Here is a 104,965-nt window from a genome sequence, read left to right as displayed (position 1 = left end):
AGTGCAATGACTGACAGAAGGGTAGAAGATGTGTGTCAGCCTACAGCCACACCAGAGCAACAGCAGACTCACATCAAGCTGACACTTTTCTTCAAGGCAGCTTACAATGATTTTCCCATCTGTACACCCGGGTAATTCTACTGGAGCAATTTAGGGTAAGTACCTTGCTCGAGGGTGCTACAGCCAGAGATGAGGGTCGAACCTGCGACCTCTGGATCCAAAGGCAGCAATTGCAACCGCTACCATAGCAGCTGTCGCTGATATCTCACGTTACCCTGCTGTCCAGCAGTGAGAACGGGGCGTCCGTACCGGAACTTTCACCTCGCACCCGAGGAACCCAGGTTTAAATGCTCCTGCTGTTGTACCCTGGATAAAGACACCCACCCTGAATCGTTTCGGTAAAACTACCCATCTCTAAAAATGACCGAATCATTGTGGATAGCTCGGCGTTGCACGTCGTGCGGGAGAAATGCATCCGCTAAATAAATAAATGTGAATGTAACCCGAAGCGGGCGACAAAGCTTTAACCACCGACAGGACTGTGCGCCCTCTGAGGTCGGGGCAATTAGGACCCTCAGCGGAGATTGGGTTTAAACCAAAGTCAAGAGTTGCATCAGCTGACCTATCCGGCAAGACGTGGATTGCTGCTGGTTTCAACACACCCCTAAAAATCACTTTTCCCGCCTGACAATGTTCCTGAAGGCCCCCTCCTCCCCCCGAGGGGCAGCTGGGGAGGCAATCCCCCCCACCCCACCCCACCCCACCCCCGGGCTCCTCCACTTGAAGGTCCCTTCTTTCCTTCCTCATCTCTTCGCTAATAGCCCCCTTGTTCCTGCTGGACAAAACTGGCCCTTTGTGACTTCCCTGCGAGCAGCATTAAAAACAGGAATAGGGAAATTGTAAACAGGAGGCTTCTGGCCTGCAGGCCAAGGCACACACCAGGCCTCAGAGGCCTACTTCATGCAAAGCAAAGAAACAGACCTTTGTTGCTCGGGGGATTAAGGGTTGAAGGATTTCTGAGGCAGGGCAAAGGCAGCGAGCCAGGCCGAAATGGAAGCTTTGTAAAGAGATACCTGCATTATGTATCTGCAAGAGGAAATCGGTCATACTATTTATACAATCACGGTAATTCGATCCGGTTTGACCGGAGGGGGGGGAAAAAGCCTAGTGACCCCGGGAGGGTGTTTTCTTCTGCATGCTAATGGACCGGACCCTTCCTGTCCGCTAAATAAATTCAAACCTTGGAAGTTTTTCCTGTTACAAACATCATGGGCTGCTCTGTATTTGGGCTCAGATCTCGCAGATACCCTGTGCAGGATGAGTTCTGCGAGGCGATGTCGAGCAACGGTGCGCTGAGCAGAAAGTCTACACGCCCTGTGAGATCCTGAAGAGATGAAGCACCTTAACTGGTTTTGCTACCCGATGCCTAAAATGCAGCGCTAAAAAGGAAGATGTCCTTCGCTCGCGCGAACGCCGAGCCTCCGTTCATAAATCTTACGGCCCGTCTGGTTCGAAGACGTAATAGGCGCAGGGCGTCGTGGCGGCTTTCCCGCAATTTCCAGAAGAAAAACGAAAAGCTCCCGCCGCTGCGCTCGGCACAGGAAAGCCGCCATCTGGCAACGCGAAGGAAGTGACACCATCTAGCTGTGTCAATGCATCACTTTGCACCATCATGCTGTGTCCACCTGGTGCCGGGCTAAAGAAAACATTACACGGTCTCACCGGCGCTGCGCGCAGCGGGAGCGCGCGTCGGCCGACGCTTATCCGCGTTCGAACATTAACTGCTTTGGAGGAACGCAAGAAAATTTTTTTTTAAAAAAATGTCTTTTTTTTTGGCTCGGCTGCTGTTCGTTTGGAAAGAGGCGCGCAGATACAGTCAACGGTCAACTCGTGGCGCTTGAATAAAAAGCTCCCAGTCTGAGAAAGAGAAAGGAAGACAGCGACTGAGTGGAGAGTGCAGTGAAAATACATGATGTATTGGAAATTTTAGGCCGAGGTGTAAGATTTCTCCTCGAGCTGTAAAAATGCTCTGGCGCATTGCCGCGAATGCCGAGTGCCGCTTCCTGGCTCCCTGTGCACTACGAAGCCTCCGAAATATAAAAATTGTGAGCGCCACCGGGGAGTGCCTTTCTGTCTCAGATTATCTAGTGAGCTGAACTCAGAGTTAAACCTAATGCACGTGAGACAATGGGTTTCATCGTTTTCTCTTATTATTATTTAGCTTATTGCGTTTCGCTGTTGCCGATTCTGAACTTTCCCTCCTCTTTCTGCGTTGGAGGACCTTCCGCGCACAAAGTCCTTCCATGCTCTCTTTACGCTTTGAACCCTCCGGTTTTCTTTGAAGGAAAGTCGTAAAAAAAAAAAAAGGCCATTATTTGGCCTCTTGTCTTTGATGAGTTTTTTTTTTGCGCGGAAGTACGAATTCCAGCTATGGACTGTTTATGCATTTGACAGGTGGGTCAGCCTGTGCTCTTGCCACAGTAGACCCAAGCCAAGCCCGCTGACCCCACGGCATTGTGGGAGGGCCTGAGCAGCCCCTCCCGCTTTCAGATCCCCCCGGACCCTTTCTCGTGGGGTCAAGGGAGGCCTCGCAGCGCTGGAACTTGCAGCTCCGTGTGATTAATTTATCTAGGGCTGAGCATTTTGTTTCCTGTCTTCCTGCTAAATGCTGCTCATTCTCCGTATGATAAGTGGGAAGTTCGGTGCGTGTTGAGAACGCGCGAGCGGAACATCCTCCGACATTCCTGGAACGACTCCTGGCTCGTTGCATTACGTTCCGCTGGCCGGTCGGAGCGGTGCGGCCTTGACAGAGAGAAACCCCAGGCATTCCTGATCGCTCCACTACGTACAGCACTTCCTGTAAGGCTCAGCGTGACCCTTAAATAACAGCTTCGGGAGGCTCTGGGAAAGAAAGATACACATAACTCTATGAGTCATACAACTCATGTACACCAAAGCTGAAGGTATCAGCATCAGGCTGCATACAGTGTAAAAAATCAGACGAATTTATAAGAGGGATCATAAGCGTGCCTTCGATAGCTCGGTTGATAGAGCGGCGGACTCTAGAGGAACCACACTGCTGATATCCTTAGGTTGCCGGCTTGAAGGACGGCCCCCTTTTGGGACAGCTGGTAGTGTAGCGGTTAGAGCTGCAAGTACCTTTGGACCCAAAGGTCGCAGGTTCGAGCCTCACCTCCGCTTGTAGTAAGGTACTTACCCTAAATTGCTCCAGTAAAAGTTACCCAGCTGTATAAATGGGTAAATAATTGCAACCTTAACATTGTAAGTCGCTTTGGAGAAAAGCGTCAGCTAAATGAATTAATGTAAATAAGTTTCGGTCTGTCAGGACTTATCCGGGCCGTCTTGTCCCCAAGGCCCATGCCGAATGTGTCCCCCTTCTCAGAAAGCGTAAGCTCAGTCTGACGCCACAAGAAGTCACCTGATTATTTGCATCAATATTTGCGGCATAACACAACTCGCTTCAAGAAACCGTTACGTGTTTCAGAGCTCTGCGAGTTATGATAGGATCATGCAGCTGCGGTTTGTGTAGATGAGAGCAGATCTTGGGAATTTTCAACAACAGGTTGTCCACAATGAAGCCGGGGGGGAGAATGAAAGAAGCGGATATGGGAGCCACAGCTGAAAGCTCTCTTGCCCTGATGGCTTTCCCTCTCTTTTCTCTCCCAGTCCATACGGCAACACAAAGGTACCTCTATGGGCTGCCGCGGAGCGGCCCCGGAACTCGCCGTCCCAGGTGTTGTGTGTCAGGGTTCCATTCAGCCCAGGAAGTGTCCCATGTCACTCAGCTCCGGTGCTATCAAAGAGGCTGTTGTGGGCTAGCCACCTTCCCTTCCTCTTCGGTCAGTAATTTGGGGGACAAAATCAGCCCTCTGCCCCCATTTTCCCAGGATCTGCCATCAGCTCCCCAGCAGAGGCGAACGAACAATAAACTGCAACTCTCGCATAAACGCAGAGCGGCTGAGTGAGCCTCTAAATCCAGCTCCGACCGAAAGAGGCATTTTCGTGCTCATCGTTGAAACGGTAATTGCACTGGATCATATTTTATTTAAAATGTTTTATCCGATGTTCTTTATACGTACAGGGCTGACACGTCTCATCTTTGTTCGTCCCTCTTTTACTCCTGTCACCGATGACCACGGACCTTTCCTTCGCCGCCACCTGACAGGACACCAGATACCTGTACCGGAAGCATGCTGAGATAGCTATCTGATTCTGATTAGGACAGACAATTTGATCTGAATAATAAGTAAGCAGAATGAAACTGTCAGATGTGACTCGGCGAAGAACACTGAGTCAGACAAGCGTGTGGTGAGACCGAGCAACCGAGGAGAGCGCTGCTTCGTTGAGTCGCACGGATGTATAACTCTGATTATACGCTTCGTGCCCGAGGTGGACGAACAGGTAACCCAAAATTGCCGCACAACCTGTTTGGCGATGGAAAGGAATCAAGTCCAGGAGGACGCTGCTGAATCACCCCACCTCGGGAGACGAACGACGCGGTCCCTTGTGTCTATATTGTCAAAACAAACACGGACAAATGGCTGAGTTCCACTCCGCAGGCCACCCCACGTGCTGCTGTCCCTCAGCCTCCCCCCCCCCACCCTCAGGGGGGCAAGGTGCAAAGCTCAAAAGGGTGGTGGCAGGGGGGTGGGTACGGTGCTGTCCTGCTGTGTTTTTTCAGGTGGCCAAACTGCTGGACCTCCAGTTGACCACAGGAAGGGAGGCACAAGCCATAAGTGGCACCTCATTAACTGCCATGAGCACGGCCGCTTCCTCTAGAGCCTAGGTGAGACCCAAGACATCAGCCGTTCACACTCCTCATTGTCTTCTGCCTGCCTGCAGTCGTAACTGGACTGCAGAATAAACATTCATCCCAAAACATAAAAAAGGAAAAGTTTCAAACGGGTCACACCTCTCCCCTCCAGCACAGCAGCCGACGCGGCCCCCGCCGCCGGCTGTCCATTTGGTTAACAAACCGAGCTCGAGCAACAGCGAGAAGAGCCTCTGTAATTATGGATCGGCGATCGCTGTGAGACGAGACCAACATCTGTTTTCACCCCATATCAAAGGACACAAATTCCGAGCGGACGAGGCAAAACAGTGTGGAAAAACACCACGAAGACCCACGCCGTGCACTGAACAAGGCTGCGCTGTCCAGCCGGAGCCTATTCTGGTGGGTGTCATCAGCGACCGCGCTCTCGGGGCAGAGGGGTGGCCTGTCTTTTCTGCTTAGTCGGAGCGCATGCTGCTGAATCAGACCTTAAATATAGCCTCGGCGGGCAGCTCAATGATGTTCCACTGATAGGGTCAGTCACTCTCCCATCCTTCCTCCTGCTGACACAGGTGGAGGCCGGTCAGCACTCGCCTCTTTCCGCCGACGACGGCTCTGTTCCGAGAACAGACCGCGCCAGGAGCCGCGATGCCTCCGCCGTCTGGCCGAGGGTTTTATCCAAAGTAGCTTACGATTTCGCTCCTGACTACAGCTGTGTGGTTTACTGGAGCGGCTGAGGTTAAGCACCTTGCTCAGGGCTACTAGAGCAGGGACTCCGTCGTAGGAGACGAGCCAGCAACCTTCAGCTTACAAGGCCGCGTCTTAAATCACTGCGCTTCCTACCGCCTGGATCGAACCGAAGAGACGAGAGGGGCGGAAAGATGAGCGGCAGCCCGAGCCTGGGAGCAGCGAGCAGCTGCATCATTCTGCGGCCGTCATGGTTCCCCTGTCAGGCTGCTGCGATTATTAACTCAGCTGTTGCTTCGGTGCCAAAAAGCTTTTTAGGAAGCGATTTTAGGTGAAAGAGTGAAAAATGCTGCAGCGTAAACAAATCGCTCGCTCACGCTCACGCACACAAGAGAGAAATATCTGTCATCTTCAGACAGTTTGAAACCATGAAGCTGCTTCGTGCCTCAAATACCATCCAGCGGCCCTGGAGCGCAAAGCCGGCGTTTCAGTGTCGAGTGTGAGTCGCGTTAACGGCACCCCGGCGGTCCTGTGAATTTTCCATGGGCTGCTTGACACTGCACAATATCACTGCTTTCCAGTCAGTGCAATTACAGCTTTGGCTGCACCGGCTTTGCCGCGGCGCGGCAGCTCATCCTCCTTCGCCGGACGGGACGTTCTGTAGAGACGTAGCATCTGTCCTGGGGAGGACAAACACCGACCAGACCATCACCGGGTAGGGAGAAGATGTACGCGGCTCTGGAGAGCTTGGAAAGAAAAGTCCCTCTTTGGCCACACCAATAACTGTGCTCCATTCCTCTCCTGCCGTTTCCAAGCCGTCCCGTGAGGATGTTGACACGGGCCGGGAGCACGAGGAATGGACAAAATGCGCGCGGAGCGCAGAGCGGAATGCGCGGAATGTGCGTGACGTGAATGGAACTCCAGCCGTGGGACGTGTTTCATTTCCTCCAGTGGGGGAAGAGTTCGGCCGCAGTCTCAAGACAGGTCGGAGGTCATTCTCTCTTTTAAATCTGGAATACCCCGCCCCCGGTGCCACAGGAAGAGAGCAGGGCCCTCCGCCGTGAAGACCACCATTCTCAGCCCTTCCGTGAGGCCCCACATCTGAAAGGACCCCACCTCCGACCTCCAAAAACAGACACGTGTGCCCGCGCTAGGAACCCACTGTGAATACTTTCTGTATATTTAATCCTTTATTTCATTCTATTATGACTCTACCTTCAGCCGCATCTGATTTTTTTTTTGTATTGTTATCGCAAAACCTAATAATGTGCTAGAAATGTGAAGGCCCCCCACAGGGAACAAAGCATTCAAGGTCTATCGCAACTATTGTTTGCGGTCAAAGCATAGAATGTAATCTCATTTCGAACAGGGGCTCAACGAACAGCACACTGTAAGGAGAAAGTATGTTGTGCAAGGATACGTGATGTTTGGGAAGCAAATGGATTAGGCATCAATCCGCGATTGTGCCGGCACTCCAGGAAGAGCCAATCAGAGCCCGCGTTTACTCTGGGTAATGATTTGCATACAGCGAAGTCTTCGCAGAGTGGCGCATACCTGTTGACAAAGCGGAATGGAGTTTGAAAAAGGGTAATTGTGAAAAGTAGGAAGAGAGCAATCAGGAAGCCAAGAGAGCCTTTTGATCTTATCCGGCGTGCTTCCTGAAATCATTATCAGCAAGGGGTCAAGACTTGATGGTTTGAGTTGCATTGAAAACAATCTATTATGGGATATCCGCTGATCTCAGCGCCCCGATGCGGGATAAGATCCGCTTCAAAATGTCCCTTCCGTTAATGTAAAGACAACATTCTAAAATAATTTCACGCGCGTGTGACGATGTAGGCACCGCCTGCCGCCGGTTTATTGGGAAGGTGTCAAATTCGGAGGAGACCCGAGGAGAATTACATGCGTGTGCAAATGGAGGCCGCGCACCAAATAATAAATGTTAAGTGTCTTCCTCACGCGAATGCAAACACACACATACGCACAGCAACACACACCCATCCTGTCTGTGAGTCTGGAACGGCGTTTTGCCCCCAAAGACACACACACACACACCTCTTCCTCTCCCCCCACAACTCTCTGTCTGGTACATGACAAAAATTCCCTTTGACAGCATTGCGTTTTCTCGGCAGAGATGAGCGCGGTGAGCGGTACAGTTATTCCCAAACTTTCTGATCAACGCTGTGTCAGAAACATACCGCTCAGTCCCACATCAGACTCATTACTGCAGTCATAGTTGCCTTTTCTCCTTATTCACATCACTTATTCAACATATTCATTGCAGTTCTGAGGATCTGTCACTGACAGAATGACGAAAGTGTTCATTTCAAGGGCACGAAAGTAAAACTAATTTTATACGTAATTTTGGAAAATGAATAAAAAGACACCGCGGGGGCTTTGTTTTGCTCTTACGCAAAAGTCATTTTTGGAAATGATTCCATTTCATATCGGCATTTCCTGCTGATACAGGATCCAGTACTCTTAGGCATCTTTTACTCGGCCGTGGCCAATACCCCTCCTTTTACCGTTTGGACCTGCTATCCACTCCTTCCTGAAGTGTGTCAAACCTGGGTGTGTCTTCGAGATACAAGCGAGGGGCCCAAGCTCTTTCACACCCTCACTTCCTTTCCTTAATTATAGGACGGCAGTGGTATCGTTCAGCAAAAGACGGGTGTGTGCGTGGGGCCCAAACATTGAATCGCGTCCATTGCTTTGCAGAGGCACGCTGGCGCAATGGGGTAGTACTGGTGTGTGGGTTAAGATGTGGATTCAAATCCAGCTCGAGGTGTGCGGAGTGAATGTTCTCCCTGCATTTGCGGTTGAAAGATATGTGTGGAAGAAGGCAATGCTGAACCATTTTTGTACCCTCCCTTACCACGAAAACCAGGCGAGTGGTCACCATAGGGTGAATTCAACTCGACATCACTTACCCACCCCCTCCAAACCTAACAATGCTTTGCAGTATGGCCTCCAGCAGCCACCCTGAGCCAAGGACAGTGCCGCCATGCTGGCCCGTGGGTGAGGATATTCTTCCAGTGTCCTCCATAAAACCGGGACTGTGGAGACTGCTATTGTCCAACAGGAGTGACTTTCTGAAGGGTGACAGATTGCAATCCATCAGGCAGCGTGTCAGACCTCAGAGGGCACGGGGATGTTTCAGCAGGATCTCTCACCTCAGACAACCTCTCTGCAGAGAAAAAGCTCCCTTCCTTCCCCGTCAAGTGGAAATTTGCATCAGCCAAATCATGAAAAAAGCAGCAGTGCTATTTGTTGGTCACACAGCAGTCCAGCAAGGGGCATAATAGAGACTAGCACTGGATGTGTGTGTGTGTGTGTGTGTGTGTGTGTGTGTGTGTGTGTGTGTGTGTGTGTGTGTGGGTGAGAGACAGAGAGACACAGAGACAGACACTGGTTGGATGCACTAAATGGTTAAAAAATACAGATTCAATGTATGTTTCTGTCTCACCCACATCCCTGTATTTACACAAAAAGTGCATTAATTTCCCCCTAATGTTTGCTTTGTGTTCCTTCTTCTTTGCTCTTGAATAATTTTTACTTGTTCCTATAATTGCTGTATTTCCTGTAGACGTCAGCGTATCCTGCAGTTAACCTTTGGCTGCAGGGACGTGACCCGCAGTACTGGTCCGAGGGAGATGGAAAAACAGTGGGATGAAGGCGATTTAAAGTAACTCCCTCGGCAGGGTTTCTGTACAGATCAACAACATCCTGTTCTTCTGTTAAGCCCCCCGGTGTCTGCCCTTGCCCACTCAACTGCTTACGCGGATCAAACAGACGTTTCTAACAAAATCCACCTAGAGAATAAAACGGAAACGCAGCAGGTTTGAAAACGATGCCCAAGGCCTGCGTTCATACATGTATAAACAACTAAAGTACGTTAAAGATTAAACGTATCCGACTAACCTCTCCAACGGACCGCTCGGAATACATCTGTATGTAAGAGACACGAATGAAACAGACACAACCTACAGATGTTTACAATGTGCAGCGCATGCAGCCTGTTTCAAGCGAACAGAACATGTGTGAATTGAAAACTGTACCCCTGAAACCTACAGAGCTCACCATCTGTTGAGCATTTGTTACTGGATCTCCTCTGGCGGAGGAGAGCATGTCCTCAGAAAGTATAAAGTACACTTCATGCGAGCTAAAATTTAATCCATGGTGGAGCCGATGCTGCTGATGATGGTTTTGCGGATCTGTTGGAGTGAGAGCTTTCTGTCTGTACTGTACACATACTGTGTGTGTGATGGAGACCTGGACTGGGATTTCAGGTTGTTATTCTGCGTCCTCTTCAGGGATTCATTCCCCAGGTCTTCCACGGATAAACGTTCCTGTGGAGGACAGAAAAAAATGAGCATGATTGGTTTTTTATAATGCCGACGTTGCTCCAATCATCAGACTGACTACGTTTCACCCTCATTTGAATGGTATTAAAAACTGCTGACTGCTGTGGCGGGATGAGTAAAAAAAAAAAAAAAAATCCGCAGTCTGCGCGAAATGTTTTTTTTTTTTCCTCCCAGATTCCATTTAAGATACTCTAAGCATTTATACCTTCCGTCTTTATTGTGTTATAAATACATCGGAGAGTTCTTTAGACCACAGTGGAAGATACAGTCAGAAGGAAATTTGCATACTTTCAGAGGAGAAAACAAGGGTGTGAATGCTTGAATAAGAAAGGACGGCGGGGCGACGCGCTTCCTTGTCCATTCATGCGCTCCGCTTCGCTCCGCTCCTCTCTAGATCGTCCTTCAGCAGGAGCGCAGCTCTCCGTCGATCCCTCCATTCATGAAAAGCGGGGGCTGCGCATGCGCGCTGACGCTCCGCGTCCTCCCATTCATAAAACTGTAATATCGCACTTGCGCGCTGGAAGGCCACGCCCTCCCCATTCACAAAAAAAGGCTCTCCGCGCATCTGCGCAGTGCGACTATCGCCCTCCCATTCATAAAAAGCCCTCTCCACCCCCAAGTAGTTGCAACATCGCAGCGAAAAGCCAGTGTCTCCACTGCAGTGGCTTCGGAGTGTTTCGGACTGGAGGCGCGCGCGCGCGCACACACACACTGTCACACTCGCTGAGAGACACACACATCTGGAATACACTCATGCGTCGGTGAAAGTCAGACAAAGAAATGCGTGATTTCTCTCATCAAGTAAGTCCTCTCCCATTGTCTTATTTATTACCGTTTGAAAATTTGCAGCGATGTACGACGATCGGATCGGACGTTTGTCGCGGTGGGAAGCAGCCGGGCTTCGCTTGCTTGCTGCGTGCAGATGCTGCTGCTGCTGCTGCTGCTGGCGCTGTAGGAGAGAGCAAAAAACGGCCATGGTTTCTCTCGTCTCGGTGTTGCCGCTGTGTGTTTTTCGGATTCGTCCGTGGATCTTTCCCCACAGGTTTATTTGAGCGAAGAAGACAAAAACGTGCGTTAAGACTTAGGCGCGCGTGACGTAAAAACAATGAAGACACGGACTCGAGCTGGCAGCAGGACGTCGAAATCGGAAATGCGAAACGCTCGTGCTGCTGGTGGTGCCTAATAATGCGGACAACCGACCGTCCGGAGTTCACCCGGCCGTGTGCTTATATATATATATATATATATCGTGGTTATTTATACCTTGCTTTATTACGCATGGGTTTCCGCTGCGTTTGTACGAGTTGCTTCAGCACATTCATCTCCGCTCAGATGACACATGACTTTGTGCCCGATCATCTGTCAAGCAGATGTGCTTCTCTAGGGCTTTTATTTATTGCCTGTACCACCATGGCTCTTTCTTTCGCGTGCTCTTATACTTATACTGCTGGAGAGGCACGGAGAAGCGTTGCCTTCAAATTTGCCATGAAAGCTGCAGGCAGAGTAACGCGCACGACGACGACGACAAGTGCTGCTGCTGCTGGCTGCGCTTTATGGCGAGAACTTATTGCAGAACAATTAATTTAATGCGTGTTGGTTGATCGCGATTTAAAACACAAAGGAAAGGCAAGATCGATGATCATGTCAGATGCGAAAATGCATAAAAGTAAACTTTTAAGCAGCCGCTGCTGCGTAATATATGTATGTATGTCGTTTTCTTTCTTTTTTTTTTTTACCTTCAACGTTTCTCCACTTGTCTTTTTTTTTTTTAATTATCCGTTCTGTTATATATAACCATGAGTGGAAATCTGACTCTCGACGTTTTAAATAGTTATTGACGTAATTAAAACGGGGAATATTTTTCACAGACACTGCGGGTTTCCGCGCTGTTAACAAACCCTTTATTTCCCCTCCCGAGTGGAATGTAGAGATTTAGGCCCCGTTTCGCGAGTTTCCCCGGTCTCGATCTGAGACGAAGGACACGGCGACACGCGAGCGAGGTGACTGACAGTGTTGGATAAACGGGTTTTTAATTCATTAACATTTAATTTAGCTGATACTTTTCTGCAAAGCGATGTACATCGCATAGAACATACAATTTTGTATATTACATTAGGACAAAGAGAGACATTATTAGTTGCAGACGTATTATATGATTCTTAGTACAGTTAGTTTGTTTCTTTCCACTTTTATGCACCGACGGATCATGTTCATCGCACAACAAGTAGCCGCACAAAACTTTATTCTGATCCCAAAAGATTCCAAATCACCTTCCTAGTAATATTTTTATTCAAAATAAAGAAAAGAAAAGAAAAAAAAACTAAGGCGGATCTCCAGTTTGAACTTGAGCACTTGTCATTTTATGAAAATAGGAATGAATAATTTATAATTAGTTCAAAGTGAAATTGTATCTCTGTGTGTCTCTGTGTGTCTGTGTGTGTGTGTGTGTGTGTGTGTGTGTGTGTGTGTGTGCGCGCGCTGGTGAACAATGGAGATGTACCACGAGAAGGGATCACACGCGGGGGAATCTCTCTCTCATTTCCTTTTTAGTTGTTGAGAAAATCACTTTACCTCTCAATGGGTTAGAAGTGGCTACTGTTCCGGTTATGCTGCCTTTTGGGTTTATCCCACCTCTGCTGTAGGGCTCTTGATTAAGGTACTTACCCTGAATACCCCAAAGGCTGTATCAGTGGGTACATCACAGTAAATCACAGCTGATTATGTAACATAGCAAGATAATCCACGCATCGGACAAAGGAGTCTTCTGAGTAACCGCTATGATAATGGACATGCCAGTCCTATGAGCTTTACATCCTTTATTCTTTAAAACAATGTGTCATCTTGTGCTTGGATAAACCTTTGGTTTATCGCATCTTTGTTCGAGAAAAGTTCATGAACATTATGAGGGATGCAGAATCATGAATTTCCTCTCAAAACTAGGAATTCATAAGCTAAATTCCCTACGTTTGCCTAATGTATCAGTTACTAAATTTATCTTATGAGGAAAAATTAACAAACTAAATAAGAATAAATCAATAATAATAATAATAATAATAAATTGATTTTTAAATATCTTTTTTGGAAGAATTAATCTAGATTATTATTGTTATTAAACTTTTATGCTTGTGGTGCTCTTGTCCAAGGTTACATACATTGAGTAACCAGTTTATACAGATGGTTTTTATTTTTACTGTATGAGTTCAGGGTAAGTACCTTGCTCAAGGCTACTACAAAAGTAGCGGGGCTCAGACTGCATTAACCACTAAACTATTTGCTGTAGTGAGATTTGGGAACCCTGGGTTCAACTCTGACATTGCTTCTCTGCCTGTGCAGGGCTAATAGACCCCGAGCTCTCCCTGTGATATATGAAGGGCACAGACATACAGATGGAATCGAGGGTCCCACACCACATCCCTGGAATCTCCTCCTCCATCATGGTGCAGCCTTTGTTGGACAGTCGAGTGCCCTATGGGAGGTTTCAGCAACCGCTGACCATCTACCCCATTGACCAGATGAAGTCCTCTCACATTGAGAACGACTACATCGACTGCCCCGCAGTGGTGTCGACTCAGCCATCCAGCCAGAAGGCTGCGAGGGGGCCGCAGGACTCCCTATTGGTCAGCAGCTCCCATCCCCACCTGCTGCGGTGTGAACCGCATGACGTCACACACCCCTGGATCTACTGCGGCGGTCGGCCCAGCTCCATGAGCAGCTGCAGCAGCGGCAGCACTTCCTCCGACCAGAGGCTGCTGGATCACGTGGCCCCTCCCTCCACAGCGGATCCTGCCCGGGCCGCCAGCTTCCAAGTCAAGTCACCTCCGGGTCCTGTGCCCCAGGTCCCAAAGCCCCTGGTGGTCCCAGAGACCACAGGCAAGCACACGCTGCTGTGCCAACGCTGCGGGAGGTGTCGGTGCACAGAGTGCACTCTTCCCCGGACGCTGCCCTCCTGCTGGGTGTGCAACCAGGAGTGCCTGTGCTCGGCCCGGAGTCTCGTGGACGCGGCTACTTGCATGTGCCTCGTCAAGGGTGTGTTCTACCACTGCACCGATGACGAGGACGAAGAGGGATCCTGTGCCGACCGGCCCTGCTCCTGCGGGCCCTCCAACCGCTGTGCCCGCTGGGCCTTCATGGGCACCCTCTCGCTGGTGCTGCCTTGCCTGCTGTGCTACTTGCCAGCTACCGGCTGCGTCAAACTGTCCCAGAAGTGTTACGACCACATCAGCCGGCCAGGTTGTCGCTGCAAACACTCCTCTGCGTGTAAGGCAGCTGAGTGGGAGCAGAAGAGCGCCACCAAGGAGACACAGCCCTCCTGATGAGGTCGTGAGCAGTGGCTTGAGGATCAACTCTTGGACAAGTTGGCTACGAGAGGACTTGGCCCCAAGTTTAGTGAACACCAGAAACAATGGTACTTAACAGAGGGTTTTGTTTGACTGTGCCCAATGACGATGTTGTCTAATTTGACATCAAACGTTCTCTAGCAGTGTATGTCAAATGTCAATCAATATCCAACATGTGACCAAGACTAGTGGTAACCTACAAACGATGGCTAAAGGAATCAGTCCTGGTTCCTGTCACCTCCAGCTGTTTTAATATTCAACACCACAATACTCCTGTGACCCCCACCCCCCCACCTCAGTCATGTGATTTATTCAAAGTGTGTAAAACAGCAGTACGCTGAACAACCATGTTGATTCTATGGAAGGTGCATTTTCCATTGAGCAGATTAGAAATAATTTTTGCTCACTGGATTATCAATACTGCTCGGCGTTTACGACCGTATATTTGTCAGGGTACACTCCAGACAAAAATGGTTTTGATAACTCGGCTTCATTTTGCAAAGATACATTAAGTCTTGCAGGAACATTTCAGGAGATGGCAATATTTTTATCTGACTTTTCCAATGATCACAAAGCAGTGGAAAGTTCTGTGTACTGTTGAGACAATCATCAGTATCTAAATGACATTACAATGGATTTAGACTTGAGGAAATGCTTGGTCTGTCTGTATTATGGCAGGTTGGCTTTTTAAAAAGTCAACAGTTCACCGTCAGTTAAAAATAAGTCTGAAATACATGTTGTCGAAGTCCCAAATGAATTTTAAACGAGAAGGTGGGGGTCCTGTACTAGGCATGGGTTTTTTGTACACAAGCCGCCTCAGGGAACATTTAATTTCCATTGCATTTTTACGTTAACGTGCAAGGTGTCCCGTGCAAACAGAAAAGGGAACGACGACAAAAAATATTCTCCAAGGTCCTGGAATCTGCTGAGGTTTTGAACGCCAGCTGTCTGAAAAGCAGGGTTAGGAAGCTTCTTTTTAGATAATAGTTCATACCCCCATAACTGCATTAAAATCATCCAAATGGCAAAGTGAAAAAAAAAAAAATGGACGGGGTGTTGAACAAATCACACGTGAATAAAGTATGCAAACGTTCAAATTCTGTCGGTTCGCTCCCGGTGTTCCCAATTCCCCCATTTGCATTGGACGCCTTGCAGAGAACCAGGAAACGAGCCAACGGCCAAGTTCACTACGCTTTGCATGAGGAAAGGCCGCTGTTGGTCTGCTCCTCACGTCGGCCGCCATTTGAAAAGAGGGAAATCGGAGCGACGGCACCAAAGTGTGGCGGCTCCGAGCGGCTTTCGGAAATATCGACGCCTCGCACAACTCGCGTTGACCAAGCAAACCCTAAATGTACACAAAGGCACAGTATTATGTACAACTGCAGGATGTGGTTCTGATTAGCTGCTGATCACGTCCATCACATGCTCCTCCTCCTCCGAACATCACCCGACTGCTGCAGAGCCCTATTGTACATAACATCTAAAGATTTCCCAGAAAGTCTATTTTAATGATACGATTTGAAGCCAGGGCTTTGGCCAAAGGAGAGCAGTGCAGTCTTGTGCTTTTACGTTCTTGTCGTTAGACTTGATTTTGTTCTCTAAGGACTTTTTTTATGCACTCAACTCATCAGACGGTAGTCTAAAGGTACGGTATCCTTCTCTCGGCAACGTCACGCGAAAGGGATACTGTCAGCAGGCGTTACCCCGCATTCCCAAAGACCCCTGCGCTTCGTCTTCGATGGCCGCCGACGTTGGTTACGCAATGCGGCACGGGCGTAGGGGACAAACGGTAGCCAGGGCGGGTGTCGGAAGGGCCGCGCAGCGAGGAGCTGCTACCTGTCGGCGTCATTCTAAGGGAAGAGACGCATGCGCGTGAGCAGTTGTACATAGTTTTGAGCACCTTCTTCCTCGTGTGTTCCTAAAGCCACTGTATAAAAAAAAAAAAAAAAAAACATGCATGGTACAATATAGTATATTTCTGGTGAGGGCTGTAGGCTTGAAGGGCAGTAGTGCAGGTCTTTCCATCTTACAAACAGTACTTGCTTTAAAGAAGTGCTTAGTAATAAAAATACCTCTTTTGTTTCTGCTATTCACGCCTAGAGAGAGGCTTTGCTGGGCTCCCCCCGCCAGCGCAGAGGCGCAGAAATGGCTGAGTAAATCCGTGGCCCGGACAGCGCGACCGAGCTGCGATCCGGAACTGTTCTCGGCCCTTTCCCGAGACCGTTCGGCAGCTGCTTTGTAAATGACGGACACGGCAGGCCCAGCGATCGCTAGCGGAGGAGGAGGCCTCTCTCGTGCTTCAACAACACGGGCTCGAAGAACATATTTTGTAGCTTCAAACTCCACGGTAGCTACGGCCCAAACCTTGTAACTTACATATGAAAGACATTTTATTTTTTACCAAATGTCACAGTAACACAACTCACCCAGGAACAATCCATTCCCAAGGACGCTCTTTCCGAGACGCATTTGAGGTCACGACCGTTCTGTGGGTATGATCTAAACACATTCAGAGCATCCCCTTTCAATCAAACTGCTGGCTTAATATATTCTCTTGTCTGTGCCATTTAAATGTTGAGAGAATAATCTATACTAGTTTCTGTCTTGTATAAAAACTCACGATTTTCCCTTTATAGAAATATTTATTTTGAAGTTCTATTTTATATAGTATTTATTTTAATTGCCTTTTTTGTTTGTGATGAAGAGTTTTAAAAAGCTTGTCGAAACAGAATGTACATTGAATTTAGAAATATATATATCTATATTGTTAAACATTACCTGGTGTTGTGTCTTTCTTCATCGGACGAAGTGTAAAACTCTCTTTTTACGTACGGTGTGTCTGATGAAAGACAAATTTTTGCTCTTCTGCTTTCAAAGAAGTGTTTTAAAACATGTTTTCTACATAAAAATTAAACACAAATTACAAAAACATACAAGAGTTCTTGGCAGAAAATCCAGGCTCTGGTCGGTCATGCGGGAGACATTCCACATGCGAAAACGCTTCTACCAGAGAATTTAATTACTAAGCTATAAAATGCCAAAAATTAGATCACAATTTCAAGAATAAATAGGATTATGACAACCAATGCAGTCATACGCGAGCGAGTCGGAACACATCGACCACACGTTCTGTCCACGTGTACAGTACGTATATGTGCATCAAGTGCCGCCCCATGGGTTCTTCTGTAAGAGGTTCGAACGCTAGGTAATTGACGGTCGAGGACACTGACCGAGACTGGAACACCTTTAGTTACTATATGAACTACTTAAACCTCCTCTTTTGTCGTCCTTGCCGTACGCTTAAAGAATGGGCAGCAAAAACCACGACTCATTTCTTCCCCGACTGTCATTGGCGCTCTCCGGGGCCTCCAGCTGCGAGCTTTAGCGAGTCCCGCGTCTGCGTTTTGAGTTTGCTCTCCCGCAGCGCCGTCAGCGGAGCTGGAAGAGCGTGGAGCGTTGATTCCACGGGAGAAGCCGTGATCTTACCCTCGCGGATGTTCTCGTAGCCTCAGAAACTCCGGGTCTGTTCTACCGCGCAGCGAGACAACAGCTGCGCTCCACCGCTCATCACGTTCGCACAATTTAAAACGCAAAGAAGTGTTTGCGTCTCGGGGACAACTGGTAGCGTAGTGGTTAGAGCTGCTGCTTTTAGACCCAAACATCGCAGGTTTGTTTGAATCCCACCTCCAGCCGTAGTGCTCTTGAGCAAGGTACTTACCCTAAATCGCTCCAGTAAAAATTTCTGGGTGGCGTGAGAGGATGTGGGTTACAAATTACCCTATAAATGGGTAAATAACTGTATGTAGCTGAACGCTGTAAGTCGCTTTGGAAAAAAGCATCAGCTAAATGAGTAAATGCAAGTAGTGCAGGCGCTCACAGTGTCAAAGTGCGTGGTGAGACAGCTGGTGGTATTTCCAGAGGTAGGTTTCAAGAACCAGTTTCTGTGTCTGTTTGAAGGAAAAGGGCGTGGTTGGGGGGGTTTGTTTTATGTCTTTCCTAGGAACATTCCACTGATCTTCAACGGCTCCCCCTCCCCCTTCCCAGCACCACCTGGTCCGACCTGCGCTAGTCACGCAGGGGCAAGCTGGAGGCGAGATCCCATCCGTACCTGTTGAAGAGTGAGATGCTGGCTGTGCTTCCTCTGTGGCCTGTGGCGATGGAGGTGCGCGCTCCTGTGGGGTCAAACCTGCTTTGCTATCACCTCCCCCTGCCTCACACACACAGACAGAGAGCTCCCAACACAGCAGCGTCACACTGGCCTCCTGCCAGTCCAGGGTCGAGACACGCAACACCGCTTCGGGAGAAGGACACACGAAAACAGCTTGTGATCTGCACTGTTTGTTTTGGCTTTCAGAGCTCCGCAACACTAGACACCTTAGCCATGATATGTAATCCTCCCTTTTCAAGACATAAAACCCTAACAAGATATCGAGACATGAAAGTGCTGCAAATTCCTTTCATCTGGTGAATGCTTAAATCCCAGTCAGCACAAAATAAGAGGACAGAGGGGAGCATCAAGAGGACCTTGGCTTATGAATCATTTCATGGAATCGGTTCTATGGTCAATTATTTTACCATTTTCAAAACCGGAAAGCAAACTGTGGCTGGATTTCCAGAAAAGTAAAATATTACCCTATCCAACAGGTTGTGAGTTCACCATTAGTTAAGATTTTTAAAAAAAAAAAAATCACAGCCTCACACACCACATGTATCTCTGGTGATCCTGTCAACTATAAGAGTGTTGAATCTCAAACCATCTGCTCCTTAATCACTCGTGGCCTCCAGTAATAACGAATATTGTGAAAGTGCAGGAGAGATAAGCTGCCGGTCTATGGTAATGGGTTTGGGCCCCCCAAGCGCAACCGTCCCCACCAGAAGCGCTCATTCTCCACGCTCGGAGGCACCTGACCAAGCACCAGGCTGAAACAAAGCCCCTCTGTCTTGCCCCATCACTGCCCCACTAAGCTATTCCAACACGCCTTATCTCCCTTTGTTTCTCTCTAGCAGCTTTCACTACACAAAATATTTCTGTAATTGTCTTTCACTAAATGTCTGCTGGGTAGGCAGGAATGATGAAGGGTGAGTCTAAAAGGCGCCACACACGGGGGGAACCTTGCTACCTATCCCGTAGCTTTATTTATTTGGATATTTTCTTCCACCCTCCAAAAAAATTGGGTGAATTCATTCATTTTGGGGGGGGGTGCGGTGGCGCAGTGGGTTGGACCGGGTCCTGCTCTCCAATGGGTCTGGGGTTCGAAACCTGCTTGGGGTGCCTTGTGATGGACTGGCGTCCTGTCCTGGGTGTGTCCCCTCCTCCAGCCCTACGCCCTGTGTTGCCGTATTAGGCTCCGGTTCCCCGCGACCCCGAATGGGACAAGCGGTTCAGACATTCATTTCAGGTGATGCTTTTCTCCAAAGCAACTTTTTGAACTTCTACGTTCATACAGTCACTGTCAATGGCTCATCCTTTTATACAGCTGGGTAATTTTTACTGGGGCAATTCGTGGTAAGTAATGCTGCTTAATCAACGGTACTAGAGGAAGAAGTGAGGTTGAAACCTGAATCTTTTGAGTGGAGGGCAACTGTGTGAACCACTGCGCCACCTGCTGCTGATTTGGAGATGAGACTTGACAATTGCCGTCTCGAAGGCATTTCTGTAGGTGCAAGTCGAGGGGAGCGCTGCTCTGTGCGCTTTGCCCCCGCGGGTCCGACACACAAACACGCACAAATGTACGTTTCTCCGCTGCACGTCAAAAGTCCCTCGACCTGGAAGCCCCCGGCCCTTCCCTCCACCCTCAGAGTATCAGAAGGCTGGAACTGACCCAACTTGGCTTCCAAAAACGCAGCAAGGATAAAGCCCCTGGGACGAGCTGCTCTGCTCGCTCAACCTCAGAGCGCGTTCCTCATAAGTACACGGTCGAAGCCGACGCTTCCTCTTCCGCAGGCGAGGAGAAGCCACGGTAGCTGTTGCCGGGCCTGTGGCTCTTCACGGGGAGAAAAAAAAAAAAAAAAAAAAAAAAAAAAAAAAAAACCACCCCACACTTTCTATTCCATCCCCAGCCCAAAGCTTTTCCATCTCCACTGGACAGTTCAACTTTTAAAAGAGCGGAGATGAACAAATTCAGCTTTTTTTTTTGTCCTCAGACCTTGTTCAGATTTTCATAACTGTACATAACGTCCCCACCAGCCATCTCTTGTTCAGATATATATATATATATATATATATATATATATATATATATATATATAGCAGAGTTAATGTCTCTCTCAAGCAGACTCATATTGTGCATCCGATCATCCTTTTTATTCCGATAATTTGCTTCCCTCATAATTGGCTCGTTCTTTAGAAATAAATACGAGAGATGATCGCGATTTTGGCTTACCCTAACCTTAACCCCAACCCTAAGCTGAAGAGTAATTTTAAAGAGATATGATCAGGGTTTTGACCTCCCTTATTTTTACCGGTTTCTTCGTGCCATTTCTGTCGACTTTCAGAAGCGATGGTTTTCTCGGTAACCTGACGCATTTAAAACCATTTTAGCAGAGGATGGGTGTTCCCGAACGTATCCGAACAGAAAAGGAAAAGCCAGCCTGCTTCGTGGCGTCCGCTCTGTGTCGAAGGGTAGGAGGGACGTGAAGGTTAGAGGAACTCCTGGGGACAAAGATGCGGTGCGATAACCGTGTCAGACACCGCGGTACGACCGCTGTCACCAACCAGGGGAGCTCAGCATGTCCCTCAAGGGACCCTTTCAAAGTGTTGCTCCGAAGCACACCGCAGCCTTAGTCAACAAGGGATGCTGGGTAGTAAACAGCAGCGCCACTGTTGTCCAGAAGGGTAGCCTATTAAGAGAAAACGCTCTTGCATTTTTTACAGGCTGACAGTGCTGCTATTGTGCAATTCTACTAGACTGGCTCCACTGTCCATTTTTCTTTTTTCCCTTCTTTCTTCAGAACGCACTGGCGCTGCGTTGCCTGGAAACAGGGGCTGTTTGTCAGGGTACAAAGGTGATGATTCTGGAGGTGAATGGGTCGTATTGTTGCCGCTGTTTTCCTCGTCTAGGGCATGGATTTGAATTGATTAAACGGCAGTGCAGGGAGCCGGTTAAGGTTGGATAAACGCTGCCGCTGGCGAATGTGCTGCGTCACCCGCGCTCTCTGACTTAAGCAGTCTACACCCCCCCTCCCCACCCCGAACCGATTCATTCTACCAGCACCGTCTCCATTCTTTCACAGAGCATTTCACATGAACGTCTGCATAAGTGCCGTTCCGGCTTTGCGCGGCGCGTCAGTGAAACAGGACGCAGCCGTTATGTAAGATGTGCAGACTCACAGGAAGCCGGTCACATAAAGACCTTGGATGTCCAGGAATCGCAGATGAAGGGACTGTGTGTTTGGCCTCCTAGTTACAGATGATGCTTTGTAGCCATAATCAGGAAAAATGATTGTACACACGCCATATCTTTTGACTCTGATTTTCCAGTGTGGGCGACTGGCAGGCAAACAGCCTATCTGATTCATCCATTATACTGCGGGTGGGGGGGGTGTATATTATCCACGTTCATGAGTTTCATTCATGATGGTGTACGCTGTCAACTGAGCCAGAGCGTTGCCTAGCTGCCTTTGCTGTCTGGAAGAGGATAACTTCAGGCGAAGAGAAAACGCTGCAAACCTGTTGCTATGGATACCTTTGGTTTAGCCCAGTTTTGGCTGCTGGGATCCAAAGTCTCTCAAACAGTTTAGCAACACACACACTCGCAAATTGCTTGGTACCAGTGTGAGGGAATTTCACGAAATCAGATTTCTCCCGGGTGGACCTTTAACGTGGTGTTTTGTCCGCGGGGATCGCATCCTATTTGATGGGTGCTGCTCTAATGCAAAAGCGTTGCCTGTCTCCACCTCTTGCTATTCATGGGGTGGGTGAAGCCGCACGGCTGGGGCAGAGGTCCTAGGACAAGCACAGCTCCAAAATAAACAAGTTTACTAAGAGAGAAACCAAAAAGGATGTTTCCAGCCATTTAACAGAGATTGCCGCAAAAAAATTAACTTTCTCTTCGTCAGCCTCCAAGATCCCGCTTTTCTTCTCACCAGCTGCACTTTATACAGTTCCTGATCCCCTGTGCAGAGGGAACTGGTCAGTCAAGAGCGACTGGCACAGCGCTGCTGCCATGCAACACTTGAGAATGCAGAAGGTTCCGGAAGACAGGTCTTATGGAATGTTGATATGTGACATTTGTGAAATTCAGTGTTGTTCTGGCACAAACAATCTGGTCACGTTGTTCTGCAGATGGCAACACCCTTTTATGTGACACACGGTCTGTCCCTGGAAGAGCGCAACAACCTCTTTCTAACATTTCCGTACGATGGATCTGAATCCTAAATACAGCACGTGGTGGGATTTCTTTGCCTCAGGGCTGGCCCTTCAGCAATGTTGCATCCTTGCTCGAGAAGTTTTGAACGTTAGACTTCCATTCTCGTACTGATGTGGGAACAGAGGGGCGCTTTGTTTGGTCACTTAGAATGACGGTGATATTTGTTCTCACATAATTACTTGGGATGGATTCTTGTGTGCACAACAGTCTTGTGCACTCCATACCTATCCCATACCCTTGAGATGTTTCTTCAAAGGAATGATGTTGAACTGTGGGCCTTAGCTTTGAGGTGCAGAATGAAGTGTGCTGGCAGGAAAATGCACACGGGTTTTCTGGGGCCCACATGATGGAGAAACTCTAGTCAGAACCAGAGACTTCACCTTTCCTAGCTCCCCTCCTCTGTTTAGTGTCCTCTCGTCACTGTGGGCTTTTGGGTCTATTAAGTCTGTTCATGGTCAAATATGATCACGGTTATTGTGAAAAAGGGGAAGAGTCTCCTTTCTACTCTGGGAAAGGAGTCAGGTAGGAGGGGAAGTGGAAGGAGGTGGTTTAATAAAGTCCAGGTCATTTGTGGAGGATTTCCTCTCCCTCTGAAAGCCTGATCAATAACGTCCTTCCTGTCTCCTGATTAGATTGGGCCTCCCATGGGAGCCGGGGAATCGTTTGGAAAGGACCCGCATCTTCCTTCCTGCCCAGGCAGTCAAAGAGGAGCACCCCAGGAGTCCAGGGCAGGGCAGGGCAGGATGGCACCTGCCAGACATGGTCACCCCAGACAAAGACCCCTCTGTCCTGCCGCACAGCACTACCATGTGCCTCTTGCAGCGGTCCGTCCACAGCCAGAGGCAGCGTGTATTCCTCCAGCATCACACACACATTGGTAAATGTCATTCCTTTGCTCTAGCTCAAGAAACCAAGAACAGCAGCAATAAAAAAGCCATTTGACCTTCTGAGTATTAATGACTATGAAACAGTCTTCCGTTTAGGCCTTGTCACGGGGTCTGTCACCATAATCTTGAGTAGGTTGATTTATGAGCGTGCATGGAAACACTGGACGTTCCTGCGCTACTGGGACCATGTACTCATGTACCACTTGTGCACGCAAGTACCATTATTTGGCAATCAAAACTGGTATCCAGAACTAAAGTGTGTGCTTTGACTCTCATTCCTGCGCTCCAAACCAAGCCGAATGGCTTTGCTGGAGCACGGCTCATAGTGGAAAGTCTTGTGGCTCGGCCCTGGCGAAGGTAGAGGTTTTCCCCCCAAGAAGCACCAAAATAGCTCCTTCCGTCGCTGTTTGGAATCAATTAATTCACTTAGTGGAAGCAACATGAGGAACTGATTTCCAGCCCACGAGTTATGCTGATTGGCGGGTTGTAGCCAGCCATGAGGTTATGTTGATTTCCAGCACTACGCTCATGTAGATTTATGGGTTATTCCGATTTTCTGACCTTGGGATATGCTGGTTTATGAGTTATACTGATTTCCATCCCTAGGGTAATACTGGCTTGAAGGATATTGTGATTTCAAGCCCTGCACTTATACTTGGTGGTAGGTGATGATGATTTCCAGCCCTGAGGTTATGCTGTCTGCTCATGGTGCTGTGTTTCTACTAGGATGAGGCCCACCTGTCTTTCCAAAGCTCTTGGTGTAGATTTGAGGGACATTTCTCCCTCACACCAGCTCCCTATGACAATCTGTCATCCCTACTGTGCGCCCTTCCCACCGCTCTCCACCCATCCCCCCACCAGCACACACAGCGCATGAGTAAAAATTCAATAAGGATGCTTTTTGACTAAAGAAAATCACAGCTGAACAAAATTAAGATGAAAAATATTTAGAAAAAAAATGCAGACATGCATCAACCCATGTGCTAAAATTGTGAATTTCCTAAATGCTTCTGTCGACAGGTACGACACTGGATGCGACACATATTAAAAGTTGGTATATTTCCGATCCATGTTGAAAGTTGGTTGGGTTTACGCCCACACCTAATGTTAGGCAGAGAAAGAGAAAATGAATATTTTTCCTAGGGATTTTAGAGAGCATAAAGTGACCTGTACAAAGAGATGTAAACGAGAAACCCTTTGACGTCCTCAGCAGCGCACAGCCTCGTTCAAACTCCGATGACACGTTAAAGATGCAAAATACACAGAGAAATCATGGCATGCGTACGCCTTGCCATTACTGCCAAAGACCTGTTGGAGAGGTCTTGCACCTTCGGCACTTCAGACATGACTTTGAACGCCGGTAGGGTCTAACTGGCCATATGTCTGTCCCCCACTGACTCGCAGTGACGCGCATCATTCTCCTCCATTAGGGCAAGTTAAGGCGGTGTTATGTAAAGCAATTAAATATTGAAGGAAATACCATCCTCTGATGCAAGATCCGCAGCCGTAGACTGACAGCGTACATTACTTCATTTAAGGTGAAATCAAAGCCGGATGAAGAACTGGGAACGAGAAGCAGCGCAAGAGGAAGACGTCCCAGTGCCGAAACGCCCGGCGATTGGACCAATTTAGCAGCGGCATAAAGAGCGCGATTGCTAAGAAAGGCAGCTCTTATCGAAATGCCGTCCGACGCCGCCGACTGCCTCTCACATCGGAGCCCTTTCCGCACAGGCTCGGCCACGCGGTTCACCAGACAGGTGGGCCGCGACCTGCCGCGAAAACAAGGGGCGTTGCGCTTCACAAGATGAGGCACGAACAAGGACGTCTGCGTCCCTTCCCGCTTCTTGATCCACGCACTTCTACACATGCAGCCGGTAATCGCGCGTACGCGGCGTGGACTCGGATTTACGCGCCAAAGAAACGCATCTTGACGTACACGGGCGCGTCCTCCCGGTGCCCCCGCACCCTCTCCACGGGCTGCACGCGCGAGCTGGTCGTTGCGGATGTCTGCAGACCTGCTCCAGGAATGCCGGATCCAGGGGAAGCGACGGCGGGCCAAGATGTATCTGGACCTCTCCTCGCTCATTTGTCAATGACAGTCTCCCCCCTGAAGCCAGCTCCTCGCAGGAACACACACACGCTCACGGTACCTGGAGGCAGCCACGTCTGCTCGATGGGCCGTGCGTGCGGCTCAGACAGGGTGGGGAGGGGTGGGTGCTGAAAGCGGATGCTGGCAACGTTCCGGCGAGCCGCAGGCTGTGGGCCGACCGTGAGGGAATCGGGGAGGAAGTCCTCGCTGTGGGACGTCGGGTTCTGTGGAGGTGGGTGGTATGTGCGTGTGCGGATACTCGGTGTACTCGGCGCCGACGTGACAGAGCTGCAGAACACGTCGGACAAGCTGCGGCTGCGGAATCGGACGCGGTCGGTGCGGGTGCGCAGAGCAACGCCAGAGCGAAGAGGTTTCCTGCTGGGATGAACCGCCTCTAAGCTGCGTGCACCGCGGCACGGCCGTAGAGCCGCGCGACGGTCGCCGTGAGCTCCGTGCCCCAGCCTTGCCGGCCCCGGCACTCTATCAAAATGCGGCATCCGAGGGTGACGGCACCTTGGGTCAATCCTACCGTCTCTCCCCCTACCTTGTCACTTGCACCCGGGGCCATTTTCACACTGGTCTATCTGAAGCACCGGTGTCCTTTTTAGCAAGAGAAAAGGCACACGATTATCATTCCTTATTAGAGCAACAGCACCTTCCTCCTGCCTTCGTTAGTAGTCTGACGAATCACGCGTTTCAGATGAAGTCTCGAAAGCCCTTTCCCTTCAAGCTCACGTCGGACACTTGGACTAGAGATCCAGTGCAGCGCAAACACATCTCCAGCTGAGGATGGAGGAAGAGCTTCCCGAAGAAGACCTATCCGGAGCACCGAGGGCAGGAGAGAAGTAAGGAGAAGGAGTGGGAAGAGAGCGCCAGACGTAACTGGCAATGTGCTGGCGAAAGGGAATGCGGCAGCATGCAGCGTGTCCTGGAGGAGAAGAAAGGGGGAGAAACAAGAAAGAGGGCGGTGGAGGAGCAGAAGAGCCGAGCCACTGTTTACCAACTCTAAATTGTACTCTTTTCATTTAGGGCCGGGACGTTTTTCTCCTCCGTCCAGCTCGAGTCGAGAGAGAGAGAGAGAGAGAGAGCAGGCGAGCATGATTGTGTTTATTTGTGGGCTGTGTGTGGGACACAGGAAGCCCCGGGGGCCTGGCCTCTCGCTGTTTGTTATGGAGTGGAGAGGAAGCTGTTAGTGCTCTCTGTCCCCTGTTAGCAGCAGGATGGAGCCTGCGTGGAGCCAGCTCTCTGCAGCGGCAGCCGTGTTTGCGAAACACCCTCCTCCTGGCCCACGGGCCCTTTAACCCTTCGCCTTCAGCCCTCGGTGACGCGGTCCTTCGGGTGCCCCCGGGCCCCGTGACCCAAACGAGTGCTCCCCGAAGCCGACGAAACCCGCACGCTTCCCCTGAAGTGCTCCTGTAAATTTCCAGAGGTGCGCAAGGGTGTAAAGTGCAAAACCAGCAAAGTCCCTTCTGGATGCGAGAGTCAGCAAAGCAAATAAACAAATGTAAATGTTTTGCTTCCACATTTCAGAGGTGCTGTTGACTTATGTAATGGCACCGCTTCCCCAGGCCTTCTCGCGCAAATTACTCGCCCGGCCTTGCGGCCTTCAATACGTCCTGGAATGCACATCTATACTTTTCGCTGACCGGGCATCGCTGCGGACATTAATAATGAACGAACGAATAAATAAATAAATATTAAAATCGTGCTTTAAATTTGCAGGAGACTGAAAATGCATTTCTTAAAACACTGCCCGCTTTTTCCGCGTCTCTCTTTCTCCCCCCCCCCCCTTCAACTCGCTCTCGATTATCTGTGCGAATCGCTCCGTTTTCCCCTCTTCTCGCTAAATTAGTTGTGAAACATTTCAGTGTTGTAGAACACAAAGGCATCCTTCTTTTTTCCACTTGCCTGAGGTTTTCCCCTCGCTTCCTCTAGTAATTTGTCATCCCACCACATCCAGTTTGGTTTGTGCCGGTGCCTTGGCTCTGCACAGCTGGCCCGTTCCGAAACATCTACCCCCTGCCAGGGCTCTCTCGTGTGGTTTCTGCTGAGAGCTTCCCAAACATATCAGTGTCGTCTTGGGTGGGGGGTACGAGGGGTGGCTAGGTGACGGAGGAGTTTCGGCATAAGGAAAACATGACAGATTGGTAAAAGCATTAGAAGATCACAAAATTACACCCTTTAAGAGATGCTTCGTTCAGGCCTCCGCAGCGTTTCCAGCCCGTTCGGGGCAGATCCTTCTGCTGCTGCGGGACACGGCGAAGAAAAACACAGACCGACGCGGAAAGAAAACGAGGCGGACGTCCGCTTCTTCAGATGCTGGCGACGGACACCAGCGCGGCTCGCGGAAATTCGGGACTCGGCAGAACATCCTCCGGAAATTAACGTACGGAGAAGAAACCGTCTTTCCGCAGCCGTCGAGGCCGAACTTCCGGTAAAACGGCGTTTTAAGAGGGCGGCACGTGTTGCGCTGCGAGGCCGAGCCAGCGACCGTCCGCGCCGCTGAATCAGTTGGCGAGAAACCACGGCCGCCCGAAAAAGTGCGACGCCAGGGAGCTTCTAAGCCACTCCAAAGACTAAGGCCTCTTCTAAAGCAGTTTGTCTTACATGTAAACAGAGCAAAGGGCACCTTATTTAGGTGCCCAATTAGCATTCCTCTCCATTCAGGTTCGACACAATAAACCTTGAGACGAGACGATAGGAGCGAAAAGTTAATCATCCGGTGATGGGAGGGGGACGGTGACTCAGGGGAAGGACTCGACGGCATCATTTGCACTTTATGGATCATACTTCCTCCGCACTAATTCCGTTATTTACTGCCTCCTGGAACGGCGAGGGAGTCCGGTCACCGCCGCAGAGCCCGTCCTCCAAGTCACGCTGCTCTGTTTGCAAGAGTTCAGCACAGTGAGGCATTGTACAAGAAACGTGACCCCTGCTCCTTTTAAAAACCCAACACGGGGAAATGATTAACCTAAATCCAGGACCAGCTTGTCTACTTTATGGTCACCTAATAAAGTCAGCAGGACGTCTGGCTCCGGGGCTAATCTGTACAACGCCCCGTTTATTTATTTATTTATTGCCGCTGACCATCCCGCCATTGGGGTCCTTAGGGCGGATGGATCGTTTGACCCAAAAACGACGCGTGGAAAGACACGAGGTCCGCGGGACGCGACACCTCAACGGCGTTTACGAAGAGGCCGAGAGCATTTCGCCGGACCGCTCAAACAGACGCCGTCGGAAGGATTTCTGGAAATGAGAGCAAACGGAGTATCGGTTAGCAATGCTCGTTCGAAAGTGCCAGCGGTGGTGCATGTTGAAAATTCATACTCGATGTCTCTAATGTGTCATGAAATATTATTTGGAAAACAGCCCATCACCACTCACAGCAACTGGGTCAAGTGGTTCGGTGTTCGCACTCGATTCACGCGGTTCACCGGTTAAAAACTGCATCGGGTGTCCGGGAGGCCGGTCAGCTCTAATCTCAGCACCTTCCTTAGACTCTAATATTGTTCTTATTTTTTGATCATCAGACTTTTCTCCCAAGCGGCCCACAGGTTTTTACCCATTTATACGACTGCATATTTCTAACAGAGCATTTCGGGTGAAGAACCTAGCTCAAGGGTACTACAGCGGAGTGCTTCCTGGGACGTGAACTGGCAATCTTGAGATGACAAGAGTGTCTTTATACTACCTGCCGCTCTGGTTTTGGACAGGATGGCCTTGGGAATTCGCAAACCTCACTGACCGTGGCTCGCTAAGATTTTCGGTCTCCCCACCAAACCTCCTTCGGCTTCCACTGCAAGGAGGCTCTGTATCTGAAGAGGAGTTCTTCCGCACGGCGGGAGTTAGATGACGTTCAGCTCGTTTTTAATCTTCGGGTCGAATTCCTTACTGACATGTTTTATCATATCCTTGCCGTTACATCCTCTCTCCAGGATAAATAAAGGGAACAGATACATTGGCCAGAAAATAAACGGTTCTCCCTTTCCTGGCGAGGGTGAGCAACCTGAAGATGCCCGAAACTTCACTCGCCGTTCGGAACGGGTCGGATTAAGCGCTTCCAGAAATTGCGCTGGATAGACCAAATTTTTTGTTTTGGTTAAAGTGACAGCAAGGAGGAGAGGAAATAAACTGGCAGAGGACCCAGCCGGACATTCTGCAACACAATAGTCACACCAGAAAAACTCGCTTTGTACAAGCACTCGCCAGGGGAATTGCACAAGGTGAAAAATGACCCGTTTCATTCATATTAGTCAACAGAAAAACACAGATATTTACCTCCGGCAGGTAGATGTGCACAGCTGACATATAAAACACGGTGAGGCAGTCATCGATGGGAAATCAACTCTTCCTGGAATACGCTGCTTCAATATGACAGGTCACATATAGCCCACACACCGCACACATGTAGCCAGCACGTACGCTCTCATACAAACCAATCAGGAGCTCACATGGGCAGCCTGGGCAATACTTGTATGTGCTGAACCGGAGAGGAGAGGGAAAGCAAAGCAGCCCACAAGTGTCGCAAGTGTCTCCGGGGACTGCTGCAGAAGAGCTGGCAGCTCATTTCGAACTTGTTAACCGAACGCCTTATGAAAACTGGCTTCCGAGCGTGTTCAAATTGGTGTTGTACATTTCCATTAACTGTATATACTGTGGCACGCAGTGCCGTGGGTTTGGATGGGGCGAAGGAGGATGCACAGGCAGCGTTCGTCACGAACGATTTATTTGAACACCTGCAGCAGGGAAATAACGCTCTTGGTCCGAGAAGCCCGATTCCTTCAGGACCTGCTCCTACAGCCAGCCTTCCCAGCTTGCTTAGCACCCCCAAGCTCTCCCCCAAAACAGTGGTAGACACAGTCACCCCATCATTTTCCCCCCTAAGTGCCCCAAGTGGTTGCATACCCACATTTCACACTATTTCCCAGAATGCAACTATTTATATTTAGGAGTTTCCCTCCTAAAACAGTAACGCAGGGTCGTTACAATACATTTATTCAGCAGACACTTTTCACCAAAACGACTTCCAGTGAACACTACATACTAGTATCAACTGACACCTTATTCAACCAAGGTGACTTACAATGAGTCACTCATCGATGCAGCAGGGAAACACTTTCTCCCTGTCACTCACACAAACACACACCGCGGGTGAATTTAGAGTGACCGATCCACCTGAACAGCACGTCTTTGGACTGTGGGAGGAAACCCACGCAGGCATGGGGAGGACATGCAAATGCCAAACAGACCGAGCGGGGATGGAACCCGCATCCTCTCGCGCCACCCAGGCGCTGTGCCACCGGGTATATTGGTTCCTAGCCTCCACGTTGCTCAGCGCAGCCCCCAGGCGCCAACGTTGGAATGCCCCCAGCGAGACCCGCTGAGCTTTGGCCCGGCCCACCAGAGCGATCAGTAAGGTTAACTTAAGGGAGGAAGGGCTCGCGAGAGATAAATGGAAGCGATAGAGCCCTGGTTCACTCAGCAATAACTTGTTTTGAAGTGTCTAGACTGCTATGCAGGCCTGCTCTTAAAATAGAATACAAATGTGTCCTGGACTCACATATCTGATGGCACCGATCAGGTCAGGGTATGAAGTTTTTATACGCAGGAGCCAACTGCACACTCTATTTTGAATATGCTAACATTCAGGTGAACCGAGCAAAATAACAGATCTCGGCAGCGATGCGTTAGCATGCAATTTGTAGCCTGTGAAGATGACAATTTGACTTCTGCAGGACTTGAGAGGTTAACTATAAAATTATAGCGAAGATCAAGAGCAAGTTGTTCAGAGCTGGAACGAAGCCAGCGGAAACCGGGGCCCTCGCTAACTAGGGGTGGGCGGACTGTCGCGGACGTCCCAAAGGGACCTGCGGGGAGGGGACAGAGTTACGAGTCGTCAGCCCAAGAGAAGAGACGAGGTCAACGGCTGCTCGCGATCAGCCCACCGCTGGAACCACGGCTAAACGGGGGGGGGAAACGACCACGAGGGCGACGGCGTCCCGCCACGCAGGGAGGACCCCACACTTCAGCCATTAACGTGCTCTGACCTCTGACCCCTGACCAGGCAGAATGGAGCGTTAATGGAGCTCAGACTTTCTCCATCCCTGCTGTTCTGGGACTCCCTGCTCCTGCGGACATTCCTGCACGACGTTCTTAAGTGAGCAGGGGAACGGGGGGCGGGGAAGGGAAAAACTTAAAGGAAGTTTCCAAAGCCCACTTAGAGCACTGCAGGAGTACTGCTATTTATAAAAGCACAAATCCTCCGCTAAAATTAATAAATGCACACAATTGAAGGCATCCTGTTATTTTGTGGCTAGGACTGAGGAAGTTATTTTGTGGTACACTGATAATTTTGGTTAGAACACCAGGCTATAAATACTGCCAGCTCCGGTCCCTCGCTCGCCTGCCAAATGAAAAACTTGTTTAGGAATCAACATGTAAAAAAAAAAAAAAGGAAGGGGGGAAGAAAAAAAAAAAAAAAAAAGAGCTTAGGTGAAGCAAACGGCGTTTAAGCTTTTTGTTAACCGTGCCACTCGCCTCAATCACACATTCCATTCTGACAACAGCACGGTGACGGAGAAAGACGTATGGCCGTTGCGCGAAACCCGCCAAAAGGCCAGTGAAAGGAACGTTTGTGCTCTGTGCGCTTCTTGGGGGAAAATAAAAAAAAAAAAAAAAAACTAAACAACTGAGTGGATGCTCACTTTGCAGAGCATGATTAATGCGCTTGCTCGAAAATGCCCAGAGCAGAAATCGGAACAGGAGCCCGGAACCGGAGACGCGGCGATGGCCGCACGACTGCGGCAAAACCGCTCTAACCGAAGGCGGAGAAGATGCTGCTGCGGCGGCGCACCTGCGCAGCCGCCGACTCGTCTCATGCGCGATCCCGTCTTCATTTGCATGATGGGTACCTGTGCGCTTTCCGACGGGGTGCTGTTGACGCAGAAGGAAGAGCTTTGAGAACCTTCCTTTTATACCATGCCCTATACGCACCCTTCTATTCTTTGCACCCACGGTATGTGACGCCGTGACTAGGAGCCACCGGGCCCCGCGGTGCGAGTCCCGGTGCTGACCGGTTCTGACATGTCAAGATCCCAAGGCTTCCTGAGGACTCCGGGGGTCCGGTGGAAAATCCCAGCACGGTATCGCTCGTCCGGCGCGAGATTTTTTCCATCGGACCCCTGGCAGAGGCCCTCCGCAGTGAACGCCGCCTTAGGCGAGAGAGACGGAGGACGGCGGCAGAGCGGCGATTTGGGTTTTGTTCAATAATGTTTGCAGTCGTTGGAGCAGAAAGAAAAGCAAGCAAAGGATGACGCGGGCCCGTCGGAAAGAGTCCGGCGAGGTCACTCCCGTCCACGGGGCTGAGCTTCGTGAGCCAAAGAGCTGCCAGCCTCCCTGACCCAAGCAGGTCGCCGTGGGATACCAGCTGCAGCCAGTCAAGCTTCTTTAACCTTTGTTTATGGTTGTTAAGGAGGAGGAGGAAGTGCCGGAAGGCATTCCTGTTGGATCTGTCTTGTAGTTAACTTTACAACCGCCCTTTATTTACTGATAGTGGTGCGGAAGCCTGTCAGTCAGGGGGAACGCTGGGAGGCCCCCGGCTCGTTAAAGGGCCCCGGCCAGACAAGGACGACGGCAGGCGGCGCGGCTCGGAGCTGGCAATCAATCGGAGCCGTTCCGCCAAACCTCTCATATCCTGCGGGCAATCAGCCGCCATCAGGAATGCGCGTTTCATTCTTTCGCGAATGCTTTAATTCGAGGGGGAGGGGGCACGGCTGTGTTTTTTTTTTGTTTCGTAAACGAGCGAGGCTCACGTCGGGAAGCGGTGAGCAGCGAAGAGACACGTCAGCCGCTCGCGCGCCGCTGCCGACGCTTCTGCGGATGCGTTAAATCGATGAGCCCCGGAAGCACGCGAAGCGCACGTTGGCCTTAGGCACATCGGCGAGTTCGAGGCGAAAAGGGAGAAGTAAACATATTCACGCCAAAAGCATATTTAATCTCGTTAACGTTCGTGCGCCATTATGAAAGCTTTTTATTATTCTGCCGCTTAAACAATGCTTTCACCCAAAGCAGCTACAGTTTCATTTATTTATACAGCTAGATGAGTGAACGAACCTGTTTGTGTTTTCTGCATTTCTTCCTGCATTCTGACCCAAACGGCCACCGCCAGCCTGGCGCAGGGGGGGGTAATGTTTGCAAAAGCGCTCAGGATCACGTGGCCGGCGGAAATCTCCCGGAGCGAATGCAGCATCCTTGCGTTTCCCGTGCCTCCCTTCACCCTCGGATGAAACCAGTTAGAGGCTCGGCCCGGAAGGCAACCCCCCGCCCCTTCGACGCCAACGGCGAATTGACTGACGGCGTAGCGATTCGCAAGCGCCAGCGTACCTGACCAAGAAGGCTCCGGCTGGCCCCCGTTCCACCCGAACTGCAAGCGTTACGCGACGGACGTCGGATTACGAACGGCGTTCAAATCGGAACGTTCATCTTCATTTCAGGCCTCAAACGTGCGGCCGGCGGGGCCCTTGTTCTGGCAGCGATCGCTCTCAATGAAGGAGCGGGCCCGGCCGAGCAGCGCCCCTGAAGCTCGCACGCAAAGAAAAAGTGACGGGGGAAGTGAGGTGGACCGAGGGTACGTTCCCTGCCCCTCCTGGAGGATTAATAACCCTTCGGTGAGAGGCAGTGTGGCCCTGGGGCCAAGGGCAGGGAGGGAAGCAGACAGACAGCGTCGAACACAAGCGCTATTCAGGGTTTGGGTTTCCCCGCGGAGGGCCGGCAGCCGCGGGCCATGCTCCGCTCGCGCTCTGCTCCAGGACGCTCCCTCCGCGGTTCCCTCCGGCTTCCTTTCCTATCTTCAGGTGGCAGCGGGGGCCAAGGGTGCCGTCGCAGACCGTGACTAACCGACACGTCCCCCCACCCCCTGTCGGCTGGTTAATGCCCCCTGCGCCCTGCACCAGATTGCAGCCTTGAAATAAGGGCACAACCCCTCGCCAATACTCTCACACCTTACCACCCCCACAGAACCATCCTGGCTGCTCAGCAGGACAGGAGAAAAGGTGGCGACCACCAGCAGGCGACGCTGCCCACAACGTCGTGTCGCCTCCATCCCAACAACCCCACAACTGACCACCTCCCAGCCTCGCAGTGTCATTCAGCGACGCTCAGCAGGACCATCTGCATCACATTCCAGTCGCACACGGTGGTTACCGCATCCCATGTCGCACACACCCACACACGTTTTCCCCTGATCCTTCCGTCTTTGTCGAGAAGGAGGGCCTGGTTAGGTACCCCCCTCGACACATTTACCCGAAGATCTACGCTCTCGCTTTAGCGCTGTGTACAAATAGAGCCCCGTTGTTATCTCGACAATTGGATTACTGCTCATCTAGCTTTTCCTTATCAGCATTTGGGGGGGGGGGGGGGGTCGTGCCCAGGGGAAGTACGCTAACTGGAAGCGCACGATGGACGAACACCCCCCAATCCCGAACATGACGCTATTCAAACGCCGCCGTCCACGCTCTTGACCGAGGAGTGAGTCACGCTGCGTCCTCCACTCGGCGACAGCTTTGGAAGCGCAATGACTGGACACGGTGGGCGTCTGCCTCATTAAGGGTATCGGACTATTGCCGGGCGGCGACGCAAAGCCTTCGTTTCTGGGGAAAACAGAGAATGGCAGCGCGAACAGCGTGCTGGAGGGAGCGGCGCCACGGGGAGGAGTGCGCTCAAGTGTCGGTCACTTGGATTCGGATGATCCAGCAGCCGAGCAACACGGTATCCTGTTTCTTGGTCATGTGGGACAATCACTGGCGCACAGCTCCAGGCACCTGCCTCCCCTTCAGCAGCACTTCCAAAGGCCTTATATATACAGTCAAATCCAAATCATTACATTTACAGTCATTAATTTGTGTGGCACTTTTCTCCAAGGTGACCGACAGCGTTAGGTGTGTCTATAGGGGACAGCTGGTACAGTAGTGAATCGAGGTACTGCCTCAAGACCTAAATGTGGTCGGTTCCAATCCCGTTTAGTATTTTGGCACCCTTGAGTGAGGTACTTCCATAAAACAATTCTACCAGTAAAACTACCCAGCTGTATAAATGGGGAAATAATTGCATTTATCTAATGCTTCTCAAGTGACTTACAATGTTAAGGTACCTACAATTATTTACCCAGCTGGGTAACTTTACCAGAGCAATTTAGGGTCAGTACCTTGCACAACTGTGCAACAACCGGGATTTGAAATAATGACCTCCGCGTTTAAAGGCAGCAGCTCTAACCAGTGCACTACCAGCTGTCCGACATTGTAAATAGTTTTGGAGGAAAGAATCAGAGGAAGAAACGAGTAAATGTATACTGAGCTACTTACAATGATTTACCCAGTTATACTGGAGCAATTGAGGGCAAGTGAGGGTAGGGACTCAAACCCAACTTCAGACACAGAAAGCGAATTAACAGAATTTATGCATATGATATGTAATAAGAAACATAACTCGCGGTGGAACTTTTGTCACAATACTTAGTCGTACTAAGTCCGATTTGCGGAAACGTCGCCGTGAGCTCATTTTGTTTGCTGGCGCTCGTGAGAAGACTGGCTACAGCGGGGCCAAGCAGGAGGTCCAGGATTGGTCGTCTTATCGCTTATTTACTCGGTCAACACCTAGAGCCAAACCAGCAGATTCCCCATTTACTCGGTCTGATGTTTTTACTGCACACGTTTGGTTCAGGAACCATGCGCAAGGGTAGTTGCAGCAGGTTGAGTTCCGTATCACTTACTGTCCAAGAAATCAGTGCGTTTGGGCTCTGAAGGAAGAACTTTTGTTCAAGTGCTGCCTTTGCAAATTTGGCCAAGCGGAGCAGATGAACCGTCGCCAGAGCAGAAGATTCAGTAAACAAGAACATTTCTTTACTTGCTCACTCTTTTCTTTGTATGTTTCCTTTCTCGCTATCCTACGTAAAGGCAGGGCAGCAGGGGGCGTAGTGGTTTGAGCTGCTGCCTTTGGACTCGGAGGGCGCAGGTCTGAATCCCACCTCCTGCTGTGGAGCCCTTGAGCCAGGTACTTACCCTGAAGAGCTCCAGTAAAAATGACCCAGCTGTTTAAATGGGAAACTAACTGCAAGTACCTTTGGAGCAATGCGGCATCCAGGAGAACTGATGTAAAGGAAAGGCGAAACAAGGTGAACGCGTCAAGCGTGGTAATCCCCGAGACGGACCCCAAAGCTCACCGTGCAGCACCGTTCTTGCCGGCCGTCCGCACACCTTGCTCGCCCTCTCCTGTGGGACTGAGCACATGAAGGCCTGGGAAGAACGAGAACCCCCCCTCCCCCCCGCCAAAGTGGTGTAAAAGGGGTTAAAGACCCACTCAGTGCGAATAAAGCGGCGCAGCCAGGCCACCTGCCACCGCACCAGGAAGGACTGTTCCAACGGAAGAAGGCATTGTTCAGGAAACCGCGGCGGATCGAGAGTTCCTCTTAAACCCATTAGCACCCGAGCCAGCACGCTTGACTTGACTGTTTCAAAGCAGGAAGCGGACGCTGCTGGAACCCTTGGGGGGGGGGGGCGGAAGCGGATTAAAAGTCTTAACCTTCCCAGTGCAGCTTTCACACCTGCCTCGCCCGTCTGCACTGGGGCTTTTTCCACAGACCGCAGACAGCGTGTGCGTACTTCGGGCTGCAGCGCCCCGGGGTCCTGCACACTGCTGGGCCGCCTTCCTAGTACGCAGGTGACACCTTTATCCAAGGTGCGAGATACACGGCACTGAACTCCCTACAGTTACTCACCCATTCGCACAGCGCAGCAGTGTAAAACACGCTCACTCACGGAGTCACAAATTCGTCTGAAGTGCTCCTCCTTCAAACGGAAGAGGAGGAAACCCACGCAAACACGAGGAGAACAGGCAAGAACATTGCATTCAAACCCACAGCTCAGGTGCTGTGTGGCACAAGCGCTACGCGCTGTGCCACCAAGCCAAGCGTGTGCCAAATACATTCATCTCGGGAGTAAACGCTGCTTGGATCACAAATCACCGCTTCCCTCTTCATGCTGCGAGTGCTGAAATTGTTAATACATTTTAATAAGATGAAACATCAGATTTAAAATACTTTCATTCTAAATGACATGTGCAAAGCTGGGCTTTTGGTTGCAACGTGCTTTCTCTCTCTTTCTCTCTCTCTCTCTCACCACTTGTCCTAGTCAGTGGCACGGCAGTCCAGAGTCTATTCCGGAATCACTGGGCACAGGGAATCCAGGATGGGATACCAGTCCATCACGTAAGTAACGCACTCCCACGCAGCGTTCCTAACACCGGACCTGCAAACCCACTACTTCTGTAGTGTAACAAGGTCCACTCAGAACCGTAGGTGCTGCAACTCCGCCAAATGACACTTTCCGCACGGCAGCTGACAACGTGCGATTTGTTCAAGACACCTGTGTTTGGGAGCGTCTGCAGGGCTCAGACTGAAAACTCCCACAAGTTGAATGAACTGGACTCTGGATTCTGGGCAGTGATCCAGCCAGTGACTGTCACTCACACTTAGACCTGGTGCCCAGTGACTTGGACTCAAACACAAGTGATTTAAATCAAACTCGGAGAGGTGACAACTCGACTATAACTCTGGTGGCTGCGTATTGGCCACAGCGCTGTTTAGACATTCACATTCATTCATCTAACTGATGCTTTTGTTCAAGGAGACTTAATATGATTAACCCTCAACTACGAGGTAATTTTTACTGGAGCAATTGAGGGCAAGTACCTCGGCTCCAGGGCACAACAGGGGTAGGTGGGATTCAAACGCGCAACTTCTGGATCCACAGGCAGCGGCTGTAACCGCTCTGCTACCTGCTTCCACAGGTGAGGCGCGGACCTCCCCCACGTCCCACTCGCGCCGCGCTCGAATCCGAAAGCACGGGTACCGAGACCGACGAGGTGCCGACACTCTCGACGGAGGTGGGAATGTCACCCTCTGCAATTCAGCTGTCCTCCATCCCAAAGGTGCCGAGCTCAAAACCATGAAAAATCAACACGGACAGCCTGGTAGGAAGATCGCACGTGGGGAGGGGGTTGGCCGACTGAATCTCGAGGGCCCGGTGACTGAAAGCACCTTCTTCCACGGGGGCTAATTTAAGTCATTAAAATCCACTCCGATTTTCAGCACAAACACTTAAGATTAAGATGCTCCTAGCCGAAGCCTTGCTCTTGCACGTCGAGGGTCCTAGTGCCCACCCGCCAACTCTCGCACCCCTCCTCCGTGTGAGAGGGGCCTGCAGAGCCACGTTCCATTCAGGAAGGGTCAGGCTCCAATTAGGGGATGTCGCCGGAGCTGAATGGACACCCTCCTGCAGGAGGGGCAGCGGAACAAAAAGGTCGGACCCCGCTGTAGCCGCACAACAAGACCCCACTGTTCCTTTTCAATGGCCTGCAAGACTTCCCGCCCCTCGGAGTCCTCGTGCACCTTTGCTTCCTGTCGCCCCTCCTGCGCTACCCTCACACCTGTGCCACACCGGAGGGGGCGGCCCACAGAGGAAGCTCTCTAGGCACCTCACAGATGGTTCTGCGTCGGCAAAATTGCACTTTCGTCACGCCTCCCGCTCCCTCGTCCTACCGCCCCACCGCACCCTGGAACGGCCGCGCCATCGCTCCGAATACACACCCAGCAAGAGCCCACGTCCCTCAGCCAGCGTGAAGGTACCACAGGGCAGGTGTGCAGGTAAATCAATGACCCTCTCTCATGTAACGGACCTGTACGTTCCCTTAAACACGCCCTCAGAACCTCGGGCACAAAGGGTGAGCAAAGCCTGTTGAGCACCTTGTCATCACACACTGCTATGGTTAAGAAGGTAAACATTACTATATCCTTTGGCCTCTTCTCCCCGGCTTCCTGGAAATCAGTAAGCGGCATTACGGCTCAACAGATCGCCTTACACGTGGCTCGTCCGTCCACTCTCGCCGATGACATTTTGCTTTTGGATTTTTTTATTTATTTATTTATTTTTTTTTTTAGAACTTTGACCTCTTTATTACACTGTCATCCCAGCATTTGGACAAGGGATCGAGAAGTTGAGAGCACGTCGTATGTGAGCAGCGCAGCTATTTGAGTAGAAAATGACACGTTGCAGATGACATTCGTATGCCTCTGGTTAGCAAGCCATGCGTGACATACCGCACTCAGGGATGTTTTGAATTAACTCCTGGTCAGCGGAAGCAACGGCGGCGGAAGACAAAGTCCTTGTAATGTCACACCACCCGGTCATGCAAATTTTGGGCTACAATCCGAAAGGACATCGTCAGCGTCTGAATGTCACCTTTGGCTGTAGAACACGCTCCGTCCCTCCCTCCCTGTCCTTAACCACTTGTCCTTTCCTGTGCTACGGCAATCCAGAGCCTATCCTGGAATCGCTTGGCACTAGGCCAGCAGGGGTACGCCCTGGTGGTAATGCCAGTCCCCTGCAGGACTAGATAGAATAAAAAAAACAAAATAATATATCCAAAAGCTTACTCTAGTACATTTTCAGAAGTCTTTTTCTTGCACATATTGATTTCTGCAGGCTTTGCTAACATCCACTACACAGTTTGGCGAATATGAATCATACTTCACACACTCGCACCTCCTCTGCACAAGGACACAAGTCTCCACGGTCAGGAGCCGAGAGCACCCAGAAGCACGAGTCATATTCAGGGTACAAATTATTTTTTGCTGGTCTCCGAGGGGTAAAAGAGAAGTCACACCGGAGTCTCATTTCTGGCAGATGAATGAGACATTTGCAGTGAAATATTTGCTGAATCAACACATGCTTGTTCAGGCACATGAATGGAAACAGGAAAACACACACGCACACACACACACACACACGTACATGCACAATCGGAACGTTTTCAGCAGAAATGCAACACCTTTCAGTTTCCGTCTGCGTTTTTATCCGGGACATGCCCAGAGTGCCAGCGCACATCACCATGATGCACCTGCAGAGGACACACCACCGACACCTCCATCGCACCTTCTCCCATCATCAATTTGCAGGGTCTTCTGCCCCCAAAGCAGACAATACAGTGAACACGCGATACATACAACAATGCACACCGTTTGTCTCTCAGCCAGTCAGGAGCCACTTAGCTTTTATGCAGCAACCAATGAGCTTGAAAGCTGCCCATCCATCCCATAGTATAATGTGCAATTTCTTTTGAGTCTCCATGTAAGGTTACCAAAGCATTCTGTATTGATCAATAGCATGGGGGAGGGGGGGAAAAAAAAAAAAAAAAAAATGCTACATCTAATTATAGCCTGAGCTGAGAGGGGAGGGGGAAGCGGATGTGTCAGACGGCGTGTTCGCCTTCGACTCAACCCGTAATGAGTGATGGGATCGGGCCGCTGACCCCTCCCCTCAAACATAGGAGCACTGACTCAGAGCGGAGTCCAGCAGAATGGAGCCCCCCCGTAGATTTGACACACCTCATGACCACTGCTAAATATCGGTACGCTGTCACAGCGCAAGGAAATATAAGACACCAAAGCATAGACAATATGTTTCAAAAAGAAGGAAAACATTTTTCAAGCACTTATGTTACTGAAGGCAGTCATTATAACCTTCCAAGGCTCTGTTGGCAAATTCCCCCCCCTCCCGGATCGTCTCCCACACACAGAGGAAGCATGTGGCTCCTCCTCCTCTCACAGAAGAGACACTCTGCAGCCCCTCCTGCTGTCTTAGCGCGCGCGCGCACACGCACACACACACACACACACACACACACACACACACACACACACACACAGCTCCCCCGCAGTGGCTGTTCACGTGTGGCGCAGTGAATGAGATCAGCGTTCGGCTCACTACTCAGACCATGTGGCCCTCGGGCTCTTCCCACCCCCCTCTGCCCCAGTGGTGGCGCTGTCACCCCTCGCTCCACACATCCATTCATTCATGCAGCCGGTCAATGAGCCAACGGAGCGGAGTGAGTGGGGGCGGGGGCTGCTGAGGAGATGCCGGGGGGGGTCACCTGCATGACAGCGCTGCCTCGGCCACTTAGCCAGGGAGATCAACTGACACGGAGAGGAAGTGACCCCTCCCCCATCGCCCGCCTCTTCCCTCCGCGGCATGAGTCAGCCGCGCAAGAGAACAGAAATAGGCCGCTCATCTGAGCGCAGTGCGGGGTGACGTCAGCCTGCCTCGGCACCGGAGCCCTCCGAGAAGCGGGGGGTCACCCCACCTGGCGACACCTGGGGCCACGGAGACCCGGAGAATCACGGCGGGCCTCGATGCACCGCTCTCTGTACCAGCCCCTATTAATGGATTTTTTCTGGGCATGAGTAATGTGTCATTGGGGGGTGCAAGGGGAGAGGTTCTGCTGACCTTTGTGAAGAAGCTCGTGCAGAACACCAGAGCAGGCTCCCCGCGGTATGCTAAAAACAGCTTGCGGATGACTCACCGCTGCTCATCCGTCACTCACCCCCCCACCCCCCAACCCACGTGGCCATCGCAGGTACCCACCGCCACTGTGACAGCGAGCAGCAGGCGTTTCCCCTTCGCCCTCCCTTCCGCAGCACCAACGGACTCTACAGACAGCACCAGGTGAATCGGTGAGCAGGAAACCATGGCAGCGTTTACTGGGGAAACCCCCCCCCCCCCGAGATATGTCTTGACCCCACGACCCCCCAACCCCCGCAGACTCCCTTCCAAACCTTTCATACTCCAGTGTGAACAGAGTGCCTAGTTGTGAGCGAGGGGATACCGAGGCCCATGCCGGCTGGAGGAGAGGGCTCGGGGGTGGGGTAACCAACACCCAACAGGGTAAAAGACACGCAGGTGCGAAGAGCCCACCCCAGCGAGTTACCTGGCTGCAGTAAAAATAACAAACGTGCACAATACACATAGAAGAGGAGCAACCAAGCCGGTGCGTTACACAACGAGGGAGCGACGCGCGCATTCGAACCGCCGCCAACCAGTTCCGCTGACGCCTGCTGGGATCCTCGGCGCGCTTGCTTCACATCAGCTCCCCGGTTGACAACGCTGCGTTTTCAATTAGTCATCTCGGCCAGGCATCACCATGCTCCTATTTTGAACAAACTGCATTAACTATTGATAAATACTTCAGCCCGGTGAGTAATGCTACGAGGCCACAACTGCCTGCTGCTGCTGCTGCCGCCGCCACTGTACTTGTCATTAATATACCATTATTACAGATTCATTTCTATTATTCTGTTCAGTTTTCTTCCTCTAAAACACTAGATACTAGAACTTGTCTCCAATAAGATTTACACTGGTAGGTTTGAACAGTAATTTGCGTAGCGATTTACTCATTCGTACAACAGGGTAAATTTTACTGCATGGGTTCAAGGCAAGTACCTTGACCAAGGGTGCTCCAGCGGAAGGTGGGATTCAAACCTGTGCCTTTCGCTCGCAAGGTGAGAGTTATAACCAGCGTGTCGCCGGTTGCCACTTCTGCGAGGTTATTGCACAACATTCCCTTCTCCCTTCACGAGCTGAACGTACAGATGTTATTCCTGTGACCAATCACCCCGTTCTTATTGTAGAGAACATTCTGTATACAGTAAGTGCAAAACTCTTAGATGTTTCACAAAAATGTTTGAGACGGTTATTTAACATCTTCTGCATTAGTGTCAATGGGAAAGATCATATTTTAGATTTCCAAGCATTCCTTTTGCAAAAATCTTACAGTATTACAGTAAGGGGTTTGTATGTTAAAAGAAAGAAAGCGCGCGCGCACACACACACACACACACACACACACACACACACACACACGAGACCACTTGTCCCATGCAGGGTCACGGTGAACCAGAGCCTAACTCGACAACATAGGGCGCAAGGCTGGAGGGGGAGTGGACACACCCAGGATGAGACGCCAGTCCATTGCAAGGCACCCCAAGCAGGACTCGACCCCAGACCCACCACAGAGTAGGCCCTGGCCAAACCCACCGTGCCCCTGCCCCCCCTAACCCCCCAGTGTTTGATCGAAGTGTTGGAAAGCTGGAGATGTACCATACAGTCTGATCCCAGGGGGGCAGTGCAGAACCACACTTCCACACAGGAGCACAAGAGTGGTCAAGGCCCCACGCTCGCACTGTTACCAAGCTGTGCCGCCAAGCAGATCTTCGGTTTCACTGATATGTGAACCATCCCGGGCAACCGAAGGGTCGTCCTGCTGGCCCACGGGTGTGCAGAAGTGCAGCGGCGGTGAGCGGAGTGCCTGACGACACGTCCAACACAAACACGATTCATAACATTGCCTCGTTTGTCAAACCGAACTCTTTCTGTTCTTATTTATTCATTCACTCACTCACTCACTCAGGCATTTAGCCTTCAGGCAGGCTAGGCGAGGAAGTGTTACGCAACGCTTGCGCCACTCCGGTCCTTCACTGACATTAAGGTGAAACATTTTCAAGCTTCAGGCACGGAAACGGGCTTTGAGAGGCCGGCCGAGCGGACATGCACATCCTCCTCCCACGCGGACAAACCCACGTGCCCTCATGAACACAGCAGCGGTGTATGCATTACACATGGTTTTCCTTTAAAAAATTAATGAACAATCTATGTGTGGATTCAGTCAAGCGGGGGGACGATATCTTGTCGACCCCCAGTGGGACTTATCCTTCCGCACAGTTTATTTCATGCAAGGTCTGTCCTGTAGGCCAAGGACACTGGGAGACATCTGAAACGGTCACCAGGTCATCGCCCATCCCCCTCCTCGTATCTACAGTCCCTTGTCAGCTCTTAAATGCACCAAGGGGGTGATAATCCACACTAATCCAGTCCAGCATTTCCAGGGGTTATCAACCTTCCACTGGACATCGCCCCATAACTGGAGTATCCCAGCATGCAGCTCCCTCGCAAAGTACTGGCAAAAACAAAGATGTGGGTTTTGGGCGCTGAAAATGTCCAAGGAATGATGGGCGTCTGGATAAAAATTTACCACCACTTGCAGCTCGGGCTCAGCAGTGCTGTGGTTCTGTGTCCGAGAAGCCGTGAAGGCCTTCCTTTCGCTGGCAGGCCCCCTTTGGCGGCGGAAACGGAAGGTCTGCGCAGTGTCTACAGCTGCACTCTCCTTAGAACGAGCATCTGCACGTTTCACGTTGAACAGAAACACAGCAGAGGCGGGTTATGACATCGAAGCCCTGCAGCCATCCAAGGTGCAGAGTCCACTTTCTAAACCACCAACATAATGTCCCATATAGGTGCAAAAGTAGGTAAAGTGCTCCCCCGACAGGCACCAAAGAGGTATCGCTCATCTGGTACGATGAGTGATGTGCAATATTTACATTTACATTTATTCATGTAGTATGTGCTTTAAATCCCAAAAAACTGCTTCATAAAGTTTTGCTACCATAATGTAACAAGTCATATCTGCACTTTGAAATATTCTACAGAAATATAAGCTATTCTAGATATTTCATAATTAAAATTAACCATTGCTGGACAGCATTATTTTGTTAAAAATGCCCTTTTGGAAGAAAAAAATGACATGGCACTTAAATATATCCAGCAGAACCGGTTTAGGAGGAGAGCCTCCTGCCTTCAGTTTAACTATAAAATGTTCTTTTTACAGGATGATACTTGCATCAGCCAATAAAGGACATAAAATCACAGCAGAACATGTATAATCCCCTGAATAAAGTCACATATAAATGAAACAGATTAAAAAAAGTAAGAAACCATGTGTCAGCTAAGTTACTCACTTATGTTTAAGCATTGCATTTACTGACAACACTATAAAGTGTTATGAACGGTAAAGCGCAGGAAGAGCTCGGCTTCCTTTTATTCATCTGGGAGGTACAAAGAAGACAAGTTTGTAGTCGAGAACCATTTCTTGCAGACAGACCAACAAAAGAATACTACGTGTATCATGGAACGGGAGAGAAGGCAGCGCAAACGAGGCAACATGATGTGGAAACTATCTTCATACAGGTAAGTGGCTGTGGGTTCAGCGCCCACGCTGGGATTACCCCTGGTGGAGCTGAACATCACCGCTGACGCGCTTCACCTATTGCCGGAGGGACTTGAGCCCATTGCCATTACACTACACCTCACTCACTGAGTAATATGGAGCAACATCGAGAGCATAAAAAACAGGAATCGGTGTCACCCCCCCCCCCCCCCCCCATCTACGAGTGAGGACCTGTCAACTCACACCAGCTTGCCTTTAATAACATTTCAACAACCGACCAATGTCAGCACTGTTTGTGAAAAAGATGTGGGTTTTGGGTGACACTGCAAATGCAGAACCCAGTTTTTTTTTTCCTCTCTCCATGTTTTGTGACTCTCCGCCTCTGGACGGACCCTTCGGCTACGTACAGCATGGTGTTCACTGGAAGTGACTTTGCAGAAAAGCGTCTGCTAAAAGAATGAAGGTAAATGTAGGTAACAAAACCCCATCTCCATGGTAACACTTGTTGAACCCACCCCGCCAAAAAAAAAAAAAAAAAAAAAAAAAAAAAAAAAAAAATTCTTTCATTTTGCTTTTTGGATCACATTGCAGGTCAAAGAATTTTTAAAAAAATTAATGAAAAAGCTGTGGAAAAGCTTGAAAATAAGTCAAACAGATGAAGGAAGAAGCTTTGGGGGAGGGAGTCACAGTTTGCATTTGGTACAGAGCTGGAAGTGTTCGATCACACTGAGAAGGTGAAAGACACAAAAAAAAAAAAAGTTACTATTGTGCGTTTATCAAGGTCAACACACAATGAAAGAGGGTCTGTAAATGTAAGTGGGGGCTTTAAGCTAATTGAAGGTGGGCATCCACTTCCTGAAAACAGATAAATTGATATGCATAAAAACATAGCTTGTTTGATAAAAATATTTCACTATGTGACTTTGTTTCCTTATGTATTTTTGACTGAACTTGAGTCAGTCCAGGAACACGTAGTTGTTTTCTCCATAAGAAATATTGGCAATATTGTTATATGGATTTTGCGGAATGAATCACGTCCAAATACCGGGCACAGCTGGTTGCACAGCGGTCAGAGCCGCTGTGTTTGGACCAAGGCAGGTAAGATACTTACCCTAAATTGCTTCAGTAATGTTACCCAGCTGCGTAAATAACTAAGTAGCTTAACACTGCAAGCTGCTTTGGAGAAAAGCATCAGCTGAATGAAATGTATGCAAATGTATTGTAAGTCCAGGAGCAGAAGACAGACCCTTGGATGCAGTGTACCTGATCACCTGTGCAAAGCCAGCACATAACTACTGAGGTACATGTGAATAAGCAGCTCCACACTGGGACATGTGACAAAGTGATACCCAATGGCTTATGTGACACAAAGCAACAAAGACAGGAGTCCTCACGAGCAGCAGTTAGTAGAGGAAGAGCAAAGAGTGAACACAAAGCATAACGTGCACCATTAATCATACAATTACCACCTGTCACACGTAACATACCCCTCACTGCTGTAGGGGGGAGCATTTTGCAACAGCATGTCGAACATGGTAATTCGAGCAGGAAACGGGACTAAACCAAAGATGGTAGCAATCAGGGTGTTGAGTAAATCAGCCATATAAAGAAACGCGGCTATGAGAAAGCCCGAATACAAACAAGATGAGGGATTCTGACTGGCACAGAAATAACGCTTGGCTGATTTTTGTGATGAGAGCTGTAGCGGTTTTAACAACCAGCGTCACAGTCCTAATTTAACAGCTCATCTCATACAGCCGTTTCCTGAATACTGCAGAGCTTTTAACTGTTTACATTCTCTGGGAGCAAGAGCGAGCCCTAGCGGCACAAACTTCAACTTTTCATTGGAGCACCAAGGTTGTATAGTTCTGGGTATCTGTTGGTCGGACTGGGGAGGGAAAAAAAAATTTAAAATAAGTAAATAAATCCAGCATTGAGGAGGAAAAATGAAAAACACTGGGAACTGTCACTATGGAAGGAATATTTATTAGATTTTTTTATATTTACATATTTATGTAATGATAAAATACAGTGTAATACTCATCAGAAAGCTGAATCCAGATCTTTCTCATAAAACAAGTTCTGACAAAGCAATTTAAATATCCTGTGTCTGAAAAATTAACAGTTCAGGTGTTCCTTTCTGAAAAAAATAAATGTGAAACAGCCTTGAGACTAGTTTTACACTGCAGTCAGATTTACAGTTAATTAAAGTGCCTCATTGCTTAACTCATTATGTGAAAAGTAATTTTGCGTTTCCCTCTGCTCTGATCACACACTGGTTATTACAACTAGACACCACATACTATTTAAGTTCTTTGGAAAGCAGCAACAGCAATACGCTCAGCAGTATTTACCGATCCTCCACTTCACAGATTTATTCATAAAGCCATCACTAAAACTGATATGTTCCTCATTCTCACAACTCTTATGTACTATATTCCAACTGGATTTAAATTGTGATCGAGTGTCCAAAGGCATGCGCCAGGGACTGCTGCTCTGGGTTTCATTCGTTCAAGCTTTTGTATGAAAAAGCTTGAACGCTTCACAATGTATAATTAATTTTATAGAGGTTTCAGAAAATTATTATTTCACAGTGTTCTTTCAAAGCGTAGCCATTTCCATAACACAAAACAAAACGCTGCTTTAAGGTAATAGTTGCGGTGGGAACTATGGAAATCACTGTCCCCAGGATATCCAATAAAAGGGGGACTTCTTTATTAATCAGCTGACCAATGCTGTCTTCAAATGAAACGCATGTTCTGAGAGAGGAAATGCTAAGACTGTCCCCCAGTGGCTGCCCAAGGCATGATGCATGCTAACTTTAACCACAAATAGAAATAAATCATATAAGGCATTATTTGTACACCACAGATTTGTTAGCAACAAGCACTTAACATTAATCACTAATGATCCCATGTTTACAGAAGTCTCAGCATGTCCTAGTAAAATGTTACATCTACAAACACAGTATTTTGTTATTGATGAAAAGAATTATGTCAAACAGTGATTCCACCCCAACCAACTGGTCTTCAGTGGTTTCGCTTTAACTTCCTCTAGTTCCCTGCACATTTTTTGATGGTAGTTTGTGGCTGTTGTTTCTGCCTTCTTCCATGATTCCAAATGCAGTGAGATTCACTGATTGCAAATATCTGTTGTGAAAAATTTGACAAAGACTAAAAAACTTCTCATTTCTGCTATTGAAAAAGCAAACCTTAAGCGTACTGACTTTAACTGGGTAGTTATGGGGTATGTTTACAGATAACCAGTGAGAGAACATGAGGAATAGAGGACTAAACCTTAAGACCTTGACAGATCTCGTGCCTTCAGAAAGAGGCACATGCCTGTAGGACCACTTCCTCTTTGTGTGTAACCGTTTCTTTATAGCACATGTGCTGCAATATACAACAACTGACATTAAACTAATCTTTTAATTCAAGATTTGTATTATTATTTCTACCCTTAACATAGTTTACTGCACAAACATGGCAATACTAACTGGACTAGCATAGCAGCTGGTACTGTTCTTGAATTTCTCTCATCCATGCTTTTTTCACACATACCTTCAGTAGATAAAGAGGACTCTGGTTCGTGGAAAGGGTGAAATGGAATCAGCCATTTTTCGCACCTTGGCATAATTAATGAAGCCCCTGAGGAACAGCAGGATCCCTGGAGAAACAGCAAAAAACCCTGTTGCTCTTACTAGTTTCACAGCCACTCAAACACACTTAATTACAACAGGCCACATTGTGACTACAGAATTTCATTAATAGAAAAGATACATTATCTGAAGAATTAGTTCTCTCTTTTACCATTAGTGAATAATTCACATGACCAAAAAAAAGGGCAGAAAACTTTGTTAAAAGATCGAACAGCAAGGCCTATGTTCAGTTGTGACAATCTTACAAAATGATGCAGGAATATTATACAAGTCTTTACAAAACAAAGACATATCTATTTATCAAGATGCCAGAATGGCATCTGAAGTATCATTTTACTGAACAGCTCTACAGGTTATCATGTGCTTCAGTTCAACATCAGAAATTCATTTAGTCCTAGAAGCTTTCAAATGATTGATTATTGAAAATTCCTCAACTCACCCAGAACCAAGAAGACCCACCACAGCCAGTACTGGCCATCAAAGTATCCAGGAAAGTAGGTGGAAAACTAGAAAAATTACAATAGACAATAAGCGGCATTTGAACAATCTTGCTAGCACCATACCATAATATGTGGAAAACACGCCAAGGGGGTTCTGCTGCTTTCTCCATGTTTGTTTTGCCCTAGAATTTAGGAAGCAGGCCTTACTCGCACAATCAGGATCCACTTGATGAGTGACAGGCCAAATCCAGATATGGCACCATAGCGCCCAGCTGCTGATGTGGTGAGGCAGAAGGACAGGAAGAATCCAATCCAGTTGAAGAGGAATGCCACTGGAGGGTCAAGAACACATCTTGATGACAGCAAGACCATTCTACACACTCAAACTAGAGATATGGGCAAGAGCTGCACTAATCCTCATCTCCAGTCATGTAGCATCTCACATTTACTCATTTAGCAGATCCTTATCTCCAAAGCAATGCACAACTCAAGGTAAAGAGAGTGCACTTCACAGGGAAAGAGCTTTATGTGCACAAATGTGATTTTTAAACTGCAGGTTATGGGATACCACAGTTTTATGCCAGTGAACATTACATGAGTAGCTGTTTACAGAACTGAGTCTAATAGCAAACAGGTGACTCTGACAGATGGCATGATGCAAATTTATGGAGCTGTTAAGAGATCAGGAGAGATGTAGGCAAGAAAGAGCCACATTTTGAGATACTTCATGATTGTTGTAAGGGATTCAGGAGTTCTGATGAAGAGAGGGAGCTCATTCCAAAACAATGGAAGCAAAAACTGAGAACCTATGGACTGTTGATTTTGGCCCTCTCACAAGAGGGACATCAAGCATCAAGAGTGAAAAGGACGACTACTACTACAAAAAAAAAAAAAAAAAAAAAAAAAAAAAAAAAAAAAGGGGGGGGGGGGGGGGGGGGGCAGAATGAGGGATGTACAAGAATAAAATGTCAATTTGGAAGAGAGAATCAAAGTAAAGGTCATATTTTTAGTTGTGTGCAGATAGATTTCTTCACTAGTACTGTGGCTTTGAAACTAGTATTCTGCAGAATTATCCATCACAACAAAACCATAGAACACATTGTTAAAGGACAGCCAACGTTTTTCTGTCCAGCGGTCTGCATCTCATACTGGTGCAAGTACCACAACCACCACACCAGAGCAAGAACAGACCTCAGTGCCCAGCCAGGCCAAAATCGACAAAAATCATTCCTGGAATTGTTATTTTGCTGCAATTCCATGCTGCTGGACAGCAGGCTGCTTTCAAGGTCACCATAGTTGGCATGCTACTATACACACACACACACACACACACACACACTTTAATTTAGACTTACTGAAGAAAGTCAACATGAATATTCCATCATTTCCTATTCTCAGATGGTCAGCATCATCAAAGTCATCCCTGGCCACAAAATCTTCATCCTGTGAAAAAAGAGACATTGATAACTTGTCATTCATATGACTTATGTCCTTCACAAGAACTACAGGGTCTGGTACACTAAGAATAACAGCTATTACAAGGTCCACCCAGAAAGGAAGGCAAAATATAAGCAGGAGGAGATATTTACCAGTGTTACTTAGAAACTGCTATGAGAAATTACCAAACTTGGGGCATGATGGGGAGGTTACTTTCAAGGAGGAGTTGCGTAATAAGACACAAAATTAACATTACTAAAATTAACACATTGCCAATGAACACTGGAAACTGAATGACTACCATTTTGCACAATTTTTCTGCCCCATCGTATCAATGAGCTAGTCCTGTAAGTAAACCACAGGAAAGGCACTTTTTGACTGGATAAGCAGCGAGTGTCTCTCAGAACAAGCAGCAAGCCACCTGTAAGCACAAAGTAGGTCACTAGGAGGTACCGAGCTTGAAGCCGAGATTTTGGCAAGTGACATACCCCTATGAATCCAATATTCTGACAACAATGAGATAGCCAGAGTACTTGATCTTTCAGGCCAGGATAATTAACTACCATGGAAACTATTTTCATTACAGAATTACATAGCTCAGAAGTGAATGCCAATGCTCAGGATAAAAAACAACTGCAACATAAGCCACTTGGAAGGGCACATTTCTTAAAAAGTGGCATTCCGATGATTGGAAGAGCAACTAAAATGGGATGAGTCTTAGCAATCAAAGGGTCAGATGTTTCTGAGGGGTCTCACAACACTTCCACTCATTTACCATACCTCTAAAGAATTCAGTGCCACATCATCAAAAGTGTCCAGTGGTTCCCTGGGCTGTACATACGCAGCAATAAAATGAAAAAAAGCAAAGCAAATTCTACTCTTTTTACAAGTCAACGATATGATATGGGTGATAAGTAACAGATTTTTAATGTTTAACAGTTCGCAGAAAAGGGCACTGCTCAAGCACACAGCGACACACTACTACTGTTCACCTAAAAACAAGCCACTACTTTATTAAAGCTGGATTAAAACATTCATAATTAGTTTAGGAGAGTGTTGATAGTAAATAAAGGAGCACCAGATGGAATCAATAAAAGCTAAACTCACTCTGGCAGCAACAAGAGGAACTGTTGCCCCAACCTTGCTCCTCTCAGCTTCATCGTAGGACGGAAGTGACGTAGCAACGTTGTAGGAGGGTGGTTTGGGGAACACTCCGTCTTCTTTATATTCAAAATAAGCTGAAAAAGTCAGAACAAGACACTTTTTCATTATGCAAAGTATTGCAGAGTGCATTAAAACTATAAAGCTACAGTCTTGATGACAAAGTGATTATTAAATCCCAAAAGCACTTCATGCTTGCAAAGCAACACCTACTGAATATGTGAAAAGAAAAGCATAACTACTCCTTGCAATCTGAAGATCGCATGTTCAAGCTCTCATTTCAGTAGCTCTTAACAACATACTTACTGTCAATTATTACAGTAAAAATTACACAATAGTATAAATGGGCAAATAATTTTTAGCATCTTAGTATAAACACCCAACACTGCAAGGCACAGAGAAAAGCACAGTAATCTTAAAAAGAAATAATTATAGTATATTACTATTATTTCCAAGCCACTGAACACTGAAGATTAAAAAACATTCCCAGCATAATCATTCAAATGATATAAAATCTTATAACCCGAATGGAAAGTATTGCCCTGGTCAGTAACCTAATGTGAGATGTGCGTGTGATACAGCGGCGCCTCACCTGCATTTTCAGCTGCGACGCTGCTGTACGGAGGGGGTGCATCGGTCACCTGGGAGCCTTCTCCTGCCTCCTCTTCATTGGTCAACTGAACAGAAATATTATATATATACACACCGATATATTGTCTTTTTACCTTGTCACCACCGCTCAGAGGACACACAGCATTGCATTAGCTATTCCAGAACTTCCACACAACAGCCCAGTTAATTTTAACAGGCATTCTCTTGGTTGGTCTAACCATTCTGTCACAGTACAGGACAGTAAAATTCAAACAGGCAGCTGTGTTTTTCCTCTCAGTTTATGACACTGGCGTGTTTTTCTAACTAACATCCTGGCAGCGGTGTACGCAGGCTGAGTCACACGACTCCTTTTGTCTCCGATAATACTGCACGGCACGCCCTGAGCACTCTACCAAGAATCTGCCCTTACTAATTTAGCAGTACAGTATATCCAGCCTAACACAAAACGCATCGGACTGCTCAAATGGTGAAACATCATTACTTTTTAATGCCCTTGATTAGCAACGGATTATCCTGACCGGAGATAAACTCTGAAGAGCTTTAGGCGCGCCCGGTAATTCTTAAGCGGAAGCAGCCTGATTAGGAGACAAAAACAGTCAAAGATCAGATGAAGTCATATTTAAAGCGAACACAATTTGAGCTCCTGTGATAAAGACAATTGCATAGATTTGGAGATTTTTGCTTTTCTACTCCTGAAAAACTGCAGCGCCTGCAGCTTTTTGTTGTTCCCGAGCACTAGTTTATTTCATTTGCTGGAATGCGTTTAGATTTTTTGACACCGACATCTGAAAAACCTGCTAACGCAGCCTGTAGTGTAGTGGTTACAGCTGCTGCCATTGAACCCAAAGGTTGCAGGTTCAAATCCCACCTCCGGCTATAGTACCCTTGAGCAATAAATGGTCCGATGACGGGGCGGCACGGTGGAATAGCGAGTAGCGCTGCTGTCTCATAGCACCTGGGTGATGCAAGAGGACATGGGTTCGATCCCCGCTCAGTGTGTGTGGAGGCTGCATGTTCTCCCTGTGTCTGGGTGGGTTTCCTCCCAAAGACATATTGTTCAGGTTCCTCCATAGTGTGAGACAGTGAGAGTGTGTTCCACTGATGTATGGATGAGTGATGCAGTGCAAGTCTCTGTGGTGAATAAGGTGTGTGGGTTGATAATGCTAGAGTCCATTGGAAGTTACTTGAGGGGGGGGGGAGGAAAAAAAAAAAAAAAAAAAAAGTGTCTGCCAAATAAATGTAAATGGGTAAATAATTGTGAAGTAGCTTAACATTGTAAATCACTTTGGAGAGAAGTACCAGCTAAAATGAATGTAAAGTACAGAGCTCCAGTCCTCTCAGTCACCTTCACAACCATGTTTAAAACTCAATACCTCAGGCCTTGCCATTCCTTCACAGTCAATGACTGTGACTGACTGAGTCACGTTAAAGCATGATTATTATTATTATATAGCTGCTAAAGTATTTAATTTTCCAGTTTGTAAAGTTAAAAAAAAAGAATTTAAACTTACTGGTTCATTCGTGCGGGTAAATTTTGCCCGCACGGAATCTACCAGTAACTTAAGTCTTAAGTTTCGCCATGTTCTTAGGTTTAATTAGACAAATCGACTTCTCCCCCCACCAACTTTCAGAAGTAAATCAGCGAAAACGTTTACGGAGTGTGTGGAGAAATGAAATGAAATTAAATAAAATAAAATAAAATAAAAAATAAATCAAACTAAAGGAAACGACAGGAAAGAAAGCGAGGGGAGAACAAAGGGAGCGTGTATGTCCTCGCGCAGAACGAGCAGGAGGGCGGGAAAGACGGAGCTGAACCCGGACACGAACACTCCTCGTCACTCCTCCAGTCCATGTAGCTATAATAATAACCGTTTTTTTCCGCCTATATTGATACACACAAGCGAGAAAGAGCGCACAGCTAACCCACATTCGCACTCTTATATAATGGTCTGCGAGGCGCATTTATTATTTAGCTAGTTGCCCATATCTCTTTTTCTAAGTCTGCTAGTCAGGATAACTTAGCAAAGCATAAAATATCGACTGAGATTCACTAGTCTTTCAAACATCGACATTGATTTCGGTCGTTTTAACTTCCAGTGAGGCTGCCAAGAATGAAAGTAAAGTAACAAACTAGGTCAACGTGTTACTCCAAATAAAAGCAAATACAGTGGTTATTCCGCCAGTCTTTCTGAAAATATTTCACATTAGCTCCACAGGAGAGCACCGAGCTCCCTTCACGGGTTGAACGGGGGGGGGGGAAACGATGAGGCCTAACACAAGCTGTTCGGCACCGCCCTTTCCTGTGCGCTTTGCCCCGGTTAGGGCCACAGGACTGGAGGCGCTCACACGAGACTCACCTGCTGGTACCTTGGGCTCTGCTCGGCCATCCTGCAGCGGGCGGAGAGCTCGTCCACAGGACGCTCTCTTTAATCTCAGGCGAGGGTGAAGCGCGGAGAAGCTGCTGTGCTGGACGCCGCCCGTGCGCGCTCCCTTCCGGCCAGCCGCGCTGTCACAGTCCCGCCGAACTATGAACCGAGAGGCGAACGCGAGTAAAAGGCGTGGAGCGTCCGCCGCCCCGCAGCGAGGTGACGCGCGTCAAGACGCTGATCTTTATGTTGGAAACATGACTAGTTGCTACAAAAAAAAGAAAATCCCTGCTCAGCTGCTGTGCGTTCTGTTGTTACTATTCATTTTCCATTCATTCTTCCCTTGTTGTTGGTTTATTTACATGATCTATTCGTGTTATGTTGGGTACGCACTCAATTCAAGGTAATCCGATGCAACACTATGGGGACATTTACATTATTATTGCATTACTATAAATAAGGAAGAAAAACAACTGGATAAGAACAGAACACGAATAGATTTAAATAAACGAATATATAGATTTTAATATGTTGAGTGTTGTAGTTGAATGACATACCGTTGGCGTTTAACAAGTGTAGGACAAACCCCGGGGGACACAAATAATTAACGAAATTTTTATTCCTTGATTATTTGTAGTTTATGGTCACTAATCTAAATTTACATTTATCAGACGCTTTTCTCCAAAACGACTTATGTTAATTTACGCATTTATACAGCTGTTATGTTTTACTGGAGCTATTTAGGGTAATTTGCTCAAGGGGTAAATGTAGCCCGAGGTGAGAGTCGAACCTGCGACCGTTGGATCCAAAAGCAGTAGCTCTATTCCAGCCATAACTCTTCTCAACATGAAACCCAGTGAAATTCAAACACGAACCCATTGTCGGGAACCCAAGGAAAGAAATTTCTAAATATTCACACACAGGGAGTTTTTAAATGCAAATAATAGCACTGACACAAGATAGTAGTGAATAGAAGTTTTGCTTTATTAGCTGGATCGATATTTTATGAGGACAGGATATGTAGTTCCTATATGTTTTTGGTTGTAATGATGACAGACAATCTCCACTTCATAGAGGCTGAAGGATACCTTGACCCGCTCATTGGGCGATGTCAGAAAACACAGGGTGTAGAGGGCAAACTCAAATTCAGGACTGACTCCAATGAAGATACTGCCTTTGGGTTTGATCCCATTCTTCCAGCTAAACTGTAGGGCCAAGATATGTTTGTTCTCATCTGGCTGTTTTTAACGGAAAAGAGAAAATTATTAATTTCAGACAGTTCCCATAGGAAATTACAAATTATAAAAATTACAGTTCTTATAAAAAAATGCCCTAAAAAGTACTCTCTGGCTTGGCCTAGTATGTGCATGGTAAAATAATTGTATAGAAATACATAAACTAGATCATTTCTACCATCAGACATAAGGTGAAGGTTTTATTTCATTTTACTGGACTAATGATCATTCAGAATGTTATCACAATATGGTATTGTGCTTTTTTTGCACAGTGATTAAATATCTATGAGAACATTTTGTCAAACTTGTTCCTTTTATTGTCAACATCACTAATATAATGGATATACTTTAATTTTCATTGGATTTAGTTACTGACACAGTCAAACTTAGAGAAGGAGCAGATAAAAGATACAAATAGTCTGATATCCAATCTGTCTGTTCTAGTATCATGGCTATGAGAAATTAGATAACATCTTGCATTTATGCCAGGTGACTTTTTACCTGGGGTGAATTTGAATCTGAGCTGTATCCCTTGTAGTCAATATGTCCCAACTTCTCTTGTAAATACAGCTGGATCCAGTTGTGAAACCCAATTACTGTGCGGCCTCCTCGCGTCTCCCCGACAAACACATGCTCAAATCCCGAGGAGTCTGGTCTTAGAAACACAGGACTGTGGTTGGGGCTAGTTCGTAAAATCACACAATAAATGTGATCTGAACAGTTTTTTAATTTTGGGAGAACAGTCATTGCGTTATGTTTACAAAATTATCTCAACTTTTAAATGGCATCCTCCTTCATGATATTGTAAAATGAGTCAGGCACATTTAAAAATGTATCATTTTCTTCAGAAATTGAATGTTCGACTGATGGTTTGCAAGGCTAAGAATAGTTTTTGCTGCCAGTTAATTTAGGATAAAAAGAGCATGAGCTTGTCGATTACATAACTATTCAGATGTCTGAACTCAAAAATTGGTGGAACAACATTTTGCTTGAATTACAGCCACTGGTTCTTTGAGTTATTTTGCCAGCTTTGCGTAGAAGCTTTGATCCACTTTTCCATATATTCCTGACAGATTTGTTGAAGCTCTCTGATGTTGAATGGTCTCTTATGGATAGTAGCATTCAAGTACTTCAGCAGATTCTCCAATAGATTGTGTGGGTACTAATTTATTTTCTGAGAATAAGGCCAAGGATACGCTGGCCAAAAGGCTTGCAAAGAATATAAAATACATCCATCAGTTCTCCAAAACCACTTGTCCATTGCAGGGCTGTGGTGTTCCAGAACCTATCCTGGAATCACAGGACTTGTGACAGGGTACACCCTGAACAAGGCATCGATCCATTGCAGGAGAATATAAAATACCATACTAATACATTGGTTAAGGCAAGTATTAGTACCAAGGAGGAACTTCCCTATATAAAAACAACCATACATGCTGGGTTATCAGAAACTGTTCCTTTTCTACAGACGAGTGTTTCAAAATAAATCCAGCTGACTTTTATTGAGTTTAAAAGCTGACACTGTCTAAAAAGAAGTATGCAGTGTGTTCTGTTTTTGTGGTATCATTTTATGTGGGTGTCAGCAGCATAATGTGATGCTGAGTAAGAAAATGTAGAATATGTGGCATTGTAAAGAGATTTTGGCATACCTGCTTGACCCCCTTCGGGCATACAGCTCAAACCAGATACCATAAAGCTGTTGCTTAAATTCCTCAGTGTCCTTAGGAGAGAGCTGTTTCTCTACAAGGTACTTGTGAGTTATCTGGGACAAAAATGTGACAGATCACTTAAGATGGGTTTATGACATGAAAGAAAGCAAACCAGAGCTGGTACTGGAACCAGTCACATTTTGTGAAATTTTGCATTATTGTACCTTCATGGGTGCCGTCTCCATAACAGAATCCAGGAACTTGTGATTTTCGACTATCTCCTCTGGGGTCACGACCTCAGGCTCTCCAGCATCACTCTCATAATTATCTAGAAGGGATATAAAGGCTGGAAAGGGAAATAACATTGTGAAAAGGAAGTCCAGATTACTTACAAAATTTCAAATTACAATGCCCCACTTCCATATCTTACCCAAAAATGTTTCTTTTTTGAAAATGTCTTCATCCACATATGTGAATAATGGTAAACCAGCTGTATCGTTGTCATCATTGGTGGTCATCACACCCCTGGCTTTTCCCTCGCAGGGACATAAGAAGAGGTATGAAGTGTAATTGGAAATAAACATATAAGATAATTTGCACCAAATATTTCCCTTTCCCCTTTTCTACCATTGTAAGGCATAATATTTTGAAACTTTCTTGTATTTGGCAGTGGAATATGTTAATATGGTCTAATGAGAGCTGATATCAATAATATTAATTGTGAGAAAATAATTTATGGCTACCTATCTACGTTATGCAGAAGGAGCCATTGGAATAGTTAAAGTCAATTATCCCAAGTCCCACCTCATTTTGTACACCAATCAGCTTGTGTATAAGAACATGGTAAACAAAGTTTGTTTCATTTCACTGAGTCTGATTGATTCTCCGTACTTCTGTTTTCCATTTACCTGCAGAGAAATCCGGTAATCTTTCCCAGGCTGCAGTCGATTAACATCACTGTCCCACAATTCCTGCACCACCACAAATAATTCACGTTCACTTTCATCCATGATGTGTCCACGTTTGTGTGAGCCAGGATAGTTATTGCAATTCTGACCAAGGAAACAAGAAGACCTACAGTTTTACCACCCCAAAACCACACAAATCAAATCCCAAAACATGCTTATAGACAGTGGGTAGACAAAAAATGTCAACAAAAAACAGTTGTCAAGAGATATTTGAATAGTTTTGAAAGAAAGCCTTGAAGAATGAAGGAGATTGATATCTACTCCACATCACATCCTAAAGAACTTTGGCCTTTCAGGTACAATGATGTTCAGATCTTGTGGATGGGATGTGCCTTGAAAGATGCCTGACTTCATGATGTTCATGAAACTACTCTTGTATCTCTTGTCTTGACTCTTGTCATGAAGCCAGTTTAATGTCATGTATTTCTCAGCAGTTCATAAGGTACACTTTTGTTAAGACTGGGTCGCTGAGCCGCTAATTCAGTTCTGTGATCATTTTCAAGGCTGTTTTATATTTTTGGCACATATCCTCCTAAATGTTCACATACTTTCCCTATTGGTGAACTTCAGCCTGCAACTGCTGATATGCCTATTTTTAGCACCCCCTGGCCCAATTAATAATTTTGCAGTGTTTTATGGATACACTTGCAATCCAAGGTGCCAGCCGTATCCCTTTCAATCTGTGTCAGCTGTCTGATGGTGCGTTAGAGTCGAACATAGTAAAGTTCTGATTTATTAAAGTGCCACTTCTACAGCTGGCACATAATGACTTGTATTCATCTTAGTATAATTTTCTTGTGTAACTGTGTTTGTTCATGGCTTTTTTTATATGTCCCATATGTGCTGAATGAACACAATTTCAAATATTGCTGAACAAAGGGCTGATAAAATGAATACCTACTCTAAACAACAGGCAAATAAAAACTCCTTTGCGACATGAAAATTAAAATTGCATGACACAGAATATCTGAAGAATTACGTGCATAGTAGAATAAATGTAGGGCATAACTGTTGATTAATGACATCAAAGGTCATTTCTGCAACGACACGCTCAAGACCATGGTAAAATGTGGTTTTAAGTCAGCTGTTACTATCTTTGACCTCTCATATGTAACAAAAATATACACACAGACGCACTGACAAACATACAAACATTTACTTCTCGTCCCCGTCTTTAATGTTCCTTCTCAGTCCATTTGAAACCTTTGGTTGTAGTCCCACAGCAGCGTCAGGGTAAAACTGCAGCTATAAATCCTGTACCGTGTCCCACACAGTAGGTCCCGGGGTCAGATAAAGAAGCCGTGGCACTCCTAGGCCACACAGACAAGCAGAGAGCTTTTTAAAAGGTTATCCCGTGTCAGCAACTCTAGCCAAAGGGATTAAATTGCGTGTAGTGCTTTTTAAAACCTCTGGCTACAACATGGACGCTCTCTTTGTTTTCCTTAGTTCTGCCATTGTCGCTTTCTGCCCCTGTGTTCCCCCTTGCATCCCTGCATCGTGCCCCAGCCTGTCCACTCCTGCTGTGGACCAGTCATTGCAGCCTTTTTTTTCCAAATATGCAGGAAGGCAACAATAACCTGGGGTTTTGACATTATTCAGGTCTGGTTTCATTCTCGACTGTACTGCTTTCAGGCCAACTTGCTATGATTGCTCCTGTTTTTCTGCTGAACTGAGAATTAAAGTTATATATTGGCTGTGTAATAAATGCATGAAAAGAAATTAATGAAAAGCACTTGTATGACACTGTATTTCTGATGATTACAAAGGGAGCTATTAAATTCTCAAGAGCAGTCTACCAAAGAACTGTTGAATGAACAAATTAATCTTTTAATTTTATAAAGTATATTACAACACTAATGAACAAATTTGTATTTTTCTTACTGAGCTTGGTTAGATCAACTGCAAATTGATTAACAGAAATGCTAATTTTACTAGTGAGAAATATTATTACTCTCTTCACAGACACAAATGGCTTCAAAGTGAATTGTAACGAATTCAAGATTATCAAAAACCAGAAAGAAGCACAAAGCTTTAGAATAAGGGTTTTGGTCAGTATAACAGGATGTCTGGAATGCCATGTCATTTCTTAATCTTATTCTTTGAAGCTTTACCGAAGTTTACATTAACATTTGAAGGATAATATCCGTAAGAATAACAATACATGGCAGACAACAAATTATGAATCTGAAATGAGACTTTATACCAAATGGCATTAAATTTTGAAGTGATGTCAATTGAAAAGAGACCTTAGATTGATTTTTTTGTGAAGATTAGGGGCTGACTGATGTATTTCTCAATCACTGTATGGCTTCTCAGACATCTCCACTGTAATGCGTTGCTTCTCTTGCATTGGAGACAATGGCTCCACCAACTTGTTGTGCACCTGCATCATGCCTGCAAACAGGGGAGAGAATTAACTTTTAAAAATACTGTTAAGATGTTCTCAGACCTGCATACTCTTCAACAGTAACCTCAGTTTCAAAGAGGACATAGAAATAGTACAAGTAAGTTATGACTATACCTCAATGGGCCACGATTTTAAACTGACTGCAAAATGTTCAAAGATGAGAACCCGGGCAACCAACTCCGTAGACACATTGTGCAAACGAAATTCACCTTTAAAATACTTCACTGTTTTGACACGCAGCTCCAGGGTGGCATCCTCATCACACACAAAGAGTGTCTGGGGGTGCTGCTGGAAGGCTGACACAGTCCACATGTGATTCACACCCTCCTCAATGGCCTTGTAAAGGGCAAATGCTTTGTGGGCTCCTGTGATCAGGATCATTACCTAAGGAAATTAGTCATCATTCATCACCATTCACAAATCCAACCTGTGTTTAACAGTGGATTTTATTCTAAACATTTGCCTGAGCATGAAGAATGAGGATCTGGATTTCTACTCAAAGTGTGCACTCGATCCAGCACTGCAGTCATATTAGATGCTACAGAAAGGTATTTCCTCATACCTCTTTGGCATCCATGACAGTGGCCACCCCCACTGTGAGGGCCATCGTTGGCACCTTGGACAGGTCACCATCAAAGAAACGAGCATTGGCCAGTATGGTATCAAGAGCTAAAGTCTTCACTCGGGTCCGAGAAGCAAGACTTGAGCCTGGCTCATTGAAGGCTATGTGTCCATCAGGTCCAATTCCTAACACAAGAAGATCGCAGTTTCTATGATCACTTGGATATAATACTGAGAAATCACAAGACTCTTGGATTTTAGGCTGCACTGATATTTCAAACTGATCAGCTGCCCTGTTGTGTGCTCTGAGAGTTTACCTCCAACAAAGAGCTCGATTCCTCCCACAGCTTTGATTTTCTCCTCGAAGGCATCACACTCAGCTTGCAGATCGACAGCATTGCCGTCCAGAATGTGGGCATTCTCAGCCCGGATGTCAATGTGTTTGAAGAAGTTATTCCACATGAAGGAATGGTAACTTTCAGGATGATCTCTTGGAATTCCTTATAAACATTGTTAGCAAGTTAGGCAGTTGTGCCAGCATGGATTCCACAATTTATGTTCTTAATATTACAACTCTTTTGTGTTCATATCCAAATGTGAGATTTCAGCTTTCACTAATTCATGAAACACACACTCATGTTCACTTCATAACAAAAAAAAGGACATACCCACATACTCATCCATGTTGAAAGTTTTAACATATTTAAAGGAGAGCTCTCCTTTCTTGAAGTATTCTATTAATTTTTTGTAACATCCAAGGGGGGTTCCTCCTAATAAATCATAAAAATGAAAGCAATATAAGATTATGTAAAGAAACACTCTGTAGGAATCTGCATATCCGATTTAAATGCACTTCACTACAAAAGCTGCATTGTTGTGAGATAAGCAGCCTGTGCCTGGCGTGTCTCAGTGGTTCCTGGGCACTAGTTAAAAAAAAAAAGCTGGTAAAGCTGGTAAACTGGTAAAGTTTACTCACCTGTGGGCAGTCCCAGGGTGAAGAACCTGCCCGGGCCCGGATTAAAGTGCAGGATTCGGTTCCTGATATACTTGGCAGCCCATTCGCTCGCTTTGTCATAATCGTCAAGAATAATCAGTTTCATTTTCAACAAAGTAACGTTTAAACCACTGCCGGAGGTAAAGGAAAATATTAGCAGGACTCCTTTAAAGCGTAGGAATTGAGCAGCGTTCGTGTGGTTGGGCGCTTTGCCACACCTCGTCCAGACTTTGGCACCATAAAAGACGTCAACCGTGCCGTTGAGGCGCGAGACTCTACCGAGTCTGGAGCCTAGTATTGGAACATTAAAGAAGCGGTATTAAACACCTGTTGGTTGTAGTCCAAGAAAGTGTGGACCTTTTGCTGTCCTGCTACAAACTAACAGTTCGTGACGAGTTTATTTTAGATTCAACACACTTTTGTGAACAGCTCACGAGCAGACGAGGCTTTCTTCGTTACCTCATGTCGCATTTTCGTTCGTATTTAGCGGAAACGAAAGAAAGAAAATTCCTAAGACCGTTACTGCCGGATAGCATAGTACACGTTAGCATAGCTTCATCCTAGCGTAGCAAACTGTTCTTGTCTGTATTTCATGAGGAAAAGCTACTGTGGTGTTTTTGTGTGCAATATATATCTTTCACAATGCCCACAATAGTAAGTTAAAGGTAATGTAAATGATGTAATAAAATGCATTTCCATACTCACGGTTCAAACCATTTCCTTTCACGCAGGCTTTTTCTACGCCGGGAAGTACCTTTTTACTTTTTTTTTTCTTTTACAGTTCCTGGCGTATCTCATACATTGACCTGTGGCTGTGCTGTGTTATACTTCAAAATTCGTCGAAATAAGCTTTAAGTTAATTTATAACTAACAGTTAATAAAACATTAATTTATGAATTATTCAGCGGTAGATCCAGCATCAGACGCGTGACAAGTGATTTCCTCAGAAATCCCTCGACATTTATCTTAGCACGTTACAAGAAGAAAATACACATCAGGGCTTTCACTTCCATTTCCTCATGGGATTACAGTTACACGAGGCATCTTGTGTATTTTACCACATCACACGCTCCTGACGGGGATAATGGCGGTAACTGGAAACTGGGGAGAGAACCTGGTCAAACGCGTATGGACCTGCTACTTGTGACCAACAGGTACTACGTGTCACCTGGATATGTCGTCTCAGTACACAATGAATGAATAAATGAAATGAAAATACAAGTTTTGTTTCCAGCTCAAAATCAGATGAGTTTATGTGGGTAAACATGTTCACAGAAAATAATTCTGTCACCACAGAATGAGTGAAACATCAGGCTTTGATTCTCCTAGGAACAGTTCCTGTAAATACTGAAGTTAACATATCAAATGAATTGTTTACAACTCTACACAAATTCTCCAGCACATTTTCTTACAGACAAATAGGGACAAGTAAATATTGTTGGATGCTACTTTGACAAAAAATACCAGTGCGCTATTATTTTAATCATTTGCAGGTTATGCCTTTAAACCCAATACAGTAGCCAACTATACTTTCTTACAAGACAATTAAACTGAAATCCCTTCAGTTTTAGGGTAGTGGTCCAGAACTTTGGGGGGGGGGGGGGGGGGGGGATCTTGAGGAATAACCCAGAACTATACTTGTAAACTCAAAAGAACAATGAAAAAAACACAAAATGCAGTTTTGTCTAGTTTGACACATAACCCTAGAACACAAAGAGGGATATAATACAAACCTTAAAGCTTACAAACTGAAGCAAAACATTCAGTCAATATTTAGTCAAACATTACCAAACCTCACAGATTTACAAAAGAAAACTTTTAATATTACAGTGCATTTTGCTGTGACATGGCCAAACAGTGGAAAAAAGGAAAGCCAAATAAAGGAGATGTTGAGATTACTACATAAGACCAAATGATGCTATCACCTCAAAAGCTGCAACACCATTCTGGCACTGTTTCATGGGATGGTTCCAACCGCCTACATGACATCCTGGGTGATGGTGGTGGCTATATATTTAACATCTGAGGAACAGAGTTGAAGAGGAACAGCAGAAGTTAGTCAATGTCCATCTCAGGCAGCTTGCTCTCCGCAGATTCAGGTGCAGGCTGGCTAGTGCCCTCTGCTGACCCTTTCTCAGCATTTGTAGGTTGGGCCTCTGTGCCTTCCTGTCCATTTACTGGTCCGTTCTGTTCCACCTTGTCATCCTTGGGCAGCTCAACCTTTGGCTTGGGCTTGGTGATGATGGGGTTGCAAGCAGAGAATAATTCCTGTGGCACAGCAAAGAAAAATGTTTTCATGAATGGACATCAGGACCTTTTAAGAGTATTACTTCCACATTCCATATATAATCAGACTTCCCCATTTTAGGCATTACGTATCCAACATATCTTTCAAGTATAACTTCTTAACTTTTTCAAGTCCTCATAACTCCGAGTCCCACCTTTATTTTTGACTGAATCTCTTGAACTTTTACTACTGGCTCCAAAGTGAGATCTTGTTTGCTTTGCTGGTTCATTTTGCTGTTCATCCATATCATGGCTTCACTGACCAACTTATCCACTTTCTGTATCTCAGCATCATCTAAATGCTCATACTGTTCCTCCTAAAATTAGAAGGAAACAGTGAGTTATACATGATACAACATAACTTTTCAAAGAAGTCATCAGCTGTCTCGATTTCTGAGACTACTTATGAGATATTGGCTACCTTGGTCTTGTAGGATTCCACAATCTTCATGTATTGCTGGATTTGTTTCCCTAGTGCCTCAAATGCTTTTGGCCTCTCTTGAAATTCTGCACACCTGTCTTGTATGGGCTGGCCTATTTTCTAAAGACATTTTATTGAGATTTTAAAAAAAAGAAACTAATGTTTTAAACAAACAAAAAACAAACATTACATCTTCCTTACCTTCAGTTCAGCCAGTTTATCAATGTAGACTTGTTTTGGTTGGTCTTCTCCATCTTCATATAACCAGTTCTCTGTGTCTTCAAGTTTCAGTGAAAAAGTGTCTCGGTCCTACACGTGATAGGAATTAAAGCATTTTACACTGCTACAAAAACATCTTCCATTAGACATTAATTAATTTTGTGTTGCATAATTTGAAATTTCTCCTGCATGAAAAAAATCAAGTTTAAGTAACAGACTTGAAAGGTATAGATAGAATGTAGGAAATTACTCACTGCTTCAGCAACAAACTTTTCCAGCACACCATGTAGTTTGTCTCTCATTTCATACACATACTCCTCCACACAGTTCTTTGCATCATTCCTCTCTTTCTCTAGTTTGTCCTGCATAATCATTTTACCCTAAAGGAAATAGAACTTAAATTAGAAATGGCCTACTGTTCAAATATGACAAGACTTTTTGAAAAAAGTCTCCTTGTAATGGAAAAATTGAACAGATAGCATGGTATACACACCTTTCTTAAAACCTTACCTCATTCTCAACATATAGATTAACCATGTCATTGGGCAGCTGCCAATGAAGATTGTTTTCAATGAGAAGGTCCACTGTCTTTGTTTTCACTTTAGGTTTCTTTGCCTGGGGTGGCTGATCAGTCTTTTTCTCCTGTTTATTTTCATCCGCTGAAGTCTGAGAAAAATATAAATTATGTCAAAAGGCAAAATGGCAATTTAATATAAAAAGATAAACCCAAATTATGAATATTAACTTAAGTTGATACACCACCACCATTGGTAATTTTACAGAAAATAGCTATTAGCAATAGTGCCATTTACTAGAATGAATTTCTTGTACATATTGCAGTATGAATTCACAGTAATGACTGGTAGACTAACATTATCCACGTACGCTGAACGGCACTATATGTAAACGTCAAGTCACTTCACCAAAATAGTTTCAGTAAATTTCATGCCATGCAAAACAAACATATTGCAAATGTATGTGGCCCTAGGGAAACTAGAACAGGTTGCCATTTTAATGTGATTGATTTAGAGTCAAAAGTACTCTAAAATCTCAAACATATTTAATGCACAAAATAAAGCATTTCTCAATCTTCAATTTAGTCTTTGTGTAGCATATCAGAGCAATGATATCCAATGATTCAAAAAGTTTGAACAGCAATTCATAAACCAATACACATTTCAGACAGGTATCAATGATGCTCAATATCCCTGTACTTCAGGTACATCTGTACAGTCTGAGCACTCATCTACAAGCAACACACTAGTCAGTATGTGAATAAGCTGAGAAGGTTATTTCAGCAGGGTTTATCATTAGTAGCATTAAAGACTGCTATTACATTCTTAAATAATGTCCCTTTCTGGAACATTTTGACTGGGCAATGCATTTTTATTGTGTTTATGTTGGTAAACTGACGTGTTATAGCATATCCAGGTACAGCAATGAGCAGGGTCACTATGACAAAACTCGGTGCACTGCTGTGCAAATTTCAACATTTCATATAAATTGAGACCAAAAGGAACATACATAGGAAAAACTTACTGTACAAGTCAATGTCTGCTAGAAAAGGATGAACTAGAGTAATTTTAGACTTTATATTTCTGTGTAGCAAAGTAAAACATTGAGTTTTAAAAAAAAAAAAGGCAGTGAAATATGGTGTTATATGAACATCAATCAGTTTGTCACTGGCTTCATGCCGCACATAAATTGCTGGTACATTACACTATCAACATTCAGTTCATGGCTTTTTTTAAAATGACAACTTTTGATGAAATTTTAGCTACACTGACAGCCGTAGTAGTGTTGAATGGATCTGATGTCTCAACTGTTAACATGTGTCAAAAGGATATTCAGTCACCTCCATTTCTTCCATCTCAGACTTCTTATCAGAGTTTTCTTTCTGTACATCACCTTGGGTTTTCTGTTCATCTTGGTCAACCTGCATTTTGTTCTAAAAGGAAGCACGGTCTAAGTAGTAATTGAACCATTAAAACCTTTATTGCCATATTAATTTTTCAGTACTTTGCTACACCTTAAAGGTACAGAAGGGCACGGAAGCTCAGCAATATTCATATGAAAAACTTTCTGCTAACTTACTCCAGTAGCAAGTATATTTACTTACTTACTACTGGAGCTGGACGCATCCCTATGAGAATTTTAGCTTTCATATTCAAATAATTTAAATTAACAGCGCAGATGACAAAAAGCCTGCTAATTGGCTTTAATTTTGAAATCCCATTTCACTGCGACTACTTCCCTCAATCACAGTACATCAAGCACTGGTCCTTTTCATTTTTCACAGTTCTAACTAAATTGGTTACCTCATTTTAAATAAATTATAAACTTTAAAATTTACATAATTTCCTTCTTTTCACCTTTGGTCAAACATGAACCAGCTAATTTAGGACTGATGCAGCAGATAAGTTCTTTAACATAAAAGTTAAATTTATCAAAACTGAATGCTATTAACCAAAAGGCAAACACTTTACCTACATTTCATTTGTGTTTTGAGTGCAATCGATTTAATACTAAACACTTACCTCATCATCCTTCACAGCTGATTCAGTTTCCATTGGCTCCTCGTCTTCCTCAGACTTGTGGACCTCCACAAGCGAAGCACTGGACACACTGAAGATCCCATGAATATTGACACGCACCTTCACTTTTACCTTGGAACTCTCCCCAGAGGCCTGGGGCACAACCTTCTGGATCAAAAACTGACCTGGGGGTATTTGAAAAAACAAAAAACTCAAATCCCTTATATAACTTCAGTATACGTTCTAATCAGGTGACTGTTCAGAAGAATAAATTGCATCTTTTCCACTCTTCTGGCCTGATTATTGAATTTAACTTTCAAATTCTGTGTACTATATTGCTTCACAAAACACTATTGCAGCAATACCTACTTTTTGGACATTAATAAGACTCCTTATAAGCTCCTTCAAAAACATATACATTATTTTACAAAAGCAACACAAAACCGAATATTATACAGAATTCCATACCTATTGCTGGATCTGGATAAGGTAGCTCTTTAGGACAGCTGAAGTAGGCCTCCAATGCAAAGGGCTCCTTGCGATAGAAAGTCAGAACTTTGGAAAAAGGAGCTGCATGGTTCTTTGGAAACACCTCACAATCACTGAAATCAAAAACCACACCTGTTACTTTTCACCACAGATTACAGTCAGCAGTTCACAGTATATTGTGTTGAATGGTCACAAAAATGATAGCACTGGTTGACACTGCAGGTTTACCTTAAACCTTCCTCTGCAGCAGAATTCCATTTCAAAGAGATGGGATAAGGAACCACGTCAGAGATGGAGAACTCCCGCACTTTGAAAGCAGGAGACAGGATGGCACACTGAGGAAGAAATAAAAAAATATTTTAAGACTACTCCTGGACAACCATTTATTGTGTATGAGCACAAGTTTGCTGCTTCCACTGACATTGGTGAAACTGGTTTAAAGAACTAATTCAGGTGATTTTAAAAAGAAAAAGGAGGAAGCTATGCATAAACCATGACTGCAGTAAATGTAAATAAAGGAATGCCAAAATACCGCCTGCCTAAAAAAAATCATTTTAGTTCACATCTGAAACAGTACACATACATAACACATTCTGTACAAAAAAGTACCTTAAAGTAGAACATGTTCTCTGATTTGTAAAATGATGTGTCTGTGATCCCTGAACTGGAAATCGCATACATTCTTGCCCTGAAGGCACTTTTTGGAACGGAAACAAACCTGCAAGGCACATCCTCGTGCGACGGCCTCATCTGCATTCAATGTAGTGCTCAGCTCTTTCCCAAAAAATTTGCTGATTCTTTCCTTCACAGCTGGAATTCTGGAAGCGCCACCGACAATTTCAACAGCATAAATATCCTCCTTCTTCAGCTCTGACAAGAGTAAAACACAGTCAATAATATTAAGTGTCCAGAAGTTCCCCCTCTTCAACCTCCTTCTCCACATACCCATCAGATGGAAATTTGTTTGAACACATTTCTAAATACAGCACTAACATCACTTCTCTACTTACTAGTTTGTTCCATAAGACTGTGGAGTGGAGCCTCCACTCTGGCAAGAATACTTGCACACATATCCTCAAACTCCCCTCTAGAAGAAATTGGTAAACAGATTATTTAAAAAAATAACAAAGCAATAAAAAAAAAATGTACAAAGTATAAATACCTTTTGCATCCACATGCTATACTCAAACACAGAACACTCATCACGCATTTATCTACTGACCTGTTGAGCTTTCCAGTCACATCTAATTCATTCATAAAGCACTCAATGTTCAGAGGTATGTCAGAAGAATTGGCGCTCATTAGTTTCTTGAGTTTCTCACACTCCTGGTAGAGCCGAACCAATGCTCTTGGCTTGGACTTAACATCTAGTTTGTACTTCTTACTGAACTCTTCACAAAAGTGATTTACAAGCACCTCATCAAAGTCTTTTCCACCCAGCTCTAGGTCAAATGCTGTAGCAAGAACCTTTAAAAAAAAAAAAACATGGTATGAGAAAATGCAATTTCCCCAATGTCTTTTAATGATCAGTTAAATCAGAGGCTGCTGTCTACTACATACCTTAAGTTTCCCCTTATTGAAGGCGCAAGCTGAGACCTGGTATGCAGAGTGACCAAGATCCACAAATACCACTGTCCGTGGCTTTTCCTCAGGGGCAGGAAGGTCCTGCTTATAAATCCCATATGCCAGTGCCACTGCAACACCACATGTAAATATTGAAAACAAACATGAATATTGCTATCGGTGAGCAATCAGTTATTTAAACAAACCTGTTAAATGTCCAGGTGACTTGCAATTCATACATGTATTGAAAAAAAACCCATAAATTCAGTGAAACTATATTATTTATTGTGTCAGAGGTTGACATCCAGCTTTCAGAAAACTGTACCTGCAGTCGTTTCATTCATCAGCCGTAGGCAGTTAAGGCCAGTAATTTGTGCAGCATCCACAACTGACCTTCTCTCCGCATCAGTATAGAAGCAAGGGACCTAAAAATGACAGTCATCAAGACCCCTACAGACACTTCCTGTGAAACTTGGCTTAAAAACACTTACACTGACAACACTACTAAACCATAGCTCATAGGGCTTATTTTCAAGTTGCCTTGGACAAAGGCTTAATGAGATAAATAATAATCCATATTTATTCTTCAATAGTCCAATAAAGTACACTGAAATGCTGTATTGTATTGACAAACCTCTCAGAACAGCAATACCTAGAAGGGTAACACCAAGTCGCACTCACAGAAATGACGCAGTCAACCACATTTTTCTTCAGTGCACTTTCAGCTGTTTCCTTCAGTTTGGTCAGCAGCATTGCAGTAATCTGCTCAATACTGAAAACCCTCTCCTCTTCCATGTACATCACCTTTCAACACAATTATTAAAAACATTTGTCTATAATTTTTGTACATGAAACAGGCTAACCATTTTCATTTTGCAGGAAAACAAGTTAATTATAAACAGCTTAAAAAGGGAGCCTTTAAGACAAAGAGTACACAGGCTGTACAACTTCAAAGTCACCTTGAGAATACTAGAGGTTAACAGCCCTGCAGACACTTCTCCACTCCAAAGCACAGTTGTATTTACGAAACAGCACTCAAGACTTGTTCATTTCCTCTTACCTTAATGCCAGTTGCCCCTGTGGGCATCTGGACAAGATCATACACAAGGCTGGATTTCAGGGACTGGACAAAGGGATCAGAATATGCCCGGCCATGGAATCGCTTAAACCCTTGGACTGTGTTCTTGTAGTTTGTGACAACCTAATTGGAGTTTATCACAAAACACCAGAAATGCTTTTAGTATCTTGCCTAAAAAAAAAAAAATAGGACCACATGGAAAACAAGATCTTCTGAAAGTTGGTAGAAGTGGTAAAGTGGAAAAGCAGAGCAAATGCAATGTAAATTCATATCACCTAGAATTATACTATCAAAGAAAATAGCCACATGGTGACCAGTGCGTGTACCTGACTTTTTGCAGCTGCACCAAAAGAACGATTCCGGGGACCGAAAGAGATACATGCCCTAAAATGAAACGTCAAAAGATGTTAGATGTTACATCACACCAACTGCACACAGTGAGTAACCCAAATAAAGTTTAATAAGACAGTTTTGTACAAAGACTCCACTGACATTTTACACTGGTTTTTACTGGGACCAAGGCCACTTATATGCAGGGACCTTAACGACTTCACCCATAATTTCCTCTATTATCAAACTACACAATGTATTTTTAACTGCACACAGGGGAAAACCAAAATAAAAAATGGGGGGCTCTATTAAATGACAGTGTGATAATAATCAGGTCATGTGTTGAAATTCTGCCCCAGCTCAGTCTGCATGGTGTCTTCACACGTCCCCTGCGTACACGCAGATTTTCCCCCCGAGAACTCCGGTTTCTTGCCAGGTTCCAAGGACAATAATGCTGAGGTGAATAACACGGTGCTGTCAGTGTGCGACTATGACATAGGTAACCATGTATGTCATGGTGTGTCCTGCCCCGTCCTCTGGATCAACACGGCCCTAAGGGATAAGCCGTTACTGTAAACGGATGGCCATGAAAGGTTACAGCCCAAGCTAGGCACGTGTGGTATTCATAATAAACACACTCTGCATACATTCTATTTTAATACGGTGATGTAGACAACCTTTAGTCAGTCTGTTATATTTGACTTGGGGGGAAAAAAGGAAAAAAGCAATACTTAAAGATGGTGTTTAACACAATGAATTTAACAAATTTGCCTTTTTTCCTTAAATCTTTCCAAGTGAACTTAGGCATTGATCAATTAGATGTTTTCATAAGGCTACGCGCTACAATTATTCTGTTATGAGCATATAAACATCTCACAAAGGATCACTGGAAATAAGAGGACGATGTTCCAGTAATTCTCAACCTTTAGTTTAAGAATTTAATTACTTGCACAAACAGAGCAACGCGTTTTGCTGACAGGTTCCGAATACGAATGTCAGCTCAACACCGAGGAGTCAATCGATTCAATATAGGCCAACATCCAGCATTACAACAGTCACTGTAGTGACGCTGCATTCCAGCTGACTGCATAAGTAATAACTGGATATTCGGACGCACTGATTGTTCAAAATTGGCTAAAAAAAATTAATAACGTTACACCGTGACGTCAGCGATCGCCGTAACCTTCAGTTCAACGCTATATAATGTAGGCAAAATTCTTGACAAACTAAGAAAGTGAGCGCATCTTTATATATTTGCGGCGTCCCGTCTAAGAGTGGCTGCGTTGATCAATCAATGTATGTCTCTGCCGTTTAATTTAACAGCGCGACTGACGCGAAACCATGAGGAGAGCCTCGCTCTGCCGAGCATTGCTAGAATGTTCCTGGCGCGCGTGCGGGCTGCTCCTCCGTCCGGGCTGCCGCGAGCGGCCGGCTAGCCGACACACACGACACGGAGGGCGGCGCACTGCAGCGGCACAGCGCTCCCACGGATTTTAAAAAAAAAAAAAAAAAAAGATGACACCTAATAAATTGGGACGCGACGGCTTTCCCTCAAAAAGCGTAGTATAAAACAGTGCCTGGTGGTGGTGCGCCTCAAAATTCACGCGTGAACGAAGCTCCTCTGACGGTTTACCGGAGTGTTCGGTCTCCACACAAAATAATAAATAAATCAATGAACAAGGCCTCAGAAACGAACAGCTTGTTGTTTTGTGCCATCGCCCCCGGCCCGTGCCGTGCACGTTTCTGTGTATAATTTGAGCAAATCGCTGCAAGGAAGGCGAATGGAATGGATTTTTCTTGTGGTACTTACGGGGTACACCGGTCGCTGTACTCGTTCGCTATCGTCTCTATCCCTCCGGCTCGCGCTACGGCCACATAGCAGCTCTGAAAGCCGACATCGAATCCTACCACTGACATTTTGCTGCTATAAAGACAGCTACTGTATCATAAGACCACTACACGGAGCAAAGAGTCCACGCGCTCAACGGTGATGTGATGAGTGAAGAATAAGTGTAAGCTGAGAAGCGTACGAGAGTTGCGCTGTTTAATTCATTATCGACGCCACAAGTCAATAGGACACCGAACTACACTGCCTCTCTGCGAAGTACAAGCCGGTTATTTCACTGAAACCCGTAGCCCAGCTCTGGCCAGCATATGTAAAATCCCGTCTCATGTACTCTCGCGATATTTTCGTAATTCTGGCGAATCCGCGACTCTTCTGGTAAACTTGAGAAGACTCGACTTTTTTTTTTTTTTCACGGAAACAGCTCCGAAACCGTAGTTAGGTGATCCGCCATTGAGTGACTAAACACAAGTTGCATTAAGGTTATAAAGAGGTAACACTAGTAGACTGCACTGAATAGACTGCATTCCTTACAAATTACTAAATACCTCACAGAACGGATGTACTGAAAATGCAAAGAAAGCAATTACTTATTAAATTATTTGAAATAAATTGGTTACTGCAGTGCGACACTAGTATATAATCTAGTGACTATGCAGAGTGAACGAAGACAAGTTGCAATCAAAAATAATGTTTTCATATAGCGTATTATTATATCTGCAGCTATTTGCATGGTCGGTATTAGAATAGTCATGATCATGATGTTATTATAGTTTAATCTTTTTTCCTTTTCCGTGGGTGATTATTCAGTTTCTTTTTTCCTGGCATCAAACACAGGCATGGAATACCGACTTATGGTTGCAGCTTTGTGATCTCGTCGAATAATAAGGGGTAAATACGAATCTAGTCATCATTCGTGCATTCATCATATTTCAATGAATTACCGCTTCAAACGGAGCTACAATCTGTCGGCGCATCAGACGTCACTGCGCCTTTCTGCGCTTCGCGATCTGCGTGTCGTCACTGGGTCACCTCATTAGCATATCTTCGCCCTGGTGTATTTCGGACGACTGCTTCTGCAACCCCTCATAAAAACTCCCCTGTATTTATGTATTTATTTATGTATTTATAGAAACGAAAGAGTTCTTCGTGTCAGGCTTTGCAGACTGGAAACTGTCCTGCACTTGTCTTCCATCATGGATTGACTATACTAAGTCTTAAATACTGTAAGGGTTTCACAGCCTGCTTTTAAAATCCACAGTGGTAATATTGTAAAAGAAATGTCACCAAAGTCATAGTATTAAGTGTGCATTTAATAATTGTTACCTATAAGGATACATGTTATTGCTGAACGTGGGTCGTGCACATGTAATGATTGGTCTGCGATGGCTTGGTGTCCTGGGTGTCTAGGATTTACCCTCCTCAGCCTTGCGCCCTACATTTTCCAGGATTGACTCTGGGCTGCTGTGACCCTGAATTGCACACATGCTCACTGATAGTGAGACAGTAACTCAGTGAATGAGTGTTAGTGAGTCAGTAATCATTGGTAACAAATGGAAGTGCAGGAATAATACAAGAAATGATACAAGAATTTGAAACTGATTAAAAATATTTCACTGTAATACCTAGACCAACCAACTCAACCATCTCAGATTGCAAGAGCAGCAGATTTTCTTATGTCTGTCGTTAACTGAACTCCCCCAAAGCACTGCAAGGAAAAAAACTGTGTGCATTTTAACCTTTAAGGATCTTTACTTGCTGGATTTCACAGATTGTACTTTGTAACCTAATATGGTATACTGAAAAAGTGCAGTAAAACTAATGTTCCAGCTCAAGTTGGCAAAATTTCATATTAACCCTATTAGTCAACTCTTTGCACCGTGAAATACATATAATGTTGCAGTTAAAGTTGCATGTTTAGAATGTATTCTGACAAACAATAATATGGAACAATGCCCAATTACATTTAATATATACAGTACTGTAAAATTGCATGTTCACATTAGCCCCAGCACTGCGTATGCAGGGCTTGTCCCCTGTGTTTACCTGGATTTCTTTTCACGACACTGATATACTGTCTATTTTGGTAATTCCAAAACAACCTTGAATTCTAATATATGATGTGTATCTGGCCTGCCCTTTATTTGCAAAGGTTAACTTGACATAATCCTTCGATCATCATTTTTTTTAAAAATGAATGTTCAGCTTTAGTTTAACCCTTTGAGATACTGGTATCCTGTACAGGATGTGCTCTTCTAGGCTCTGAACCACTGAGACTCTGACTTGGAGAAGCAGTTAAGGAGTGTGAAAGAGTGAGTTTTACGTTAGGTGTGAGATGTGTGCCAAGCACCTCTCACATTTTAATGAGATTTGCATTGCAAAAAGGCTGCATGTATCTATATTTATATATAGACATTGTAGCATCCCCCCACAGAAGTACTGGAGACAGATTCAGAAGACATTGTTCTGGTAAAGTACTCTTTATTGAATGTGTACATGTCTTATTAATAGCAGCGTTGACTAAGAAGCCACAGACAGTATGAGACAGTCTGCTACATACTTGAGAGTTCCTCCAGGTCGTTCTGAGGTCCCTGCTCCATGCAATGGTTAGGGGGTCACCCCTTGAAGCCTCCCAAATTCCCCAGTGGCACGCAGAACTATGTACAGGAATAGATAATAATACCAACTATTTACATTAATCCACACCAGCCCCCCTCAGCATCTTTACTATATATACATAGTAAAGGTGCTAATATATATATGTATAAGGAAATGGGACAAAAATGGAGCTATGATTAGATGGGAAGGGTTAGATCTTAAGGGCTGCATAGCGCTATCCTTTGTAAAACACACACACACATAGACACACAAAGATCTGTTTTTTAGAAATATGCCCAAAGTGGACAGATTCGATTCCTCGTTGGCTTCACTGAAGGCGCGATCGCTGAAGCCACCCATCCCTCGGCTCTCTTCTCGGAGTGGGAAAGTGGGTGGGCTGAGCGTGGCGGTCACGTGACGGGGTTCAGGAGCGGCGCCGAGTGTAGCAGCTCGCGCCGTCGTCAGCGCGCGGGGACCGCGGTCGGTCGCCGAGCTGCAGCCATCAGCGTTAGCCCCTCACAGTGCTGTAAAATGGAGTAAAAAAGCCGGGCATTTTTTTTTTTTTATTTTAAAAATTAAAAAACGCATCCAGCGGCAGCGTGAAAGCAGCGATAACTCGGAGAACAAAGACGTTGTTGTGAATACTCGCACCTTTCTCTCGCTTGCAACGTAATTTTCTGTCACTTGGGGGCACAAAGCTGGAAAGAAGTGGAAAAGACAAAAGGCTTCCATAGCGATGGTCTGGGCCTAAATACTGGACGGAAGAGGTAAGGCGACGGGTGCATTTAAACGTTAAATGCCCGTGAAGCGAACGTAGCTCACAGCTGATCTTGCAAGATGTCGGTTGCTTCGAAAGGAGGAGTGCGTGTAACCCTCCTAGCTTCCTATCTTGTAACACGGATACTACTCCATACAGGCACGGATGTGCTTGCTCTTAGATGAGGCAAAGTATCATGATCGGAAAGAAATGTTCAGAACAGGGGATGCGCTCACTTCGCAGTCCGAAGCACTGGGGAGGTAAGCAGAGTAATCGTACTTTGCTGGGAGTGCTAGTAGTGGGACAAATTTGAAATTTGCAGCATATTGCACATTTTCGAACAAACAAAGTAAGAACAGTCAGTGAAGTAAGTCTCGTGTTTTGTAAACAAGTGGTAAACACAGCCGTTTCTGTGTCGTATTGTGGAACTTGAAAGCTTAAAACGCATTTTATTTGCGAAAAGAGGACGAAATTCCCGAGGTGTTCGAATGTCCTCTTGGCTGCGATTAAACGTCAGAACGATGAGCGCGAGCGATTATTCAGCACCGACACGGTAACAGGAATGATGAATGACGTCAGGAGTGATGTCACTGCTTTGTTCCCGTCATGGGATCAGAGTCAATTACATATCGAGTCAGGACAGGCCTTTGAAATACTCTGTTGTATTCCTTTCCATTGTCCTTTTTAATATTACACACACCGTGAAGTCATACTGTTTGCACCCATCCATGGGCAGCAGTTTGCCCAGGACAGGCCAGGGTAATGAAATTTGGAATGGAATTCTGCTTGGGGACAGATCATGTTGTTGCCTGTGTTCTGTGTACTGTACATTGTCAAATGTGAGTGGGGAAAAATAATTAAAAGCAGGGTTTTTTTTTTTTCTTGGTTGTGTTAACCACTTTGCATGATTCTGTAGGTGTTTTATTATTTATTTTGTTTATTTCTGTAGTAACATTTTGTGCTGTTTTGACAAGGATTATTTCTCTTTGGAGGAGCTTTTCTGGGAAGGAAATCCAATGTTACTTGCAAAGTTGGAAGTCTGATTTCTATGGACACATGATAAAGGCCTATTCTGTTCCGGAATGAAGAGCAGAGGGTAATATCATAGGTGAATGTTTTTCTTTGGATGTGCTGAAATTGCTTGCTTGTTCTGCTTGCTTCTACTTCTACTTATTTTGACACATTATAAGATTCATTGGCTATAATCCAATAAACTTTGTGTGATTATTGGTAGTACTACAGTACCATGCTTTGTACCACATAAAAATTTGGCACATGTCATGTTCCAAAAAATGCCCTTGCATGAATTCTGAATTTCCTGCATGGATTGTCTTTGGTTAGTATCTACAATACTTGCTGTGCTGGAATGTGAGATGTTCAATGGTGCCACATGTCAAGGAATGGATGCTGAATCATTTACATAAGGCTGGGGGGGCCTTGAAAGCTGCAAAGAGCACAAGCACATGATAGCTTATGAGCATGGTTGCTACCAAGGACAACAAAGTTAGTTTTTACTGAATGAGTATATGACATCTTAAATGAATCAACCTAGAACTGAAGACTTGCCATAGGCAAGCATTTCATATAAAGTATGCCTGTGTTGGTTGCTGGGTTTAACTCTGGTACTTTTTCTTTTTTTTTTGTCTACAGTAAGTATTCTAATGTTTAGCCAGTTTTCCCCTAAGTCTGTAATGCTGTTGTGTCACAGTTCTTCCTGAGCTATGCATTGGAGCATATAGTATACAACACCCCTGTGCAATATCGCTTAAATGTCAACTGCGTCAGTTGCATCACCTTACAGTAATTGCATTACTTCTAACTTGAACAGTAGGGTGTTTGCGCTTCCGTAAAATGAAAAGCTACATTTAGATTTAGTGTATTGAAAAATATAGGCCCCACGGTAGGAACTTAATGCAACAAAAGTCAGTACGCCTTTCATTACTGAGATTCAAATCTTTTTTCCAATACTTCGTATGTACACCTTTATTTTTGATGACAGACTCAATCCTCCTCGGCATGGAGGATACCAGTGTTGCACAAATTTCTGGAGAGATGTTCTGCCATTCTTCAGAGAATTTTTTTCAGCTGCTCTTTGCTGGAGGGTTGTGCTGCTCTACCTTTCTCTTTAAAATACCACAGAGGTATTGTATTGTATTCAAGTCAGGCAACATAGTTGGCCAGGTCATAGTTTTCACTTTTTTCTTCTTTTAAAAATGTCTTGCGTGCGTTTGGCAGTGTGCTATGAATCGTTATGCTGGAATATTCCTCTTCTGCTAAGCTTCTGAAGACTGGGAGTCATTTTGTCAGCCAATATTTTGGTCACTCCACAGGCATTCATATTGCCATCTATAAATGTCATCTCCCCAACACCTTTTGCACTCATACAGCCCCATATCATCACATCCCCACCTCCGTGCTTCACTGTCAGGACTAAGCATTCACTGTGATAGTTCTGGCAGGGTTCATGCCAAGCATGCTGGATCCTATCTGAGCCAAACAAATTTATCTTGTTCTCCTTTGACCAAAGAATGTGCTCCCACTATTCAGGATTCTCATGTTTATTAGAAAAATTTAATCTTGTAGTTTTGCACCACAGAGTAAGTAATTTTTTTTTTTTGGACACCATCCATAGAGATTGAAGGCATGCAATGTCCTTTGTGCTGTCTGAGCTGTCGCAGAAACTCCGATTTCCATTGATAACCCTTGTGCCAAGTCTGAAGCACTTGACCATCTGTTTTTCAGAGCTACATTGTGCAAGTAGCATATTGTCCATAGTGTCATTTTAGGAGGATGGCCACTGTAGCTCTGATTAGTGATAGTATGGCTCATTCTACACCTCCTGATTACTGTGTTCAAACTGATTTTTAGGTGGTCACCAATCTTCCTGTATCTTTGTGAAGTCTCACAATCAGATCTTTCAAGTCCTCTAGCAGTTCTTTTCCGTATGGAGCCATGATGCAGATAGACAAAGCCCACAGGTCCAAAATTAAGAAAGGTCTGCTGTTCACAGGTCATTTTATAACCATGTTATGCAATTAGGCTAACTGGAAATCACAGGTGTACTCAGTGTTGTTTCAGTGATCACAGGTTTTCTAACTTGTGTGTCAGTGATCACAGGTGTATTCACTTTTATTGCATTGAGCCTCTTCTTTGGGGCCTGTTTTTTCAATATAGTCTTTCCAAAGTATTTGTTTGTGATTGTTCATAAGAGAAAGTACTCTGCTTGTCAACTTAGAAATAATGCATTTGTTGAGAGGTGATACAATTTTGAATCATTTGACATTTAAATGATATTGCATAGGGGTGTTCTCACTTCTGTTGTACACTGTAGGTTTGAATCTGGCTTAGTGTGCATGATGTTTGAATGTTCCTGCTTCTTTTGGTAGTGTAGTAGTTAGAACTGTTGCCTTTGGCTCTGAATGTTACTGGTTCAAATCTCATCCACTGCTGTAGTCCGCTTGAGCAAGGTACTTACCCTGAATTGCACCAGTAAAAATTACTCAGCTGTATAAATGGACGGCACAGTGAGCAGTGCTGCTTTCTCACAGCACCTGGGTGGTGCAAGAGGACATGGGTTTGATCCCCACTCAGTGTGTGGGGAGTTTGCATGTTCTCCTTGTGTCTGCGTGGGTTTCCTCCCACAGTCCGAAGACATGTTGTTCAGATTCCTCCATAGTGTGTGATAGAGAGAGTGTGTTCCACTGATGTATGGATGAGTGACCCAGTGTGTATCTAGCAGTGTAAGTCTCCTTGGTGAATAAGGTGTGTGGGCTGATAACACTACATAGGGCTCATTGGAAGTCGCTCTGGAGAAAAATGTCTGCTGAATAAATAAATGTAAATGTGTTAGCAGTCCAAAGAGATGTGTGAAAGAAGGCAATGGTAAACCATTTCTGTGTCCTCCATTACCATAAATGACAAGTCAAAATTGACTTGACAGCTCTTACTCTACCTTTCCTAAAGGTCTTTTTGTAGCATGATGGCACAGCCTGCAATGCTGCAGCTCCAGCGCTGTGAGTTTGAATCTCTCTCTTTGTCTGTCTGTTTAAAGTTTGCATGTTTTCCCTGTGTTTGCATGGAAGAAGACAATGGTGTATAATTTCTATGCTCAATCCTACCGTGAAACCCTCACAATTATCACCATGACTGAAATTGTACTCGACAGCACTTACCCTACCTCATGAGCTTTTTCTGCACTAGTAATTACCAGTAAGTTAAAGTCATCTCATGAATGGTATTTTGGAAATATTAAAAGCACAATGACGGAAACCGCTTGTCCCGGGCGGGGTTGCGGCAAACGAGAGCCTAACCCGGCAGCATGGGGCGTAAGGCCGGAGGGGGGGAGGGGACACACCCAGGACGGGATGCCAGTCTGTCGCAAGGCACCCCACACGAGACTCAAACCCCAGACCCGCCAGAGAGCAGGACCTGGTCCAACCCACTGTGCCACCGCACCCCCCCTCCCCTAAATATTAAAAAAAATAAATAAATTATTAAAAAAAACAATGCCAGTCCTTCTTGGAATGTCATTATAGAAGTCCTGAACTGTGTGAATTAGGAAGCACTTCATAGAATTGTAGGAAATTTGTGGATACACCCGATTCACTTTATAGCATATGGTCAATATTCCTTTGTTATTATGCAACCATGCAATGTAAATGTTGGGTCCAGGGACTACCATGAGTTGGTTGTCCATTCCATTACAGAACAACCACTGTGTTTACAAATTGGTGGTAGAGACTCGGAATTCAGTGCATTCTTTGGCTTTCTCAAAAATAAGCAATTGCAGATGGAAGAAAGGGTTGACAGTCACTCATCAGACTGTTAATTTTTCCAGTGTTCAGGAGTCCACATTTTATACTTTGGTAAATGCTGTTTTGCACTTTGGCCTTAGATTCAAGTGGTTTCCAGACAAGCTGTACTGCATATTTCTTACTTTGCAAAACTCGCAACATGGAGTTTTTGTGACAGAGGTGTTCAGTTCAATCCTTGGTAATTTCTGAATCTCCTATTTTGGGGCTTTTACGGATTTCCCATTTAAATGTCCCTTTATCCTAGTCGGCTGGCATCTTCTTCCCAGCATTTGCATTTTTCCTTGTTTTACATATGTTGTGATTAAATATATTCAAATTTTTATATATTTATATATATAAATCTTTATATTTAAGTGTTTTGGTTTAGGGGGTGCGGTGGCGCAGTGGGTTGGACCGCAGTCCTGCTCTCCGGTGGGTCTGGGGTTCAAGTCCCGCTTGGGGTGCCTTGCGGCGGACTGGCGTCCCGTCCTGGGTGTGTTCCCTTCCCCCTCCGGCCTTACGCCCTGTGTTACCGGGTAGGCTCCGGTTCCCCGTGACCCCGTAAGGGACAAGTGGTTCTGAAAATGTGTGTGTGTGTGTGTGTGTGTGTGTGTGTTTTGGTTTACATCTGATAAATAAGGATAAAATTCACTTGGATAGGGAAATTTGCACCGATAACAAATCGGTTTATGCAATAAATTAGCTGAGTATCATAATTTGTAATGAATGAATTGTTGCAAAAATAGTCTTTTGCATTTCATACTGCATGAATTCTATTGCCGTTTGTTTTTGCCTGCAGTTAATTCTTGTGCAGTTTATCTGTTTTGTAATTTTGGATGTGAATCAGCAGTGCCAAATTAGGGTCTTCGTCTGGATCACAGATGAGTTATGGATTGTGCTGGCACGTCGCAGACACTAGGTTGTGTGTTTAAATCTGTCCCCAGCTATGTGTGTATGGAGTTTGAGTGTTCTCCTTATGAATGTGGGGTTTTCCACTAAGTTCTTGAGTTTCCCTCCACAGGCAAAAGACATATGGTTTAGGTGGATTGTTGAGTCTAAATTGCCCTTGTTGTGCATATGTGTGAGTGTGGATATGAGTGTGAGTTTGAATGTGAATGTAAGTGTGAGACTTCCCTGTGATGGACTGGAGTCCTGTCAGGATTGACTTCTGATCGTATTGGGCTTGTTCGGACAAGACGTTTGTGTATCTGGGCAAAACAATAGAAAGAAAAAGGATGAGGAAAAGGATAGAAAGTGTGAAAGTTCATGTCCATCCAAAGAATTATATGCATTACTAGCTAGGTGAAAATGCAGCTGTAGAAGTGAAAGAAATCGTAAAACAGTCATTTTGACAATAGTCAAAAAAGTCATATTCACTGTCTTTCCAGAAGTATGCATTTGCCCTGTCATGATTTTCTACGCATACAAGAAAATATGCTATGATGGCAATCCTTGCAGCACTGTACTGTGACTTTAGTTGAAGGTGTCTGGCTGATGAAACTGGAGGGTTCACCAATGGTGTTGGGGTGGCTTTATATTTCCATTTGCGGTCGGAGTCTAAAAGAGATGCCCGTGTTCCAGAAATAACTGGCCTGCCTGTTTTGGGGGTCTGCGCTCCTCACTGGTTTGGACAGCACAAGGGAATCAAAAGCTTCTTGGAACATTCAATGGCTATTTTAATGGCCTTAGTAAGCATTTTTAGTTAATGGATAGCTAACTGGCATTGTGCAGATCGCACCTTGAGGAAGTTGGGTTGGTGATGTGGTGCGATGTGTGACTAGTAAGTAGTTGAGTGTTTACAAGAAGAGAGAAGTGTTAAGAGGAAGACCTTTGCCTCTGGCAGGGCATTAAGAGTTTTGTCAGCAGATGTAACATTTGCTTAAAAATTTGAATACAATTCAAGGTTTTCCATCATTCTCTCAAAGGGGAAAGACTAATATTGTTTCAAGCTCCTAGACATATGATTTTAAATTTGTTAAGGGAAGATTGTGATTTCCTGTTACTGGTGTAATTTTTTTTATTCTGACCAAGAATTTTTAAGTGAGGAAATTACTATTAGTGCTTCAGTTTTTAGCCAGTAGAGATGTGTTGTACCCAAAGAAGTCAAAAGTTGGTATATCAAAGTTGCCAGCTGTGACATACTGTATAGGCACTTTGAATATATCTGTATTTTATAGGAACATTAAAGTGTCATAGTGAATATATGTGTTCTGATAATACATACATTTTTATGAAAGGGGAAAAATTCTAATTCATTGTTTATATATGTTTTGCTTACACAGAGATACGACACATAATGTGTTCCTCTAACGCTTTAGTGATTCCTTACTGTGATTACTGGCATCTTAAGTCCTCCCCCCCACCCCCCCACCCCTCCAGATTTGTTTTGCTTTACCAAAAAGAACCTGTAGGTTCTTTTTGTTCTACTGTATCTTCCCTCAGTGCCAGCTTTCCAGCTTTTTCTCCTCTTCTCTATTAATTTATTTTAAATTCCTTGTTTTTTGCTTTTGCTGCATCTGCATCTTGACTCCAGTTTCATCCATCATTCCAAGGACTCCTTTCTTCAATTTATCACTTAGCTGAACATCTTACTATCTTACTTGCTAATTCATTAATTTTCCATTGTGGACACCTGGCTTTTTGGGAAATTGTTAGGTTTATTGATGTGAAAAGGCATATGGATATACAAGGAAACGTGAATTTTTTTGAAACATCTGAGTGTTGTGATCCTTTTTTCTGCATGATATTCTAGAGACCATCTGCATCTCATAACACATGAGTCCGGCAAAGTGTTACTACTTTAGTTTTTACGTAAACTTAGCGTAGCATAAAAATTACGCTGGTCATCTGGAGAAATATGTTGGTAAATTGCAAAATCTGTAGATCGAGAGATGATACAAGTGAAGAAATTAGACCGATGAAGCAAGCTGCAAGAGTAAATAAAGTAACCTGGAAAGATAGTAAAAGTAACCACTGCTCAGTTCTGTTACAGGTGAATGAGCTCTGACATGAAACACATGAATTTAATGTCAAATTGCATCACTCAAATGCATATCAAATGTTTCCAAATACAGGGTGATTTTTGCACACACATATGTATTTTTTTTTCCTCTCATTTTTTAAAGGGCCATCATATTTTTCTAACATGACTTTCACTTACCTGTTTATTTGGCCGGTGTACATAAATACATGTCTCTACTTGGCTTTACTTTTATTTCACTGACCTGGCATAGTGTCACCATTTTAGTGCACTGCAGTACTATTTTCTGTGAGATGCACAATGAAATAACGTGGTACTTTTGATGTGGGACTTGAGAAGGGGGCCCACTGTTTTGCGAACGGGACAGGTGCCTTTAAAGAAGTTTCTGCTGCTGTGTGCAGCACTGGGCCTCTGGTGGGGGGAGGAGACAGGCTGTTTCCTGATTGGCTGCTCTGATTGAGGCTGTGACATAAGCAGAAGACTGGGCTCCCTCCACTCAAACAACATCTCCTTTTATGGAACAGGATGGACTGTGCCACTTTCGTGGAGGGTTAGAGCCCTGTTTGTCCAGCAAAGAAAGCGCTTGCATACCGTATCGAGCAAAATGAAAGTCAGTATGACTTTCTAAATGTCAGTAAGCCATTACATAAGATACAGTATAAAATATAGTGCTTCACAGTGTGAACATAAGAGCTGTAAAAATCATGTCTATTTAGAATGTGGTGTTTTTGTATTTCTTTGAATCTTTAACTGCACCTTTCCTCTATAGAAAACCGAGTCTTAAAGCAGCACCATGAGCTCCATGGTGGTCTTTGTTTTGTAAATGGTTTGCTAATTGTCATGGATAAGAAGCCCCTCTTTGCTGTCAAATCAAATTTGACTCTGAAGTCCCCCCCACCCCCCAAGTATACATTTAAGTCTATCACTTTTTGCTGGTGTTGCACTCAAAGTGACACCTCCCTTCCCCCTCTGTAAATGTCACCCATTGTTACCGTTCTTCACAGTGTCCCCCCCCCCCCCCCCAGGTTGTGGCAGGAATGGACTGGGCCATGAACAGGCTGTAACCTTCCTTCCCTCTCTCAGATTTATCTCTGAGCAACTAAAGTTCATTCTTCAGCAGCCGACCTGATATTAGAAATACAGGTGGGGAAGGGCAACTGAGTGTCAGAGCGGTTTCGCACAGAGTGTAGTTCGCACCACGGCACGTGAAAGGAGAGGCTCGAGACATGTTGGATTTGGACTGACTGTATTCATGATCCACGGTCTGGATCATGGCCTCTCACACAGGGTAAGCAAAGAACAAGTTTCACTCACAGTTCTTTGCAGTGTAACAACAACAAAGTGCTTGTTTCTGTTTGTGCACAGCAAAGATGAACTACTTCTGGTGGAAATAATTTAAAAAAGAAAAAAGCTTGTTGAAAAAGTCAAGTTCTTTAGTCTGTCAATTGAACATTCAAAAATGAATGTCTGTATTTTGGTTGTTTCTTGATCCATTTTATTTGTTTGCTTTAGTCTATATCATTGTGTTGTTAGTTGATTTACTTTAGGGAATCATTCATGTTGTTTACAAGTTTTAGGTATAGAGATTGTGTGGGTTGCTCATTTCTGTGAACGTTGTACCTTTTTCGGATGTAGTACATGACTGTAAAGATTGTTAAATGGCCAAACAGCATAAATTATCGTGACATATCAACTTCCGTACTGGATAATTCAGGGCTGCAGGGTAGGGATGTAACAACTTGTCAAAGGTATTGGGAGATTTAAAAAAACAATTATACTCAGTGGAGCTGGGCACATGGTTGCATGAACATTAGGCGTCATATCCCCATGCCCCCTCCCCATGTTAAATTATGGAAAAATTTGTATGTCCACAACAATATTGATTCATTAGTTACATACCTTATGGTGGAAAAAATGTTGGAACAATTTTACTCAGTTTTCCTCTACTTTAAATGTCATTTTTAAATTCAAAGCAGCAGCATGTAGTAATCTGTTAATGACATGAACTCACAACCTGAAGATTCAAGTACTCACTGCTGCTGTAGTACCATTGATCTAAGGTATTTAACCCTGAATGGAAAAATATCCCTAGCTCTTTAAATGGGCTAGATTCTATAAGCTGCTTTGAGTAAATGAATAATAGTAATATTAATAAAGCACGATATATATTGATTGATTCATAAGGAATTGGACCAGAATTCCTTTTAAGATGTTTTTTTTTTCCAGTTATCTTTATTCAGGACAGTTTCAGACATTACTGCAGAAACTTTAAAGGGCAAAAGAGAACACTTCTCCCAATTAGTAGAGCAAATACAGCTGGACATCTGCAAAGTGGGCTGTCATTTTTTAAGTAGCCAGAGAAACCAATGGGATGCCTCACTACCTGATAGTAGTTCTTAATCCATGGAATATAAAGTGGGAGGAGGGTATTAAAAAGTCAGATTTTACCTTTATTGTATTAAATTCCCATTGCAGTTGCTTTGACCATTTTTACTGCTTAATGTCGATATGACAAATCATAAGCTTTAGCTCATGTTTGCTGAGAACTCGGCCATTCAAGCAACCTAAATTCATTAGTATTCATTTCATTCAATTTTCATTTGTCCTTCATACAACCCAGCGCTTAAAGTGTATCCTTATATGTCAGAATAGTTACACTTATGTACATGGCATATAAAAGCTTTGTTCAAATTTGCAGAAGTTTTCTAAGATGTTAATGTTCATTGCCTTCAATTGAATAACAATGGATAAGGCTTACAATACAACATATTTGCCCTGCCCTGTGGAAGTGAGAGTCTTGACAGTGAATACATGACAGATATTAGTGTACCAATTTGTGTAGCTGTTAGGAGATCCAGATTGAAATAGGTTTGAAAGAAATGTGTTTTGAAACCCCTCTTGAATGCTGGAAGGGATTCTGCAGTTTTGAGAGCGTGAGGGAGGCCAGCCCACCATGTCAGAGCCAAAATTGAGAACCAGTGGAGCCTCTCATAAGTGTGACCACCAAGCGGACAGAAGTGGTAATCCCACTTGCTGAGTTGAAGTATGATTAGAGCAAGCCACTCATCTTTGTTAGTTAAAACTTTTTATTTCCTTTGGTTCTACAACTGAAAAACAGTAGAGTGCATACCCGGCAAGTTGGGAGTTCTCGGTGATTTGCCTTTGTCAGTGCTGATGGTGAGGTATCGTTCATACAGAACAAAGAGTTACATTTGACTGCAAAGGTGAAAAGTGGTACTCGTGCCTTTTTCAAAACATCTTTTTCAATTATTTCAAGAGTTCCAAAAAGTATGTAATACATGCTTCTGTTCAGCGAACAGAGCAACCCAGTTCCTCGAACATTAAGCCCTTCGTTGCTTTGTAATGCTTGTTTAATGTGGGGCAAAAATTCCCTTGAGGTTAGAGCTTGTCTACCTGGGTTTATTAACCAAAAAGCTTTCATGATAAATCTGGTCAGCTACGCAGCACAGAGAGGTTTGCCGTCTACTGCTAAACCTCTTGTATATACTTTATTCTTTTGTAAGCAAAATGAGCTTTTTGCTAAATAGCAGTCACTTAGTGGGTTGTAACTTTTAGAAGTAAATTCCCTCAAATTCTAATAACTGCTTTAAACTCCATACATGGAGTTATATTGGCTGCATGGAGTTACAAGGCTGCTCCAAAATACTGACCATAGACATTTTAATATTTCAGCTTCCTTTGGCTGGGCAGCAGAGAGTGGTACCGTAGAGCAACGTACTGGGTCTTAACAGAAAACATGCAGTTAATGTACATTTACATGTATTCATTTAGCTGACACTTTTCTCCAAATCAACTTACAATGTTACGGTTACAATTATTACACACTCACAATTATTTACCCATTTATATGGTTGGCCAATTTTAGGGTTAGTACCTTGCTCAAGGGTACTACAGCTGGAGGTGAGATTCAAACCTGCGATCTTTGGGTCCAAGGTAGCTGTTCTAACCACTACTCTACCACCTGTAAAAGCAAGGGCAAGTGTAAAAGCAGTATTTTTTTCTCATTCACCTTTTTTGAAATTGAATTGCTGTGTTTGAGCTGACAGCAGAGGCGGAAGTTCACTGGATATATCACACAAAGTACGTACAGTACAGTGCGTGCCTGGACTTTAAATGAAGTGGAGTAGGTGGCTGGTTAGATGTAGAGGCTGAACAGATCAGCATGCAAACTTTAGTGATGAAGCTGAGCAATATATTCCACGACTAAGGGCCTGAGAACGTGAGAATTACAATTTAGAGAAGCACCCACAGAGAGGGGGTTGAAAAGGTGAAAAAAAGAGTTTGGGGGGTGGTTGGGGTCTCAGTATTGATATGCTACATTAATTTTCATTTCAAAAGATGACAAGTGCCTAGACTTGGGAGTAATGCAGTGTAGGAGGTGAGGAATGGATGGATTCCACTGATTCTGCACAGGAAAAACCCTCTCAGGTTCTGGCTCCTTACGTTGGTGTTAAGAGTTATTCTCCTGGGAGACCTTGTCATTCTTTGTGATGTATAAAGGGAAATACCAAAGAGCCTTTAAAGGAGTGGAAAGGTCTTGTTAAACGCAAAGAATTTGCCTCGATGCAGAGATGTACATTTTCTCTTTTATGAGGTTTTTTTTTTAATCATTAGTTTGGTCGTTTAAGTGAAGGTCCCTGTTAGATGCATAAATTTGAGGATGCGAATGATTTTAGCTCTGCCGAAATCATTATGGGATGTCTTCCCTAAAAAGAAAACGGAGCACTGGTTAAAACAAACTCCCCTCCAAAGAAAGGGAAAAAGAGCAAACACTACAGTTTACAGTAGCTGACTGTCAGTTTGCTTTTGAGTGATTAAATTCAGGGTTCAAAGAATGGGCAGCTATGGAGGTATTGGTCAATGTTAGTTGATTCACTTTGGATTTTCTTTAGGTATAAAGCATTTTGATTTATTGGCGAGGAGTAATAGTTGAAAGAAGTATAACAATGCATATAGATTCAGAAGGCATGGATACATTTATATTGATACAAGGCTAAAAAAAAATGGGAGCCATCATTAATTTATCCTGAGACATTTAAGACTGGTATATCTGCCAGTAATTTTGTGGAACACATCACAATGGAGGAAATACAGACACACCTCTACTTCTGTAAATTTGACTTGCGTAAATCCGGATTTACGTAAAAAATTCCCGGCATAAACATTATTTACAGATAGCACTTTTATTTTATGCAAAACGTCTGAAATACGTTAAGCGCATATTTTTGCAAGTCGGCGTAGCCAGACAAGGCAAGAAACTGCATCTGTTTGTTTTTAGCCGTGAACACATCTTCCCTCGTTAGTGTAGTGCTTTTTCGCATATTTTTTTTTACCCATTTCATTATTCACAATGCCCGGTGGTAAACGTGCACTTGAAGGAAAACAAGAACCATCTCGCAGGTGTACAGCGATTTGGAAATGAAATTGAAAATAATAGGGAAGTATGAAGGTGAACAAAGATTATCGGCTATAGCATGGGAATTAGGTTTAGACATGCTGACTATGAATACAATAGTGAAGGATGCTACACATATAAAGGAGCATGTGAAAGGAACAGCTAGCATGAAAACAACAATAAATATGACAGACATTAATATGTCTGACATTTAGAAGATAATTATATTGTGTAATTTTTTTCATAACCGTGTTTGCAACAAATGCCTAGGGTAGGCTAGCCTATTTTGAATGGTGGGGGAAGAGGGGGAATCTGACATACGTAACTTTTTACTTACGTAAGGGTTGAAGAACGACTTATTTGTGTAAGTCGAGGGGTGTCTGTACCTGTTATTTATTTATATAGCTGTCGCTTGCTAGAAAGAATTATCTGTTATGTTTGAGGTGAGAAACTATTTACTTTGTGTGTATACATTTGAGGGAGAAGTGTGAAATCTAAATTCAGGCTGGTAATTATTTGAGTTCTTATCTCAACCTAATGGAAGAATCGGTGTAGTCAATCAGAATATGCACTACAGTAGTTGTAGTTAATTGAAAGATGCACTTAATACAACTTTAATTGTGCTTATTTGAATTGTTGATTGAATGCATCATGATTCAGGTGACATTAAACCCAATGCATGAGCCGAGGATTTGCTGTCTGTCTTAGTTGTTTAACAGTGAAGAGATCAGCAAAATTTAAAACTTTCAAGTGTTTATTAGCTAAGGGGTTGACTGTTCCTAATAAAGTTGAAAACTTAAACAGTTTTGCTGAAATTTACTGAGTTATCAGATCAATAGTTGTATTGTACAATGCAGACACTATAGAGTACCTTGAACAAAAGCATTAGCACAATCAAGAATAATTTATAGTAATTAGGAAATAGTAAATGAAGCACATTTGACTGACTCAAATAGTATTCCTAACATAACATCCAGACAAAGTGACTGAAGGGTAAAAAACATGGTTTCCTTAGGAATGCTCTGTTGTTTAGTATCGCAATAACCAATCCCATCTACAAGTGCAGACAAAATAACCTTTCCATTGATTTGAATGGAAAAAAAACAGCAGCAATGTTTTGTCAAAACAAACTTTGCAGTCCACCAAATTTACTTTAAAATGTAAATTTCTTGTGTGCCATTGCAACAATGATTGGCTGAAAGAACTTTAGATTCTCAGGTTTGAAATTCTGGTATGATGGTGCATTAAAATCCTCAAGGTGAAAATTTAAACATGCCTGGTGTGTGATAACATTTAACATGATACTGTTCAAATAAGACAAAATAAAATACGTTTATTTAGACTACTTTCACAGGTTGTAGGCACACAGTATTAATCAACATGCTGGACTTTATGAATCCCTCAGATTCCTAGACATTCCTAGATTGACTCTGGAATAACATGTCATGATTTAGTCTGTAGAGCGCATCTGAAACCTTTAGAAAAGGGAACGTTATGACCACTTTCCACCAAGCCAAAGAATGAAGACTGAAGAATGAAGAGAGGCTTAGGGGAAGCAGATAGATGGGAAAATGAGTCAGCAGGTTAGAAGGAAGAGGTGAGACTTTGATGGGGAGAGTTGAAGGGACTGAGTTTATTAATAGTGGTGGAAAGACTTTCTGAAAGAGCAGGCTGACAGGAAATGAAAAGGACATGAAGATGTTAAACTCTTGGAAGGGGTCAAATGGTCAAAATATTTTTGCAGGAAACAATGCAGGTGTGAGTCCTAAAGTGATGCATTTGCACAGCGAATGGGTGTTGTGATATTGATCTACCAGTAAAAATACTCTTAAGTAGGACGTGGGAAAACTGAGTGACTCCTCTCTCTCAGACACTTTCAGCTTATTCATTACTAGACAAATGTCAGCATGACATACCTCTTCAATGAATGTGTGATATCATAACTTGAGTCTTAAAATAGTATTACGTTGAACTCGGGGTTTTGCATGGAGCTTAGTAGAGAATAGTATGATGGTCTGCCAGGTTTGAAGTGTACTGCACCATGCAAACGTTTTTAGCAAACTGTTTTGTGCTAAAATGACCGTACCAAACGGATGGAGTGTCACTGTTACCTATATGATACAAAGCACTAAAACTGCTGTTGCTGTCAAAAATGGTCTTGTCTGAAATTTTTTTTCCCCCCCCTCTGCGACAGTTACTCTACAGGAAATAGTCTAGTTCTTAATGACAGTAGCACATGGTTTTTTCATAGCCCAAGTAAGATTTCTAACCACACTGGGTTAAAAAGGTGATACTGTAATCATAGACTTAGCTTCTCGTAGACTGCTCCTTGGTTAATTTCAGCTCCTTGGAACCACCTAACATATTAATAGATAGGATTTATAGCAGCATGAATGTAATGTGCAAATTAGACAATCCTTGCATTTGATGGTAATGGTTTATGACCTCTTTTCCATTTTTAAATCACTTATTTAAAAAGTCTGGTATTGTTATTTTTTAACTGGATGATGCCTGCTATTTTCTTGGAAAAACATAGGAATGGAAATATGCCAGCTTCTTCTCTCTCTGCAATGCTTAGTGACTGTGTCTCCGTTGTTAGCAACATGAACCGTGAAGACCGGAATGTTCTCCGAATGAAAGAAAGGGAAAGGCGAAATCAAGAGATCCAGCAGGGAGGAGAGGCCTTTCCAGTTAACTCTCCTCTTTTTCCTGAACCATACAAAGTTGTAAGTTACTTTTTGTCTTTATTTCTGCATTTTCTGTATTAAAAACAGTTAGCTTTTTGGTTTTACTTTGTATGTCGGTTTTATAACTGATGTTCAATTTGTAATTTCTTTTTAAATTCAGCCTGTACACTGAAACCACTGAAGTTTACAGCATAGATGCTCCTACATGGAATTTGACATGTGTACGTTAAATAATAAACTCATTCTAACATTTACTAGTGAACTGTGCTGGTACTGTGGTAGTATAAGTTTTTCTCTCTACTTCTGTATTTCCTTATCCATGTTATAGTTAGATGATTATTATTTTGGGTTTTGTGGCACATCAAGACAGGTAAAGATTTACATGGCCAGTTTGTTTGTGGATACCTTATTGTAGAGGTTGTGGTATGTCCTTCCAGAGAATCGGGTGGGTAATGGGGAACTTGATCACCCTTAGTCTTATTAGTGTTAGCATAGCTGTGGCCACAATTGTGGACTTTCACCACCAAAGACATAATTACGAAGGCTATTTTAGTTACAGACTCCCAAGTGCAATCTTTCCTGCCAGCTGGCTTTAAGCAGAGGTAAGTAGATGCTAGGAGGGTGGAGGGAGAAGGGGCTCAGTGGATTACGAATGAGAATGAGAACAAGGTCAGTGTTGACACGTAAGCCTTTTCCCGCTGTCTCGGTGGGGGAACAGCACACCAAGTTCTGGACTAGACAGAGGAAACTGGACACTGACCGTGTCTGTTTATAGGTTATCCACTAAGGTGAACTGAACGGTGAGGTGCAGTGCTTTCCGGAAATCCTGTTCACATTTCACCTATTCTCGGTCACGTGTTCTGAAAATTCAGCCTGGTTGCGTAGCCGTTCTTAATGCTTTCCTAGAAACCTCAAAATGTATCTAACAAAAAGAAAAATGGCTGCTTACAAAAATGTAGTTTAATTGTTATTACTATAAAATGGAGATGATGAAGAGTTGTGAAGTGCTGATCTGCACACTGCCACATCTCAGTGTCTTTGCAGAATCTCTCATATCTACTGATAGTTTTGTGTTGCAGTCCTGTGAACTAGGCTGTTAGTCATTCATCTCATAAACCTACTGAAATGGCGACCTACTTTAATTTACATTAATTTATTTAGCTGACACTTTTCTCCGAAGTGACTGACTGAGTTTTGTATACAAAGCAAATTGAAAGTGATACAGCTGTTTATACAGCAAAGTACTCTTACTGTCTCAATACAGGGCAAGTACCTTGATCAAGGGTACTACAGCCTGAACAGGAATTAAAAGCCAGGTGATTTGATTGCAAGACAGTGACTCTAATGACTATGCTACCTACTGCTTGCAATAATTAGTATAGTATATAGACATATTTCTATTCAGTACATTGCAGTATTAAAGATGAAATAAAATCAGTGTTTAATGTTTTCTTTTTTACACAATTTACTCTTACTTGCTAGTTACCTGCTTTGATAACTTCCTAAAATTTGTCAGAAGGGCACTGAGATGTTCACCAAGATTAAAGTTTAGCAAAAAACATTCTTTTCCCATGGAATTAACCAAAGTTCTAGAACTTATTGTTACTTCCAGCACTATTTGATGTTAGACATGCTTGTTTTTTTATGTTTAACATATTAAAAGGGAATCTCTATAGATCCCTTGCTGATACAAACCACAGCCTATAATTACTTATGATTATTAAACCGCATATTGTGTTTCACTGTCATTGATCAGAAGAAAATATTTGATGTGGTTTTTATCCACTTGTAAGAATATCAGGTCCTGAGGATAATGCTAATAGGTGTTCGACAGGTCTGTGACACTGTCCTGCAACTCATTATTGCATGTAGCTCATTGTTCTTTTTCCTGAGTAGTTAAGTATTCAATTGTCACTTCATCAGACTTCTTTAGTTTACCCCTCCATTTCTCCAAGAGTAACTCAGTGCATAGTTGTTAATTAAATCACCACTGTAATGAGAGGGACCACCCATTCACACCACTTCCACAATGTCAAATCCCTTATCTCCTCCTGGCCAGGTGGCAGCTATGATGCCAGCTATTGTTATTTAAGTAGTAGCTGAGAGTTTTGTTACTATAGGCTAGGAGAGGAGTATTGTACCCACTACAGATAGATGTACAGCAGCCACTGTCACATTTGCCATTAATGACTTATCTAAGCGTACCTTACCCACAAGTGATTTTTGTTAATTCTCTCTGTAGAACATGTTGTTGTTAAAAATTCACACTCATTTACATGAAATCATTTTCATCAAACTATGCATGACCTGCTGTCTGATTGTTTTTGTGCTTCTGCCAAGTTGTAAAAACACTGTGTGTGTTGCTAGCTCATTTGTATATAACAGAAAAGACCCCACAGAAAACGCTCCCCTTTATTTCCTATACACAGCAGTGATAGTTGAATGCTTTAATTTCTTGTCTTATGGCTGACAGTGACATTCTTTGGTTGTGCTTCTTTTTTGCTCTGCCTTTAAAAGTGATACTCTCTTTCTGCAGTCCAGCAAGGAAGACAAACTGTCCAGTCGTATCCAGAGCATGCTGGGTAATTACGACGAGATGAAGGAAGTGATTGGGGAAACAACATCAAAAGTGGTAGTCCCTAAACCCCCAGGATCATCTTCCTTGGAGGACAAATCTGGACAGTCCCTCTACTCGGAACGTGTGAGTGGCAGTGGGCAGGGTGGGAAGTGGACTCCTGTGGTCTCGGCCAGCAGCACCACCTCCCAGTCGCAGAAGAGGTCTGGCTTGTCCAGCAAAGACGGAAGTGGCCAGCGGTCAGCTGCTGGCAGCAGTAGCAGCCAGAGGCACGAGCGAGACCACGGCAGCAGCAAGAGGTCAAGCAAGCATGGCTCAGATCACCCCAAGTCCCTCATGGCCAGCCCCGCCAAGGGCTCTGTGAGCTCTGGCCATGGCAGGTCGCATGGCAGCGAGCACCACGGCAAGTCCCCTCGTGAGCGGGAGCGTGAGAGGGAACGCGAGGTAAACTGGGACTCCCCCTCCCGCCTGCTCTCCTCCTTCCCCAGTGGCCAGCCCCCAGGCCAGTCCTTCCCCCCATCGCTTATGTCCAAGCCCAGCTCCATGCAGCAGAAGCCTACTGCCTATGTTCGCCCCATGGACGGTCAGGAGACTCTGGAGCCCAAGAGTTCGTCAGAGACCTACAGTGGCCAGTCACACGCCAGCAGTGTTGGGGAAATAAAGTCCAGTAGCAAAGCCCCTCTTTCCAAGCTCAAGATCCCCTCACAACTGCTGGAGGTAAGGCCTAATTCAAGTTCTGGGTATGGTGATCTTATGCTCTGTTTTATTCATGATATTTACTTATGTGTCCAGTTGCTAGTAAGTATCTCATTGTTTGTTCAGGGATGTGTTTTTTTTTTTTTTTTAATTATTAATAACCAATAAGAAGCTGTATGTAGGATTAATTTATGTAAGTAAAATCTGATTCTTGTGATATTGAAAAGTCATGATGCTCCCATGGGGGTGGGTTCCTTTATTTTCTCTTTATTAAACACCTGGCAGCTCTTGCAGCAATCTGACATGTCAGTTTATTGTTTTTATTTTGCAGGCTTCCATGTCAGGAGATGCTAATTGTGTTGATGACATTTTAAAGGTAAGAGTTCCTTGTATTCTAAGCACATGAATTTGAATGTACAGGAAAAAAAACTGTGATTCATACTCAGTTTTATTAAGACAAAGCATAAAGCACAAAATTCACACAAATAATCTGTCATGGTGATGATGCTAAAGCAAGATACTCAGTCTCTGGGGCGTAACTATGTGGTGGCCGTGGTTGACCAGTGCCACCCCTGACTGAAGCGTGGCCACCCTTCTGGCCACCCCTGTTGTGCAAAGCACTCTTGACTACACTGACAGGTGACTTTTTTCGCTACTCAAACTTGTACGACGCACACAGTGTTCGGTGCTATTAGGCTGAAAAGCTGCGAACCGCCCACACGGCACAAACCTCTGTGTGTAGGAGGGAGGAGTAAGAGCGGTAAAATTCAATTTCGGGAGCATTACTTCAGCCAAGTCCAGCCCAAGTGAGCAACGCAAGAGGATACAGTGATCAGGAGAGTCAAATCAGTGTTGTTTACCTACATTTCACTACCATTTCATGAAAGTTTGTTAAAGTTGAGGTACTGCGATGTTTCATCATGAGAAACTAATGTTAGCTTACCATAAATGTTGCATAACTAATGTTAGCTAAAGTTACTGCAGCTGCTAGCTAGTTAATTTTTAAAAATAATGTTACTACCCACATCATATGCTTGCATTATGAGTCTGTCACTGTATTTTGTAAGTAGCTATTCAATTTAATGATAATAAAAGTGTTTCTTGATAGATGTTTGTCTAAACTGTAGAGAGCAAAAGGAAAGCAGGGGAAGCTAGGAAGATACTTTCCTTTTTTTACAAACTGAGGACTAGTAGCAGTAAAACTGAAAATGACAAAGAAGCAGGGAAATGAATGCTACAGAGAGGGAAGAAGCAGGGGAAATATATGCTGCTAAGAGAGACAAGGAGGAAGCAGAGGTATCATACAGTCCAAGAGGGAGATTGTGGAGAAGCTCTACAGACACAACACACATCAGACCAGAATCAGAGATGAGCAAGGACATTCATGCAGTCAGTTGTTGCCCACCAGGTATGTAGGTTACATCAATTGTATCTACAAACATAAAAAAAAAAAAAAATTCCAATGCCCAATTTGCATCATTAGCGTCTAAATATACACATAATGTAGAATAAGGATTGTATTAAATGATGTATAATGTTTTTACAGACCTTTATTAGTACTGCCACTGTAATTTCATGTGTACACTTGTAAAAAATAAATTCTGTAGAATTTGCTTTTGGTACAGCATGTCACAGTCAGTTATGAGTTTTTTTTTTTTTTTTGGCCACCTCAGTGAAATCACTGGGTCTTACCTGGTCACCCCTGAAAAAAAGTTCTGGTTACACCCCTGCTCAGTCTAATGAAAAGAAGTTTTATTCTGGTGTATTAGGAAAAATGTCACCATACTTGGGTTTTTCACATTAACTATGTATTGTCAGATATTTGTTGAATTAAAGGATGAGAATTTGTTTGATCTACTAAAGTAAGACTTAAGTTCTGATGTGGATAATTGTCCCTTATTTTTTCCTCTGTAGGAGATGACTCAATCCCTGCCATCTCCTCTGACAGCAATTCAAACACCCTGCAAACCAGAGTCATCCAAGTTCCCCTTCCCTACCAAGGTGAAATGGACAGCAGTGTTGTAATGTGTCATAGACAGACAGACAGACTTGACCTTGAGTCAGGGAGAAGGACTCATGTTTTCCACCAGAAATGCCTAAAAATAGATTCAACACTGAGTTATTTGTAGATAAAATTTTATGCATTTGAATTTTTTTTCTGGAATAGCAGTTACTTTCCTAAATATCACTCTGTCTCTTACAGGGTGCTCAGCACTCGACTCTTACCAGTGGAGGACAGAGTAAGTTTACCTGCATATTTTTACAGGTCATTTCACAGCGCATGCAGTAACATATTATTTAAAAGCATACCACATTATTGGCTTCGGACTAAAGAATGAAATGGGTGCCACGGCTGAGCTCAGGTGTTAGGACTTTTATAAGCTCTTCATATATTTTTGTTTTTACTATCCTGTCCTGTCCTTGATTTTTACTTTCCTTGATTTAACAACCCTAGAGCGATATGGATCTTCAAAGACGACCTCAGGCAGTCATCAGTCCAAAGTTGGAGAAGGTCCACCGGCAAAGTGAGTCCCCCTCGTCCATAAAAACTGAGAACTCACAGATCACTCTCTTCAGTTAGTTACAAGTATTATTCTGCCTCATATTCTGTGATCACCTTTCAGTACACTCGAACATGATCTGAAACTGAGCAGCAGTGAAGAGAGTGATGAAGAGCAAGATCCTAAAGCTGCCTCAAGAAATGAATCTACAAGGTACTTTTTGGTCTGAGGAGCAAACCAAAGCAGTTTATGCCCTTTGTGATACTAGCTCCTCAAAAAGTATGTGCAACTGAGTTAAAATAGTGTGAATTCTGATTTTATATGGTGGTTAGACCTGCTGCTATTGGACCCAAAGGTTGCGGTTTTAAATCCCACCTCCAGCTGTAGTACCCTTGAGCAAGGTACTTACACTAGATTGCTCCAGTGATATTGCACAGTTATATGAATGAGTAAATAACTGTAGGTTGCTTAATGTTGTATGTTGCTTTAAAGAAATATCAGCTAAATTAATGAATGTAAATGTATTGACTTAAATATTTAAGATTTATTTGAAGAGGCTCATGTTCATTCAGGAGCACATAACTTCAGAACGTACGGCTCCAGTTAGTGTTCTTGTTGCCAAATGCTAAACTCTTGTCTTTTGTCTGTAACCCCTGTAACAACAGCAACAACAGCGAGGGTGCAGAGCACTCCCGGGAGGAATCGAGCAGCCACAGCGGCTCAGAGAGCAGCTCAGGATCGGACAGTGAGAGCGAGAGCAGCTCCAGCGACAGCGAGGCCAACGAGCCGCCCCGTGCCGCCTCCCCCGAGGTGGGATTTAAAGTTAAGAGGGTTTAAACCTTTCCACTGCCTGACCTCATACTGTTAACATTGGTGAAGAGAGAGAGTGGTGACTGGGTTATATTTTAGTTACGTATTGATTTTCATGATTATATAGCAAAAGCAACCTTTAACAAACAAAGAATTATTCTGTTTGTTCATTTCAGCCTGAACCTCCTACAGCCAATAAATGGCAATTGGACAACTGGCTTCACAAAGTCAACAAGTTCTCACCAGCCTCTCCGGTGGACAATAGCAACGCTCCTGCCAAATACAAAAAGGAGGGCCGGGAGCAGGGTTCAGGTCGTGGGTATGGTGGGCAGGGCGGAGCCAAAGACTCTGGCATGTCTGCTCCAAGCAGAGACCTGCGGGCAGCTCAGAAAGGCTCCGAGGGTGGCAGGGGGAGGCAGAAGTCTCCTGCCCAGAGCGAAGGTGGTCCAGCACAGCGCAGGACTGTTGGCAAAAAGCAGCCCCGGAAATGTGAGAAGCCACCTGTTGTGGAGGAACCCAAGGGGGGGCTAATGGTGGAGAGTGAGCCTCCACCTGAGATCCCTCCCCACCGACCTAAAGCTGCCACCAAGGGTTCTCGGAAACCCAGCATCAAGAAGGAGCCTAAGAGCTTGGCCCGGCAAGCCCCTGATAAGCGCAAATGCAAGATCCCAACTAAGACTTCGACAAAATCCCGGGAATTTGTGGACACCGACTCCTCTTCCTCTGATTCAGAGGAGAATGAGAGCATTCCCTCATCCTCACAGACCCCCAAGTACACAGAGAGCATCAGGACTCCAGTGTGTATCCTCTCTCCTATGGAAGAGAAGGAGCTGCTCTCCCCACTCAGTGACTCTGACGACCACTATCCAGTGAGGCAAGAGCTGGTGGTCAAAATCGACCTCAGCCTGCTCTCGCGAATACCTGGTCGGCCACACAAGGAGTTGGAGCAACCCAAGACAGAAAGGGACCCTGTCAGCGAGAGGGATGGGAAAGAGTCCCAGAAGCAGGCTAGTGAGAAAGGCTTGAGCAAAGGCAAAAGGAAACACAAGGTAAAGTTTTCAGTACATTTTATGAGGGATTTTTTTCCGTATGATAATAGTGACACTGCAGGTTATAGTAATTTCTCTCACACATTTGTCATGGTTCTGTTGAAATGGCAAAAATATTTAGACAAGTCTGCCATATTGCATCTAAAATATACCTTTTTCAGTATTGTTGTAGTTCAAAAACAATAAGTTTTGTTCTGTGCATCATCTAGAACGATGATGACAGCATTAAGAGTGAAAACAAGAAACCAAGACTGGAGGACAAAGGATCATCTCACCACAAGACCAGCAGCAAACAGTGAGTTCAATGCTCCTGGACAACAGGTCTTGACTGGACAACATGCTGCTTGTGTGGATTTAAGATTTCGCTCATTTGGCTTCCCTTCGATCGCAGGTCAGCCAAGAGAACCGCAGAGAAGAAGGATGAGCCAGCGCCCTCTCCCTCCATACCTGGGCTGCAGAAGACGCCCAAGACTGAACATGAGAGCCGCAAGCGCGCAGCCAACCAGTCCTCCACACCTGTCTCCAGTAGCACTGGCAGCACCAAGGAGGGCAGCCGGAGCACCAAGGGTGGCAGCTCCTCTTCCAAGCACAGGAAGGGCGAGGACAAGCAGACCGAGGGGGGCAAGGAGTGCAAGGTTGGGTGCTTTGTTTCACCCAAAGTAATCCTTATTGTACTTTATGTGTCTTTAGCCCCACCCCATAAGGGCTGTGTCCAGTCATCCCACCACACTCGTACTTCTGTACACCCCCTCCAGCCTTTAAACTCAGTCTACTTCTATGCACTCAGTTTTATATGGTCCCACTTAGCTGTGCTGCGCTCTTGATGTGACCAACAGGCCTGCTGTTTCATGTTCTTACTTCAGATAGCAAGCTTGAATAATCCTATCACAGATCAGCTTAAAACTCATCTACTCTGCTGAACGAATGTTGTCTAGCCATCTGTGACTTTGATTTACAAAGGCAGAAATGTTGTTTCAAATGCATGTGTAATCAAAGGTTCTGACCAGAATTTCCCTTTGAATTGTATCGTTCACAGGAAAAGACACTGAAAGTTTCTGATAACCAACCGGTTGTCTCACATTCAGAAGGTTCAAAGTCTCGAAGATCGAAACTAACATTTGAGGACAGGTAAACACTCCTCTTCCTGCTTAATATTTCATACTACTTGAGCATCCATTCAGTTTATACTGTTTGGGGAAAAAAAGGAAAAAAAAGCTAGCTCAAAATCCAGGTTTTTCAAGCCCTGTGTGAGTGTGTGAGATTGGTTGTCCCCTTCTGATGTTTGTCCTGGTAATGGTAATGCAGTTGTTTTGCTGATCATTTAAGTGATAAATTGTCTTGTGGTTTGTATAAACATTATCCTGCAAGCCCACACTCAAGCATTCTGTGAACACAAACTGTGTTTCAGGATGCATTCTGCCGATCACTACTTGCAGGAGGCCAAGAAGCTTAAACACAATGCGGATGCACTGGTATGACATGTTCCCAGTTCTTTCTGGCAAGCACACAGCTCTGGTCTAAATCTGCAGTAATGCCACTGAAACAAGTGCAGAACAAATTTTAAAAATACATGGAATGTTCTGAAAAGAATGCAGTTTCTTTAACCCTAAAAACCCCTCCCTCTACTCTGCATTCCTACTTTGTACTTATTTGACCTTCATGATAAAAACAAGCCTTCTTTGTGAACATATTCTTCATCCCATCTTAAATGTTATGGTTGTTATTGTTGCATAAGGCTTTTATGTAATACTCTTTGAGACCATGGACATAGTGTTATCTGATTTTCGTTGAACATTTAGGGGGAGGGACCATGGCTGTACTTTTTACCCTGTTAAAAAAAGTATTGAGAAAACAGATGGTGAAGTGTGGCTACAGACATTGCTGGATTTACATAAGCATCACATGCCTTTTTATCTGCGTACAGATGGACAGGTTTGAGAAGGCGGTGTACTACCTGGACGCTGTAGTTTCATTCATTGAGTGCGGCAATGCCCTGGAAAGGAGCGCTCAGGAGGCTAAATCCCCCTTCCCAATGTATGCCGAGACTGTGGAACTCATCAAGTAAGGAGGCTGCATACCTTTTGCCACTCAACATTCATTCGTTCGTTCATTCATTCATCCATTCACCCATTTGTTGCAAACAAGGAATGACAACTCTGGAGGCCCCTTGTCCTTCGTACTTCTTATTTTAATCTCCTTTGAAAATGTTATTTAGAAAAAGAGCTGGTACATGGCTGTATTAATTTGTTTGTGTGGAAAGTACATGCAAGGATTGACAAGTCAGGTGATTTTCAGAGGGAATCGAATGTGATGCCTCTACTTTTTTGGTTTCAGGTACACAATGAAATTGAAGAGCTACATGGCTCCTGATGCAACATCAGCAGACAAAAGGCTAGCAGTCCTTTGGTAGGTGCTGCTCTTGACTCATTTTAAATTACATGTGTGCACTGAATTCCGGGTGCCTTCTAGAGCAGTGGTTCGGAAACTGTGTACAAGACTAATATGACTGCCAAAAGCTCACAAGAGCTCCTCTGCTGTTCCAGCATTAAGACCATAAACTTTTCTTGAGTTGCTCCAGTAGAATGTCCAGCTGTGTAGAAGTGTATAGTGTAACACTGTCAAGTAAGTAAATTCTGCAGCATATGTACAGATGGAGTAAAATCTGAACTCTCTTTTATGCTAGCCTGCGGTGTCAGGCCCTCCTCTATCTTCGGCTTTTCAAGCTTAGGAAAGAAAGCGCGCTGAAGTACTCAAAGACTCTGACTGAACACCTAAAGGTGATTTATTTTTTCTTTTACAAATCATGCCAAGGAAATGTCTTCTGAGATTCTTCTCACACTTGCAGGCTAGATCTAACAAACGTCTAATCAGTGGTACATTTTGTTTTTCAGAATTCTTTAAGTAATAGTCAAGCTCCTTCACCTGGAATGGGAAGGTGAGTTTTGTTTGTTCTCAGATCGTACTAATAGAGAATACCTGCGGTTTCATATTTCAACATTTTAGTTCACCTTTGCTATATACATTTCTCCTTTCATGAAAGAAGCCATCTTGCTTTTGGAGGCCCGCCCACTGCTCATGTTAAAAATGTGTGCCTCCTCCTCTCCACCTTCAGCAAAGCGGCTGGCATGCCCTCCCCTGTGTCGCCCAAGCTCTCCCCCGGCAGCACGGGCAGCTATTCCTCCGGGGCCTCGAGTACCAGCAGCAGTTCCTCAGTCACCATCCCCCAGCGCATCCACCAGATGGCCGCCAGCTACGTGCAGGTCACCTCCAACTTCTTGTACGCCACCGAGGTGTGGGATCAAGCAGAGCAGCTGGCCAAAGAGCAGAAAGGTACAGAGGGCCCTCCTACATTCATGAAAGTGTTCCTTCGGTTCCCCACCCGTGCTTATTGCAGACCATTGTAAAAACTGCTGTTCTGCAGTGGTCTCCGTGTCAGTGTACACCACACCAGACACTGTAGCTCATGAGTTAATGTAAATGTCCAGTAAAACAAGACATTGAAATGAATTGTCACTAATATAAAAGCTGGCATGCTAAAATTTAATTGGTTTAAAATAGCTTATGTATTAAGTATGGGAAATAGCCATATACTTAACACATTTGCAACGAGTAAGAGAGTTTTCCCTGAACAGCAGACAAGGCCAGTAGAATTCTCATTCCCGTTCTCAAGTATGTAAGGTATGGTGATATGGTGGTATATATTATTATTAATGACAACACTGATGCAGCAGGACTCGAGGCCCAAGAACAGAGTTCATGCCGAATGGCTTGTTAGATTTTTGCCAACTACAGCTTTCTATTTGCAGATTTCTTTGCTGAGCTGGACAAGGTCATGGGCCCTCTGATCTTCAACACCAGCAGCATGACGGACCTGGTGCGCTACACACGCCAAGGTCTGCACTGGCTGCGGCAGGACGGCAAGCTCTTACCGTAGAGGCCACAAGAGTCCACTTTGGGATCTCTGCATCGTTTCTATCTACAGCACTGTGTATATTCCTGTCACTTTGCCAAAAAAGAGATAATAATCATATACAATGAGTATAGGGCCCTTTGATATCATGAACCGGAGGAATATTATAGTAAAATACACAAACACACACACACTAACTTGCAGCGTTTTTATCTGCAGCCTCTTTTGCCAGGTTGTTAAACTGTAGAGAAAAAAGCCATCTTTCTGATTGGCCAGAGGCCAGCTACTTCAGAAATGTTCCTTTAACAAAAGACATTTTTTTCTTTTTTTTTTTAAAATCTAAATAGACTTCTACAGATGCTTTGTATTGCTGTTTTAACCAAAGTACCTCCTCCTTACCAAAGGTGCTTTTGTCGCAGATTTGTTTCTCCTTTCACATGTTTTTGTGCCTTGTATTTTACATACAGGTTACCTACTTGGCCCACTTGTTGAAGCACACATACTGTTTTTGTATTCGTACATTGTTTGCT

General features: G+C 44.7%; 6 protein-coding genes across 15 annotated transcripts; 2 read left to right on the top strand and 4 right to left on the bottom strand.

Annotated features, from left to right (window-relative positions):
- The first annotated feature begins 10,439 nt into the window (after positions 1 to 10,439).
- Positions 10,440 to 16,794, top strand: LOC108936745 (protein sprouty homolog 4-like). 2 transcript variants are annotated; one of them, XR_001966300.2, is made up of 3 exons: positions 10,440 to 10,644; positions 13,177 to 14,248; positions 16,281 to 16,794. XR_001966300.2 is itself a non-coding variant. In XM_018756300.2 (2 exons), the coding sequence occupies exon 2, from the start codon at positions 13,209 to 13,211 to the stop codon at positions 14,154 to 14,156; it is 948 nt and encodes a 315-aa protein (XP_018611816.1). In that variant the 5' UTR covers positions 10,440 to 10,644; positions 13,177 to 13,208; the 3' UTR covers positions 14,157 to 16,794. The 2 variants fall into 2 exon arrangements, 1 of the variants encoding a protein (XP_018611816.1); XM_018756300.2 differs by having other exon boundaries at positions 13,177 to 16,794.
- Positions 16,795 to 47,951: 31,157 nt separating this feature from the next.
- LOC108936743 (NEDD4 family-interacting protein 1-like) lies at positions 47,952 to 55,319 on the bottom strand. The gene is made up of 8 exons (XM_018756297.2): positions 55,078 to 55,319; positions 52,701 to 52,785; positions 52,055 to 52,185; positions 50,866 to 50,953; positions 49,718 to 49,842; positions 49,510 to 49,576; positions 48,973 to 49,078; positions 47,952 to 48,561 (listed from the first exon to the last, which is right to left on the bottom strand). The coding sequence occupies exons 1-7, from the start codon at positions 55,105 to 55,107 to the stop codon at positions 48,975 to 48,977; spliced, it is 630 nt and encodes a 209-aa protein (XP_018611813.1). The 5' UTR covers positions 55,108 to 55,319; the 3' UTR covers positions 47,952 to 48,561; positions 48,973 to 48,974.
- Positions 55,320 to 56,072: 753 nt separating this feature from the next.
- Positions 56,073 to 60,333, bottom strand: endou2 (endonuclease, polyU-specific 2). Its single transcript, XM_018756339.1, has 7 exons — positions 60,092 to 60,333; positions 58,879 to 59,022; positions 58,401 to 58,506; positions 58,195 to 58,316; positions 57,971 to 58,083; positions 56,823 to 56,976; positions 56,073 to 56,324 (listed from the first exon to the last, which is right to left on the bottom strand). The coding sequence occupies exons 2-7, from the start codon at positions 58,978 to 58,980 to the stop codon at positions 56,073 to 56,075; spliced, it is 849 nt and encodes a 282-aa protein (XP_018611855.1). The 5' UTR covers positions 58,981 to 59,022; positions 60,092 to 60,333.
- On the bottom strand, positions 60,218 to 64,498 carry gnpda1 (glucosamine-6-phosphate deaminase 1). 6 transcript variants are annotated; one of them, XM_018756458.2, is made up of 8 exons: positions 63,606 to 64,498; positions 62,883 to 63,191; positions 62,575 to 62,676; positions 62,224 to 62,406; positions 61,908 to 62,092; positions 61,555 to 61,729; positions 61,185 to 61,332; positions 60,218 to 60,248 (listed from the first exon to the last, which is right to left on the bottom strand). In XM_018756458.2, the coding sequence occupies exons 2-7, from the start codon at positions 63,004 to 63,006 to the stop codon at positions 61,232 to 61,234; spliced, it is 870 nt and encodes a 289-aa protein (XP_018611974.1). In that variant the 5' UTR covers positions 63,007 to 63,191; positions 63,606 to 64,498; the 3' UTR covers positions 60,218 to 60,248; positions 61,185 to 61,231. The 6 variants fall into 6 exon arrangements, with proteins under 6 accessions (XP_018611974.1, XP_018611977.1, XP_018611978.1 ...); XM_018756459.2 differs by lacking the exon at positions 60,218 to 60,248 and having other exon boundaries at positions 60,836 to 61,332; positions 62,883 to 63,031; positions 63,119 to 63,191; XM_018756461.2 differs by lacking the exon at positions 60,218 to 60,248 and having other exon boundaries at positions 60,835 to 61,332; positions 62,883 to 63,031.
- Positions 64,496 to 73,981, bottom strand: hspa4b (heat shock protein 4b). Its single transcript, XM_018756456.2, has 19 exons — positions 73,631 to 73,981; positions 71,817 to 71,874; positions 71,473 to 71,613; positions 71,094 to 71,216; positions 70,738 to 70,837; positions 70,410 to 70,543; positions 70,072 to 70,316; positions 69,860 to 69,936; positions 69,568 to 69,719; positions 69,078 to 69,184; positions 68,829 to 68,962; positions 68,364 to 68,545; positions 67,682 to 67,774; positions 66,337 to 66,492; positions 66,081 to 66,206; positions 65,809 to 65,916; positions 65,608 to 65,727; positions 65,342 to 65,503; positions 64,496 to 65,168 (listed from the first exon to the last, which is right to left on the bottom strand). Exons 1-19 carry the CDS (start codon positions 73,735 to 73,737, stop codon positions 64,956 to 64,958), a joined length of 2,538 nt encoding a protein of 845 aa, XP_018611972.2. The 5' UTR covers positions 73,738 to 73,981; the 3' UTR covers positions 64,496 to 64,955.
- A 2,713-nt stretch (positions 73,982 to 76,694) lies between these two features.
- On the top strand, positions 76,695 to 104,597 carry LOC108936836 (AF4/FMR2 family member 4-like). Of its 4 annotated transcripts, none has more exons than XM_018756449.2 (20): positions 76,695 to 77,028; positions 92,807 to 92,933; positions 95,431 to 96,186; positions 96,497 to 96,541; positions 98,080 to 98,166; positions 98,369 to 98,405; positions 98,621 to 98,690; positions 98,790 to 98,879; positions 99,332 to 99,488; positions 99,653 to 100,525; positions 100,735 to 100,820; positions 100,917 to 101,160; positions 101,562 to 101,653; positions 101,934 to 101,997; positions 102,450 to 102,586; positions 102,860 to 102,931; positions 103,209 to 103,302; positions 103,417 to 103,460; positions 103,638 to 103,855; positions 104,332 to 104,597. In XM_018756449.2, exons 2-20 carry the CDS (start codon positions 92,811 to 92,813, stop codon positions 104,457 to 104,459), a joined length of 3,417 nt encoding a protein of 1,138 aa, XP_018611965.1. In that variant the 5' UTR covers positions 76,695 to 77,028; positions 92,807 to 92,810; the 3' UTR covers positions 104,460 to 104,597. The 4 variants fall into 4 exon arrangements, with proteins under 4 accessions (XP_018611965.1, XP_018611963.1, XP_018611966.1 ...); XM_018756447.2 differs by lacking the exon at positions 76,695 to 77,028 and adding an exon at positions 78,043 to 78,114; XM_018756450.2 differs by lacking the exon at positions 76,695 to 77,028 and adding an exon at positions 85,840 to 86,079 and having other exon boundaries at positions 99,332 to 99,476.
- The last annotated feature ends 368 nt before the right edge of the window (positions 104,598 to 104,965 follow it).

Source organism: Scleropages formosus, chromosome 13, assembly GCF_900964775.1.
Source record: "Scleropages formosus chromosome 13, fSclFor1.1, whole genome shotgun sequence".
Taxonomy (NCBI): Eukaryota; Metazoa; Chordata; class Actinopteri; order Osteoglossiformes; family Osteoglossidae; genus Scleropages; species Scleropages formosus.
This window is presented reverse-complemented; position numbering and strand designations above follow the sequence as displayed.

Excerpts from the sequence above, each read along its gene's own strand:
- LOC108936745 (XM_018756300.2), top strand. The coding sequence starts at position 13,209 with ATGAAGGGCACAGACATACAGATGGAATCGAGGGTCCCACACCACATC.
- LOC108936743 (XM_018756297.2), bottom strand. The coding sequence starts at position 55,107 with ATGGCCGAGCAGAGCCCAAGGTACCAGCAG. Across the intron at positions 52,786-55,077 it reads AGAGCCCAAGGTACCAGCAG|TTGACCAATGAAGAGGAGGC; the intron begins GTGAGTCTCGTG and ends ATTTCTGTTCAG. Across the intron at positions 52,186-52,700 it reads CGTCGCAGCTGAAAATGCAG|CTTATTTTGAATATAAAGAA; the intron begins GTGAGGCGCCGC and ends TGACTTTTTCAG.
- endou2 (XM_018756339.1), bottom strand. The coding sequence starts at position 58,980 with ATGGATGAAAGTGAACGTGAATTATTTGTGGTGGTGCAGGAATTGTGG. Across the intron at positions 58,084-58,194 it reads TGGAGACGGCACCCATGAAG|ATAACTCACAAGTACCTTGT; the intron begins GTACAATAATGC and ends TTTTTGTCCCAG. Across the intron at positions 56,977-57,970 it reads GCCCGAAGGGGGTCAAGCAG|ACCAGACTCCTCGGGATTTG; the intron begins GTATGCCAAAAT and ends TGTGTTTCTAAG.
- gnpda1 (XM_018756458.2), bottom strand. The coding sequence starts at position 63,006 with ATGAAACTGATTATTCTTGACGATTATGACAAAGCGAGCGAATGGGCT. Across the intron at positions 62,093-62,223 it reads AATCGAGCTCTTTGTTGGAG|GAATTGGACCTGATGGACAC; the intron begins GTAAACTCTCAG and ends TTCTTGTGTTAG. Across the intron at positions 61,333-61,554 it reads AACAGTGAAGTATTTTAAAG|GCATGATGCAGGTGCACAAC; the intron begins GTGAATTTCGTT and ends CCCTGTTTGCAG.
- hspa4b (XM_018756456.2), bottom strand. The coding sequence starts at position 73,737 with ATGTCAGTGGTAGGATTCGATGTCGGCTTTCAGAGCTGCTATGTGGCC. Across the intron at positions 70,838-71,093 it reads TGGTTGACTGCGTCATTTCT|GTCCCTTGCTTCTATACTGA; the intron begins GTGAGTGCGACT and ends TGTCATTTTTAG. Across the intron at positions 68,963-69,077 it reads GCTGCAGAGGAAGGTTTAAG|TGATTGTGAGGTGTTTCCAA; the intron begins GTAAACCTGCAG and ends TTTTGATTTCAG.
- LOC108936836 (XM_018756446.2), top strand. Across the intron at positions 101,161-101,561 it reads AGGGGGGCAAGGAGTGCAAG|GAAAAGACACTGAAAGTTTC; the intron begins GTTGGGTGCTTT and ends TATCGTTCACAG. Across the intron at positions 103,303-103,416 it reads CTCTGACTGAACACCTAAAG|AATTCTTTAAGTAATAGTCA; the intron begins GTGATTTATTTT and ends TTTGTTTTTCAG.